The 144,179-nt window shown below is 47.6% G+C and overlaps 1 protein-coding gene across 2 annotated transcripts; it reads right to left on the minus strand.

Annotated features, from left to right (window-relative positions):
- Positions 1 to 36,570: 36,570 nt before the first annotated feature.
- Positions 36,571 to 99,871, minus strand: LOC141273611 (beta-microseminoprotein-like). Of its 2 annotated transcripts, XM_073685679.1 has the most exons (5): positions 99,725 to 99,871; positions 64,097 to 64,199; positions 52,694 to 52,799; positions 47,870 to 48,024; positions 36,571 to 37,812 (listed from the first exon to the last, which is right to left on the minus strand). In XM_073685679.1, the coding sequence occupies exons 1-4, from the start codon at positions 99,725 to 99,727 to the stop codon at positions 47,913 to 47,915; spliced, it is 324 nt and encodes a 107-aa protein (XP_073541780.1). In that variant the 5' UTR covers positions 99,728 to 99,871; the 3' UTR covers positions 36,571 to 37,812; positions 47,870 to 47,912. The 2 variants fall into 2 exon arrangements, with proteins under 2 accessions (XP_073541780.1, XP_073541779.1); XM_073685678.1 differs by lacking the exon at positions 36,571 to 37,812 and having other exon boundaries at positions 47,775 to 48,024.
- Between the last annotated feature and the right edge of the window lie 44,308 nt (positions 99,872 to 144,179).

Below are 144,179 nucleotides of genomic sequence, written 5' to 3' on the forward strand. Positions count from 1 at the left end.
AATCACTTCATTCTTATCCATGTACTTACATACATGTTGTTTAATAATTTGTTCAAAAATCTTTCCTGGTATAGAAGTCAGACTCACCGGCCTATAGTTCCCTGGGTCCACCTTCTTCCCCTTTTTGAAGATAGGAACAACATTTGCTCTTCTCCAGTCTTCTGGGACTTCTCCTGTTCTCCAAGAATTTTCAAAGATTATGGAGAGTGGTTCTAAAATTTCTTCTACGATCTCCTTCAGTACTCTGGGGTGTAATTCATCTGGACCTGGAGACTTTAACTCATTTATGTTAGCTAAATATTCCCTCACAATCTTTCTGTTTACAGATAACTTGGATTCTTCTATTCCTTTAAAAGGACAGTGAAGATCAGTTGATGTTACATTTTCTTTCTGAGAGAAAACAGATGCAAAATAGTAATTAAAAAGTCCGGCCTTCTCAACATCCTCTCTTACCATTTCTCCATTTTCATCCTGTAAAAATCCTATAGCATCTTTGACTTTTCTTTTACTTTTGACATACCCCCAAAATCCTTTTTTATTGCTTTTGCCATCTCTTGCAAGCCTTAATTCATTGTCAGTTTTAGCTAACCTGATACATGCCCTGCAGGATCTGCAGACAGCATTATAATCTTCTTTAGATATGCCTCCCTCTTTCCATTTAATAAACATTTCTTTCTTTCTTTTTAGCATGTGTTTAAGCTCTGTGTTCATCCATCCTGGTTTCCTTAAATGCTTCCCATTCTTCCTACTTTTCGGGATTGTTAACGATTGTGCTTTAAGAATCTCATTTTTAAAAATTTCCCATCCTTCCTGGACATTTTTGTCCTTAAGGACATCCAGCCATTGGATCCCTCCTATTCTCTTTCTGAGTCTCTTAAAATCTGCATTTCTAAAATCTAACCTTGAAGTTTGAGTCTTCACATGTCTTCCTCCTCTAGTTATCCAAAATTCTATAATAGCATGATCGCTGCCTCCTAGGGTCCCAGCCACCTTTACCTCCTCAACCATTTCCTCCCTGTTTATAAGGATTAGATCCAAAGTAGCAGATCCCCTTGTTTTCTCCCCTACCTTTTGGAAGATAAAGTTGTCAGCAAGAGAGGATAAGAATTTGCTTGACCTGTTAGTTTTACTTGAGAGAGATTCCCAACAAATGTCTGGATAGTTGAAATCTCCCATGACCACTACATCATATTTTTTGGAGAACTTGGTCATTTGATACATAAAGAGTTCATCCATATCTTCAGCTTGCCCAGGTGGCCTGTAGTAAATGCCTACAATGGTGTCCTTTCCGTTGTTCTCTCCTTGTATTCTTACCCAAACAGTTTCCACAGAACTCCCAGTCTCTGAAGCTTCAATCCCTGTGCAGATATACGCTTTTCTAACATACAATGCGACACCTCCTCCTCGTTTATCAAGTCTGTTTCTTGCAAATAAGTTGTATCCTTTTAGCCTTTTATTCCAATCATGTGTATCGTCCCACCAAGTTTCAGTGATTCCAATGACATCATATTTCTTTTCCTGCATTAGTAGTTCCAATTCTCCTTGTTTGTTGCCCATGCTTTGTGCATTTGTATAAAAACATTTTAGTTTGTGATTGGTTTCTCTTCCTCCCATATTTTTATTTAGATTTTTTTGTCTTTGTTCTTTCTTTCCACTTCCAGTAGCAGAGATCTCAATAGTATTTGTCAGCTGTATGGCTTTTTTCTGGCCTTTTGCTTCCCTTCCCACATTGTTCTAGTTTAAAGCTCTCCTGATGAGCTGGTGTGCACCACAGAAGTCTAAGATGACGGCAACCCCAGCAAAACGGCGAAGGAAGGATTCACACCTAATCCACAGTCAGATGTTGGAGATGGTACGCTGATGCAGCTGAAGGAGGTACTGTGTACAAGGATGTCACCCCATGTTCTGGACTGCTTTGGGGCTGGAAAGATATGAAGCCTGTGGCCTGGTGGAGAAGGTCACTGAGTCCCATGGAGAAGAGACAGACAGAGGTTGAACATCCACATAAGGTACATGAAGTTCTGAGTACTCCTGACAAGACAGCCCAAGAGGGGCCTCGAAGAACTCAGCATGTCTATGCTGGCTTCCCACCTATGAGATATGCACAAGTTGATTTCCTCTGGCAATGTGTAATGCGAGAGAAATATGGAAATCTTGCCTGTCTCCGAGAATATTGAGGGGCACAAAGACTCTTTTCGCCCAAGGATTGGCAAGTTTAAAGAAGAGAGGAATGTAAGGAAGTGGACAAGAGAGAAAAATACAATTGAAGTTGATGCCTAGCTGACTAATTGCAAGAGCAGTTATATGCTGGAGAAGGCCTGAGCTGTGTGGAAGTTTGTAAGAAGCGCCAGTAGAAGTCCGTAAACAGCGCAAGTAGAAGTCCGTAAGCAGCGCGAGTAGAAGCCCATGACCAGATTCAAACCAAGCTTGGGAGACGATCTAGCTATGGCAGAGGACTGTTCCTGTGGACCATTACTTCCAGTGAAGAGGTATGGTACAGGGTGTGGGGTGGGGCAGTGCTTCAGGGAACAGAGAAGGCCAGCGCAACAAACCCATTGTATACCCAGTGACTTGCATATCTAGGACTTGCAGCATAGCGGGAAATACCGGTGACCCTCGCTAGGGGCAGTGTAAAGATCAGAGGTGTTTATGGAGACATCGATGGGTACGGGCTTAGTACTGAGAGTGACACCCGTGAAGTTGAGACATAAAAGCATTAACAGTAATTTAACTGCTAGATAACAAGAACGGTGTATGTAATAGAACGTTACATAGTGTGACACAGTCACTGGTATTATACGCGAATTTCTGCCAGCATATTATATGCTGGGGGTTACCTCTTTTAAAGGGTGTGGTTTTATGGGAATGATGTAGAGACGGGATGGAAGCCATTCCCCATACCTCTACCTCAGGGTGTGGCTGAGCAAGCTTTAAATGTTTAGTCCTGTTTTTTTTCTCTGTGTTTGTGTTGTGTTTGGAGAGGTAAGGTCTCCAGACTGGACAGCCATAGCTCAGGAAGGAGCTGAAGGCTGTACATAACCTGCGTGGGCGAACTGCACACACACATATGGACTGTGCTGTCGTTTATCTTTTGTTTTGTTGTTTTGCCAGTAAGGCCGTGTTTATTTTGCTGTAGTGCAGAGCTTTTTGCTCTTTAATAAAGCCTGCAGAGAAAACCTGGGTCACTGAGTCTACTTCTGGAAGTGGCTGAGCGAGTCATCTTGCCACAGTTGGTGTGAGAGTGCGTGCAAGATCTCAGGAACACGTGTACCTGCCACAGAGACCGGTGGATGTCCTGGGTGAAGGCCGCCAGCCAGCCAGAGAAGTCCGGCAGCATGGAGGAGCTCATTAAGCACTTGGTGCAGAGCCAACAACAGATGCACCAGCAGCACTTGCAAAGCCAGCAGCAGCATCAGGAGACAACCAAACTGTTGCTTCAACAGATCCAGTTGCAGCAAAAGGCGCAGCAGCAGCACCAGCAGGAGCAAGCAACAGCAAATACAGCTTCTGGTTGACGCCATCCAGGGCAGGGTTACCGCCCCACCCCCAGGGTCGACTCCCATGTCAGGAAGGCGGTAAGACGGGCCATGCAGAAGATGACCCCCGGGGATGATGTAGAAGCATTTCTGACTGTCTTTGAGTGGGTGGCTGATTGAGAGAGACTTCCACCAGAGTAGTGGGCAGAGGTTCCGATACCATAGGTTCTGATACCATATTTGTTGCGTGAACCCCAAAAGGCATATTACGACTTGTCACTGCAGTATGCCAAGGAATACGTCAAGCTAAAGATAGAGACCTTAGCACGCCTGGGAGTGAATATGGCCGTGAGAGCGACAAATCCCCTCGCTCGCAGATGTTTGACCTACTTCATCTCGTTCAGAAGTGGTTTCAGCCAGAGTCCCGCACTCCGGCCCAGATGGTCAAGCGGAGCGGATGGTCATGGATAGATTCGTCCACTCCCTTCCAAGTCGGTACAGACCTTGGTTGCCCATGGCAATCCACAGAATGCAGATGACTTCATTGGCCTGATAGAGAGGTAACAGGTGGCTGAGAAATCCCTTGGGAAACAGCATATAGTCTCTTCTCCGTACTGGGATACCCAAAAGGGGGTGGGTCACCACGGATGGGGTCTAGAGCCACCAATGGGGGGAGTCCCACTGACACTAAAGGTGCCATCGTGCCTGTCATTGAAGATATAGTTTGTTGGCGGTGTCACAACCCTGGACACGTGGCCGCCAGGTGTCATATGTCCCCTGAGCACATGGACTGCAGCCTAGACAGACAAGTCTCCTATTATGCTTATCCAGCCTGCAGTGTGGACTTTCGACCCGGCGAGGGGCCACAGGCATGTGCCGTATCCGTTAATGGAGTAAAAGTGCTTGGATTGTTGGACTCTGAGAGACTGGTGACCTTAATCAGAGCTACCATTCCCCACCAGTTGATCCCTTCCAAAACTGTGAGCGTTCAGTGCATCCATGGTAATGCCAAGGACTATGCCATGGCCATAGTGACAGTGGGAACAGACTGTGGTGCCCAGTCCCAAGAGGTCGAGGTGGTTATGGACCTGATACATCCTGTCATACTGGGCCATGATTTTTCTTTACTTTGGGACTTGTCGGGGAAAGGGAACTGGACTAAGTTGTGTGGGCAAGAGCCAAGTCAGGCCCTGAAGAAATACCCCCGACGAAGCCTCAAGTGGATGAGTTCCCACTGTGTGTCCTTGCCGGTGATGGGGGCGAGACAGTGACAAAGGAGGCCGACTTCCCTGAGTTCGATGTTTCCGGGGAGAACTTTGGGACTGCTCAAGTTCGGAACCTGACCTTAAAAGGGGCTTTTGACCAGGTTACTGTATGTAATGGGGTTGCCCAAATCCGGGGGCCGATACCAGGTTTCCCCACTTTGCAGTTCAGGGGGAGTTGCTATATTCGGTGGCTAAGCTAAGGGGTGGTGAAACAGTGAACAGCTGTTAGTGCCGGGCCCATACAGGAGGAGGGTACTGGATATGGCCCATTCACATGTTCTGGGGGGACACCTAGGGGTCGAGAAAACCCAGGAGAGGATTTTAAGAAGATTTTATTGGCCTGAGTGTTACCAAGAAATTCTCTACTATTGTAGGTCCTGTCCCACCAGCCAAATAACCGTCCCCTCTCTCCACTTCCGTAGTCCATTAGTGCCACTGCCGGCTTCCGCGACCAATCAGCGAATCGTATTAGTGAGGAATGGGGAGCGGCGCTGCCTGTGCGGGTACTTCCGCTGCGAGCAGCCGGGAGATGACCGGCTGCTCGCAGCAGAAGAATCCCGACCGGCGGCGCCGCTCCCTGGTCCTCCCTTAACACTTGCCGTCGGGAGATCAGCGGCCCTAGCCGGCGGCCGCGACCAATCAGCGAATCGTATTAGTGAGGACTGGGGAGCGGCGCTGCGTGTGCGGGTACTTCTGCTGCGAGCAGCCGGGTGATGAGCGGCTGCTCGCAGCAGAAGTATCCCGACCAGCGGCGCTGCTCCCCGGTCCTCCCTTCACACTTGCCGTCGGGAGATCAGCGGCCCTAGCCGCTGATCTTCTGACGGTAGCCGCATGGACGTCCGCGGCGCCACCGGTCGGGGTATTTCTGCTGCGAGCAGCTGGGAGATGATCGGCTAGCACCGATCATCTCCCGGCTGCATCCCCGCTGACCTCCGTGCGGCAGATGAGCCGCTAATGGCCGCCATCTTTTTCTGAAATCCTGCGTCGCTGATTCGCCGCGGCCGGACCAATCAGCGACGCGGGATTTCCTGGACAGACATACAGACGGACAGATGGGATAAGACGATTATATATATTAGATATTGCATCAACTACTATTTACTAGAGATGAGCGAATGTGCTACTACGTCCTCCCAACGCCAAGGATTGCGGGCCCTGGGTCAATCAAGGTTGCCCCACATTCTACAGCTATTGCACCTCCTTCCCTTCAGCCTCCATATCCGGAATGACCACATCAGTCACAAGCTGGAAGCACTGCAGTACTGCCTCAACCAAGCAGCAACAGGCTGTGCTGAAGCTAATATACTTAGATGACAAACCGCACAACGCTGAAGAGTTGTGGACAGCTCTGAAAGAGCAGGCAGATATGTGTCTGATACCGCTGACTCTACAGCCAGGCATGGTCGTGTGTGACAATGGCCGGAACCTGGTGGTGGCTATGAGGCAAGGCGAGCTCACACACGTACCATGCCTGGCCCATGTGCTTAAACTCGTGGTTCAACGGTTTCTCAAAACCTACCCGGATCTGCCGGATCTACTTGTCAAAGTATGCTGCTTGTATGCCTATTTTAGAAGGTCAGCTGCTGCTAAATGAGACATTTGTAGTGTGGTAGTAGATTTATTCCATTGTGTGTACTGAGTTAGGGGATATAATGCATTGCATTGTAAATTGTACTTCCTTGCATTGTAAATTGTACTTTCCTGCCATCTGCTGGCCAATGTGAGTATATGAACTAATGATTATTCTCCTCACAACAGGTGGCCATAGCAACGGCTGGGAGGAGCCTCCCAGCTCAGGGCTCTCTGACTAAGGCACTGGTACAAACCAGTTCTGGGCGGTTCCTGCTGCCTAAGGAAGAGTTTTCAATGCCAGTCTATGCTGAGGGGACATTTTTCCTCACATAATCTCCTTCACAAAAAGAGTGAAGTGTCTTCTAGTCAGGAGAGAGAAGCTGTACATGGACTCTCTTGCTCTCTGGTTATCACGATCACTTCTAGCCAGGACCAGATCCACGTGACTTCCCCCGACCGACATTACTTAAACCTACCCCCTGTGAGAGGGAACGGTGAGCTAAAAATTGTGAGTACATCCACACTTTAGGGATATTTCCACAGAGAGACAATCTGTGGAGGTCCCTCTATCAGTGCAACATTTCGTGGACTGCGCATAGCATTTCCTGTACTAGCAAGTGAAGAGAACTTTTCTCCAGCCGCCCTGAGAGGCCATAACAATGCTTGTCTCATGAGGAGAAAACATTACTTTCATATGCACAATATACTGTGAACTTTGCTTGTAAGAGAGACTGTACCCCGTTACGTCATTCAGTAAAATTGTTATGTTTACAAGTTCACCTGCGTGTCTGGCTGCTTGAGATTGCACACATATCACGGGCACTCCAAAGCCTGCACCCAGACACCACCACTACCGGAGTGCCCCTGGGGGGTCCTATACCATCTACAAGTGCCACTGTAATAGTGAGGAAGGATGTAACCTTCCTTTGGCACTGAAGTAGTTAAAGAAAGTGTTCCTGTAGCTAGACCCCTCTAAATTGTTGGTGGCCCAAGCTAAGGGGTTAGCTCTAGTGGTCCAGTCAGTAGAGTAGAGGGGGGGAACATAGTGCCCTAATCAAGCCTTGAGTGTTATAGAGCTTGTTCCTAGCATAATTCCTTGTGGGCTGCAGTACCTGTAACCAGCCACAAGATGCCACTGTCCTGGGTGCAGATGTTAGGTTGAGTCTGCTAGCAGTGTTACAGACAGTGATGGGGTTAATGCTGTGTGATGGCAGCCCACAGAGGGTGGGCACATTAGGGAAATCCCTGCTTAGTTTCCAGGAGCAGGAAGTGATGAGCAGTAAGAGATAGGACAGTGAACTGTACGGGCAGCCTGACTATATGGTGGCTGCTAGGGTAGACGGGAGCTCCATACCCTCAGACAGTGGGATCACCAGTGTAAAAGTCTCCCTACGCAAGAGTCCTGTTAGCCGGCCGGAGAAACTCAACAGAGGTATTGAGGACCCGGGGCACTTCTAGTCTGCAGGAAGCAGAGGAAGATAAATAGGACTTCAGGCTAAGACGTGGGGGAGATATCGGATCCGGAACACTGTTGGTATTGCAGAAGAGTCTCTTGGGCTAGAGATTAGAGTCACAGAGATGCTTCACTTAAAGAGGGAACCAGGGCTGAAGATTAGAGATGAGCGGTGTTCGACTAGAACTGTTCGCCAATCTCAAATTCGAGCTGTTTTGGGCGGTGTTCGAGTTGTTCGACGAACCCGAACGATTTGCAAAAAATTCGGCTGTTCGAGGTTATGTTCGATAACTGTTCGTGCACCAAAAGCTTGTCCTGCATGTCTGGCGCTATTTAGAGCACCAATCATGCAGGGATTGTCTGTCACTCACTGTAATGCCACAGCCATGGTGGTTGTGGCATTACAGTGATTGCCCAAATCGATGGGAACAGTGTCAACAGTGAAACATGAAAAGCCGGCAATTCAGCAGCGGCATACACCGGTACCCGACAATTTAGAACCGAAAGAATAGAGCTTCACACATAGATTAGATAGATATAAACATGTCAGCCACATATATACGAAGTACAGTGAAAGTGCTGCTTACTATACTTGTCATTTAGTGTAAAGGATTTATCAAAAAAAATAATAGTGTTTTCGTGCACTGTCTCTTTAAAAAAGCCGGCCGGCAATTCAGCAGCGGTACCCGACAATTTATAACAGACAGAATAGAGCTTCACACATAGATTAGATAGATAGAAACATGTCAGTCACATATATATGAAGTACAGTGATAGTGTTGGTTACTGTACTTGTCATTTAGTATTAAAATAAAGGATTTATTATTAAAAAAAATGGCGTGGGGTTTCCCTTAATTTTAGGCTCTAGCGGAGGTTAAGCAGACGGCTGGGGCAGATGTTTGAAGCCTGGGAAGGGGGTAATACCCACGGAGCTTCCCAGGCTACTAATATCAGCCCCCAGCTGAATACATAGCCTTTACTAGCTATTAAAATGGGGGACCCCCCAAAAAAAATGACGTGGGGTCCCCCCTAATTTAATAGCTAGCAAAGGCTAGGCAGACAGCTGGGGGCTGATATTAATAGCCCAGGAAGGGAGCCATGAATATTGGCCCCCTCCCAGGCTAGAAACACCAGCCGTCAGCCGCCCCAGAAATGGCGCATTCATAGGATGCGCCAATTCTGGCACTTAGCCTCGCTCTTCCACGCTGCCCTGGTGCGGTGGCAGGGGGTAATAGGGTTGGGGTTGATGTCAGCTTATAATGCCAGCTGACATCAAGCCCAGGTTAGTAATGGAGAGGCGTCTATAAGACACCCCCATTACTAACCCCATAGTCAAAGTTAAAAAAAACACAAACACCCAGAATAAAGTCCTTTAATTGAAATAAAGACACAATCCTTTATTGTTCTAAATTAAACCATACTTACCGTCACGCCCATTCCAGCTGAAGCCAACGATCTCCTGCAATAAAAGAAAAATAATAAAGCAACCTCATCCTTACCTTTCCATGGTTCCCACGACAGCTTCAGCTCTGCTACATCGAGATGACAGGCTGGACCGCAGCAGAACGCTGCCATCCAGCCTCTCATCCCGCAGACACTGAGAAGCGCAGGCTTACTTGCGCTGCTCAGCGTCTCTCTGTGACGACATCCAGATGAGCCGAGTTCATGTCCAATGAACTCAGCTCACCTCCTGCACGTCACTGACAGCGTGGGAGAATTCTCCTGCACTCAGTGCTTCAGCGTGAGAATTCTCCCGCTGAAGCGCTGAGTGCAGGAGAATTTTCCCACGCTGTCAGTGACGTGCATAAGGTGAGCTCATGTCCAATGAACTCAGCTCACCTCCTGCACGTCACTGACAGCGTGGGAGAATTCTCCTGCACTCAGCGCTTCAGTGTGAGAATTCTCCCACGCTGAAGCGGTGAGTGCAGGAGAATTTTCCCACGCTGTCAGTGACGTGCATGAGGTGAGCCGAGTTCATTGGACATTAACTCGGCTCATCTGGATGCCCTCACAGAGAGACACTGTGGAGCGCAAGCAAGCCTGCGCTTCTCAGTGTCTGCGGGATGACAGGCAGGATGGCAGCGTTCTGCTGCGGTCCAGCCTGTCATCTCGATGTAGCAGAGCTGAAGCTGTCATGGGAACCATGGAAAGGTAAGGATGATGTTGCTTTATTATTTTTCTTTTATTTCAGGAGATCGTTGGCTTCAGCTGGAATGGGCGTGATGGTAAGTATGGTTTAATTTAGAACAATAAAGAATTGTGTGTTTATTTCAATTAAAGGACTTTTTTCTGGGTGTTGTGTTTTTTTTAAATACTTTACTAGAAATTCATGGTGGTCATGTCTAATATTGGCGTGACCCCATGAATTTCGGGCTTAGGGCCAGCTGATAATGCCAAGCTGGCCCTAACCCCTTTATTACCCAGTGAGCCACCGCATCAGGGCCCTGGATGAGTTGGGTACAGCGCCAGAAGATGGCGCTTCTATGAACGCGCCATTTTCCGGGGTGGCTGCGGACTGCAATTTGCAGCGGGGGTGACCCAGAAAGCTTGGGCCTCCCTGCGCTGCGAATTCCAGCCCCCAGCTGCCTAGTTGTACCTGGCTGGACACAAAAACAGGGCGAAGCCCCACGTCAATTTTCTTTAAATTATTTCATGAAATAATTAAGAAAAAAAGGGCTTCCCTATATTGTTGTGTCCGGCCAGGTACAAATAGGCAGCTGGTGGTTGGGGGCAGCCCGTTCCTGCCTGCTGTACCTGGCTGGACACAAATATAGTGCGAAGCCCCACGTCAATTTTTTTTAAATTATTTCATGAAATAATTAAGAAAAAAGGGCTTCCCTATATTGTTGTGTCCGGCCAGGTACAAATAGGCAGCTGGTGGATGGGGGCAGCCCGTTCCTGCCTGCTGTACCTGGCTGGACACAAATATAGTGCGAAGCCCCACGTCAATTTTTTTTAAATTATTTCATGAATTTCCTGAAATAATTTAAAAAAATTGAAGTGGGGCTTCGCACTATATTTGTGTCCAGCCAGGTACAGCAGGCAGGAACGGGCTGCCCCCAACCACCAGCTGCCTATTTGTACCTGGCCGGACACAGCAATATAGGGAAGGCCTTTTTTTCTTAATTATTTCATGAATTTCATGAAATAATTAAAAAAAATTGAAGTGGGGCTTCGCACTATATTTGTGTCCAGCCAGGTACAGCAGGCAGGAACGGGCTGCCCCCATCCACCAGCTGCCTATTTGCACCTGGCCGGACACAACAATATAGGGAAGCCCTTTTTTTCTTAATTATTTCATGAATTTCATGAAATAATTAAAAAAAATTGAAGTGGGGCTTCGCACTATATTTGTGTCCAGCCAGGTACAGCAGGCAGGAACGGGCTGCCCCCAACCACCAGCTGCCTATTTGTACCTGGCCGGACACAACAATATAGGGAAGGCCTTTTTTTCTTAATTATTTCATGAATTTCATGAAATAATTTAAAAAAAAGTACGTGGGGCTTCGCCCTATTTTTGTGTCCAGCCAGGTACAACTAGGCAGCTGGGGGCTGGAATCTGCAGCGCAGGGAGGCCCAAGCTTTCTGGGCCCCCCCCCGCTACAAATTGCAGTCCGCAGCCACCCCGGAAAATGGCGCGTTCATAGAAGCGCCATCTTCTGGCGCTGTACCCAACTCATCCAGGGCCCTGGTGCGGTGGCTCACTGGGTAATAAAGGGGTTAGGGCCAGCTTGGTATTATCAGCTGGCCCCAAGCCCAAAATTCATGGGGTCACGCCAGTATTAGACATGACCGCCATGAATTTCTAGTAAAGTATTTAAAAAAAACACAACACCCAGAATAAAGTCCTTTAATTGAAATAAAGACACAATTCTTTATTGTTCTAAATTAAACCATACTTACCATCACACCCATTCCAGCTGAAGCCAACGATCTCCTGCAATAAAAGAAAAATAATAAACCAACCTCATCCTTACCTTTCCATGGTTCCCACGACAGCTTCAGCTCTGCTACATCGAGATGACTGGCTGGACCGCAGCAGAACGCTGCCATCCAGTCTGTCATCCCGCAGACACTGAGAAGCGCAGGCATGCTTGCGCTCCTCACTGTCTCGCTGTGACGGCATCCAGATGAGCCGAGGTCATGTCCAATGAACTCGGCTCACCTCATGCACGTCACTGACAGCGTGGGAAAATTCTCACGCTGAAGTGCTGAGTGCAGGAGAATACTCCCACGCTGTCAGTGATGTGCATGAGGTGAGCTCATGTCCAATGAACTCAGCTCACCTCCTGCACGTCACTGACAGCGTGGGAAAATTCTCCTGCAATCAGCGCTTCAGCGTGAGAATTTTCCCACGCTGTCAGTGACGTGCATGAGGTGAGCCGAGTTCATTGGACATGAACTCGGCTCATCTGGATGTCGTCACAGAGAGACGCTGAGCAGCGCAAGCAAGCCTGCGCTTCTCAGTGTCTGCGGGATGACAGGCTGGATGGCAGCGTTCTGCTGCGGTCCAGCCTGTCATCTCGATGTAGCAGAGCTGAAGCTGTCGTGGGAACCATGGAAAGGTAAGGATGAGGTTGCTTTATTATTTTTCTTTTATTGCAGGAGATCGTTGGCTTCAGCTGGAATGGGCGTGATGGTAAGTATGGTTTAATTTAGAACAATAAAGGATTGTGTCTTTATTTCAATTAAAGGACTTTATTCTGGGTGTTTGTGTTTTTTTTAACTTTGACTATGGGGTTAGTAATGGGGGTGTCTTATAGACGCCTCTCCATTACTAACCTGGGCTTGATGTCAGCTGGCATTATAAGCTGACATCAACCCCAACCCTATTACCCCCTGCCACCGCACCAGGGCAGCGTGGAAGAGCGAGGCTAAGTGCCAGAATTGGCGCATCCTATGAATGCGCCATTTCTGGGGCGGCTGACGGCTGGTGTTTCTAGCCTGGGAGGGGGCCAATATTCATGGCTCCCTTCCTGGGCTATTAATATCAGCCCCCAGCTGTCTGCCTAGCCTTTGCTAGCTATTAAATTAGGGGGGACCCCACGTCATTTTTTTTGGGGGGTCCCCCATTTTAATAGCTAGTAAAGGCTATGTATTCAGCTGGAGGCTGATATTAGTAGCCTGGGAAGCTCCGTGGGTATTACCCCCTTCCCAGGCTTCAAACATCTGCCCCAGCCGTCTGCTTAACCTCCGCTAGAGCCTAAAATTAAGGGGAACCCCACGCCAATTTTTTTAATAATAAATCCTTTATTTTAATACTAAATGACAAGTACAGTAACCAACACTATCACTGTACTTCATATATATGTGACTGACATGTTTCTATCTATCTAATCTATGTGTGATGCTCTATCTTTCTGTTCTAAATTGTCGGGTACCGCTGCTGAATTGCCGGCCGGCTTTTTTAAAGAGACAGTGCATGAAAACACTATTATTTTTTTAAATAAATCCTTTACACTAAATGACAAGTACAGTAAGCAACACTATCACTGTACTTATTATATATGTGACTGACATGTTTCTATCTATCTAATCTATGTGTGAAGCTCTATTCTTTCTGTTCTAAATTGTCGGGTACAGATGCTGAATTGCCGGCCGGCTTTTTTAAAGAGACGGTGCATGAAAACACTAATATTTTTTTTAATAAATCCTTTACACTAAATGACAAGTGCAGTAACCAACACTGTCACTGTGCTTCTTATATGTGTGACTGACATGTTTCTATCTATCTAATCTATGTGTGATGCTCTATTCCTTCTTGTCTAAATTGTCGGGTACCGGTGTATGCCGCTGCTGAATTTGCCGGCCGGCTTTTTTAAAGAGAGTGTCTTCTGAGCAGTTTGTCAGCTTTTGGACACCTTTGCAGGTGTTTTCTATGTGTTTCTATGTGTTTTTGTTTGCCTGCCATTGGTTTTAACGGTGTTCGACGGTGTTCTAAGGTGTTCGACGAACAGTTCGACGAACAGTTCCTCGAACATCCCGGTGTTCGACGAACCGAACCGAACCCGAACACTACGGGGGTGGCTCAACACTACTGAAGATGTTGCCAGTGCCTGTGAGCGAGTTAATAACCTGTCGGGCCTTATCCATTATATCTGCCTGTAAATATTGTACATATTCCTCTTCCCCAAGTAAAGTTCAAGTTCTGGTTAAGAACCTCGTGTCCTCTGAATTTATTGCTGCCCTGGTCCCAGAAGAGAAATGCCTGGAGACAGCCGCGATCGGATGGTTGGAAGTAAGTGGAGAGCACCACATACACAGCCACACATCAGAGGGAGGACACGTATTGTCTGTAGGGTGCCAGAGCGAGCAGGGGCTACAGCCCGCCCACGACTACCTCGCTGAGGCACCTTACACCACCTCCCGCTTTTGAAATTGTTGTGGACATGAGGGAAGTTTTGAGGGGTCCAGCAACCCACTTAAGCTACTGTGACATTATCTGCTGCCAGTGAGACTGCACATTCCAGCTGGCCCTTCTGCAACATCTGGTGCCTCCCCAGTGGCCGACCACAATTCCACTCAGCCCAGCCTCATCTCATCCCAATGAGAGTTGAGTGACAGGAGGAGGAGGAAGAAGAACAGGAGCTAGTTTCCTGTGCTATAGATTGTACTACCTGCTCAACTGTCATACCGTCTGTTAAGCGTGGATGGCCTGAGGATGGGAAGGAGTAGGAGGATGAGGAGGAAAGCATGGTCAGTCGTCCTCTTGGTGAGGACACGGAAGTCTTACCTGTTAGCAGTCTGGCACGCATGGCTGAGATTATGTTATGCTGCCATTCCTGTGACCCTCGCATTGTCCAAATTTTGGGTGACAGTCATTTCTGGTTGGTGACACTTCTAAACCCACGCTACAAGGAGAACTTTCTGTATCTTATACCCACGCCAGACAGGCCTAATAAAATGGGGCAGTACCAGAAGGCCCTTTTTGAGGACTTATTAAAAATATTCCCATGTGAAAACTCTGGCAGCAGAGGTCACAGTTCGCTGGACAACCAAGGAGTACAGACGAGAGAGACACAAATCCAATCCAGCAGAGGCAGGGGAACACTGTCAAAGTTCTGGGACAGTTTCTCAGACCCTCCCATCGCACAGGCCCTGAGGCATGGGGTACTCCCACAAGGAAGGAAACATTTGGAAAGATGCTGAGGGAGTACCTTGCCGACCGTACCAACGTCCTCGTGATTGCTCTGTGCCTTACAATTATTGGGTATCCAAGCTGGACACGTGGTATGAACTGGCTCTCTATGCCTTGGAGGTCCTGGCCTGCCCTGCCGCTAGCGTTTTGTCAGAGCTGGATTTTAGTGACGCTGGTGGAATTATAACCGATAGGCGCATCCGCCTGTCAACTGAAAATGCTGACAGGCTGACTCTTATAAAAATGAACAAGGGCTAGATTGGGCCAGACTTCATAATAACATAAATTAAAATACAGTGTCTTTTTTGGGAGGTCTAACTCTTTTCCCATGCACCTCTGTCTTCACACCCAGACATGGGTGTACACTTACTGATTTTGTCTATTTGCTCTAGTCCTCCTCCTTCTCCTCATCTTCCATCATCATATCACCACCATATCTACCATATCACCATACCTACATCTCTTGCAAGGGGCATTGGAGTTCCTCTAAATTTTTGGCAGCCGTTGCATTCACTGCATAGGCAAACAGTATGGGAGACCCACTTCCTAATAATGGCAGCATTTTTTTAGCAGGCCCTCGTCTACATTTCTTGCAAGGGGCATTGGAGTGCCTCCAAATTTTTGGAAGCCGTTGCATTCACTGCATACGCAAGAACAGTATAGGAGACCCAATCCTTTCTAATGGGAACATGTCGTTACTGTGGCCCACCTCTATGTCTTTAAATTGTTATTGGGATTTTTCCTAAATTTTGGCAGCCGTTGAGCTGTAGTTTAGGTAGATGATTAGCCCAGTCTGGGCTAAAGACTACAATGTCATCAAGGTAGGCTGAGGCTTGGGGAAGAGTGGCACTGATCAAGGTCACCAGACTCCCAGAGTCCAAAAGCCCCAGGACCATCACTTCATGATGCGGCCCCTCGCCGGGTTGACAGTCCGCACTGCAGGCTTGGTAAGCATAGTATGAACATCATTTGCCTAGGCTGCAGTCCATTGGCTCAGCAGACGTATGACACTGGGCAGCTACGTGTCCCAGATTGCGACATCGCCAACAGATCACATCCTTCACAACAGTCCTTGCAGCCCCTTCAGTGGAAGTGGAACACCCCCCCAGTTGTGGCTCTGAACCCCATCCGTGGTGAACCCAACCCCTTTTGGGCACTCAAATAAGGGGAGGTGGCTATGTCAGGTTTTCCCAGGGATTTTTCGACCACTTGGTAACTCTCTACAGACCTACGAGGTCGTCTGCGTTCAGAGGGTCGCCCTGGGCAACTCAGATCTGCACCGCCCTGGGTAGGGAATGGATAAATCTGTCCATCACCACACGCTCAACCATCTGGGCAGGAGAGAAAGACTCTGGCTGCAGCTATTTCTGTACAAGATGTAACAAGTCAAACATCTGTGAGCGTGGAGGTCTGTTGCCAGCATACGCCCGTGGTGGACCCTTTGTGCTCTGACAAACATAGTCACTCCTGAGTTTGCCAATATTTCGGTTTCTAATTTGGCGTATTCCTTTACGTCCTGTAAAGTCAGATCGCAATAAGACATCTGGGGCTCCCCAGTCAAACATGGCGCCAGAACCTCTGCCCACTGCTCAGAGGAAATTTCTCCTGTTCCGCCACCCTCTCAAAAGCAGTCAGGAACGTCTCAACATCATCCCCTGGGGTCATCTTCTGTAATGCTCTCCTTACCGTCTTTCTGACGTATGCGTCATCACCTGGACTTGTCAGAGCCGTTGCCTTGCCACTGATCGCCTCTGCAAGTAACTCGATCTGCTGTTGCTGTTGGCGATGCTGATCCTGTTGCTGCTGTTTCTGGAGCTGAACCTGTTGTATCAGCAGGTTAGTGGTCTCTTGTTGCTGCTGTAGCTGCTCACTGTGCTGCTGCTGCATGCTCTGCTGGCTCTACTGCATGCTCTGTGTAGCATCGGCGTCTCGGCCCTCTGCCAGGCAGAGTCGCCATCCCCTTTACCGCCGCGGTTCTGCTCCGGCGTCTTCCGGCCTCCCTGCAGTTGCTGCTGCTGCACACAGCTTCCCTGGCTCTGTGCTTAGGGCACGCTCCCTCCCTCTTAAAGGGGCCATGCGCGCCGTCCTAAAAAGTCCTCGGCCAATGGCCAGAGGACTTTCCCTATGAAAGGCACCTTCTCCAATATGGAGGTGCCCGTGCAAGGTTGTTGCTTTGTGTTACTTACTTTGCTTCAGCCCTCAGGTCCTCTGTAAGTCAGTCCTTTCCGCCAGCCTGTTCTACAGTCCAGTCCGCCAGTCTGACTACTATCCAGCCAGACAGTCTGTCTACAGTCCAGTCCACCAGTCTGTCTATGGACTCTGCCCACTCGCTTACTTGGAAGCACCTGCCTGTTACCTGCCATGCTGGCCAGCCTGCTTTACCTGGAAGCACCTGCCTGTTACCTGCCGTGCCCGCCAGCCTGCTTTACCTGGAAGCACCTGCCTGTTACCTGCCGTGCCCGCCAGCCTGCTTAACTGGAAGCACCTGCCTGTTACCTGCTGTGCCCGCCTGCCTACTTACCTGTAAGCACCTGCCAGCTATCTGTTGTGCCCGCCTGCCCGCTTACCTGGAAGCACCTGCCAGCTACCTGTTTTGCCCGCCAGCTTGCCTACCCGGAACATTCGCCTTACTATCAGCCTAATCAGCCTGCTCTTGTCTATCCGGACCACCTGTCAGCCTGCCTGCCAAGCTCATCCGCTGTACCGGTAAGTTCCTGCCTTCTGACCCATGGGAGTCACCTGCTCTCATACAAGGTCGGTCCAAAAGTGGCACCTGGTCCCTCTGCTCGGTTCCTCCCTGGTTCACGGAGTTGACTGAGCCGCCGTGCGACCTTGGTCGGGCCGAGTAGATACTTAGTCACGCCCCTCTGGTCCCTCCTTGCACCGCAGCACAGAGGTTCCACCACACGGATCCGTAATAGTTTGCATGGACCATGGAACCCGGTGGCCCGCAGGCCCCTTCGCTTGCTGACCTGTACCAGGAGGTTTCTCGTTAGAGATCCCAACAGGAAACTATCCTGACCTACCTGCGGTCTGTCAAATCCTGCCTGGACACGCTGTCCATTCCACCTGCGTCCGCCTCGAGCCAAGCGGCACCCGCTCCGGCGGCGCCTCAGCCTATTAGTGCCATGGCATCCAGCTCTGGACCCCGGCTCTCTGCGCCTCACGTTTTGGTGGTGACCCCGTCTAATGTCGGGGTTTTCTGAAACAGTGCACGCTGCACTTTGAACTCCTGGCACATCAGTTTCCCTCCGACCGGGCCAAGGTGGCGTTCATAATGTCTCACCTCACCGGGGAAACATTGGCATGGCTAAACCCTCTATGTGAGAGAGGGGATCCCCTGGTGTCCGATCTTCCGGCTTTCCTCTCTGCCTTCCGGAAGGTCTTCGATGAGCCCGGACGAAGGACTTCTACTGCCTCCTCACTGCTCCGTCTCCGCCAAGGGAGTCTCACCGTGGACCAGTATGCTATACAGTTCCGTACCCTCGCATCTGAGCTTGCCTGGAACAACGAGGCCCTGGTGTCCACCTTATGGGAGGGTCTTTCCGGATGGATCAAGGACGAGCTAGCCGGCCGGGACATTTCTTCCAACCTGGACGACCTGGTGTCACTAGCTACCCGGATTGACATCCGTTTCTTGGAATGAGTTAAGGAGACTACCCGGAAGAGAAGATTTCCTCGTCTCGCTCCTGTTTTCCAGAAACCTGCCTCCCAACCAGCAATTCCGCGGGCACGCTCGCCCGAACCCATGCAGATTGACCAGACCAAGATGGTCAAGTCTCTACAAGAGACACGCCGAGCCGAGGGGAGCTGTTTCTACTGTGGTAGTAAGGAGCATTTGATCCGTTCCTGTCCGGTGAAGTCGGGAAACTCCAGTGTCGCCCTAGGCAAGAGTAAATCCTCTCCGTCCTTGACTTTATCCATTTCTATCTCCAGTGGTGTGACCCGCTTCTTTGAGACCGCCCACCTGGATTCCGGAGCCGCTGGGAATCTCATTTCTCAGTCCCTTGTGGAGCAGTATCAGATTCCCACCAAACGTCTGGCCGAACCATTGGCATTCGCTTCCGTGGATGGAAGACTCCTTCCGGTGACCATCTTGCTCGTCACAGAGCCTGTAACCCTTCAGGTGGGAATGCTGCACTCGGAGAGGATCTCCTTCCATGTGCTATCCGGTCTCTCTCACTCCCTTTTACTAAGTCTACCCTGGCTACAGAAACATGAACCTGTCCTGAATTGGCAGTCTGGTGAAGTGCTCCATTGGGGGCAGGATTCCCATGAGACCTGCCTGGTTCCGGTCCACCCGGCTCGACCTCCGTCTACTCCGGATAATCTACCTGGTCTGCCAGCACCCTACTGGTCCCATGCGGACGTCTTCGACAAAAAGGAGGCTGAGACACTACCACCCCATAGGCCGTATGATTGCCCCATCGACCTGGTACCTGGTGCTTCTCCTCCCCGCGGGCGTATCTACCCCTTGTCGCTGGCTGAGACCCGGGACATGTCTGAGTACATAGAGGAGAATCTTGTTAGGGGATTCATTCAGAAATCTACTTCCCTGGCTGGAGCAGGATTCTTCTTCGTTAAAAAAAAAGATGGCTCGCTACGGCCGTGTATCGATTACATGGGGCTTAATCAAATTACCATCAAAAAATAAGTACCCCCTACCTCTCATCTCGGAGCTGTTTGATCAACTTAAAGGCGCGAGGGTCTTCACCAAGCTCGATCTACGTGGGGCGTACAATTTGGTCTGGATCTGCCAGGGAGACGAGTGGAAGACGGCATTCAACACCCGGGACGGTCACTATGAATACCGCGTCATACCCTTTGGTCTCTGTAATGCCCCAGCCATCTTTCAGGAGCTAGTTAACATCATTTTCCGTGACCTCTTGTATTCTTACGTAGTGGTATACCTGGACGATATATTGCACTTCTCTCCCGATCTGCCCCCACACGGGAGAAATGTTCGTCAGGTTCTGCTAAGGCTCCGGCAGCATCGTCTCTACGCAAAATTTGAAAAATGTCTCTTTGAGCAGATTTCCCTTCCGTTCCTGGGATATATTATCTCCGAGACTGATCTTCGGATGGATCCTGAGAAGGTTTCTGCCGTCTTAAAATGGCCCCGACCGGAGGGGTTGAAGGCGATTCAGCGATTCCTGGGCTTCGCTAATTATTACCGCCTCTTCATTCCTCATTTTTCCTCCCGGACTGCTCCCATCCGAGCTCACCCTTAAGGGAGCAAATCCCAAGGAATGGACGTCCGAAGCGGAGGAGGCCTTCGTCTCCCTAAAACAAGCTTTTTCTTCCGCCCCTGTGCTGTACCTTCCGGATTGCAACAAACAGTTCTTCCTGGAGGTTGATGCTTCCTCCTCCGGAGCCGGAGCGGTGTTCACCCAGAAATCCCCGTCCGGGAGAATGGTAACCTGCGGCTTCTTCTCCAAGCTCTTCTCCTCGTCCGAGCGCAACTACTCCATAGGAGATCATGAGCTTCTTGCCATCAAATTGGCACTGGAGGAGTGGCGCTACCTGCTGGAAGGGGCTCTGCACCCGGTAATCATCTACACAGATTACAAAAACCTGACCTATCTACAAAACGCCCAGAGACTCAATCTGCGTCAGGCCCCGTGGTCTCTGTTCTTTGCCTGATTCTGCTTTTCTCTATATTACCGCCCTGCGGACAAGAACGTTGAAGCCGACGCTCTATCCCGCTCTTTCCTGTCCTCCGACCAAGAGAAGGAGCATCTGCATATCATTGACCCCTCCAGAGTAATGACTGTGGCCCCGTTTGACCTTTCTCGCCTCCCACCCGGTAAGACTTTTGTAGCTGTTCCGGATCGTAAGAAGGTTCTTCTCTGGGGTCATTCGTCCAAACTAGCCGGCCATGCTGGCCAGAGGAAGACCTTCCTGCTCATCACCCGGCATTACTGGTGGCCTTCTCTATGCAAGGATGTTGCGGATTTCGTCTCGGCTTGTTCCTCCTGTGCCCGTAACAAAGTTCACAGGCATCTTCCTGCTAGCCGTCTCCTGCCTCTACCCGTACCTTCCGCTCCGTGGCAACACATTGCTATGGACTTTATTACGGATCTCCCTGTTTCTGCCGGTTGTACGGTCATTTGGATGGTCGCTGACCGCTTTTCTAAAATGGCCCACTTCATCCCTCTGCCTGGTCTCCCGTCCGCATCTATGCTGGGTAAGGACTTAATCTTTCACATCTTTCGTCTTCACGGACTACCCCTCCACATTGTGTCTGATCGCGGGGTCCAGTTCACTTCGCACTTCTGGAGAGTTACGTGTAAGCTGCTGGATGTCACCCTGGATTTCTTCTCTGCTTATCATCCTCAGTCCAATGGTCAAGTGGAACGTATCAACCAGGTCCTTACCAGCTTTCTCCGGCATTTCATCAATGCTCACTGTAATGCACACGCCCGGGCTGAGCGGCGTGTGCGTGTGATTGTAGTGATTCCACTGGACCGTGCCGGAGAGTGAATGCCTGGAGGGGCGTAACTAGGTATTCACCCGATCCGACCAGGGTCGCACGACGGCATACGACGCCAGTGCACCAAGGAGGAACCGAGCAGAGGGACCAGGTGCTACTCCAGGACAGACCCCGGACACGGCTGTTGACCCACACAGGGGAATACAGGAACAGACTGGTAGGCTGGCACACAGACTGGTGGGTATAGGCAGGCACGACTGGTATGCAGGCAGGCGGGTATGCAGGCAGGGGGGTACAGGCAAGCACAGTTAGAGTGCAGACAGGGAGGCACTAGCAGGTAGGAACACAGGCGGGATAGGACCCAGTACACACTGGGACTCAGGAACAATACAGGCAGAGGGGTACAGGCAAGCACAGCTAGAGTGCAGACAGGGAGGCACTAGCAGGTAGGGACACTGGCGGGATAGGACCCAGTACACACTGGGACTCAGGAACAGAACCACAGATGTGGCGGACAAACACAGCAGAGTGAGGCCGCCCAGAGAGGTGAGCGAGAACAGGGCAGGACAAGGCCGCCTGGAGCGGTGAGCAAGAGTAGAGCAGGACAAGGCCGCCAGGAGCGGTGAACAAAGGGTCAGAGCTGAGCGAGACTGCCGGAGCAGTGAGCAAGAGTAAAGCAGGACGAGGCCGCCTGGAGCGGTGAGCAAGCGTGGAGCAAGACTGCCGGAGCAGTGAGCAAAAGGATAAGAGCGGAGCGAGACTGCTGGAGCAGCGAGCAAAAGGGTCCGAGCGGAGCAAGGCTGCCAGAGCAGCGAGCAAAGGAGTCAGAGCAGGCTAGAACCGCCGGAGCGGTGAGCAAAGGAGTCAGAGCAGGCTAGAACCGCCGGAGCGGTGAGCAAAGGAGTCAGAGCAGGCTAGAACCGCCGGAGCGGTGAACAAAGGAGTAGGAGCAGGCTAGAACCACCGGAGCGGTAAGCAAGGCAGAGCAGGGGGGACAGGGCTCTGTTCACACGGAACAGACTGGAAGAGAAAGGCAGAGCCAGATACCCACAGGATACTTGAGTGGACCACAAACTCACAAACGGGAGTACAGAGACAACAAGCAGGAGTTAGGTACGAGTTCAGACTCTGCAGAAAAAGGAAGGGAATGGACATAGAGGCAAAACAGGTAAAGGATAGGAAAGAGTTCAGACTGGAACTGAGTGTACGGAGGAGACCGACACTGCAGCGGGATACAGGAGCGGGTCTGGGAATACGACCCCCAGAGAGGCGGGACGAACAGGCAAGGAGCGTGTTCAGACAGGACAGACAAGATACAGGAACAGGTCTAGGTAATCGGCCCCTAGAAGGCAGGAGGAACAGGCTAGGAGCAAGTTCAGACAGGCCTGGAAATACAGCCTCCAGGATAGGCAGACAAGAGAACACAGAAAGGACTCAGTTCAGACACGGGAACTGATACCGCAAGGCAGGAGACATAGACAGGACTCAGTTCAGACACGGGAACTGATACCGCAAGGCAGGAGACATAGACAGGACTAAGTTCAGACACGGGAACTGATACCGCAAGGCAGGAGACATAGACAGGACTCAGTTCAGACACGGGAACTGATACCGCAAAGCAGGAGACATAGACAGGACTAAGTTCAGACACGGGAACTGATACCGCAAAGCAGGAGACAAAGAACGGGACCTGGCACCTTCAGAGTGCAAGCACACACTGAATGAAACACTATGCTCAGGCAGGGATAGATGGGAGCAGCTGAGCTATATACCAGGTGACAGACAGCAATAGGCTGAGGACGCACAAGGGGTGTGACCCACAGCAGGTACAAAAAGCAGGAAGTGATCGGGCGCCGCCCTTAAGCAGCAGAAACAGACACAAACAGACAGCATGGAGGGAAGCCAGAGAGACATTCTGGACTGGAGATCAAGTGCGCGCTCTTGCACAGTGGGAGATGGACCACCATGCAAGGACGCCGCCAGGTATGTTACAGTACCCCCCCCTTACGCCCCCTCTTCTTCAGGCCTGCCAGAATCTTCCGCAGGGAATTTGAGGACCAGTCGTTCACTTCAAGGAGATCACTTCCACTGTCCACAGGAAAAACTGATCTCATCTGGTTAGCTAGGATGCTACCTCCTATCCAGCCATTCTCAGCAACAGACGAAACGGGTGGAGTACCAGGAACAGCACACAAGGAAGTCTCTCTCCACATATTTTCAGGTGGCACCCCAGAGGGTACAGGAGACAACTGGAAGTCCTTCACCGGGTTGGAGGGGGACAGAGACTTGAGGGTAATCTCTGCTTCGAGGTACATCTTGTCAAGCTCACAGGAAGAAATAGACGGGTTATCAGGTACATAATGAGGAAAAGTCACTGTCTCTTTGTTATCTGGTGGTACCCCGGAGGATTCAGGAAACAACTGGAGGTCCTCCGCCGGGTCAGAAGAGTGCAGAGGCTCAGAGAAAACATCTGCTTCAGAGTACACTAGGTCGGACTCACTGGACGAAGCAGGCGAGGTATCGGGTACCGAGTATAGGAAAGTCTCTGTCCATTCACCACCAGGTGGCACCCCGAAGGGTTCTGGAGACAACTGGCGGTCCTCCGCCTGGTCAGAGGGGTGTAGAGACTCACGAGTAACCTCTGCTTCAGAGTACACTAGGTCGGACTCTCTGGACGAAGCAAGCGAGGTATCAGATCCAGGATATAGGAAAGTCTCTGTCCATTCACCACCAGGTGGCACCCAGAAGGGTTCTGGACACAACTGGTGGTCCTCCGCCTGGTCGGAGGGGTGTAGAGACTCGGGAGTAACCACTGCTTCGGAATACACTAGGTTGGACTCAGTGGACGAAGCGAGCGAGGTATCAGGTACAGAGTATAGGAGAGTCTCTGTCCTTTTGCTACCAGGTAGCACCCCGAAGGGTTCTGGAGACAACTGGAGGTCCTCCGCCTGGTCGGAGGGGTGTAGAGACTCGGGAGTAACCTCTGCTTCGGAGTACACTAGGTTGGACTCACTGGACGAAGCGAGCGAGGTATCAGGTACAGAGTATAGGAGAGTCTCTGTCCTTTCGCTACCAGGTAGCACCCCGAAGGGTTCAGGAGACAACTGGAGGTCCTCCGCCTGGTCGGAGGGGTGTAGAGACTCGGGGGTAACTACCACTTTGGGGTACCCATTGTCAGGCTCACAGGACGAAGCGGACAAAGTATGGAGTACCGGGTGTAGAGAAGTCTCTCTCCATTTGTCATCGAGTGGTATCCCGGAGGATTCAGGAGGCAACAGGGGGTCCTCCACCAGGTAGTAGAGGTGCACAGACTCTGAGGTAACCACAGCTTTGGAGCATCCTTGGACATGCACACCGGTAAAAGTGGGTGAAGCATCTGATGCCGGGTGCAGGAAGTTCTCCTGTGTGGAGTCTGGATGGGCAGAAGTCTCTTCGGGCAGGAGAACTGGTGCACTACCCACGCACATTACCCGTTGGGGCTTCTCCAGGATACAGGGAGATGAAGCTTCAGTAGGGACTTCAAGGTTGGGGTCAGGAGGTCTCAGGGAGGACAGACCCTGGCGTGACGGCTTGCCTCTACGTCTAGCACGTCTGGACTGCCTCTTGAGGTTGGGAGAAGTATTCCGGAAAGCGTAGTCACCCTGTGAGGATTCTGGGTGGGCAGTAGTCTCATTGGGCTGGAGGACTATTGCGCTACCCACACACATTACCCGTTGGGGCTGCTCCAGGATATTGGGAAGTGAAGCTTCAGCAGGGGCTTCAGGGTTAGGGTCCTCGAAGACCATACGAAAGGCCACCAGGAAGGCCTGCAGGTCAAGGACGACAGGATCCCATGCTTCCCATAGGGGGGTGACCCATTTCAAGGCATCACCCGCTAGGTAGTCAATCATAAAGGCCACTTTAGCCCAATCAGAAGGAAAATAGAGAGGGTAGGCCTTAAAGTGTAGCATGCATTGCTCCACAAATGCACGACACTGTCTTGGATCCCCATAGTAACGTGGCGGATCCGCAGGAACGAGAGCTGATAGATCCATCTGGACGGTGCGTAATTCGCCTGGAACTCAGCTAAGAAAAAAAAAGAAATTATTTATTTATTTTAATGCATGTATTCGCTGGAAAACTTCTCAGAGAGCGAAGGCCGTGGGGCTCAACGGGAACCATGGCCTGAGCATGCTGTAATGCACACGCCCGGGCTGAGCGGCGTGTGCGTGTGATTGTAGTGATTCCACTGGACCGTGCCGGAGAGTGAATGCCTGGAGGGGCGTAACTAGGTATTCACCCGATCCGACCAGGGTCGCACGACGGCATACGACGCCAGTGCACCAAGGAGGAACCGAGCAGAGGGACCAGGTGCTACTCCAGGACAGACCCCGGACACGGCTGTTGACCCACACAGGGGAATACAGGAACAGACTGGTAGGCTGGCACACAGACTGGTGGGTATAGGCAGGCACGACTGGTATGCAGGCAGGCGGGTATGCAGGCAGGGGGGTACAGGCAAGCACAGTTAGAGTGCAGACAGGGAGGCACTAGCAGGTAGGAACACAGGCGGGATAGGACCCAGTACACACTGGGACTCAGGAACAATACAGGCAGAGGGGTACAGGCAAGCACAGCTAGAGTGCAGACAGGGAGGCACTAGCAGGTAGGGACACTGGCGGGATAGGACCCAGTACACACTGGGACTCAGGAACAGAACCACAGATGTGGCGGACAAACACAGCAGAGTGAGGCCGCCCAGAGAGGTGAGCGAGAACAGGGCAGGACAAGGCCGCCTGGAGCGGTGAGCAAGAGTAGAGCAGGACAAGGCCGCCAGGAGCGGTGAACAAAGGGTCAGAGCTGAGCGAGACTGCCGGAGCAGTGAGCAAGAGTAAAGCAGGACGAGGCCGCCTGGAGCGGTGAGCAAGCGTGGAGCAAGACTGCCGGAGCAGTGAGCAAAAGGATAAGAGCGGAGCGAGACTGCCGGAGCAGCGAGCAAAAGGGTCCGAGCGGAGCAAGGCTGCCAGAGCAGCGAGCAAAGGAGTCAGAGCAGGCTAGAACCGCCGGAGCGGTGAGCAAAGGAGTCAGAGCAGGCTAGAACCGCCGGAGCGGTGAGCAAAGGAGTCAGAGCAGGCTAGAACCGCCGGAGCGGTGAACAAAGGAGTAGGAGCAGGCTAGAACCGCCGGAGCGGTAAGCAAGGCAGAGCAGGGGGGACAGGGCTCTGTTCACACGGAACAGACTGGAAGAGAAAGGCAGAGCCAGATACCCACAGGATACTTGAGTGGACCACAAACTCACAAACGGGAGTACAGAGACAACAAGCAGGAGTTAGGTACGAGTTCAGACTCTGCAGAAAAAGGAAGGGAACGGACATAGAGGCAAAACAGGTAAAGGATAGAAAAGAGTTCAGACTGGAACTGAGTGTACGGAGGAGACCGACACTGCAGCGGGATACAGGAGCGGGTCTGGGAATACGACCCCCAGAGAGGCGGGACGAACAGGCAAGGAGCGTGTTCAGACAGGACAGACAAGATACAGGAACAGGTCTAGGTAATCGGCCCCTAGAAGGCAGGAGGAACAGGCTAGGAGCGAGTTCAGACAGGCCTGGAAATACAGCCTCCAGGATAGGCAGACAAGAGAACACAGAAAGGACTCAGTTCAGACACGGGAACTGATACCGCAAGGCAGGAGACATAGACAGGACTCAGTTCAGACACGGGAACTGATACCGCAAGGCAGGAGACATAGACAGGACTAAGTTCAGACACGGGAACTGATACCGCAAGGCAGGAGACATAGACAGGACTCAGTTCAGACACGGGAACTGATACCGCAAAGCAGGAGACATAGACAGGACTAAGTTCAGACACGGGAACTGATACCGCAAAGCAGGAGACAAAGAACGGGACCTGGCACCTTCAGAGTGCAAGCACACACTGAATGAAACACTATGCTCAGGCAGGGATAGATGGGAGCAGCTGAGCTATATACCAGGTGACAGACAGCAATAGGCTGAGGACGCACAAGGGGTGTGACCCACAGCAGGTACAAAAAGCAGGAAGTGATCGGGCGCCGCCCTTAAGCAGTAGAAACAGACACAAACAGACAGCATGGAGGGAAGCCAGAGAGACATTCTGGACTGGAGATCAAGTGCGCGCTCTTGCACAGTGGGAGATGGACCACCATGCAAGGACGCCGCCAGGTATGTTACACTCACCATACCGATTGGGTTGAGCTCCTACCATGGGCCGAGTTCTCCTATAACAACCATGAGAGTGAGTCTTCTTCCAAATCCCCATTCTTTGTGGTCTACGGTCAACACCCCCGGATCCCGTTTCCCATCTCCGCTTCTGTGGACAATCCTGCCGCGGAGTCTCTGGTCAGCGAATTTTCTACTATTTGGGAAGACACTAGATCTGCACTTCTTCAGTCTTCTGAAGAAACATGCCGATAAGAGACGTCTGGATCCGCCTCTATTCCGTCCGGGAGACAGGGTCTGGCTCTATTCCAAACATGTTCGGCTCAAAATACCATCGTATAAGTTGGGTCCGCAGTTCATCGGCCCGTTTGAGGTTCTCAAGCAAATCAATCCCGTGGCTTACAAGCTAAAACTCCCGGCCACCTTACGGATTCCCAACTACTTCCACGTATCTCTCCTCAAACCAGTTGTTCTTAATTCTTTTTCTGATGATCCAGGTACCACTCCAGCTCCAGTCTCCGCTGAGGATGTCTATGAGGTAGAGAACATTTTGGGCACCAAAAGGGTAAGAGGAAAAACCTTTTGTCGGGTGGATTGGAAGGGGTTTGGCCCGGAGGAGAGGTCTTGGGAACCCAGGGAGAACATCCATGCCCCTCTTCTTCTTAAAGAATTTCTTGCTGGCCTGAAAAAGAGGGGGCGTAAAGGGGGGAGAACTGCAGCATCAGCATCTCTGCCCTCTGCCAGGCAGAGACGTCGTCCCCTGTACTGCCGCGTTTCTGCTCGGCGTCTTCCGGCCTCCCTGAAGCTGCTGCTGGTGCACGTAGCTTCCCTGGCTCTGTGCTTAGGGCGCACGCGCGCTCCCTCCCTCTTAAAGGGGCCGTGCGAGCCGTCCTAAAAAGTCCCCGGCCAATGGCCAGAGGACTTTCCCTATAAAAGGCACCTCCTCCAATATGGAGGTAGCCGTGCAAGGTTGTTGCTTTGTGTTACTTACTTTGCTTCAGCCCTCAGGTCCTCTGCAAGTCAATCCTGTCAGCCAGCATGGTCTACAGTCCAGTCCACCAGTCTGACTACTATCCAGCCCGACAGTCTGTCTACAGTCCAGTCCGCCAGTCTGTCTATGGGCTCTGCCCACTCGCTTACCTGGAAGCACCTGCCTGTTACCTGCCGCGTCTGCCAGTCTGCTTTACCTGGAAGCACCTGCCTGTTACCTGCCATGCCCGCCAGCCTGCTTTACCTGGAAGCACCTGCCTGTTACCTGCCGTGCCCGCCAGCCTGCTTACCTGGAAGCACCTGCCTGTTACCTGACGTGCCCGCCTGCCTGCTTACCTGGAAGTTGTTGGCATATGCAACAGATTAGGACTTATTATAAGTGAAGGGAGGCCTTTATACTAACCAGACAGCAGATGGCGATAGTGTGTAAAGTTATATGCTTGCTGTAATGTGGGGGAGGAAAGCTCTCAATTGTTGGTTGTTTTTACTTCCTGTGTGTTTTTTCTTTCCTGAATGTGTTATGTCAGCAGCACACGGACTGTGTGACACTGAATTGTATCTCATGTTTAACCAGTGTGAAGTAAATACTGTTTACTCAAGATATCTTGCTGATTGAAGCTCTCGTAAGTACAGTGGTGACTGTAAGAAGATGCACTCTGCGACAGATTATGGGCCCAGACACTAAAGCCCAGACAGTACAGGCCCGCACTACAAGAGGATCCTGGTTTATAACCCCAGATAACGGAGCACACAGATAAGCTCTGTAAACAGAAGGAAATAAATCCAGATACAGAGTGACAGAGGAATTCATGATCCCAGGAACTGGATATAATTACAGAGAATTCAACACAGGCAGGACATACAGGAACTATCAGCAAGTAGAAAAAACAGGAGAGTATCTTCAGTACAACTCTCTAAACAAGTAAGACTATATAAAGATGATGAGTAACACAGAACTGAAATTCACAGTAGCTAAACTGAATAGTGAAAATTATCAGTTATGGAAATTCAAAGTAGAAATGTTGTTATCTAAGGATGATTTATGGGAAGTAATTGTTACAGAGGGACCAGATCAAGATAATCAGACATGGAATAAGAAGAATAGACAAGCGAGAGCCACCATTAGCTTATTAGTGGATGATGCTCAATTAATACATACAGTACAGACCAAAAGTTTGGACACACTTTCTCATTTAAAGATTTTTCTGTATTTTCATGGCTATGAAAATTGTACATTCACACTGAAGGCATCAAAGCTATGAATTAACAGATGTGGAATTATATACTTAACAAAAAGTGTGAAACAACTGAAAATATGTCTTATATTCTAAGTTCTTCAAAGTAGCCACCTTTTGCTTTTGATGACTGCTTTGCACACTCTTGGCATTCTCTTGATGAGCTTCAAGAGGTAGTCACCGGAAATGGTTTTCACTTCACAGGTGTGCCCTGTCAGGTTTAATAAGTGGGATTTCTTGCCTTATAAATGGGGTTGGGACCATCAGTTGTGTTGTGCAGAAGTCAGGTGGATACACAGCTGATAGTCCTACTGAATAGACTGTTAGAATTTGTATTATGGCAAGAAAAAAGCAGCTAAGTAAAGAAAAACGAGTGGCCATCATTACTTTAAGAAATGAAGGTCAGTCAGTCCAAAAAAATTGGAAAAACTTTGAAAGTGTCCCCACGTGCAGTTGCAAAAACCATCAAGCGCTACTAAGAAACTGGCTCACATGAGGACCGCCCCAGGAAAGGAAGACCAAGAGTCACCTCTGCTTCTGAGGATAAGTTTATCCGAGTCATCAGCCTCAGAAATCGTAGGTTAACAGCAGCTCAGATTAGAGACCAGGTCAATGCCACACAGAGTTCTAGCAGCAGACACATCTCTTCAACAACTGTTAAGAGGAGACTTTGTGTAGCAGGCCTTCATGGTAAAATAGCTGGTAGGAAACCTCTGCTAAGGACAGGCTACAAGCAGAAGAGACTTGTTTGGGCTAAAGAACACAAGGAATGGACATTAGACCAGTGGAAATCTGTGCTTTGGTCTGATGAGTCCAAATTTGAGATCTTTGGTTTCAACCACCGTGTCTTTGTGCGATGCAGAAAAGGTGAACGGATGGACTCTACATGCCTGGTTCTCACCGTGAAGCATGGAGGAGGAGGTGTGATGGTGTGGGGGTGCTTTTCTGGTGACACTGTTGGGGATTTATTCAAAATTGAAGGCATACTGAACCAGCATGGCTACCACAGCATCTTGTAGCAGCATGCTATTCCATCTGGTTTGCGTTTAGTTGGACCATCATTTAATTTTCAACAGGACAATGACCCCAAACACACCTCCAGGCTGTGTAAGGGCTATTTGACCAAGAAGGAGAGTGATGGGATGCTACGCCAGATGACCTGGGCTCCACAGTCACCAGACCTGAACCCAATCGAGATGGTTTGGGGTGAGCTGGACCGCAGAGTGAAGGCAAAAGGGCCAACAAGTGCTAAGCATCTCTGGGAACTCCTTCTAGATTGTTGGAAGACCATTTCCGGTGACTACCTCTTGAAGCTCATCAAGAGAATGTCAAGAGTGTGCAAAGCAGTCATCAAAGCAAAAGATGGCTACTTTGAAGAACCTAGAATATAAGACATATTTTCAGTTGTTTCACACTTTTTTGTTAAATATATAATTCCACATCTGTTAATTCATAGTTTTGATGCCTTCGGTGTGAATGTACAATTTTCATAGTCATGAAAATACAGAAAAATCTTTAAATGAGAAGGTGTGTCCAAACTTTTGGTCTGTACTGTATAAGAAATGAATAAACAGCTAAAGGAATGTGGGAAGAATTAAGAAAACTGTATGAAAGACCTAGCTTGAATCACAAGTTATTTTTATTAAGAAAGCTTTACAGTATGAGATTGAGTGCAAATGATGACATGCAGAAGCACATATTCTCAATGATGGAAGTGATATCACAGCTAAGATCTATTGGTGAAGACATTAAAGAAAGTCATGTAGCAGCTATATTATTGTGCAGTTTACCTGATTCGTATACAGCCTTGATAAATGCCCTTGAGATGAGATCAGAAACTGACATTACATTAGATTTTGTGAAAACAAGACTAATAGATGAATATCAGAGAAGAAAAGAACAAAGAAATGATTCTTCTACTGAAAAGGACAGTGAAAACGCTCTTAAAGCTACAGAATTTAAAAACGCCTATAATAAAGAGATAAGAGAATGCTTCAGATGTAAGAAAAAAGGTCATTTAAAGAAAGACTGTACCATATGGAAATCAGAACAACAAAAATTACAACATAAAAAGCATACACAGAAAGTAAAAAACACAATTTCCGATTCATGTGAGAATAATTTGAATGGCACATTTAAAGTAACAGACAAGAAATCATCACTTGGTTGGTTTATTGATTCAGGAGCAATGAGTCATATGACAAGTGACAAGAATTTCTTTACTGATCTTGATTTAGATAAGAAAGAAGCCATTTATCTTGCAGATGGAAGCAAAATAACCGCAGAAGGTATCGGACAAGGTATGCTAAATTGTTCAAACAAGTTCGGACAAGATTCAAAGATACTTGTACAGGATGTGTTGTATGTTCCAAAATTGGAAGGTGGATTACTATCTGTGAATTGTTTAACAGCAAAAGGACTTACAGTAAAATTCAAAGACAATGAGTGTGCAATTATTGCAGGAAGCAAGGTGATAACCAAAGTCAAGGCAGATGAACAATTATATCATTTTGACACACCAAAGGAACAGATGAAGGTATGTACACATGATCATAAAAACTGTATTCACATGTGGAATAGACGTCTAGGACATAGACACCCTGACAGTATAAGGGAACTACAGAGAAAAGAATTGACAAAAGATTTAAAGATATCAGATTGCTCAATTATCGTAAGATGTGAATGCTGTATAAAATCCAAAGCCACAAGGATATCTATTCCAAAAGAAAGTGAGATGAAAAGCGAAAGACCACTTGATTTGGTGCATACTGACGTATGTGGACCCATGAAAGTGACTACATCAGGAGGCAATAGATACATGTTGACTTTTATAGACGACTACTCAAGATACACAGTCACATACTTAATTAAGAACAAAAGTGAAGTTTTTGATAAACTTGTAGACTATGTAACAAGATCAAGTAATAAATTCAAAGGAAGCCAATTGCCATCAGAAGTGATAATGGAGGTGAATTTACAGGTCACAGAATAGAAGAATACTTAAGACAAAATGGAACAGAACACCAGAAAACTGTTCCATACACACCTGAACAAAATGGAGTAGCAGAAAGGAAAAACAGAACTCTAACAGAAATGATAAGATGTATGCTGACGGATTCCAAACTACCAGAGAAATATTGGGGTGAGGCTGCAATGACAGCTACATATCTACAGAACCGACTTTTTTCCAGAAAACTGACGAAAACTCTATATGAACTGTGGCAAGGTATGAAACCAAGTGTCAATCATTTAAAAGTTTTTGGATGTAAAGTTTTTATATTCATTCCAACAGAAAAACGTTCCAAACTTCAAAACAGGTCCATGGAAGGAATATTTGTTGGATATAGTGAAAACTGCAAAGGATATAGAATCCTAGATCCAAAAACAGACAGAGTTACAGTGAGTAACAGTGTGACATTCATTGAAGATTTAAATGAAGACATTATGATTTCAGTTGAAACAAAAAATGAGAAAAACAATAGTGACATAACTGAAGAAATATCTGATGAGAAAGAAGTAGAAATCAATGAAGAACAAAATACTGAAAGTGAAGAATCACAACTACAAACAGACACAGAACCAAGACGTTCAATGAGAGAGAACAAAGGAAAACCACCAAAACGTCTCTCATACAAGACAAACATAATAAAAATCTATGAGCCTACCTCTTGGGAAGACATATCTAAACTTCCTGAAGAAGAAGCTAATAAATGGATAGAAGCAACAGAAACAGAAATTAAATCCATGCATGATTCAAATACATGGACACTAACAGATTTGCCAGAAGGAAGAAAAGCCATAGGATGTAAATGGATTTTTAAAGTAAAATACCAAACAGATGGCACAGCTGAAAGATACCGAGCAAGACTCGTAGCTAAAGGGTATTCTCAAAAATATGGAGAAGACTATGATGAGACATTTGCTCCAGTTGTCAAGCACACTACAATAAGAACTTTACTTACAGTTGCAGCTATGAAACAGATGGAACTGAGACATCTGGATGTAAAGTCAGCTTTTCTGAATGGAGATTTAACAGAAGACATTTACATGGATTCCAGGATTCAAAGATGAATTTATGGTTAAGCTCATCAAGAGAATGCCAAGAGTGTACAAAGCAGTCATCAAAGCAAAAGGTGGCTACTTTGAAGAACCTAGAATATAAGACATATTTTCAGTTGTTTCACACTTTTTTGTTAAGTATATAATTCCACATGTGTTAATTCATAGTTTTGATGCCTTCAGTGTGAATGTACAATTATCAAAGTCATGAAAATACAGAAAAATCTTTAAATGAGAAGGTGTGTCCAAATTTTTGGTCTGTACTGTGTATATATATATATATATATATATATATATATATATATATGAACTATCAGTCCTTCTGAGGACTAATACAGCTGCATATAATCAGTGCTAGGCAGGCAGGCAGTGTATGTGGCAGACTGCAGTGTATGATACAGCACAAGAGGGTCCATTGAACGTCTTGTCTACTGCTGCTATAATAATTACAGGTATTTGTAGACATAGCCCCAGATATCAGGGGCCAGGGCAATTTTTTTTTATCTTAATCCTGGTTATTTGCTTAAAAAGCAATCCAGAGTACACCATTTTTGTGCTCCATTTGCTTGTTAGCACTGCAGAATAAAGCTAGATCTGTTCCATATTTCAGTGATAAAAATCCAGAAATTTGAACTGAATGTGGAAAATATTGGCCTCCTTTTCCATTCTGTTGCAGTGTGTCGATCAAGCTATTCACACTAGGTCTCTGTGTAGAATAATATTAGTAAATTACAGGCCTGCTATTTAAAACTGTGGTTCTCTGTCAGACATATCACCTATAAGACTGTTCCAAAATCAGCCATTTCTTCCATTTCCATTCAGTTGTAGTGTGTCGGTCAAGCTAGTCACACTAGGTCTCTGTGTAGAATAATATTAGTAAATTACAGGCCTGTTATTTAAAACTGTGGTTCTCTGTCAGACATATCACCTATAAGACTGTTCCAAAATCAGCCATTTCTTCCATTTCCATTCTGTTGCAGTGTGTCGGTCAAGCTAGTCGCACTAGGTGTCTGTGAAGAATAGTATTAGTAAATTACAGGCCTGATATGTAAAACCGTGGTTCTCTGTCAGACATATCACCTATAAGACTGTTCATAAATCAGCCATTTCTTCCATTTCCATTCTGTTGCAGTGTGTCGGTCAAGCTATTCACACTAGGTGTCTGTGAAGAATAATATTAGTGATGAGCGAGCAAGCTCGCTACTGCTCAGTGCTCGCCCGAGCATCTCACTGCTCGAGATGCTCGGCGTTCACCGAGTATTTCCGGGGTTTGCTCGGGTTTAGAGCTTTAGAGCGGAAATCATCATGCAGGGATTGTCTGCAACACACTGTAATGCCGCAGCCATGTTGGTTGTGGCATTACAGTGATTGGCTGGCCGCACAGCGTCAACAGGTCAACATAAGACTTGGCGCCGCCACGCTCGTCACAGTCACTCCAGAATCAGACAGCTGCTGCTGAGCTAGGGAGAGATTTGCTTGTTTCTAGTTAGTGTAGGTATACCAGACTACATTAGAGACACATATCCATCTCAACTAACAGTCCTTCTGAGGACTAATCCAGCTGCAGAGATATCAGTGCTAGGCAGGCAGGCAGGTTATATAGCAGACTGCAGTGCACATAACAAGAGGGTCAATTCCAGTTCTGTCTGCTGGTGCTTTTACAGATATTTGTAGAAATAGCCCCAGGTATCAGGGGCCAGGAATATTTTTTTTTATCTTAATCCTGATTATTTGCTTAAAAAGCAATCCAGAGAACACCGTTTTTCTGTGCCATTTGCTTGTTGGCACTGAAGAATACAGCCAGGCCCTTTCCATATTACAGCGCTAAAAATCCAGCTTTTTAAAACTGTGGTTCGTCCGTCATACGGATCACATATAATTGCGCTGAAAATATTGCCATTTCTGGCCTCCATTGAAATTTTGTTGCAGTGTGTCAGTGAACTTATTGACACGAGGTCGGCGCTGTTAAAAATAGTTACCTACAGGCCAGCTACTTAAAACTGTGGTTTGTCGGTCACACGGATCACATATAATTGCACTGAAAATATTGCCATTTCTGGCCTCCATTGAAATTTTGTTGCAGTGTGTCAGTGAACTTATTGACACTAGGTCGGCGCTGTTAAAAATAGTTAACTAAAGGCCAGCTATTTAAAACTTTGATTTGTCCGTCACACGAATCACATATAATTGCTCTGAAAATATTGCCATTTCTGGCCTCCATTGAAATTTTGTTGCAGTGTGTCAGTGATCTTATTGACACGAGGTCGGCTCTGTTAAAAATAGTTACCTACAGGCCAGCTATTTAAAACTGTGGTTTGTCCGTCACACAGATCACATATAATTGCGCTGAAAATATTGCCATTTCTGGCCTCCATTGAAATGTTGTTGCAGTGTGTCAGTGAACTTATTGACAGGAGGTCAGATCTGTTAAAAATAGTTACTTACAGGCCAGCTATTTAAAACTGTGGTTTGTCCATCACAAGGATCACATATAATTGCACTGAAAACATTGCCATTTCTGGCCTCCATTGAAATTTTGTTGCAGTGTGTCAGTGAACTTATTGACACGAGGTCGGCGCTGTTAAAAATATTTACCTACAGGCCAGCTATTTAATTACAAAACACTACTCCAAAAGCATAAATAATGTATGCTAGCTAGAGAAAGAGTATATCATATCTCCCCATCTGATCAAAATGGACAAGAATATGCAGTGGGTCCCCAATCATAATACCTAAGCTTGGAAAAAATTCCAAATACCACTTGCAAATATAAAATACCAATTCTTTATTAACAAATAACAAATAGTGATTAAAAAGTCATAGCAAATAATCACAAAAAAAAATAAAAAAAATATTTTCAAGAGGAAAAAGGATGAAACAAAGAATCAGGCACACAGGGACAGAGTTAATGTCAATTTTCTAGTTGTAGTAGGTGGTGACAATGAAATCTCCCATACTAACTAATGGAGCTAGCCATATAGAAAAGTTCATGACTTAAATAATAGCCACAAATGTCCACAAATCAACTCAAATATAGCTCACAAAAGATTTTTAGCTGGTATGGAGAGAGTGACAAAAAAGTACTAGCATTGTTAAGGGCACCAACCTAAGTCATTAAGCTTACCCATCAGGAGTGTAGCTGAGTTCTGTCTCGTGCCACCAGTGACGCCCCGACGCACGTTTCGCACACCTAGTGCTTTCTCAAGGGAAGTGTGTGATATAAGAATGTGTGCCTCACCATATTTATATGCGGCCCCGGTACACGCCAAGAAATGCGCCGCATGTCAGCGCTGCACAGAAAATCCGGAAGTGCGGGGTCCGGCTCTCCTTTCCGGCACGCACTAGTGAAATCCCAGTTTGACGTCATATGTGCGTGCCGGAAATGATGGAGGCCTTAACCCGACACTGGACAGACTGTCACAGTGCGCATGCATCTGCCGACGCCATTTTTTAGGAGCCTCATATATATCCACAAACGCGGACAACGAGGAATGAAGTGCCTATCCACCCCTGGAACCACAAACATACAATCAAAGGTATAGCCCCTATACATATAAATATGAAGGGGAGGATATACAAAGCCCCAAATAATAAATCATAAATGAGTATTCCACGGAGGAGTTATCTCCTCACAAAGATTCCCCAATGTATAAAATCATTAATCACTGCAATACACATGACACACTGAGGGAAAAAGAAGGGAAAAGAACAGAGAATAAGGAAGCATGATCATTAAAGTGTATTACACAGCGCCAGTAATGGGTGGACATACATAAGTGGGTTTACAATAACACATAATAAAGCAATGTAACATCCATCATTCATATGAATAGATACATCTCCAAAAAAGGTATCCATTGATGTAAAAGCAACGCTTCCATTCTCTGCTGTTCCTTGTTGGGGCTTAAATGCATGGGGGTCCCAAGTGGTGGTAAGTCCAGCGCTAGTTGGATTTATATATACTTCCAATGTGTCAATAAATTCAAATAATGGTTATGACAGTTCATTCTCACTAGAATGCAGAGGCATGAGAGGAAAAAGATTAAAACCACACCAAACCAAACAAATACAATCAAAATAGAATTAAAAACCGTAGAGATTACAGGAAAGGTGAGTAACTAAGTTTCTCATTTAGACCAAATGGTGACATAGTTCCCAAATTAACAATCCACTTAAGTTCAAGTTGGGCTAGTGCTTTTTTAATGTCACCACCCCTGATTCCGCAGTGGATTCGATCAATCCCCCTTATTTTAAAACTGCAAGTGTCAGAATTATGGTGAATTTTAAAATGTTTGGGAATAGTCTTCATAGTCATTAGGTCATCCACCTCCCTTGCCGCAACAATATCTCTGACGTGCTCACGAGTACGGATACGTAGCTCCCTGGATGTAAGTCCGACATAAATTTTCTCACATGGGCACATCCCATAGTAAATCACATAGGATGTGCTACAGGATATGTAGCTGGTGACCGCGAAGGTCCGAGTCCCATCTGTATCAAAAGAAGTAGCTCTGATTATTATTACCCTTTGTACAGGCAAGGCAGTCGCCACAGGGAAAACATACCCATCTCTGTTTATTGGTCCCAAAATAATTTTTTACTTTTGCCACATAGTGGCTTTTAACTAGATGATCCCGGAGGTTCTTACTGCGTCTCGCCGTCATCAGTGGAACCTCAGGGATCTCCTTCCTCAGGACCGGATCAGTGAGTAAAATAGGCCAATGCTTAACCGGAATATTTTTCATCAAGTTCCATTGACAGTTAAAGGTGGAAATGAATCGCACCCTTGGATTGTCTGTTGATTTCTTTTTGGTAGTCCTGAGGAGTTTCTCCCGTGGCACTATCCTTGCCCTGTTGAATCCCTTCTTAATCATTCTATGGCTATAGCCCCTATCCAGGAAGCGATCCCGCAGATCACGGGCCTGCTGTTCAAAGGTGGTAATTGTGGAGCATGTTCTCTTAGCTCTTAAAAATTGTCCAATAGGAATAGCCCTGATGGTTGAGGGTAAATGAGCAGATGAGGCATGTAATACAGAGTTTACAAACTGTGGTTTGTCTGTCACACGGATCACATACAAGTTTGCTTCAAATTCATCCATTTGTAGTGAGCGTGGAATGTCCTCCATTTAAAATGGGCAAAGCATGTGGCAAGGGACGGGGAACTGGATGTGATGGTGATGGTTATGGTGCATGCAGAGGCCGAGGCCGTGGGCAAGCTGAAATTGTGCCACAACAAACACCCACATCTACTCACTCGACCTTCCTGTCCAAATTAATAGGGCACCGCAGAGCACCACTATTGAACACAGGGCAGTGTGAAAATTTATTGGTTGGATAGCAGATAATGCTTCCAGTCAATTAGCCACCACCACCACCCTGTCTTCCACACAGTCAAGTCTCAGTAGCCGTTTGTCTGGACCCCATATTCCTCACCCTGATCCTCCTTCCTCCCACCATGCCGAGTGCCCGGAGATAACTGATCCCACACTTGGACACTCCGAAGAGCTGTTCACTTTTCCATTTATAGATTCGGGCCTCTTGCCTGGTCCACTTGAAGTGGGGCAAGAGGAGATCGCATGTAGTGGTGCTCAAATATTTGAGCAACCGCGGTCATACGAAGATGACGGTGGAAAAGTGTCACAAGAGGTGGACGATGCTGAGACACAATTGCCAGAAAGTCAGGAGGAGGACCAGGGTGCGGAAGTGGAAGACTAGGTGATGGATGATATAGTAACTGACCCAACCTGGCAGGAGTACATGCAGAGTGAGGACAGCAGCACAAAGGGGGAAGGAGGCAGAGCACTCCAACAAGCAGGAAGAAGCAGTGTGCTGGCCGCAGACAGAAGGCGGACAACCCTTCCTCGTAACACCAACACGTCATAAGTTGCAAGTACAACTGTTAGGTCATCCCGAGTCTGGTTGTTTTTTAAAGACTCTGCCAACAACCCCAAAAGACCATTTGCATCACCTGCCAGGCCAGCATCAGCAGGGGTAGCAAAACTACCAGCCTCACCATCACCAGCATGATCAGGCACGTGGCAGCAAAGCACCCGACTTTGTGGGCCGAACCCCAGGGTCCAGGAACAGTGTCTGCGGGTGACACCAATTCTTCTTCGGCTGTTGTGCGTGCAAGCCAATCCCCTGTCCATAGTGCATGCGATGATGCCTCCTGCCCTGCACCTATCGTTGCACACTCTCAACTAGCACCATCAGCAAGCACATCCTTGTCCCAGCGCAGCATTCAGTTGTCCATACCCCAGTCTTTGGAACGCAAATGCAAATATGCAGGCCACACTACTAAATTCACACATTTCACGACTGCTTGCGCTCAAAATGTTGCCTTTTAGGCTCGTGCAGATGGAAACTTTCCACAATCTAATGGTGGCGGCCATCCCTCAGTACTCAGTCCCCAGCCGCCACTATTTCTCCCAGTGTGCCGTCTCCGCATTACACAAGCACGTGTCCCACAACATTAGCCATGCCCTCAACAATGCAGTTACAGGGAAAGTGCACCTATCCACGGACACGTGGACAAGTGCTTGTGGGCAGGGACAGTACATCTTGCTGACAGCACACTGGGTTAACATAGTGGAAGCGGGGACCCAGTCGGACTTTGGGATGGAACACATCCTCCCAACGCCGAGGATTGCGGGTCCTTGGTCAATCAGGGTTGCCCCTACAGTCTACAGCTCCTGCACCTCATCCTCCTCAGCCTCCATCTCCAAAATGACCACATCAGTCACAAGCTGGAAGCACCGCAGCACTGCCTCAGCCAAGCAGCAACAGGCTGTGCTGAAGCTAATATGCTTAGGTGACAAACCGCACAATGCTGGAGAGTTGTGGACAGCTCTGAAAGAGCAGGCAGATCTGTGGCTGACACCGCTGAACCTACAGTCAGGCATGTTCGTGTGTGAAAATGGCTGGAACCTGGTGGCGGCTCAGAGGCGAGGTGAGCTCACACATGTACCATGCCTGGCACATGTGCTTAACCTTGTGGTTCAGTGGTTTCTCAAAACCTACCCAGAGCTGCCGGATATGCTCTTCAAAGTACGCTGCCTGCGTGCCCATTTTAGAAAGTCAACTACAACTTCCATTGCCCTTGCCGTGCTTCAGCGGCGTTTGCAGCTCCGGCTCACCGACTGGTGTGTGATGTCCCCATGCATTGGAACTCTACACTTCAGATGTTGGGAATGATTTGTGAGTAGAAGAGGGCAGCATCAACAAGGCCATCAATATTCAGCTCAGACACCACACATAAGACCTCAGGAGCGGACATGGATGTCAGACATCTGTACCATCCTACAAAACTTTGAGGACTCCACCAAGATGGTGAGTGGCGATGACGCCATAATTAGCTTCACCATCCCACTTCTCTGTCTTCTGAAATGCTCTCTGCTCATCATCAAAGAGGATGCATTGTAGGCAGAGTACGATGAGATGGAGCAAGGAACCATACAGGGTGATTACACGCAGCCCAAACTCATCTCATCCCAACGTGGATTGAGTGACAATGAGGAAGAGGAGGAGGAGGAGAAGGAACAGGAGCTAGTTTCATGCGCTATAGACAGTACTACCTGCATAGCTGTCATACCGTCTGTTCAGTGTGGATGGCCTGAGAATAGGGAGGAGGAGGAACGCATGGTCAGTCGTCCTCTTGGTGAGGACACGGAAGTCTTGCCTGTTAGCAGTCTGGCACACATGGCTGAGTTTATGTTACGCTGCCTTTCCCTTGACCCTCGCGTTATCAAAATTTTGGGTGACAGTCATTACTGGTTGGTGACACTTCTAGACCCATGCTACAAGGAGAACTTTATATCTCTTATTCCTGAGGTGGACCGGTCTACATAAATGGGGCAGTGCCAGAAGGCCCTTGTTGCGGAACTATTAAAAAAATTCTCATCTGAAAACGCTGGCGACAGAGGGCACACTTCGTTGGACAACCAAGGAGTACAGCCGAGAGAGACACAACTCCAATCCAGCAGAGGCACGGGAACACTGTCAAAGTTCTGGGAGAGTTTTGTCAGCCCCTCCAATCACACAGGCTCTGAGGCGCGGGGTACTCTCACAAGGAGTGCAAAGTTTGGGAAGATGCTGAGGGAGTACCTTGCCGACCGTACCAACGTCCTCCGTGATTCCTCTGTGCCTTACAATTATTGGGTATCCAAGCTGGACACTTGGAATGAACTGGCTCTCTACGCCTTGGAGGTCCTGGCCTACCCTGCCGCTAGCGTTTTATCAGAGCGGGTTTTTAGTGCCGCTGGTGTAATTATAATTGATAAGCGCATCCGCCTGTCAACTGAAAATGCTGACAGACTGGCTCTTATAAAAATGAACAAGGGCTGGATTGGGCCAGACTTCTCAACACCACCGAATGATAGCAGCGTAACATAAACTCAAATTCAGTGTCTTTTTTTGGGAGATGTATTCCCATGCACCTTTTCACACACATACATGGGTATATGCTTTCTGATTTTGGCTATTTGCTCTTGTCCTCCTCCTTCTCCTCATCCTCATCCTCCACCACCATATCACCAGGGTGACCGTGGTCCGTGATCACCCACAAAATTTTTTTAAAGGGTGTTTATGATGCCCGTAAAAAAAAAATTTTATACAGTATGCTGATGTATACCCCCTAGGGGTAAATGTTTGTCAGCCCATACGCTTAGTGCATGGGCATAACAAGCATAGGGGACCCGCTCCTTTCTAATGGGAACATTTTTTATGAGGCCCTCCTCCACGTCTTTTCCAAGGTGCATTGGAGTGCCTCCTATTTTTTGAAGCCATTGCATTCACTGCATAGGCCAACACTATGGGAGACCCACTTTCTAATAATGGGAACATTTTTTCATTAGGCCCTCTACATCTCTTCCAAGGGGCATTGGAGTGCCTCCCAATTTTTTTTTCAGCCCTTGCATTCACTGTATAGGGAATACACTTTGGGAGACCCACTTCCTAATAATGGGAATATTGTTTTCAGGAGGCCCTCTGACCTCCACATCTCTTCCAAGGTGCATTGGAGTGCCTCCAAATTTTTGGCAACCCTTGCATTCACTGCATAGGCAAACACAATGAGAGACCCACTTCCTAATAATGGGAACATTGTTTTCAGGAGGCCCTCTGACCTCCACATCTCTTCCAAGGGGCATTGTAGTGCCTCCAAATTTTTGGCAACGCTTGCATTCAGTGCATAGGCAAACACAATGGGAGACCCACTTCCTAATAATGAGAACATTTTTTTTCAAGAGGCCCTCCTCTACGTCTCTTCCAAGGGGCATTGGAGTAGGTCCAAATTTTTGGCAGGCCTTGCATTCACTGCATAGGCAAACAGTATGGAAGACCCACTTCCTAATAATGGGAACATTGTTTTCAGGAGGCCCTCCTCTACGTCTCTTCAATGGGGTATTGGGGTGCATCCAAATTTTCAAAGGGGTATTGGGGTGCGTCCAAATTTTGGGCAGTCCTGCCGCTCACTGCATACGCAATAAAAGTATAGGAGACTCACTCTTTAGTAATGGGAACAGCAAAGCATAGCCGGCTGTGGCTCTCTAACAATAGTGAGGTCCGACTGTTGGCCCTTTAAGAATAGTAAAGGCCGACTGATGGCCCTATAAAAATAGGCTTTGTGACTTTCAGAGTCCCTCCTACATAAATGAAACAGGATGTGTCTGATCATGTCTCACACACCACATGGCCGGATAAGGTTGTAAAGTGTTAAAATGACATCTCCCGGTGAATATATTTGTCACAGTTGAAAGCAATGCAAAAGTGCAAAAATGCAACAAAAACGCTACGTGTGAACATAGCCCAAGGTGCGGAGGAGTATTTTTGGTTTTGGTTATTTATTTTGCCTTATATACAAGTCATTACCCTGGAAAGGATGTCCCTTAACATATTTCCTAGAAAAATCCATTTTGGTTTTGTTTTTGTATGTTTTATTGTGAGTCAACATTGTTCACAGCAGTGACCGGGGAGTCAAAAATGCTTCCAGGGGTCTTCCCCATGCTGTTCCCATGTCATTTTAGCACTATTTCAATCGATTTGGGCAATTTTTAGGCTCTCTGCAGACCGCCAGAGGGAGCTGCCGGAAAAATGCTTGAGTTTCCCATAGACTTACATTGGGCTCGTTACTCTGACCGAGCACTCAAGCATTCCAATTTGCCTGACTCTAACGAGTATCTGAGCATTTTAGTGCTCACTCATCATTAATAGTGAAAAGCAAAATTTTCCAAATTTATTTGCAATATCTTGGGGAAGTGATGAAGAAGAGTCTTCTGTGGTAATGGTTTTAACTCTCGTTTCGGCACACTGTTCTTTTATTCTATTTACCATCAATTTTAACATTTTATTAAAAGAGTTCCTTAATAATGGGAACAACAAAGTATAGCTGGCTAATGGCCCTCTAACAATAGTGAGGGGTGCCTGATGACCTTGTAAAAATAGGCATTGTGACTTTCACAGTCCCACCTTCATAAATGAAACTTGTCTCACACACCATATGTCCAAATAGGGTAGTAAAATGTTAAAATTACATTTACTGGTGAATGTATTTTTCACTGTTGATGAAAGCAAAAGTGCAAAAGCGCATCAAAAATGCTACGTGTGAACATAGCCTGAGGTGTGGAGGAGAATTTTTATTTTTGGTTATTTATTTTTTTTATATACAAGTCATTACCCTAGAAAGAATGTTCCTTAACATTTTTTCCAGGAAAATCCATTTTTACTTCATTTTTGTATGTTTTATTGTCAGTCTGTGGCATAATACTCTGACAACATTGTTGACAGCAGTGACCTGAAAGTCAGAGATGCTTCCAGGGGTCTTCCCCATGCTGTTCCCATATCATTTGAGCACTGTTCCCATTGATTTGGCCAATATGTAGGCACTCTCCAGACCTCCGGGGGAGGAGGGACGCCGGAAAAATGCTTACATTGACGTATATTGGGCTCATTGCTCGGGTCGAGCACCCGAGCATTACGATTTGCTCGACCCGAGCATTTTAGTGCTCGCTCATCATTACCAATTATTACCCTTTGCACAAAAAGGGTTGACCAAAAATTGCTAGGTAAGTAAAAGACAAACATCCTAATGACCTAATGAAACAAGAGACCGTTATATTGGTTGTTGTGTTTGGGTGTCAAATTTGAATAGTAAAACAGGTGTGCAAACATGCACACATGCACAGTTAAATGTCTAGATTTTATCATAGGGAAACTATATATTCTTGTACCGTGTTGGCCAGTAGATAGAAAAATATTTAGATTTGAGAGTCCTCAGTGGTTGATACATTTTAATGGCTAACTGAAAAGATGGTAACAAATTGCAAGCTTTCGAGACTACGCAGGTCTCTTCATCAGGCTAGTATAACACAAAATCTGAAGAGTCACATATTTATACACAATAAGACACAAAAATAATGCAGTAGATAAGACCGGTGATGAAAAGTAGAGTTATTATGGAAGAGATAAACAGTTCTGGCTATAAATATTTTAGCAGTTAATAGATAAGGAGTGTGAAGGTTTTATTGTCCTGTGATTAGGTCCAGTGTTATGATGGCCTCACAAGTCTGAGGGGCACATTCCTTGGTTGATGTAAAATGACAATTTGTTACCATCTTTTCAGTTAGCCATTAAAAGGTATCAACCACTGACGACTCTCAAATCTAAATATTTTTATACTTTATCAGATTTATTATAAAAAAAATTTTTATCAACATTTTTTCCCTTTCTGAAAAAAGGACCAAACAAGAAATTCTACAGATCCACAGAGCCTAATGCAAAAACAGACCACAGTGTTGGTGTGTATATGTGTCAAAATAGACTAGTAAAACAGGTTTTCAAAAACAGACATGCGCAGTTAAATTTTTTTTTTTTAATTGTTCTATTTCTTTTAACAAAATTCAACCTCTCCTTTCCAAAGAGGATGTATAAATTTCTAGTTAAATACAAAAAGTAGGTAGAAAGGTACAAGTTTGAAAGTCAGCCCCTGAAACATGCTGTTATATTGGGTATGGGTGTAAAAAATGACTTGTAAAACAGGTGTACAAAAGAAAAAAAGAGTCTGTGAAACAAGCCACACTGTGAGGCAGTCAGTTTCAGTTAAATGTATGGATTTGGGGGAATTTCTTATGTGTTTTTAAAAAAACAATGAATCCTCCTCCAGAAAAAAGACAGGTGATGAAAAGTAGAGTTATTATGGAAGAGATAAACAGTTCTGGCTATAAATATTTTAGCAGTTAATAGATAAGGAGTGTGAAGGTTTTATTGTCCTGCGATTAGGTCCAGTGTTATGATGGCCTCACAAGTCTGAGGGGCACATTCCTTGGTTGATGTAAAATGACAATTTGTTACCATCTTTTCAGTTAGTCATTAAAAGGTATCAACCACTGACGACTCTCAAATCTAAATATTTTTAGATTTTATCAGATTTTTTATAAAAAAAATGTTATCAACATTTTTTCCCTTTCTGAAAAAAGGACCAAACAAGAAATTCTACAGATCCACAGAGCCTAATGCAAAAACAGACCACAGTGTTGGTGTGTATATGTGTCAAAATAGACTAGTAAAACAGGTTTTCAAAAACAGACATGCGCAGTTCCATTTTTTTTTTTTTCTTTTTCTATTTCTTTTAACAAAATTCAACCTCTCCTTTCCAAAAAGGATGTATACATTTCTAGTTAAATACAAAAAGTAGGTAGAAAGGTACAAGTTTGAAAGTCAGCCCCTGAAACATGCTGTTATATTGGGTATGGGTGTAAAAAATGACTTGTAAAACAGGTGTACAAAAGAAAAAAAGAGTCTGTGAAACAAGCCACACTGTGAGGCAGTCAGTTTCAGTTAAATGTATGGATTTGGGGGAATTTCTTATGTGTTTTTAAAAAAACAATGAATCCTCCTCCAGAAAAAAGATTGCACAAGAAATTGAAAAACGCTGTACAGTCTCTAGTGGCAAGCTAGCATACCGTCTAACACTGACACTTATTTCAGAATATTTTTTTGTAAAATATATTGTGTTGGCTTGCAGATTTCTAGTGCATGAAGACTGAAGAGAAAAATGTGTAATTCAAATGCAGCTGGATAGTCAGCTATACAATATCACTGATCCATCACACTGAGTCTACTGCTGCTGACACCTCTACTATCTCTCTCCTACTATCAATTTAATCTCTCTTTTATGCGCAAACTACTACAATCATCTTCTAATAGTGCTGCAGTTTCACAACACACAGTGTCTGGAGTAGTTTTCCAATGTTTTTGAGGTTTCTATCTCTATCTATATTGCTGAGCTGTGAGTTCTGACATCCTCTCCCTATCTAGTATCATCCTAAAATAGCTTCAGGAGCCGAGAAAAGTCCATTTACATTGACCAACCGGAAGCTCGATACAACCACAGATCGGTAAGCCTTTACTGATAGGCGGTCGTTTTAATGCCTGTGTACACAGGCAGACTAAAGTAAATGATCTGTAAAGGATCGCTCACTATTCATAGGACACCATATTTCTCAGCAGCGGGAATCCTGTTCACATAGGATGATGCACCCTTAAAAATTATGATCTTTTACACTCTGCAAATCATCATTTCATAAGATTACCTAGTGTTTTGCTCGTTCATCAGGTGATCATCAGCTTGTTTACACTGTAAGATTATTGTGAAACAAGCTATTTTAATAATGCTTGTTAATGATTATCTTTCAGTGTGAATACAACTTAAAGCCAGGTTCATGATTTTGGTTAGTGTGCTGTATGTTGGCACAACTAACAACATACAGACAGCACGCAAACCAACTTTAATGTACTATCGTATATGAATAATACTATTTCAGTTCAGAAATCTTGCCACCATTTCAGTTTTGCCCAGAAGTACACTTTAATATGCAATCCATATTCTGTGAAGTGCATTTTCTGTGGTGGGCCACTTCTGTCTTTCGACATAAAATTAAAAACATTTCAAGATATAGAAATAAGACCAAAACCAATGCCTAAAACTATGAATTTTTTTTATTTCTTATTTAAAGATAAAGTTTGCTGCAGATGTTTCTATAGCTTTCTCTGCATTTTTTTAAGGATTTTTTTACCTGAACTTTCAAAAAAGGTAATGATTTTGAAATGGTTCAGGTTTTAGTAGCATTCCTTTGAATGATCATTCTTGTACACGATTTTCATAGTGCAGGTCTCCATGTCATCCAAGACTTCACATTCGTCTCCTTCAATGAAAATTGGTAAACCAATCCTGTGTACAAAAAGTATAAATGCCGTGTGTTAGAACAGATTGTATAAACAGTTAGTTGATGCCTTACTGGTAAAAGACATGGGTAATAAAGCTTGGTATGAAACATTATGCGTCTTAGATAGCCTTATTAACCAGTTAAGCACTCGGCTATTTACCCCCATTCCTAACGAGGCACATTTTGGAGATTTTAGTACATGTGGTAGAAAGAACTGTAAAAAATTCTTATTCAGATAGTCAAATAATTTTAGAATAATATTTTCATGTTACATGGGACTTAATTTAGATTTTACCTACTATTTCTATTTTTTTTGCCAAAATCAGTGGGAAAACAAAGTACATACGTTTCTGTTTTTCACATTTTTTATATATTTTTTTTAAAACCACAAAGGAACACTGAGATACATTTTAAAATGTGTTACCCTTTCTGTAACAATGCCATTTATATATCAGACAGGTTTTTTTCTGATGGGGGTGGGGCTAGTAAAAGGTATTTGCATTGACAGTGGCTTTCTTTTAATTTACTATTTACATGCTTTTTATTGGTTTATTTATTTATATTTATTTATTTATTTATTTATTTAAAAGATGGTGCTCCCCAAATAGTCATAAAAGATCTTTAAGGGGCATTTCAACATTGAAATATATATATATATTTTTTACCTGATCTCACTTGTAGCTAGGACTTATATAGTCCCAGTTACAGGAGAAATGCAGCTTTATAACCGCACAGTAGATTTGACTGGTTCACCTAAGACCCAGCAGTTCCTGTTGCCCCCCCTAGACCCAGCAATAAAATGATATTAGTGCTTCATATTACTGTGCCGTCTAAATTTACAGCACTTAGACAGCAGCGACAGTAATAAACTGTTCCTGCCCTCTCTATGGGAGCTCAGTTGTGTTCCCTGCTCCAGCAGTTGCAGAATAATGTGCAGCTGCTCTACAAAATTTTAAAACGTCACTGCAGAGTAGAACGGGATTGTCCGCTGTCCAGAAATGGTTAATTAGATTAGATTTTCTACAAATGCACAACTTTTTCAAGTGCTCTCCTCTCACTTAGTCCAAGTGTATTATAGAAACAATTCACTGAAAATATGAATGCAAATTGTCAGATCACAGGCTACATAATGTTAAGTGGTAGCATGTTGGCTCAGTCCTTAGTGCTATTATCTTGAATTGCTGGGGCACAAAGTTTGAAGATAATCAAGGACAATATCTACAAGTAGTTTTATGTTCTCCACAAAGGTTTCCTCTTCTTCCCCATACTCCAAAAAAAATTACAGAGTTTGGAAAATTTGATTTTGAGCTCTATCGGGGACACAGACTGATGTATGTCATAACAATCTGTGTACTACTCTGCAAAATATTTAACGCAATGCAAGCAACATGAAAAAGTACATGAAATAATCAACTAGTTGAATCCAGTAGACTGTATTTGTGGATTTTTTAAAAATATGTCTGTCACACACGTGGCTCAGAGACCCACTGTACCACACCCCAGGCTTATTGTACCTAGGAGGTAAGTGGCTAATTGGCTACCTGGTTTTCGGTAGAGCTCCTGATGGTGGAGTTAGGCTTGAGCTGCAGGTACCACTCCTAGGCAGTCCCCTGTACTGCAGATGCTAACCCCAGGCATCAGAATCGCAGACACTGACACGGGCTCAGAGTCACTGGCAGTACAGGATTCGGACACTGTTCAGACAACACGGGTTCTTGGTCATCGGGCAGAATAGACACAGACTTGGAGTCACAGGCAGAACAGGATTCAGATACTGGAACAAACTCAGTACAGACTCTGGAAAGTTAACCTGGACAGACACTGGTGCTGGTTCAAGTACCACCAGAACTGTTTCAGGTTCAGCTACTGTGGGAGCGGCTTCAGGTTCAGATACCGCCGATGCAGCTTCACGCTGAGGTTCAGGTACTGCCAGTGTGGCTTTAGGTTCAGGTACCACCAGAGCGGGGTCAGGCTCAAGTACCATGGGTGCAGCTTCAGGGTTCAGGTACTACAGGTGCGGCTTCAGGGTTCAGATATGGCATCAAGGTTCAGGTACCGCGGGTGCGGCTTCAGTGCTCAGGTTCCGCGGGTGTGGCTTCAGAGTTCTGGTACAGCTTCAAAGTTCAGGTACCACAGGTGCGACTTTAGGGTTCAGGTACCGCCAGAGCAGTGTCAGGCCCAGGTACTGCCTGAGCAGCTTCAGGATTCAGGTACCGCAGGTGCAGCTTCAGGGTTCAGGTACTGCCAGAGCGGTGTCAGAATTCAGGTACTGCAGGTGCAGCTACAGGTTCAGGGACCATCAACGTAATTTTAGGCTCAGGGGCCGAAGACGCGATTTCAGGTTCAGGGACCGCAGATGCAGTTTCAGGTTCAGGGACCACCAATGCAGTTTCAGGTTCAAGTACAATTCTAACCAACTTAAGGACAGGGACCTGGCAACACACTAGTTGCACACACACAGTAGGGAAACTACACGGGTTGCTTAGGCACTTCCCTACTGTGAATGCGCCTTCTACACTTGATGGAGTCACTTTGTCAAGATTGGTCAGGGATTCACGAGCAAACGATCCCGATTATTCACTACGTAGCTATCGGCAAGAGAGCAGAAAGCATATGGCGCACACACCTCCGGGTTCCAATGCATGGAATATGTGTATACATCCCTGTACGGTTACTGCCAGCTTCACAATAGCCCAATTATTATTATTTGCTGCCACCACCGATCGAGTTTGAAATATAATACAGGCCTGGTTGGACGCCTGCGTTCTGGTAGAGTATATGGCTTCGGGAGAGGGAACGATTACAGAACAAAAGAAAAATATTACATTTTATATTTAATCCAAAAGGGAGGCAGTGTTTAGGAAAAATATACAAAGATTTTAGAAAAGGAGACAATACAATACATATGCAGTTTCACAAAATGATAAGGGTTAAAGAAGACTTAATATAAGATCGCAGAGACGATTCAGTATAGCTTTGAGGGGGGGGTCCCCACTTTGATTTGAATGTTATCGAACGTGATCCTTTGCTTATAATCTCTATATTCCCCGGCAATGAATGCTGACCCCCCCGTTCCACTGTGTCTTTTATGCTAAAAGAAGAGACCTGCCCACACACCCCCTGGGATGACATCACATGGGCTGAGTACCAGCCTTCATATTTTTATTAGAATCTCTACTTCTAGGATTACTTATCGCAGGTTGATTGTAGGAGCCCATAAGTGATACCATCTTTTCTATTATGAATTTACCTTTCTTTAGAGACCACACATGGCCTAGCTGCATTCCATTATTCTGGTACTTTTGCACCACAGCTCCTCGGAGGGGCTTACAACTACAGGAAGATAAGCATATTGTTCTTTAGCTGACCCTGCTACTAAAAATACGGGCCCATTATTATTGGTAGTATAGAATTCCAGATATTCCATATTTCGTGTCGTTGCTGGCCCGGCTGTAGACTTCTGTTGAATTCCTTTTGAAGTCCTGGGAATACAACCTTCTCACCTAGATGTAGATTTATCGCAAGCCTGTGTTAATTGGTTTTGGTAGTACCCTTTGTGCTAGCATTTGTCTACAGCTACTTCTGCTGTGTGTGTTAATTTGCATAGACGCCACTGGCCAAAGTGTCAGCTCTTCTCTTTTGACAAATACTATAGGGAATGGGGGGATGAACAGGGGTCTGGGAGTGTGAAATTCTTAATATTTCCCTAATATTTTTATGACAGTTACCTAGAAATTTCTTCATGTCTTCTTTAAAAGAATCCTAAGCCCTATCCTCAACAGCTTTCATTTTTGATTCGAACATGTTGTTCTTCATGAGTTTCCGAATATCCAGACCCACAAAAATGCCTTCCTTCAGTTTTTCTTCGGACAGTCCCTAAAACTTTTTACACAAGTACTTAAAAGTCTCTCCTTTTGGAAGAGCTTTCACAAACTGTTTCATCAGTCAAATCATAATTTGGAGTGGTGGCAGGAGAACTTCAGTGAGTCGACTAAACTTTCCGCAACTATGTTCTTGAGTCCAGGTTGCAAAGATGTTCTCGTTGGCCAACTTTTTGGCTCCAGTGATGAGTCCCAGTCACACAAAAAGCATGGCTACTCTGTGTATCCTCCCAAGGAGCAAAGAGAACTTTCAGATCACCACATACTGACCATCCCTGATCCTCGTACTTATGTTTCTTGAGAATGAAGTCTAATTTTTCATAGATTTCCTTTAAGTGCTCAGAGTGCCCTACAGGCACTGAAGCATACTTGCTGACATTGTGTGGTAGCACAGCTTTCAGACTTTTTTTAGATGAATCAATAAAGAGTCTCCACTCGCTTATATTGTACTCAATGTTAATTTTTTCCTTCAATTCAGGAACATCACTGCAATACACTATAGCACCATCTTGAGATACGTATGGAAGCAATTCCTTTTCTCTGTCCTCCATACCATGAAAAACCATTTCTAACCAGTCTAATGACACCAAAAACATCCACCAAAGATCACGCTAAGGGATCAAAGTATGGTGCAAGAAAAAGCCTATGAAGTGAAAAAAAAAAGTTTGTGAAAACTGTACGTGATGGAATTTTTTTGATTTTTTTTTACTGAGCTCAGCATTCAAAGGTATATAAAAATCAGTTCTTACTTTTCAAACTATTTTACCCTTGCAGACCTGTGTAATTAACTTACTTAGAACAACAGCTCAGCATCCCATCAGAAAGACATTGGCATTGCAGACAATCCTTAGTTACCCAGTCACTGGAAAAGGCATGGACTTCACCTTGGAAAAAACAACCTGCAAGTAATTGAAAGACATTCAATTTAAGAAAGCATGTCGTTAACTTTTCTTATAAAGAGGGTCAAAAAATATAAATTGTGTGGTCTTAAGTCAAATCATTTGAGGTTAGGTAGTAGTGTGGCTTTACCTAACATAATCTATAAGAGTATTCAAAATGATAGATGACATCTTATGTGGGTGTATAGTGTTAACACCTTCCTTACCTATTTTAAACTACTACACTACATTTATATTATATTAAACTACTTTGAACTGTTTCCACTGCCCATGTAACAGCACAGATCAGTTCACTATTTAGTGGCCACTGCAGGATGCTGCAGATCAGCTCCTATTACAGAGTACAGGAGCTGATTTGGACAAAGCCATCGGCTAAACTCGTGTCATGTCCTGCATGAGGGGTCTGTATTCAACATGCTCTGTTAATTTTTACTGCAATCTTATACTAGGATTTCCTGATGTTTTATTGATCTAATGTGACTGTTATTTTGAACATTTCATTGGGGGTTAAATATACAATATATCCCTCAGACTTTTTTAACATTATATACCTCCATTATTTATTCATTTATTATTTATTGATGAGCAAGTCATTTTAGCCAATACGACCTTATTGTTTATATACTTACTTACATATCAAGTTGATCACCTTACTGAACTATCATTCAGTTTGTATACTCTTTGGTACTAGTCACTTTTGACCTGAACACTTTTCAGTTGTGCGATATATTAGAGTATTTAGTTTACATCACTATATGATATTTTGCAGTTTATGATTTGCTTTACTCTAACCCCACATCATTTGTTTTTATGCATAATTCTTTTGTGCAGTGTTTATCCTTGAACGTTTTATTGTGTTAAGTCTTGATTTTATGTATTAATACATTTAGGAAATTGTTTTCGTTACTTATGGGTTGCATGTCATTTCTATAGGTTTCATTATCCCCTCTAGGAATAAAACTGTGTTATTATATACAACTGTATCTACTGTTGAGTGTCTGTGTGGAGCTTGTATTTACTAGTAATCAGTGAACGCAGTCACCTATGCTCGGTACTCGCCCGAGCATCACTGTGCTCTGCGCTCGACGAGTATTTCTTGGTTGCTCAGGTGGGAACTCGGGTCCCCTCCCTGCATGTTTGGCACTCTTTAGAGAGCCAATGAACAGACAGGGATTGCCTGCCACGCACTGTAATCAGAGGATTTGATTCTGAGGGCTCACCTTTCTCCCCCGCTCAAGAGCCCCATAGCTCCTGCAAAGTTTGCGCTATCATGAACTCTCCTGATGAAGAAGCCAGGGCCCACCGGAGGATTCTCTGGTGGGACCGTCCATCCCTGCCGAGAAGCAGTCCTGGCTAAGAAAAGTGTGTGGGAAGGTTCCCGGACACTCTGTCTCCTTTTTTACCTAGGTGAAATCCCACGCCAACACGGGGAGAACATATAAAATCCTTGCAGATGTTGTCCTTGCTGGGATTTGAACCCAGTATCCCAGCGCTGCAAGGCTTCAGTGCTAACCACTGAGCCAATGTGCTGCCGTTCACCCTCTGAAATCTAACAGGCTGGAGAAACTTGCACCTACTGCCCCTCTATCTTCAGCTCCTTTGTGAGAAACTAATGTATTTTGGGCAGCCACTCAGTCTACCAAATAGAATTCCCGAGAACGAAATTGGGGATGGCTTCTCTACTGGCACTGGGGGCATTGCTAATACCATGACGTCATACCATATCTCACTGGAAATATTACAGGCTGGCAAGCAGATTCCCACAGAAAAATGTGGCACCCCAGGTCTGGTCGCCACAGTGGCAGCAATGTCATGTCTGAGAGCAGGTGGGAGGTTCAATGGTTGGGGACAATTAGAATGCGGCACTTCCTGCCTCAGTCCAGGGAGGGGAGAATTTTGCCCTTTATAATCTGGATCTGGGGCGCGGTTAGACAGTGAAGCCAGAGAGAGGGACAGGTCAGCAGCAGGCTGAGGAGTCCCTGTAGGCAGAGGAGGAACACGAAGCCAGGAGGGGAACTAGCAGAGACTTGAAAAGCCGGACACTGGAGTCCGAGGCCGTGAGGGTTCTAAGCCCAGCAGCAGAAAACCACCACGCAGGGGACTTCAAGTCCTCTGGCCCAAGGAAGCCCGGAGGCTCAGCCACACGAGAGGGACCACTACTGCCCCGGAGGGGTGAGAAGTACGGAAGGCCCGAGTCGCCATTTCCGAGGGACAGCTCAACAGTACTCCCATTAGACAGAAATGCAGGTACGACAGACCATGTCCCTGCCTGGAGTGGGGAGGGGGGAGGAACACCCAGTGATGTAGGAGCAGATAGGGGTTGGTTCCTGAGCGTAGGTAGGAGCCCATTGGTTGCTGGTCACCTGGGCTCATGTTCTAAGGGAAGGTATAAAAGGTGGGCACCATTTTAATTCTGGGTTAGTTAGTTCAGTTCAGTCAGAGAAGAAGCAGAGTGGAGATGTGACAGGGAGCTGTGGCTTCCTCTCGGCCCAGCTCCATGAGGCAGGCCTAGAGAAAAGGCCAGGAACAGAAAGTAACAGGAACAGAAAGGAACAAGAACAGAAAGGAACAGAAACAGCAAGGAACAGCAGGGAAAGAGAGAGAGAAGAACAGAAGGGCTCAGGAACAAGAAGGCAGAAGGGACCGTAAGAACCCACGAGAATACAGGGTGAAGGGTCAGGCAGATTAAGGGTACCGGATCCCAAGTTGGTGGAGGAGAAACAACCCTCAGCCAAAGACCGGAGGTCGTGATCATTTATTGGTGCGACACCTCATCAAACCTGCTAGGAAGGCACCATATAGAACAGCGGGGAACGGGATCCACGTTTACCCACAAAAGTTCGCAGCAGCTGGACAAAAGTGGGTCGCTGGTGAGGCAGGCCAGAGAAAGGATAAAAGGGGGTCCTGTGCCATGCTCCTGAATCGCCTGGGAGTTGACCGAGCCCCTCACCTGGTGGACACAGCACGGCTTGGGTGGTCACTACCTGTACAGAAGTGACCCAGAGAATCTGAACTGAGTAAAAGACATTGGACTGTAGTACGTTGTCTGTGTACTCTTTCGCTCCTCCAGCACTAACGGCACTGGGACTCTCTGCACCATCACCCCCACCATCCACCGCACTGCCCTGGGGTTACACTCTTCCCGTGGGGAGTTATATAATCTCTGCTGCACACACCATCAACCTCAGGGGACTGCCTTGCAGCGGCGGTTCCTAATAACCGCAATCCACGGGTGGCGTAGTCGGACATTATCAACAGCACATAGCAGACTACCATTGGTCTGACCACCCTGAGCCACGGAACCGGGTTGCCACTACTACCCCCAACGTCTCCCTATTGCCCGGCTCCGAGTGCCCCACGGCCCAGGGGGCGAGTCATCAGCACGGTAGGCCTACAAACTCCCCCTGACCAGTGGGATATCCCGGTGGCTCTCAGACTGACCAGGCCTCCATTGTTAACCTATATTCCGGACGGGTCCCTTAATACCACCAACAGTAAAGACCCTGACTTGCATGACAGACTCCGTGTGGTTACTGCTGCTCCCGCGCACCATCACCCCCAACATCCGCACCTGCTGCCCTGAGGCTATACTCCTCCCGTGGGGAGTTATACTATCCTCCGCTGCACTCCCAAAACCAGCCTCAGCGGTCTGCCCTGCAGCGGCGGTTCATTCTGACGGGTGGCATAGTCGGACATTCGGTATATAGACCGCCATTTGAGTTGAACACCCTGAGCCACGGGGCCGGGTCCCCGCCACGCAAGGACTACACCACCCAGCATCCACAACGGGTCCGGATTTTGGGTATCCCCACACACACACGGCCCAGGGGGCGTGTCAAAAGTATCAGCAGTAATGTTCAGGGACCCTTGCTTGTGGAAGGCAGAGATGATACCGGAAGAAATAGTGGCGGCTGGGGAACGAGTATGGACACCCGGCCGCCGCAGCCATGAGGTTGTGAAAAGCTTCCGCCTCCACGAGCCTAAAAGGCCACATTTCAAGTGCAAGCAGTTGTCAAAAAATTGTCAGTATAGTATGGCAGCCTGCATTGGCTGCATACTTGTGCTTGCATTCCAAGTAGCAGAAAGCTAAGCAGATGGTGGCCTCTATCATCATCATGGCCTCACCTTGGCACTATAAACTCTCCCGATGGAGAAGCCAGGGCCCACCGGAGGAGTCTCCGGTTCTCTGGTGGGCCCGTCCAACCCTGTTGAGAAGCAGCCCTGGCTAAGAAAAGTGTGCGGGAAGGTTCCCGGACACTCTATGGCTGCTATTTTTAATGTGGATTGGACGTGCTTGATTGCATGTTATTTCTGAAACCGCATTGCAGATCAGGCCATTGCCCAACTCTGTAGTCATGAAATTAAAGTACAAAGAAAGATGTTTGTGTGTCGAAGCACCACCGACAAGTACAAGCTAATGTTGGATGGGATGCCATTGCTTATGCGACAAGCTGCATTAGAGGACTTCCTGGGAGAAATGACAGCTGGAGTAGATACGGTTTCCCAAGTGAGTCCTTTCACCGAGCTAAAAAATATGGCTGTGGTGAAATACAACTCAATGACAAGCTGTGGACTGGCTCCGTACCATCCTTGGCCACATTCACTTGTCCATGTGTTTGTGGTTAGGTAGTCCTTCCCAGTAAATGCAGTGGGGAGGGCACGGGTAATGTTGTAGGTCCAATGCTTGTGAAAGGCAGAGACGACATCGGGACAAATAATGGCGGCTGGGGGCCGAGTATGGACACCCGGCCGCCACCATGAGGTTGTGAAAAGCATCCGCCTCCACGAGCCTAAAAGGCCACATTTCAAGTGCAAGCAGCAGCCCAGAAATCTGGCAGTTTACTTTTTTGGCCTGTGGGTAGGTGGCTGGCTGCATACTTGCGCTTGCATTCCAAGTAACAGAAAACTAAGCAAATGGTGGCCTCTATCATCATCATGGCCTCACCTTGGCACTATGAACTCTCCTGAAGGAGAAACCAGGGCCAACCGGAGGAGTCTCCGGTTTTCTGGTGAGCCCATCCAACTCTGCTGAGAAGCAGCCCTGGCTAAGAAAAGTGTGTGGGAAGGTTCCCGGACACTCTATGGCTGCATTTTTAATGTGGACTGGCTCTGTACCATCCTTGACCACATTCACCTGTCCACGTGTTTATGGTTAGGCGTTCCTTCCCAGTAAGTGCACTGGGGAGGGCACGGGTAATGCTCTGGGACCCGTGCTTGTGGAAGGCAGAGACGACACAGGGAGAAATAGTGGCGTCTGGGGACCGAGTATGGACACCTGGCTGCCGCCATGAGGTTGTGGACAGCTTCCGCCTCCACGAGCCTAAAAGGCCACATTTCAAGTGCAAGCAGATGTCACAAATTTGTCAGTATAGTATTGCAGCCTGTATGTGGGTGTGGCTGTCTGCATACTTGTGCTTGTGACGCGCCCCCTGGGCCAGTGTTGTTGGGGATACCCGGAGCCGGATCAGATGGGGGTTGTAGTCTCCGAGTGGCTGTGACCCGGTCCGTGCCCAGGGTGTCAAGCTCAGTGTGTGGCAGTCCTTACTGATGTTACTAAAGTTCTTTATGTCGACTACGCCACCCGTTGAATTGCGGTCACTACGGCCGCCGCTGCAGCAGGGTCCGCTGAGGCTGATGGTGTTTGTGCAGCCCAGGTAGTATAACCCCCAACGGGAGGGGTATAGCCTCAGGGGGTCAGGTGCAGAGGATGGTGGTTGTGGAGGTGCAGTGAGGATGGTAATGAGAGTCAGAGTCGGGCTGTGCAGTTCAGGGTTTGTTTACTTACTGCTGTTCTTGTACCGGTCACTCCGGCCTTAAGTGACCACCCGAGCCGTGCTGCGTCCACCAGGTCCTGGACTCGGCCAACCCCCAAGTAGTTCTGGAGCGTGGTTCTGAGCTCCCTTTCTGTCCTGTCCTCGTCTCTGGCCTTCCCCACCAGGGATCCACCTATGTCCGGCTCCCTCGGGCCTCTTGTTGGTGAACCCTTGTCTCTGGGTTCCCTGACCCTATGCGTGGTCTGCCTTCCGGGTGGATATAGTGGGTGGCCGTGGCAGATTCTGCCCACGGCCTCTGGTTCCTGGCTAAGGTGTGCTGTAGCCTCTGCCAGCTTGGGATCCGGTACCCTGTTGCCAACTCTTCACCCTCTGGTCTAATTTGGGCTCTTGGAGTTCCTTCTTTCTCCCCCTCTGGGTCTTTCTTTCTCCTCTCTCACTCTTGGCCTTGGGGCTGCTCTGCTCCTCTGCTTTCCTCCACTGCTCTGCAAAAGACTGACAGACTGACCAGCCTTCTGCAAAATACTCCTCTGCAAAGACCCTGATCTAAGATGGTGCCCACCTTATATACTCCCTCTATGTGTGAGCTCAGGTGACCAGCACCCAATGAGCTCCTAGCACTACCCAGACTGCTCCCCCTATCTGCCCCTCCACTACTGGGATGTTCCACCCCCCCTCCCACTCCAGCCAGGAACAGACACTGTTGTACCTGCACATTTCTCTAGTGGGAATACCATCGGTCTGTTCCTCGGAAATGGGATGTGTGTAGTGCATGCAGCTTACTGAGCTCAGTTCCACACTCCATCCTTACCCGGGAGTGGAATATCACACCTCTGGCTTGAGGTGCAATACCCCTGTAGCAGCCGAATCCTCAGGGTGCTACATTCCCCCCTGGTAAATCACAGCACGTCCTCGGGCTGTAAGATATAAACATCCAAAAACATACATTTTTTTTTATAAAACATAAACATATAAAACATATAAAACATCATATATATATATCAGCAATAAACTTTTCATATAAATAACATTCTCGTAGACTTTTCTTGCTTCTGGCTCCTCCGGTCACGGTGCAACTTGTGACCGGGTAAAGTGCGACAGTCTCTTTTGGAATAAAACAGTTTCCTATAAAACCGGTAGGGGGCGCTTTAGGAAGCGCAACTATATACAAGGGGATATGGCCGCTCTCAGTCCTCGGCCAGGTATTAGGAAAGGAATGACCGCTCTCAGTCCTCGGTCAGTGGGAATAGGGACACACGGGGTTAACAGTTCACTTTTGGCTGGTCCCAACGGGGACTATATTTTAACTAGAACAGTTCTTATACCCTGACGGGTAACTTTATACAGTCTCTCTCTACCGTACTCAACGACGGCGTCCTCCTGCTCTTTCTTTGTGGACAGTTTCAGTTTCAGACCCGTCCGGGTCCTCTTGCTCCTCCTCACACCGCAGCTCCTCCTCCGTCAGGCGATGCACATGGAGGGCGTAGGGTCCTTTGGCACACTTGTGCCGGGTGAAGGTGACCTCGTCCCCTAAATACAGGTCACGACCTCTGTGTCCCTCCGGTAGGTGGGACTCAACGTCTCTCCTGGTCACGAAGACGTCGCCTGGGGTGCGGTGATCCCTGATGAAACCCCACCCATGCTGCAGATTGAACTTTATCACAGTCCCGATGGTACGGGGACCATGCGCTGCACGGGGGTTTCTCCTGGTCCGGCTCTTCTGCTCCGTGCTCCTTATTTGGGCTTGTTGTTCCCGGACCCGCCTCTCTCTCCGCTCCCTCTCAAAGACCTCGAGCTGCTGGCGGCAGCACTCTGCACGCTCCGCTGCGGCTGCCCGAGTCTCCTGAGTGAACCCCATGAGGTCTTCTCCGGTGTGATCCCACTCAAACTGGGTCTCTTCTAGCGGGGGCGAGATCCTCTTTATGGGCTTTGGAGCTGGGATCAGGGGTTCGCACATGGCCCTTGCTTTTTGCAGCTCCAGCTGGATGTATTCCTGGGGCCATACGAAGGGCTGCCCATCCGGGCACGTATGCTGGGCGAACAGGTCCTCACCCAGGTGCGGTACTTTAGGTGTTATGGGCGCCGTGGTGGTAGCGGCGCCCGGGTTGACCAGGCCTTGCGACCAGGCTTGGGGCACCTTGAAAGTAAAGGGCACCGTAAGAACGGCGGCGCCCTGTGTTACTTGGCCCTGCGACCAGGCCGGGGGCTCCGCGGAGGTAGGGGGCGCTGTTGGTATTGCGGCGCCCGGGGGTACTAGGCCTTGCGACCAGGCCGATGGTACTTCCTGCTTGGCCACGCTCGGGGTCGAGGCGTGTGACGTCACAGGGGTCGCGGCTTCCGTTTCAGACCTAGTCTGCGGCGGTGACGTTGCAGCGACGGGCACGGCAGGGGGTACTTCGGGCTCTGCGACGGGGAGCTGGGGCAGGCACGCGGTTTCCCGGCTCGGGGTAGTGACGTCCCCTTTACCTGCCTCCATTCGTTCGGCTCCCTTCTCGGCGCCGTCTCCGGCCTTGAGTCCTCCTGCGCCATCCTCAGAGGCGGTCTGTCTCCTTGTCTCGGGTGGCGTGCTCCGCTGACGAGTTTCGGTCTGCTGGGCCATCTCTCGGCTCCACTCCGCCAACGTCTCCCGTTGCACCCGGGCCATCCTCCGTGCGAGGCCCTCCAGCGCGGTCTGTGCACACTCCCGGTCTCGGGGGAGCTGTGCTAGGATCTCCAGCAGGCCTTCTGGAGTGGCGACCTGCAACAGGCTCCTGACCACTGGGTCGGTGCTGCCTGGAGTGGCGGCCCGCATCAGGCTCCTGACCGCTGGGTCGGTGCTGCCTGGCTCTCCCTCCATCTCCGGGTAGGCTCTCTCTGGACTCTCTTCCAGACGTCTTGTCTCCGGGTGCGCTCTCTCCAGACTCCTCCAGGCGACACCCATCTTTGTTCTCTTCTTCTGTCTCCGCCCACATCGAGGGTGGTCCCGGGGCAACTTAGTGATTGTCAGTTCCAGGGGCAGTTCTCTTACGCTGATGGACACTTCCAGCATCACAGTCTCTGTTGGTGGGCGCGGTTTCCGCTTTTGGCGCCATTCTTCGACCTGGCCCACGATGGGAGGTGGCCTCTTGCCACCCTCTGGCACGCCCATAATGGCGTCCGCTCTTCCAAGGCGGGAAATCTTCGGAAATGGCGGGAATCGTCTCACAGTGGCGGGAAACTCCATGGATGGCGGGAAAAAGCTGCAAATGGCGGACAACCGGCGGGAAACGACCTGTGATGGGGCCCGATGGCGGGGACCCTCCGGAACCGGCAGGAGACTTCTTTTTAAGGTAACGATGAACTTTTTCTTCAGGCACGCAGTACCCGGTTGTTGCGGGCACGTAATCCTGCCGACTACACCAAAGTTGACGCGCCCCCTGGGCCAGTGTTGTTGGGGATACCCGGAGCCGGATCAGATGGGGGTTGTAGTCTCCGAGTGGCTGTGACCCGGTCCGTGCCCAGGGTGTCAAGCTCAGTGTGTGGCAGTCCTTACTGATGTTACTAAAGTTCTTTATGTCGACTACGCCACCCGTTGAATTGCGGTCACTACGGCCGCCGCTGCAGCAGGGTCCGCTGAGGCTGATGGTGTTTGTGCAGCCCAGGTAGTATAACCCCCAACGGGAGGGGTATAGCCTCAGGGGGTCAGGTGCAGAGGATGGTGGTTGTGGAGGTGCAGTGAGGATGGTAATGAGAGTCAGAGTCGGGCTGTGCAGTTCAGGGTTTGTTTACTTACTGCTGTTCTTGTACCGGTCACTCCGGCCTTAAGTGACCACCCGAGCCGTGCTGCGTCCACCAGGTCCTGGACTCGGCCAACCCCCAAGTAGTTCTGGAGCGTGGTTCTGAGCTCCCTTTCTGTCCTGTCCTCGTCTCTGGCCTTCCCCACCAGGGATCCACCTATGTCCGGCTCCCTCGGGCCTCTTGTTGGTGAACCCTTGTCTCTGGGTTCCCTGACCCTATGCGTGGTCTGCCTTCCGGGTGGATATAGTGGGTGGCCGTGGCAGATTCTGCCCACGGCCTCCGGTTCCTGGCTAAGGTGTGCTGTAGCCTCTGCCAGCTTGGGATCCGGTACCCTGTTGCCAACTCTTCACCCTCTGGTCTAATTTGGGCTCTTGGAGTTCCTTCTTTCTCCCCCTCTGGGTCTTTCTTTCTCCTCTCTCACTCTTGGCCTTGGGGCTGCTCTGCTCCTCTGCTTTCCTCCACTGCTCTGCAAAAGACTGACAGACTGACCAGCCTTCTGCAAAAGACTCCTCTGCAAAGACCCTGATCTAAGATGGTGCCCACCTTATATACTCCCTCTATGTGTGAGCTCAGGTGACCAGCACCCAATGAGCTCCTAGCACTACCCAGACTGCTCCCCCTATCTGCCCCTACACTACTGGGATGTTCCACCCCCCCTCCCACTCCAGCCAGGAACAGACACTGTTGTACCTGCACATTTCTCTAGTGGGAGTACCATCGGTCTGTTCCTCAGAAATGGGATGTGTGTAGTGCATGCAGCTTACTGAGCTCAGTTCCACACTCCATCCTTACCCGGGAGTTGAATATCACACCTCTGGCTTGAGGTGCAATACCCCTGTAGCAGCCGAATCCTCAGGGTGCTACACTTGCATTCCAAGGAATGGGGTAGGGACAACTGAACGCTGCACTGGGATAAGGATGTGAACGGTGATTGTGCTTGCATCTTCGCATGCGCCAAGGATCACTTGTGATGGGTACACTTTTAGGCAGTGACCTGGGAGTCAGAGATGCTTCCAGGGGTCTTCCCCTTGCTGTTCCCATGTCTTTTCAGCACTGTATGCATGTGTCTGATGATGTGTCACACACCATATTGCCAGATAAGGTTGTAAAATTTTAAAATTACATTTCCAATTTCCCAGTGAATGCATTTGTCTTGGTTGAAAGCAATGTAAAAGTGCAAAAACGCATCAAAAACGCTACGTGTGCACATAGCTCAAGGTGTGGAGGAGAATTTTTGTTTTTTATATATATATTGCCTTATATACAAGATATGACCCTGGAAAGTTAGTTCCTTAACATTTTTACCAGGAAAATCCATTTTGGTTTCGTTTTTGCATGTTTAATTGTGAGTCTGTAAAAATGGCATAATACCTCTGACAATATTGTTGACAGCAGTGACCTGGGCGTCCGAAATGCTTCCAGGGGTCTTGCCATGCTGATCCCATGTCATTTGAGCACTGTTCTCATCGATTTGGGAAATTTTTAGGCTCTCTGCAGACCGCTGGAGGGAGCCGCCAGATAAATGCTTGGGTTTCCCATAGACTTACGTTGGGCTCGTTATTCGGTCCGAGCACTCGAGTAATCCAATTTGCTCAACCCGAACAACGAGTACCCGAGCATTTTAGTGCTCGCTCATCACTAGTATTTACCTTTGAGATATGTTATGTGTGTATTGGTATTTTGTGGTAGCTGTTTGACTATTATTCAGCATTCTGATATCAATCTATTGTTGATCAGATATGCTGTAGCTAAGCTCATACTGTTACTTACCATTTACAGGTTTTCCTTGAAATTCGGACTCTGCCATAAAACAAGCCGCATTGCAAACAGTCAGGCAAATCGCAGCACCAAACACAATCACAAAAAGGTGTTTCTGAAAGGTACAAAAATAAATTTACTGAAAACTGTTCAATTCCTACTATACTGTTATTAGGTATATATGGTTAATTCAGTAGTAATACAATATTATAAAATCAACATTCTCCATACCTGTGATCTTGGTCTATTCCTAATGCTCCTTAGAGTTCATCTCTATTAAGTGCACATTAGAGATATAAAAGAAATGTAAACCTCTGCTATAATAATAATAATAATAATAATAATAGTTTTTATTTATATAGCACCAACATATTCAGCAGCACTTTACAATTAAGAGGGGACATATAAAGACAATAAATTCAACACAAAGTAAGACATTATCTGACATGAAATCAGAATAAACCTTTCTCGTTTTAGGTCATTTAGGATTACCATAATTTTTAATATTTGACTAATGCCAGAATAATGAGAGAGAGAGAATGTTTTAAGGAATTGTATTACCTACTGCAAAGTTAATAGTTTACACACAATAAGATTACTATGTCTTTATTCTGGACTGCCCATATAATGATTTCATGTGTTTGGAAGCTTCTGATAGGTTTTTTGGCAACATATGAGTTAATTAGAGACACAACTGTGGATGTATGTTAATGCTAACTGAAACACACTGCTTCTTTGTGTAGCATCATGGGAAAGTCAAAAGAAATCAGCCAAGATATCAGGAAGAGAATTGTGGACTTGCATAAGTCTGGCTCATCCTTGGGTACAATTTCAAGATACCTGAAGGTGCCTCTTTCATCTGTTCAAACAATTATATGCAAGTACAAACAAGATGGGAATGTCCAGCCTTCATACCACTCAGGAAGGAGACGGGTTCTGTGTCCTTGAGATGAACGTGCTTTGGTCCAACATGTGCATATCAACCCAAGAACAAAAGCAAAAGGCCTTGTGAAGATGAGGGCGGAAGCTGGTAAGATTGTGTCAATATCCACAGTGAAACGAGTACTGTATCAACGTGGGCTGAAATGCCACTCTATCAGGAAGAAGCCATTACTCCAAAAGAAACATAAAAAAGCCAGATTAATGTTTGCAAATGCACACAGGAACAAATGCCTTAATTTTTGGAGACATGTCCTGTGGTCTGATAAAACTAAAATTTAATTTATTTAGGCATAATGACCATTGTTACATTTGGAGGAAAAGGGGAGACGCTTGGAAGCCTAAGAACACCATCCCAACTGTGAAACACGGGGGTGGCAGCATCATGTTGTGGCGTTGTTTTGCTGCAGTCGGGACTGGTGCTCTTCACAAAATAGAGAATCTTGAGAAAAGTATATTATGTGGGAATACTGAAGCTGCATCTCAAGACATCAGCTAAAGAAGATAAAGCTTGGGCGAAAATGGGTCTTCCAAATGAACAATGACCCAAAGCATACTGCCAAAATTTTAACAAAGTGGCTCAAGGAAAACAAAGTCAATGTTTTGGAGTGGCCATCACAAAGCCCTGATCTCAATCCTATTGAAAATTTATGGGCAAAGCTGAAAAGGCAGGTACAAGCAAGGCGATCTACAAACTGAATCAGTTACACCAGTTTTGTCAGGAGGAATGGGCCCAATTCTGACCAACTGTTGTGAGAAGCTTGTGGAAGGATATCCCAAATGTTTGACGCAAGTCATTCAGTTGAAGGGCAATGGTGCCAAATAGTAATGAAATGTATGTAAACTTTTGACTTTGCAGTAAGTAATAAAAATGTCTTAAAACATTCTCTCTCTCTCATTATTCTGGCATTTGGTTAATATTAAACATTATGGTAATCCTAATTGACCTAAAACGGGAAAGGTTTATTCTGATTTCATGTCAGATATTGAGAAAAACATGCATATGTGTCTTTTTATATAGTGTATGTAAACTTCTGATTTCAACTGTACATAGTACCCATAAATATTTTTATGCAAAGAAAAAATAAACAAAAAAGTACACATATTTGGTATCGCCGCGTCCGGAACGGCATCACCTATAAAACAGTCACACTAGTTAACTCCTTCAGTGAACACTGTAAAAAAAAAAAAAAAAAAAAAAAAAAACGAGGCAAAAAACTATGCTTCTCCATTATACTGCCAAACATAAAGTGGAATCAAATGCGATTAAAAAGACAAATGTAAATAAAAGTGGTATCGCTGAAAATATCATCTTGTCCTGCAAAAAACAAGCTGCCATAAAGCTCCATCAGCAGAAAAATAAAAAAGTTATAGCTCTCAGAATACAGTGATGCAAAAATAATTCTTTTTTTCTGTAAAATAGTTTTTGTTGTGTAAAAGCAGTAAAACAAAAAAAATACATAAATGTGGTATCGCTGTAGTCGTACTTACCTGAAGAATAAAGCTGCCTTTTCAATTTTACCACATGCAGAATGGCATAAAAACTAATTCCTGAATTGATGGTTTTTGTTCATTCTGCCTCCCAAAAATCGGAATAGAAAGCAATCAAAAATTGTTATATGCCCGAAATTGGTATCAATAAAAACGCCAACTCATCCAGCAAAAAACAAGCCCTCACATGACTGTCGGCAGAAATATGGAAAAATTATAGCTCTCAAAAAATGGTGATGTAAAAAATTAATTTTTGCAAAAAAAAGTGTCTTTTAGCATGTGAAGGGATAGCTAAACCTTAAAAAAAAATTATATGAATCTGGTATCACTGTAGTTGCACTGAGAATAAAATCGTCTAATCATTTATACCGCACGAGGAACAGCATAAAAAATAAAATCAATTCTACTATTGATTTGTTTATTCTCGCTCCAAAAGATCTCAGTAAGACTCGGCTCACATTTATCCTGCACTTCACGCTGAGCGCTTGCACTGGGGTTTCCGTTTAAATCTCTGAAATACGTGATTCAGACGGAAGATTCCCTATAATGAAGCAGATGGAGGCACTATGGACGCCGTCTGCCCTGTGACCCAGTGCTGTCCATCTTTTCAGGTGGACTTTGTGCACTTCTGAAGAAAGAGACACCACTGAACCGAGGCCAGACAGAGTCCAGAGTAACTCTGCTGACTCATTATAGTGAATGGTTCCTCAGGGGTTTCATCTGAATCTCGTCACTCAGAGATTTAGATGGAAACCCTGATGTAAGTGCTCAGCGTAGCGCACAGGATAAACTTGATCCAAAATGTTATTTAAAATATTCCAAATAAAAACTTCAACTTGATCCACAAAAAAGGCAAGTCCCCACACAGGTTTGTCATCTGTCAACTGAAATATAGGGGGCATCCACGTTATTGGTAACACAAAGGCTCTGGAAAAGCGCTATGGCTCCTCACCTCCCAAAACAAATCCAGCAAATTCTGTGCTGCCAAATCCAAATGCCCCTCTCCCTTCTGAGCCCACGGTGTGCTTCAACTGCATTTAGCATCCAACATGTTTGGCATTTTTGTAGACATGAGAGTCGGCCTAATTTATGGGTGCATGTCTCCAAAAGCATGAGCTAGGCATAATGTACTGAGCACTACAACGTAGTGGGCACTACAGTAACAGATTTGCAATTTTCACTCAGCAACATCGACTGCTGCTTGTTTCTGGAAAAAACCCATGGAGTCAAATCATCACTACACCTGTAGAAAAATTCCCAAAGGGGTATAATTTCAAAAATGGGGTCACTTGAGAGGGGGGGGGGGTATTCTGTTCTTCTACCACTTAGGGCTCTGTATATGGAGTCTGTAAACTATGCTAGGAAATTCTGCACTCAAGGAGGCAAATAGCGCTCCATCCCTCCCGAGTCATGCCGTGGGGTTAAGCAGTACTGTACAGCTAAATATGCGGTATTTCCACGTTCAGCAGAAATTGTGTGACAAATTTTGGTGACATTTATACCCATTTCCCAGTGTGAAAATGTAAAATCTGGGGCTAAAAGAATTTTTTGGTGGTAAAAATGTAATTATTATTTCTTCATTGCCCAACAGTATAAAATTCTGGGACACACCAGTGGTATTAAAATGACCACTGCTCCCTTAGATGAATTCACTAAGAGGTGTAGTTTGCAAAATGGGCTTATTTATGGGGGAAAGGGGTTCTGCTGTTCTGGCACCTCAGGAGCATTTCCAATGGGTCATGACACTTGCAAACCATAACAGTAAAATCTGCATTATAGTATAGCGCTCCTTCCCTTCTGAGCTTTGTACTGTGCCTCAAAAAAAGTTGTTCCCGATTACATGTAGGGTATTGGTGCAATCAGGAGAAATTGCACAAAAAAATTGAGAGGTACATGTTTCCTATTAGCCCTTAGGAAATTTGGAGCTAAAACAACATTTGAGCTATAAAAGGTAATTATTTTTTCTTCACCGCCCATTTTCTGTGAGGCACATGTAGTGTTAATGTAGCGCCCCGAGGGTTCGGCCACTACAGGGTTATTGCACCTCTGCCAGAGGTGTGGTATTCCACTCCCGGGTAAGGATGGAGTATGGACCAGGGCTCAGTTAGCTGCATACAGCACACACACCCCATTTCCGAGGGACAGCTCAACGGTGCTCCCACTAGACAGAAGTGCAGGCACGACCGACTATGTCCCTGTCTGGAGTGGGGAGGGGGGGTGGTTCCTGAGCGTAGGTAGGAGCCCATTGGTTGCTGGTCACCTGGGGTCATGGCTAGAGGGAAGTATAAAAAGGAGGAGCCATCTTAGATCTGGGTTTAGTCTGTGAGGAGAAGTTGAGAGGAGAGCTGATAGGGAGCAGCAGCTCAGGCTGAGTGCTGCTCCAGAGGCAGGCCTAGAGAAGAGGCCGGAGCCTGAGAGGAGAAGGAGAAGTGGGCCTAGAGAAGAGGCCGAGGAAGGAGGAGAAGTGGGAACATGAGGAGAAGGAACAAGAAAGGAAGAGAGAGAGGAACAGAGGGGCTCAGGAACAAGAAGGTGGAAGGGACCCTAAGAACCCACGAGAATACAGGGTGAAGGGTCAGGCAGATTAAGGGTACCGGATCCCAAGTTGGTGGAGGAGAAACAACCCTCAGCCAAAGACCGGAGGTCGTGATTAGAGATGAGCGTTGTTCTACTCGAACTGTTCGCCAATCTCAAATTCGAGCTGTTTTGGGCGGTGTTCGAGCCGTTCGGCGAACACGAACAATTTGAGAAAAATTCGGCTGTTCGAGGTTATGTTCGATAACTGTTCGTGCACCAAAATCATAACTGGATTTTTTCTCAGTAATGCTGAAAATTAATGTTAATACGCAGTTTGAGTGTACAGCGGGGTGGGGGGAGGGGCAGGGGATGGATCTCTGCAGGAACAATGAAGATCTCCATTTTTTTTTCTCTTTCCCGCATTTACAGTGGGGAGGTGCAATCTGTCAGCCTATCAGCAGCGCACACACGGAGCGAAGTGCTTTTTTTCACACAAGCAAGGGCATGTGTCATTGGCAGTGTATGTCACATGTCCTTGCCCTATAAGACCAAGCCATTTTCCCCGTCGCCACCATTTTCTCACTGCTGCAGCTGCGTGTTAGACGGCACCGCTGTTGCTGTGTGCGCTATACCTTGTTAATTTCAAGCCAATTTTCGCAAAAATATACAGATAGCTTGGGAGTAGGGAATAGTTGTGATTGCAGTCCTTTTAAGGACTAGGTTACAGCATTTCCTACGACTTTTATCAGGGAGGTCTGTGCTCTTAAATAGATCGGTTGTGGGAGTAAAGACTAATTGTAATTGCAGTCCTTTTCAGGACTAGGTTACATGAGTTCCTATCAGTTTTTGCCAGGCAGGTCTGTGCCAGTGCTGTGCAAGTTTTTTTCACAGCATTTGGTTGAATCTAGCAAAGCTAATCCTTTTTGGCCTATTGCAGAGTGTGTTAGTCAGTGGAGTAGCCTATCTGTGTTGCAAGATATACCACCTGTGTATAGAATACCAATTTTTTTACTGCACCTAGTGAAGTAAAATCTTTTGGGCATAGCATCATTCTATTAGTCCATCTATACTGACCTCCATCAGGTTGCAAATTAAAACTAATTTTTAACTGCATCTACAGTACCTCTGAAAAAATATTTGGGCTTCTAGCAGTGTGTGGGACTTGTTCTATTAGTCCATCTATACTGACCTCCATCAGGTTGCAAACTGAATATATTTTTTTCTGCATCTACCTCTGAAAAAAATATTGGGCTTCTAGCTGTGTGTGGGTCTTGTTCTATTAATCCATCTATACTGACCTCCATCAGGTTGCAAACTGAATATATTTTTTTCTGCATCTACCTCTGAAAAAATATTTGGCCTTCTAGTAGTGTGTCGGACTTTCTCTATTAGTCCATCTATACTGACCTCCATCAGGTTGCAAATTAAAACTAATTTTTATCTGCATCTACAGTACCTCTGAAAAAATATTTGGGCTTCTAGCAGTGTGTGGGACTTGTTCTATTAGTCCATCTATACTGACCTCCATCAGGTTGCAAACTGAATATATTTTTTTCTGCATCTACCTCTGAAAAAATATTGGGCTTCTAGCTGTGTGTGGGTCTTGTTCTATTAATCCATCTATACTGACCTCCATCAGGTTGCAAACTGAATATATTTTTTTCTGCATCTACCTCTGAAAAAATATTTGGCCTTCTAGTAGTGTGTCGGACTTTCTCTATTAGTCCATCTATACTGACCTCCATCAGGTTGCAAATTAAAACTAATTTTTATCTGCATCTACAGTACCTCTGAAAAAATATTTGGGCTTCTAGCAGTGTGTGGGACTTGTTCTATTAGTCCATCTATACTGACCTCCATCAGGTTGCAAACTGAATATATTTTTTTCTGCATCTACCTCTGAAAAAATATTGGGCTTCTAGCTGTGTGTGGGTCTTGTTCTATTAATCCATCTATACTGACCTCCATCAGGTTGCAAATTCAAAATAATTTTTTTCTGCATCTAACCCAGCCAATAGTTTTGGCCTAATACCACAGTTTGGCCACTCAGCTCTGCTCGGTTACCATCCATTGTTTTTTTGTGCAAACAACTCCAGAGTTGTGAATTAGTTAACCACCAAAATGAGTGGAAAAAGGCCTGCTGCTGGTGGAAAGGGGAATAGGCGTGTTGGGAAGGGGAAAAAAGGTTGTGTCCGTGCGGTAGGTGTTAAAGCAACAGTAACATCTGCAGAAGAAAGACCATCTTCCAGCCAAACTAAAATGTCTACTTCTTTTAGCGGACAATGTGATAAGATCCATTTCTTACGGCCACGCCAATCGCTACAAATTCCAGATGAGGCACAAAAACAGCAGGTGCTTCAACGGATATCAAGTGCTCCTTTAAGTGGGCTCTCCTCCACATCAACTTCAACATCACAAATACTCCAGTCCTCAAAGGTGTCACCCAAATCGCACTTGCTTCCTCACAGCTCCCAAATCTCCAGCTGCCCGTCTGAGTATGAGGTAGAACAGATGGTTGAGTCTGCAGAGCTGTTTACTCATACTATAGCCTGGGAATCAGAGGTCGACTCCAGCGCTTCTGTGAATCCAGACGAGGAAATGATCTGCACTGATGCCCAGAATCTTTATGAGTCGGATCCAGGACCAGACGCAGAAGGTTCTGACCATAATGTAGACCCTCATTCCCAAACTGTAACTCCTGTTGGTGGAGACAATGAGGAAGACGATGATAAGACTCAAATACCTGATTGGAGCGACAACTTTAGTTTTTTGTCAGGGCAGGAACAGGTTGGCTCTGAGGACGACGGGTGTGATAACGCACAGGGTGATGATGATGAGGTCGGAGATCCCACTTACTGTCAACCCACAGTCAGCCAAGAGATGAGGTCAGCAGAGGAGGTGGAGGAAGATGCTAGTGACGACGAGGTCAGGTTGCGCCTTCCTGGACAGAGACGTAGTACTGGAAGCACGTCAACAACTGCATCCTCAAACACAACTCTGCCTCTCACCACAAGTCGTGGTGGCTCTTCAGGTCGCATGGGTGCTAAGCCTTGCATAGCCTGGGCATTTTTTCAGATCGATAAAGATGACCCAACTCGTGTTATCTGTAACATTTGTCAGCAAAAGCTAAGTAGAGGCCAAAAAATACATAGTTTGAGTACTTCATGCATGAACCGGCACATGGACATGAAGCATAAGTTGCAGTGGGAAGCTCAGTGTGCTACAATGCGGCCTAGCCGGCCGGGCCAACCACCGTCTGCCATATCTTGTGCATCCGCGGCCTCTTCATCCTCTGTGACTGGGGGGACAGCAGTCACACCTGTTTTGGGGCACAGACCTGCCACCTCTTTACCCGCAACAGCCAGCGTGATTGGCAGGTCATCATTTTCTTTGGAGGTGGTAACACCAGCTGGTGTTGAGCGCTGTCCGACATCGATAGCACCACCTTTGGATGAAGGCAACCTAACATGTCCACCTGCATCTTCCTCACAGACCGGCAGTTTGCCGGGGACACCCTTATCAACCCCGTCTAAGCACAATAGCCAGCCCTCGGTCCCTCAGATGTGGACAAGTAAAAGACCATTTCCTCCTAGCCATGAGAAAGCTAAGAGGTTGAATTTCACCATCTGCAAGCTCTTGGCTACAGAAATGCTGCCTTTCCGCCTGGTGGACACAGAGGATTTTCGAGACCTTATGTCCGTCGCAGTGCCCCAGTACCAGATGCCCAGTCGGCACTACTTCTCAAAGAAAGGTGTGCCTGCGCTCCACCAGCATGTCGCACACAACATCACCGCTTCTTTGAGAAACTCTGTGTGTGACAGGGTGCATTTCACCACAGACACTTGGACGAGTAGGCATGGACAGGGGCGTTACATGTAGCTGACTGGGCACTGGGTAACTATGGTGACAGCAGGACAAGGGGCTGCTGTCCAAGTCTTGCCGTCCCCACGAGTTGTGCGTCAATCCTCTTTATGTCAAAGTTCCTCCACTGCTTCTGCCTCCTCAACCTCCTCTCGGTCTTCCACCTGCACCCAAAGCCTGTCTGGTCATGCCACAAGCTTTCTAACTGCGCAGAAGGGATCCTGCACACCTCCTTACTATGCTGGCAGTAGGGCTCAACGTCATCAGGCGGTTTTTACATTGAAATGTCTGGGAAATGTGAGTCACACAGCTGAGGAGTTGTGGTCAGCTCTGGAGAACCAATTTCATGAATGGTTGTCTCCACTGGACCTGAAACCAGGGAAGGCCGTGTGCGACAATGCTGCAAACCTGGGTGCGGCCCTTCGCCGGGGCAATGTCACACACGTGCCTTGTATGGCTCACGTGTTGAACCTGGTTGTCCAGCAATTTTTAGCCCACTATCCCAGACTAGATGGCCTTCTGCAGAGGGCACGGTCGCTGTGTGCTCACTTCCGCCGTTCGCATCCCGCAGCTCAGCGACTTACATCTCTACAGAAGTCGTTGGGCCTGCCACTTCACCGGCTAAAATGCGATGTGCCTACCCGGTGGAATTCAACTCTGCACATGTTGCAGCGACTGTGGCAGCACCGACAAGCCCTGGTGCAATACGTTCTGACGTATAGCCTGGGCCAACGAGATTCAGAGGTGGGGCAAATCACGCTGGAGGAGTGGTCTCAGATCAGGGACCTATGCACCCTTCTGCACAGTTTTGAAATGGCGACGAAGATGTTTAGTGCTGACGATGCCATTATCAGCATGACTATTCCGGTGATTTACATGCTGGAGCACATGTTAAACAGAATTCGGAGTCAGGTGGTGGCACAAGAGGAGGTGGAGGAAGTAGAGGAGGAGGAGTTGTATGCGGAAGGGCTAACATCTGCAAGGTCCAGAAGGTTGGCAGCACCAAGGCGGCAGGCATGTGAGGGTGGGGGAGATGGTTTTACCAGGGCGCATGGTAGCAGCCAAACTAGTGAGGAAGGTGCAGGAGCCCAGGAAGAAGTGGAAGACGAACTGATGGAAGACTCATCAGATGAGGGAGACCTTGATCACATTTCTGTTGTGCGAGGTTGGGGGGAGAGGACAGAGGAAGGAAGCATGATTGTTACCTCGCCACCAACACAACAGGGACTTGGTGCTCCTGGATGCGCAACACACATGAGTGCCTTCTTGCTGCACTACCTGCAACATGACCCTCGAATTGTGAGAATTAGAAATAATCCTGACTACTGGGTTGCCACACTGTTAGATCCCCGGTACAAAAGTAAATTTGCAGAAATTATTCCTGCCATAGAAAGGGATGCACGCATGCAGGAGTATCAGCAGAGACTGTTGCAGAATCTTACATGTGCTTTTCCACAAAATACCAGTGGTGCACGTAGTGAATCTCACAGTTCCAACTTGCCAACCGTGGGACCGTCAAGTGTTCAGCACTCAAACCGTAACAGAACCACAGTATCTGCTGGTAACATCAATTTTGCGGAATCATTTCACCACTTTTTTAGCCCATCCTTTGCAAGGCCACAGGAGACAAGAAGTCTGACACATAGTCAACGCCTAGAGACGATGGTACAGGAGTATCTCCAAGTAAACATTGAAGGAACGACTGTGTCACTGGACCCTTGCTCTTTTTGGGCTTCCAATCTGGATAAATGGCCGGAGCTAGCCACTTACGCCTTGGAGATCTTCGTCATGCCCCGCAGCCAGCGTTTTGTCTGAACGTGTGTTCAGCGCTGCTGGTGGTGTGCTGACAGATAAGCGCACGCGGCTCTCCACTGATAATGTAGACAGACTCACGTTCATAAAGATGAACAAATCATGGATCCGAAACGACTTTTCTACCCCTGTGTCATCCTGGGGAGAGTAAAAGCTTGATGATTGGTTAAAATCACCCTACCAAACGTTTTAAGCTTTCAAATTACTAATCATGTTTATCTGTATCTTGACTGGAAAATAATTTGGGCTTTGTAGCAGTGTGCAGCACTGATCCTATTAGGCCATCTATAATAAGCTTCACCAGATTTAAAATTAAAAATAATTTTTAGCTGCATCTAGCCCGGAAAATAATTTTGGGGCTCCGAGATGCGCAAGACACATAAGTGCCTTCTTGCTGCACTACCTGCAGCATGACCCTCATATTGTCAGAATTCGAAGTAATCATGACTACTGGGTTGCCACACTCTTAGATCCCCCAAACTTTTCGATCAACCTTTTCATTTTAATAAAGACCAAAAAAATGGTCATTTTTGAAATTATAAGCATTAGCAGGTTGTTAGAAACTGAAATCAAACAGTTTTCAACTCAAAACTTTATTCTAGGTGATGTTACATTTTCACATAGGACCCCTTGTTCGAAAGGAGCTTCTGAACTCTCTCGTCCATTGAATTTGTCAGGTTTTGGATGGTTTCTGCTTCAATTGTTTTGCATGAGGACAGAATACCCTCCCAGAGCTGTTGCTTAGATGTGAACTGCCTCCCGCCATCATAGACACTCCTTTTAATGATGCTCCAAAGGTTCTGAATGGGGTAGAGGTCAGGGGAGCATGGGGGTCACACCATAAGTTTGTCCCCTTTTATGCCCATATCAGCCAGAGATGCAGATGTTTTATGTGCAGCATGAGATGGTGTATTATCATGCAGAAAAATGATCTTGCTGTGAAATACACGGTTCTTCTTCTTGAACCATGGCAGGAAGTGCTGTTTGAGAAAATCCACATACATTATGGAGTTCATCTTTAGCGCCTTCAGGGATCCTAAAGGGGCCGACAATCTCTCTCCCCATGATTCCAGCCCAAAACATTACTCCACCTCCTCCTTGTTGGCGCTGTAGCCGTGTTTGCGTGGGGTGTCCATCAACCAGCCATCCTCCACTCCATCCATCTGGACCATCGAGCGCTGCACGGCACTCATCCGTGAACAAAACAGTTTTGAAATCAGTCTTCATGTAATGTTTGGCCCACTGGAGCCGTTTCTGCTTGTGTGAAGTGGATAGAGGAGGTCGACAGGATGGCGTATGCACAGCTGCAAACCTCTGAAGGACCCTGCATCTTGTTGTTCGGGGGACGTTGGAGGCACAAGCAGCTTCAAAAACTTGTCTGCTGCTATGACAAGGCTTTTTTGCCGCTGCTCTTTCAACGTGACGTAATTGCCTGTAGGAAAGAGTCCTCAATTTGCCCTTATCAGCACGCACACGTGTGTACTGTGAATCAGCTACATACTTCTTGATTGCCAAGACACTTCATCCTGATCATCGCACAATGTTGATTGTAGTCATGCCTTGACCTAAACACTCCACAATTTGTTGCTTCTCAGCAGCCGACACATCCTTTTTCTTTCCCATTTTGGCAGAAAATGTAGGCTGCTTAATAATGTGAGAGAGCCTTCTTAAGTAGTCTTGCCTTTCATTGGACACACCTGCCAAACTAATTAGCACAGGTGTCTGCAATTGCTTATAGTGATATAAAGAGCCCTGACACACATCACCATCAATGAGTTTAACTGACAAACAAACAAATTCTTCCCTTATCACTCCTAAACACTTTTTGCATAATAATTTGGAACGCGGTGTACATGTGCTTTTCCACAAAACACCAGCGGTTCACGTAGTGAATCTTACAGTTCTAACTTGCCAACCGTGGTCTGTATGGAATTGTTCAATAAAGGGCCCAAAATTAAGATAACATAGATGGGAGAGGTCTCTATGAATAGGAATTCCTAAGTATTTGATACCCTGTGAGGGCCAGGCAAAGGGAAAGTTGGACTGGATGAAATCCTATATGGATTTGGGGAGGGAGACATCGAGGGCCTCAGACTTCGCTGCATTGATTTTAAAATTTTACCATGTAACAAAGTGATCTATTTCAGCCATAACAGCATGGATGGATATATGTGATTGAGTGATATATACTAGGACATCATCAGCAAATAGAGAGCACTTGTACTCGGTGCCTCCCACCTCAATCCACCTAATATTGGGGTTATGGCGAATTGATGAGAGCAGGTGCTCCGTCACTAGGATGTATAAGAGAGGGGACAGAGGACATCCCTGCCTTGTCCCATTGGTGATTGTGAAAGGTGATGAAAATGTTCTGACGCACCCCCTGGGCCTTGGGACACCCGGAGCCGGACCCTTTTTGGTGGATGCTGGTGGTTGTAGTCTTTGTGGCGGCGACCCGGTTCCGTGGCTCAGGGCGGTCAAACCAGTGGCGGAACTATTTATGTGGTTTTGATGTTTAAATGTCCGACTACGCCACCCGTGGATTGCGGTCAGAGTGAACCGCCGCTACAGGGCAGACCGCTGAGGCTGGTGTTGTGGGTGCAGCAGAGCGTAGCATAACTCCCCACGGGAGGAGTATAGCCTCAGGGCAGTGTATGCGGAGGATGGGGGTGATGGTGCAGGGCAGCAGCAGTAACGACACGGAGTCAGTGATGCAGTCCAGGGCCTTTACTCACAGTTCTTATTATCCAGACCACGTCTGCAGGTAACGGCTGCCCACGTCGTACTGTGCTCACCAGGTGAGGGGCTCAGACAACTCCCAGATAACTTTGGAGCACTTCACAGGACCCCTTTTGTGTGTCCTTTGTCTGGCCTTTCTTACCAACACTTCTGTCCGGCTGCATCGGGCCTCCTCTTGGTAAACTTGGCGCCAGTTTCCCTGACCCTATGTGGTGCCTTCCTAGGGGGTGTAGCGAGGAGCTGCGCCACATAAAATGTCAGAGCCTCCGGTTTCTAGCTGAGGGTCGTTTCCTGCCTCCACTAGTTCGGGGACCGGTCTCCCCCTTTGGCCTGACCCCTCCACGCAGGTGGATTCGGGCATGCGGTGGCGACTCGCCCGTCCGCACCCCTGGGATCCCTTCATTCCTCGTTCCTGGAGCCTTCTCCGCTCCTCTTCCTTCCTTCTCCCTCTTCCAGGCCTGGGCCTCTGTTACTAGGCCCGCCTCCGGAGCATAGCTCATGCAGAGCCCCTGCTCCCTGCCACTTCTGCTCAGACTTCTCTGCACTGAACTAAGATGGTGCCCACCTTTTATACTCCCTTCTCAATGCACCCAGGCACTGCTTCCTCCCTGCTCCTGCACTACAGGGTTCCCCTTCCTCAGTGTTCCCTCCCCCCACTCCAGCCAGGGACAGGGACTGTCGTGCCCATCTCAGGGGCATATTGGTCGCCCTGCCCCTCGGCAATGTGGTGTAATGCATGCAGGTGTCGGGTCCTGATCCACACTCCATCCTTACCTGAGAGTGAGATATCACACCTCTGGGTGAGGTGCAATACGTCTGTAGCAACCGAGCCCTCAGGGTGCTACAGTTCCATTTATCTTCAGCCTAGGTGACGTATTGCGATACAGGGCCGTGATTTTGGCTATAAAAGGGTCCCCTAGACCCCTACCCCAAGCTTTTTAAGAGAATAATATATGGCGTGCCAGGAGACTCTATGGAATGCTTTCTCAGCATCCAACGAGAGTATCTAATTACAAATTTTTAACTGCATCTAGCCCAGGAAATACTTTGTGCCTAGTAGCAGTGTCTGCTAGTCAGCGGATTATCCCGGCTGTTAAGCAAGCTACACCACCTGTAGTTTAGACACTTAATTTTTTCAAAGGAAATGCTTCGGGACCATGGGATACTCAGTGAAGAGCATCAGGAGGCACCCCAAGGCATAGGGGCTGGGACTGGCAGTAGGATGCCTTGCGGTGGACAGCCGAGCTCGATCCTTATAAAAGCTTTTTAACTGCAGCAGCTTTAGTGGACGCTACTGGAGCTGGAATTACGCGGCTGCTGGCATGAGACTTGCCCTCCAATAGATCCTTGTAAATGGATTTAAAGTGTATTCATTCAAATTAGAGAGACAATTTAAATTAAAAAGCTTAGAGCTGCCTCCACCACAGGGGGGCTCTCTCGACCCACCAGCGGACAGGCACCAGTATTGGGAGAGGGGGGCTGGCCATCAGGGTTCACCGCGGCTCTGGCACAAACCCGGCGACACGGAGGTGGCACGGGCAGGAGCGGACTGGCCGTGTCGGCTTCTCACTTTTTGGATTTTAGAAGGGCATGACATGCCTATATCTGTGTCTCCCCCTCCTTTTACTCCTCCACCTCTTTTATTTTCGCATGACTATATGTACTTGTCACTTTTCCATGTGTTAGTTGTGTCTTCTGAGCAGTTTGTCAGCTTTTGGACACCTTTGAAGGTGTTTTCTATGTGTTTCTATGTGTTTTTGTTTGCCTGCCATTGGTTTTAACGGTGTTCGAAGGTGTTCGACGAACAGTTCGACGAACAGTTCGGCGAACACACGGGTGTTCGACGAACCGAACCGAACTCGAACACTACGGGGGTGGCTCAACACTAGTCGTGATCATTTATTTGTGCGACACCTCATCAAACCTGCTAGGAAGGCAACATAAAGGACAGCGGGGAACGGGGCCCACGTATACCTGCGCAGGTTCGCGGCAGCTGGACAAAGTGGGTCACTGGTGAGGCAGGCCAGAGAAAGGAAAGAAGGGGGTCCTGTGCCATATTCCTGAACTGCCTGGGAGTTGACCGAGCCCCACACCTGGTGGACGCAGCACGGCTCGGGCAGTCATCGCCAGCTGAAGTGACTTGGATATTAACCGTGAGTAAAGACCCTGGAGTGCAGTACGTTGTCTGTGTGCTTTTTCGCTCCTCCGGCACTACCGGTACTGGGACTCTCACCACCATCACTCCCACCATCCACTACACTGCCCTGGGGCCGCACTCTTCCCGTGGGGAGTCACACTACCCCAGCTGCACACCTCATCAGCCCCAGCGGTCTGCATGCAGCGGCGGTTCCTAATAACCGCAATCCACTGGTGGCGTAGTCGGACATTATCTAAAGTACAGTAGCAGACTACCATTGGTCTGACCACCCTGAGCCGCGGGACCGGGCCGCCACTACTACTCCCAGCGTCTCCCTATTGCCCGGTTCCGCGTGCCCCACGGCCCAGGGGGCGAGTCAGCTTTGGCGTAGTCGGCAGGATCGTTACCCACCCGCCACAAGCGGGTATTGCGCGCCTGAAAAGAGACGTTTATTGTACCAAAGATGGCGCCCACCCCATAAGAACGAGCACCATAATGTGCGCGCCAAAAGACAACAGGAAGCCACCTCCCATCCTGGGCCAGGTACCAGAATGGCGCCAAAGAAGGAGCCCTCCCTCAACAGCCATGAGAGCGGCTGTGGAGATGTCCGTCAACGTGGGGGGGCTGCCCCTGAGAGTGATTGTCAGCAGAATGCCCCAGGACCACCCCCTCTGGGGGCGGAAAGAGAAGAAAACTGTGGGGCAGGACGCGGTCTGGATCTGTCTGGCCAGGCCGCACCCGAAGATAGAGACAGGAACCAGCTCCAGCGCCCTGGCGCGTGGCCTGCTGCAGGCCGAATCCCCATGCAGCTTCACGGAGCTGCTAGCACACCTCCCCAAGGAAGACCCCGAGTATGTGCGGGCTGCGCTGGAGGAGCTGGACCGGAGGATGGTCCGGGCGCAGCGGGACGTGATTGCCGGGTGGAAAGAAGAAATGGCCTGGCGGGTCATGATCCTGCAGCAGGAGGCGCCGTCGACATCCAGCGGCACACCAGCCACCGAGGGCAGTGAAAGCAGAGCGGAGGCCGAGGACGACGCCGCGGAGCAGGCCGCGACAGCAGAGGCAGGTAACGGAGACGCACCTACCCCGAACCCTGGGGCCGCCGACCTGCCCCTGCACCCTGTTGCGGAGCCCAACGTACCTGAACCTGCCATCGACACCGTGCCTCCACCGCTACCAACCGGTTCCCAGGCCATCGACACCGCCAGCGAGCCCCGCCCCACGCCGTGCCCTCTGACCCCGGGCGTGATCAGCAGACCACAATCGCAGGCCCGGTCGCAAGGCCTAGCGCCCCCGGACGCCGCCCGTCGACGGGAGTACTGCCGCCAACAGCTGGAGGTGTTCGAGAGGGAGCAGCGGGAGCGGTGCATGAAACAGGAGAAGCTGCAGGCCCAAAGTGCGGAGCAGAAGATGAAGGCCCGACGAGATCCCCGAGCTGCCCGCGGTCCCCGAGTCACCGGGACTGTCGTAAAATTTCACATGGAACATGGCTTGGGTTTCATTAAAGATCCTGAGACCATCAACAACGTGTTCGTGACTAGGAGGGATGTAGAGAGCCAGCTGCCAGAAGGTCATCGAGGGCGGGATCTATATCCAGGAGACGTGGTGTCCTACACCCGACACCAAGGCGTGAAGGGATGGTACGCCCTCCACGTCCACAGAGTAGTAGAGGAGGAGGAACAGCACTACTCGGACTCTGAGTACCAAGAGGGCCCGGACGGGCCTGAAGACTATGAGGAGCAAGGAGCGGCTGGAGGGTATCGCTACCAGTAAACAGTAGCATACCAGTGTAAATAGTTACCCGTCAGGGTACAAAGGAACTGTTTAGGACTGTTTCAAATTGAGTGTGGTCCCCGTTGGGACTGATATAGGACTGTTTGACTGTTGCCCTATCCCCTAGGTAACCTGGCTGAGGACTGAGAGCAGCCATCCCTCTTCCCTCCCTTTAACAGGCTGAGGACTGTGAGCAGCCATTCCCCCTTTTCAACCGGCCGAGGACTGGGAATGGCCAATCCCTTGTATATAGTTGCGCTTCCTAAAGCGCCCCCTACTGGTTTTATACAAAAAATGTAACGTCTACCTCAAGATTAACTGGACTGTTGCACCTTTACCTGGTCGCAAGTTGCACCGCGGCCATGATCAAAGAATCCAAGAATGTGCTTTACTTAAAAATGTTTGGCATGAGAAAGTTTTATATGCTGCTGGGTGATAATGCAAGAGTTTTATAGGATGTTTTATACAAAAGAGTTCCGGAAGTATTGAAAATGTTTTTTATAATGCCTAGTGAAAAGAAAAGTGTGTCCCATAAAGGGAATTGAACAATGTCGTCCGTTTCTGATGTAAAAGGTTATTGAAAAAAAAAAGTTTGCATGTCCTGTAATTAATTGTTTTTGCTCTTTTCCAGCCCGAGGACGTGCTGTGCTTTACCAGGGGGGAATGTAGCGCCCCGAGGGTTCGGCCGCTACAGGGGTATTGCACCTCTGCCAGAGGTGTGGTATTCCACTCCCGAGTAAGGATGGAGTATGGACCAGGGCTCAGTTAGCTGCATACAGCACACACACCCCATTTCCGAGGGACAGCTCAACGGTGCTCCCACTAGACAGAAGTGCAGGCACGACCGACTATGTCCCTGTCTGGAGTGGGGAGGGGGGGTGGAACACCCAGTGCTATAGGGGCAGATAGGGGTTGGTTCCTGAGCGCAGGTACGAGCCCATTGGTTGCTGGTCACCTGGGCTCATGGCTAGAGGGAAGTATAAAAGGGAGGAGCCATCTTAGATCTGGGTTCAGTCTGTGAGGAGAAGTTGAGAGGAGAGCTGACAGGGAGCAGCAGCTCAGGCTGAGTGCTGCTCCAGAGGCAGGCCTAGAGAAGAGGCCGGAGCCTGAGAGGAGGAGAAGTGGGCCTAGAGAAGAGGCCGAGGAAGGAGGAGAAGTGGGAACAGGAGGAGAAGGAACAAGAAAGGAAGAGAGAGAGGAACAGAGGGGCTCAGGAACAAGAAGGTGGAAGGGACCCTAAGAACCCACGAGAATACAGGGTGAAGGGTCAGGCAGATTAAGGGTACCGGATCCCAAGTTGGTGGAGGAGAAACAACCCTCAGCCAAAGACCGGAGGTCGTGATCATTTACTGGTGCGACACCTCATCAAACCTGCTAGGAAGGCACCATAAAGGACAGCGGGGAACGGGGCCCTTGTTTACCTGCGCAGGTCCGTGGCAGCTGGACAAAAGTGGGTCACTGGTGAGGCAGGCCAGAGAAAGGAAAGAAGGGGGTCCTGTGCCATATTCCTGAACTGCCTGGGAGTTGACCGAGCCCCACACCTGGTGGACGTAGCACGGCTCGGGCAGTCATCGCCAGCTGAAGTGACTTGGATATTAACCGTGAGTAAAGACCCTGGACTGCAGTACGCTGTCTGTGTGCTTTTTCGCTCCTCCGGCACTACCGGTACAGGGACTCTCACCACCATCACTCCCACCATCCACTACACTGCCCTGGGGCCGCACTCTTCCCGTGGGGAGTCACACTACCCCAGCTGCACACCTCATCAGCCCCAGCGGTCTGCATGCAGCGGCGGTTCCTAATAACCGCAATCCACTGGTGGCGTAGTCGGACATTATCTAAAGTACAGTAGCAGACTACCATTGGTCTGACCACCCTGAGCCGCGGGACTACTACTCCCAGCGTCTCCCTATTGCCCGGTTCCGCGTGCCCCATGGCCCAGGGGGCGAGTCATTAACATGCTCAGTGCACCTCAGTGCACCTCTAGATGAGTGCAATTTGTAAAATAACGCCACTTATGGTGTAGCCTTGTGAAGACTTCACTTATGGTGTAGCCTCGAGGAGCAGGAAACTTGTGCGCAGGCGCCGGGAAGGCAGAGTGACTCACCTGCGCACCAGTTTCCTGCTCCATCGGGTTACACAGACGGCAGGAAGAAGATCACCGTCCGTATAGGGTAAATTGTGCAGGCGCGGGATCTGCACTCGGCGTCCCCCGGACGGGAAGCTTAACAAAACTAATTTATTAAAACGCTATTACAAAACAAGTAGACCTCTAATATGGGACATACAGATAAGTATAGATTCACATTACTATCACCTGTATGCCCTTATTAGAGGTCTGATAGGCCCCAGGGGGGTGACAGATTCCCTTTAACCATATATGGGGTATCTGTGTACTCAGGAGAAATTTCACAACAAATTGTATGGTCAATTTTGCTCCTATTACCCATAATAAAATTAAAAATGTAGGGCAAAACCAACATTTGTGCAGGAAAAATGTAATTTTTTATTTTTTTTTATTTTTACAGCTTAACATTATAAAATTCTGTGAGGCACCTGGGGTTTCAAAGTGTTCACTAAACATCTGAAAAAGTTCCCTGAGGGGTATAGTTTCCAAAATGGGGTCACATGTGGGGAGTTTCCACTGGTAAGACACATCAGAGACTCTCCAAACGCAACATGGAGTCCACTAATGATTCCAGCCAATTTTGTGTTCAAAAAGGTCAACTGGCACTCCTTCCCTTCCAAGCCCTTCTTTGCGCCCAAACAGTACTCAGTATTGGCGCACTCAGTAAAAATTGCACAGCAAATTGTATGGTTCATTTTCTCCTGTTACCTCATAGAATCATAGAATCATAGAATGGTAGAGTTGGAAGGGACCTCCTGGGTCATCTGGTCCAACCCCCTGCTCAAAGCAGGATTCACTAAATCATCTCAGACAGATGTCTGTCCAGCCTCTGTTTGAAGACGTCCATTGAAGGGGAACTCACCACCTCTCGTGGCAGCCTGTTCCACTCATTAATCACCCTAACTGTCAAAAAGTTTTTTCTAATATCTAATCTGTGTCTCCTCCCATTTAGTTTCATCCCATTGCTTCTAGTCTTTCCTTGTGCAAATGAGAATAAAGATGATCCTTCTACAATGTGACAGCCCTTGACATATTTGTAGACAGCTATTAAGTCTCCTCTCAGTCTTCTTTTTTGCAAGCTAAACATTCCCAAATCCTGCAACCGTTCCTCATAGGACATGGTTTGCAGACCAGTCACCATTCTGGTCGCTCTTCTCTGAACTTGCTCCAGTTTGTCTATGTCTTTTTTAAAATGTGGTGCCCAAAACTGTACACAGTATTCCAGATGAGGTCTGACCAAAGAGGAGTAAAGACCGATAATGACTTCACGTGATCTAGACTGTATGCTTCTGTTAATACATCCCAGAATTGTATTTGCCTTTTTGCTGCTGCATCACACTGTTGACTCATGTTCAGTCTATGATCTATTAGTATTAGTGTTGAGCCACCCCCGTAGTGTTCGAGTTCGGTTCGGTTCGTCGAACACCCGTGTGTTCGCCGAACTGTTCGTCGAACTGTTCGTCGAACACCTTCGAACACCGTTAAAACCAATGGCAGGCAAACAAAAACACATAGAAACACATAGAAAACACCTTCAAAGGTGTCCAAAAGCTGACAAACTGCTCAGAAGACACAACTAACACATGGAAAAGTGACAAGTACATATAGTCATGCGAAAAGAAAAGAGGTGGAGGAGTAAAAGGAGGGGGAGACACAGATATAGGCATGTCATGCCCTTCTAAAATCCAAAAAGTGAGAAGCCGAGACGGCCAGTCCGCTCCTGCCCGTGCCACCTCCGTGTCGCCGGGTTTGTGCCAGAGCCGCGGTGAACCCTGACGGCCAGCCCCCCTCTCCCAATACTGGTGCCTGTCCGCTGGTGGGTCGAGAGAGCCCCCCTGTGGTGGAGGCAGCTCTAAGCTTTTTAATTTAAATTGTCCCTCTAATTTGAATGAATACACTTTAAATCCATTTACAAGGATCTATTGGAGGGCAAGTCTCATGCCAGCAGCCGCGTAATTCCAGCTCCAGTAGCGTCCACTAAAGCTGCTGCAGTTAAAAAGCTTTTATAAGGATCGAGCTCGGCTGTCCACCGCAAGGCATCCTAGTGCCAGTCCCAGCCCCTATGCCTTGGGGTGCCTCCTGATGCTCTTCACTAAGTATCCCGTGGTCCCGAAGCATTTCCTTTGAAAAAATTAAGTGTCCAAACTACAGGTGGTGTAGCTTGCTTAACAGCCGGGATAATCCGCTGACTAGCAGACACTGCTACTAGGCACAAAGTATTTCCTGGGCTAGATGCAGTTAAAAATTTGTAAGTAGATACTCTCGTTGGATGCTGAGAAAGCATTCCATAGAGTCTCCTGGCACGCCATATATGATTCTCTTAAAAAGCTTGGGGTAGGGGTCTAGGGGACCCTTTTATAGCCAAAATCACGGCCCTGTATCACAATACGTCACCTAGGCTGAAGATAAATGGAACTGTAGCACCGAGGGCTCGGTTGCTACAGACGTATTGCACCTCACCCAGAGGTGTGATATCTCACTCTCAGATAAGGATGGAGTGTGGATCAGGACCCGACACCTGCATGCATTACACCACATTGCTGTGGGGCAGGGCGACCAATATGCCCCTGAGATGGGCACGACAGTCCCTGTCCCTGGCTGGAGTGGGGGGAGGGAACACTGAGGAAGGGGAACCCTGCAGTGCAGGAGCAGGGAGGAAGCAGTTCCTGGGTGCATTGAGAAGGGAGTATAAAAGGTGGGCACCATCTTAGTTCAGTGCAGAGAAGTCTGAGCAGAAGTGGCAGGGAGCAGGGGCTCTGCATGAGCTCTGCTCCGGAGGCGGGCCTAGTAACAGAGGCCCAGGCCTGCAAGAGGGAGAAGGAAGGAAGAGGAGCGGAGAAGGCTCCAGGAACGAGGAATGAAGGGATCCCAGGGGTGCGGACGGGCGAGTCGCCACCGCACGCCCGAATCCACCTGCGTGGAGGGGTCAGGCCAAAGGGGGAGACCGGTCCCCGAACTAGTGGAGGCAGGAAACGACCCTCAGATAGAAACCGGAGGCTCTGACATTTTATGTGGCGCAGCCCCTTGCTCCACCCGCTAGGAAGGCACCACATAGGGTCAGGGAAACTGGCGCCAAGTTTACCAAGAGGAGGCCCGAGGCAGCCGGACAGAAGTGTTGGTAAGAAAGGCCAGACAAAGGACACACAAAGGGGGTCCTGTGAAGCGCTCCAAAGTTATCTGGGAGTTGTCTGAGCCCCTCACCTGGTGAGCACAGTACGACGTGGGCAGCCGTTACCTGCAGACGTGGTCTGGATAATAAGAACTGTGAGTAAAGGCCCTGAACTGCATCACTGACTCCGTGTCGTTACTGCTGCTGCCCTGCACCATCACCCCCATCCTCCACATACACTGCCCTGAGGCTATACTCCTCCCGTGGGGAGTTATGCTACGCTCTGCTGCACCCACAACACCAGCCTTAGCGGTCTGCCCTGTAGCGGCGGTTCACTCTGACCGCAATCCACGGGTGGCGTAGTCGGACATTTAAACATCAAAACCACATAAATAGTTCCGCCACTGGTTTGACCGCCCTGAGCCACGGAACCGGATCGCCGCCACGAAGACTACAACCACCAGCATCCACCAAAAAGGGTCCGGCTCCGGGTGTCCCAAGGCCCAGGGGGTGCGTCAGAACATTTTCATCACCTTTCACAATCACCAATGGGACAAGGCAGGGATGTCCTCTGTCCCCTCTCTTATACATCCTAGTGACGGAGCACCTGCTCTCATCAATTCGCCATAACCCCAATATTAGGTGGATTGAGGTGGGAGGCACCGAGTACAAGTGCTCTCTATGTGCTGATGATGTCCTAGTATATATCACTCAATCACATATATCCATCCCTGCTGTTATGGCTGAAATAGATCACTTTGTTACATGGTAAAATTTTAAAATCAATGCAGCGAAGTCTGAGGCCCTCGATGTCTCCCTCCCTAAATCCATATAGGATTCCATCCAGTCCAACTTTCCCTTTGCCTGGCCCTCACAGGGTATCAAATACTTAGGAATTCCTATTCATAGAGACCTCTCCCATCTATGTTATCTTAATTTTGGGCCCTTTATTGAACAATTCCATACTGACCACGGTTGGCAAGTTAGAACTGTAAGATTCACTACGTGAACCACTGGTGTTTTGTGGAAAAGCACATGTACACCGCGTTCCAAATTATTATGCAAAAAGTGTTTAGGAGTGATAAGGGAAGAATTTGTTTGTTTGTCAGTTAAACTCATTGATGGTGATGTGTGTCAGGGCTCTTTATATCACTGTAAGCAATTGCAGACACCTGTGCTAATTAGTTTGGCAGGTGTGTCCAATGAAAGGCAAGACTACTTAAGAAGGCTCTCTCACGTTATTAAGCAGCCTACATTTTCTGCCAAAATGGGAAAGAAAAAGGATGTGTCGGCTGCTGAGAAGCAACAAATTGTGGAGTGTTTAGGTCAAGGCATGACTACAATCAATATTGTGCGATGATCAGGATGAAGTGTCTTGGCAATCAAGAAGTATGTAGCTGATTCACAGTACACACGTGTGCGTGCTGATAAGGGCAAATTGAGGACTCTTTCCTACAGGCAATTACGTCAGGTTGAAACAGCAGCGGCAAAAAAGCCTTGTCATAGCAGCAGACAAGTTTTTGAAGCTGCTTGTGCCTCCAACGTCCCCCGAACAACAAGATGCAGGGTCCTTCAGAGGTTTGCAGCTGTGCATACGCCATCCTGTCGACCTCCTCTATCCACTTCACACAAGCAGAAACGTCTCCAGTGGGCCAAACATTACATGAAGACTGATTTCAAAACTGTTTTGTTCACGGATGAGTGCCGTGCAGCGCTCGATGGTCCAGATGAATGGAGTGGAGGATGGCTGGTTGATGGACACCCCACGCAAACACGGCTACAGCGCCAACAAGGAGGAGGTGGAGTAATGTTTTGGGCTGGAATCATGGGGAGAGAGATTGTCGACCCCTTTAGGATCCCTGAAGGCGCTAAAGATGAACTCCATAATGTATGTGGATTTTCTCAAACAGCACTTCCTGCCATGGTTCAAGAAGAAGAACCGTGTATTTCACAGCAAGATCATTTTTCTGCATGATAATGCACCATCTCATGCTGCACATAAAACATCTGCATCTCTGGCTGATATGGGCATAAAAGGGGACAAACTTATGGTGTGACCCCCATGCTCCCCTGACCTCTACCCCATTCAGAACCTTTGGAGCATCATTAAAAGGAGTGTCTATGATGGCGGGAGGCAGTTCACATCTAAGCAACAGCTCTGGGAGGGTATTCTGTCCTCATGCAAAACAATTGAAGCAGAAACCATCCAAAACCTGACAAATTCAATGGACGAGAGAGTTCAGAAGCTCCTTTCGAACAAGGGGTCCTATGTGAAAATGTAACATCACCTAGAATAAAGTTTTGAGTTGAAAACTGTTTGATTTCAGTTTCTAACAACCTGCTAATGCTTATAATTTCAAAAATGACCATTTTTTTGGTCTTTATTAAAATGAAAAGGTTGATCGAAAAGTTTGGGGGATCTAAGAGTGTGGCAACCCAGTAGTCATGATTACTTCGAATTCTGACAATATAAGGGTCATGCTGCAGGTAGTGCAGCAAGAAGGCACTTATGTGTCTTGCGCATCTCGGAGCCCCAAAATTATTTTCCGGGCTAGATGCAGCTAAAAATTATTTTTAATTTTAAATCTGGTGAAGCTTATTATAGATGGCCTAATAGGATCAGTGCTGCACACTGCTACAAAGCCCAAATTATTTTCCAGTCAAGATACAGATAAACATGATTAGTAATTTGAAAGCTTAAAACGGTTGGTAGGGTGATTTTAACCAATCATCAAGCTTTTACTCTCCCCAGGATGACACAGGGGTAGAAAAGTCGTTTCGGATCCATGATTTGTTCATCTTTATGAACGTGAGTCTGTCTACATTATCAGTGGAGAGCCGCGTGCGCTTATCTGTCAGCACACCACCAGCAGCGCTGAAGACACGTTCAGACAGAACGCTGGCTGCGGGGCATGACAAGATCTCCAAGGCGTAAGTGGCTAGCTCCGGCCATTTATCCAGATTGGAAGCCCAAAAATAGCAAGGGTCCAGTGACACAGTCGTGGCTTCAATGTTTACTTGGAGATACTCCTGTACCATCGTCTCTAGGCGTTGACTATGTGTCAGACTTCTTGTCTCCTGTGGCCTTGCAAAGGATGGGCTAAAAAAGTGGTGAAATGATTCCACAAAATTGATGTTACCAGCAGATACTGTGGTTCTGTTACGGTTTGAGTGCTGAACACTTGACGGTCCCACGGTTGGCAAGTTGGAACTGTGAGATTCACTACGTGCACCACTGGTATTTTGTGGAAAAGCACATGTAAGATTCTGCAACAGTCTCTGCTGATACTCCTGCATGCGTGCATCCCTTTCTATGGCAGGAATAATTTCTGCAAATTTACTTTTGTACCGGGGATCTAACAGTGTGGCAACCCAGTAGTCAGGATTATTTCTAATTCTCACAATTCGAGGGTCATGTTGCAGGTAGTGCAGCAAGAAGGCACTCATGTGTGTTGCGCATCCAGGAGCACCAAGTCCCTGTTGTGTTGGTGGCGAGGTAGCAATCATGCTTCCTTCCTCTGTCCTCTCCCCCCAACCTCGCACAACAGAAATGTGATCAAGGTCTCCCTCATCTGATGAGTCTTCCATCAGTTCGTCCTCCACTTCTTCCTGGGCTCCTGCACCTTCCTCACTAGTTTGGCTGCTACCATGCGCCCTGGTAATATCATCTCCCCCACGCTCACATGCCTGCCGCCTTGGTGCTGCCGACCGTCTGGACCTTGCAGATGTTAGCCCTTCCGCATACAACTCCTCCTCCTCTACTTCCTCCACCTCCTCTTGTGCCACCACCTGACTCCGAATTCTGTTTAACATGTGCTCCAGCATGTAAATCACCGGAATAGTCATGCTGATAATGGCATCGTCAGCACTAAACATCTTCGTCGCCATTTCAAAACTGTGCAGAAGGGTGCATAGGTCCCTGATCTGAGACCACTCCTCCAGCGTGATTTGCCCCACCTCTGAATCTCGTTGGCCCAGGCTATACGTCAGAACGTATTGCACCAGGGCTTGTCGGTGCTGCCACAGTCGCTGCAACATGTGCAGAGTTGAATTCCACCGGGTAGGCACATCGCATTTTAGCCGGTGAAGTGGCAGGCCCAACGACTTCTGTAGAGATGTAAGTCGCTGAGCTGCGGGATGCGAACGGCGGAAGTGAGCACACAGCGACCGTGCCCTCTGCAGAAGGCCATCTAGTCTGGGATAGTGGGCTAAAAATTGCTGGACAACCAGGTTCAACACGTGAGCCATACAAGGCACGTGTGTGACATTGCCCCGGCGAAGGGCCGCACCCAGGTTTGCAGCATTGTCGCACACGGCCTTCCCTGGTTTCAGGTCCAGTGGAGACAACCATTCATGAAATTGGTTCTCCAGAGCTGACCACAACTCCTCAGCTGTGTGACTCACATTTCCCAGACATTTCAATGTAAAAACCGCCTGATGACGTTGAGCCCTACTGCCAGCATAGTAAGGAGGTGTGCAGGATCCCTTTTGCGCAGTTAGAAAGCTTGTGGCATGACCAGACAGCCTTTGGGTGCAGGTGGAAGACCGAGAGGAGGTTGAGGAGGCAGAAGCAGTGGAGGAAAAATGACATAAAGAGGATTGACGCACAACTCGTGGGGACGGCAAGACTTGGACAGCAGCCCCTTGTCCTGCTGTCACCATAGTTACCCAGTGCCCAGTCAGCGACATGTAACGCCCCTGTCCATGCCTACTCGTCCAAGTGTCTGTGGTGAAATGCACCCTGTCACACACAGAGTTTCTCAAAGAAGCGGTGATGTTGTGTGCGACATGCTGGTGGAGCGCAGGCACACCTTTCTTTGAGAAGTAGTGCCGACTGGGCATCTGGTACTGGGGCACTGCGACGGACATAAGGTCTCGAAAATCCTCTGTGTCCACCAGGCGGAAAGGCAGCATTTCTGTAGCCAAGAGCTTGCAGATGGTGAAATTCAACCTCTTAGCTTTCTCATGGCTAGGAGGAAATGGTCTTTTACTTGTCCACATCTGAGGGACCGAGGGCTGGCTATTGTGCTTAGACGGGGTTGATAAGGGTGTCCCCGGCAAACTGCCGGTCTGTGAGGAAGATGCAGGCGGACATGTTAGGTTGCCTTGATCCAAAGGTGGTGCTATCGATGTCGGACAGCGCTCAAGACCAGCTGGTGTTACCACCTCCAAAGAAAATGATGACCTGCCAATCACGCTGGCTGTTGCGGGTAAAGAGGTGGCAGGTCTGCGCCCCAAAACAGGTGTGACTGCTGTCCCCCCAGTCACAGAGGATGAAGAGGCCGCGGATGCACAAGATATGGCAGACGGTGGTTGGCCCGGCCGGCTAGACCGCATTGTAGCACACTGAGCTTCCCACTGCAACTTATGCTTCATGTCCATGTGCCGGTTCATGCATGAAGTACTCAAACTATGTATTTTTTGGCCTCTACTTAGCTTTTGCTGACAAATGTTACAGATAACACGAGTTGGGTCATCTTTATCGATCTGAAAAAATGCCCAGGCTATGCAAGGCTTAGCACCCATGCGACCTGAAGAGCCACCACGACTTGTGGTGAGAGGCAGAGTTGTGTTTGAGGATGCAGTTGTTGACGTGCTTCCAGTACTACGTCTCTGTCCAGGAAGGCGCAACCTGACCTCGTCGTCACTAGCATCTTCCTCCACCTCCTCTGCTGACCTCATCTCTTGGCTGACTGTGGGTTGACAGTAAGTGGGATCTCCGACCTCATCATCATCACCCTGTGCGTTATCACACCCGTCGTCCTCAGAGCCAACCTGTTCCTGCCCTGACAAAAAACTAAAGTTGTCGCTCCAATCAGGTATTTGAGTCTTATCATCGTCTTCCTCATTGCCTCCACCAACAGGAGTTACAGTTTGGGAATGAGGGTCTACATTATGGTCAGAACCTTCTGCGTCTGGTCCTGGATCCGACTCATAAAGATTCTGGGCATCAGTGCAGATCATTTCCTCGTCTGGATTCACAGAAGCGCTGGAGTCGACCTCTGATTCCCAGGCTATAGTATGAGTAAACAGCTCTGCAGACTCAACCATCTGTTCTACCTCATACTCAGACGGGCAGCTGGAGATTTGGGAGCTGTGAGGAAGCAAGTGCGATTTGGGTGACACCTTTGAGGACTGGAGTATTTGTGATGTTGAAGTTGATGTGGAGGAGAGCCCACTTAAAGGAGCACTTGATATCCGTTGAAGCACCTGCTGTTTTTGTGCCTCATCTGGAATTTGTAGCGATTGGCGTGGCCGTAAGAAAGGGATCTTATCACATTGTCCGCTAAAAGAAGTAGACATTTTAGTTTGGCTGGAAGATGGTCTTTCTTCTGCACCTACCCCACGGACACAACCTTTTTTCCCCTTCCCAACACGCCTATTCCCCTTTCCACCAGCAGCAGGCCTTTTTCCACTCATTTTGGTGGTTAACTAATTCACAACTCTGGAGTTGTTTGCACAAAAAAACAATGGATGGTAACCGAGCAGAGCTGAGTGGCCAAACTGTGGTATTAGGCCAAAACTATTGGCTGGGTTAGATGCAGAAAACAATTATTTTTAATTTGCAACCTGATGGAGGTCAGTATAGATGGACTAATAGACCAAGTCCCACACACTGCTAGAAGCCCAAATATTTTTTCAGAGCTAGATGCAGAAAAAAAATATTTTTAATTTGCAACCTGATGGAGGTCAGTATAGATGGACTAATAGACCAAGTCCCACACACTGCTAGAAGCCCAAATATTTTTTCAGAGCTAGATGCAGAAAAAAATTATTTTTAATTTGCAACCTGATGGAGGTCAGTATAGATGGACTAATAGACCAAGTCCCACACACCGCTAGAAGCCCAAATATTTTTTCAGAGCTAGATGCAGAAAATTTTTTTATTCAATTTGCAACCTGATGGAGGTCAGTATAGATGGACTAATAGACCAAGTCCCACACACTGCTAGAAGCCCAAATATTTTTTCAGAGCTAGATGCAGAAAAAAATTATTTTTAATTTGCAACCTGATGGAGGTCAGTATAGATGGACTAATAGACCAAGTCCCACACACCGCTAGAAGCCCAAATATTTTTTCAGAGCTAGATGCAGAAAAAAATTATATTCAATTTGCAACCTGCTGGACGTCAGTATAGAAGGACTAATAGAACAAGTCCCACACACTGCTAGAAGCCCAAATATTTTTTCAGAGCTAAATGAAGAAAAAAATTATTTTTAATTTGCAACCTGATGGAGGTCAGTATAGATGGACTAATAGACCAAGTCCCACACACTGCTAGAAGCCCAAATATTTTTTCAGAGCTAGATGTAGAAAAAAATTATTTTTAATTTGCAACCTGATGGAGGTCAGTATAGATGGACTAATAGACCAAGTCCCACACACCGCTAGAAGCCCAAATATTTTTTCAGAGCTAGATGCAGAAAATTTTTTTATTCAATTTGCAACCTGATGGAGGTCAGTATAGATGGACTAATAGACCAAGTCCCACACACTGCTAGAAGCCCAAATATTTTTTCAGAGCTAGATGCAGAAAAAAATTATTTTTAATTTGCAACCTGATGGAGGTCAGTATAGATGGACTAATAGACCAAGTCCCACACACTGCTAGAAGCCCAAATATTTTTTCAGAGCTAGATGCAGAAAAAAATTATTTTTAATTTGCAACCTGATGGAGGTCAGTATAGATGGACTAATAGAACAAGTCCCACACGCTGCTAGAAGCCCAAATATTTTTTCAGAGATAAATGAAGAAAAAAACTATTTTTAATTTGCAACCTGATGGAGGTCAGTATAGATGGACTAATAGACCAAGTCCCACACACTGCTAGAAGCCCAAATATTTTTTCAGAGCTAGATGCAGAAAAAAATTATTTTTAATTTGCAACCTGATGGAGGTCAGTATAGATGGACTAATAGACCAAGTCCCACACACTGCTAGAAGCCCAAATATTTTTTCAGAGCTAGATGCAGAAAAAAATTATTTTTAATTTGCAACCTGATGGAGGTCAGTATAGATGGACTAATAGAACAAGTCCCACACGCTGCTAGAAGCCCAAATATTTTTTCAGAGATAAATGAAGAAAAAAATTATTTTTAATTTGCAACCTGATGGAGGTCAGTATAGATGGACTAATAGACCAAGTCCCACACACTGCTAGAAGCCCAAATATTTTTTCAGAGCTAGATGCAGAAAAAAATTATTTTTAATTTGCAACCTGATGGAGGTCAGTATAGATGGACTAATAGACCAAGTCCCACACACCGCTAGAAGCCCAAATATTTTTTCAGAGCTAGATGCAGAAAAAAATTATATTCAGTTTGCAACCTGATGGAGGTCAGTATAGATGGACTAATAGAATGATGCTATGCCCAAAAGATTTTACTTCACTAGGTGCAGTAAAAAAATTGGTATTCTATACACAGGTGGTATATCTTGCAACACAGATAGGCTACTCCACTGACTAACACACTCTGCAATAGGCCAAAAAGGATTAGCTTTGCTAGATTCAGCCAAATGCTGTGAAAAAAACTTGCACAGCACTGGCACAGACCTGCCTGGCAAAAACTGATAGGAACTGATGTAACCTAGTCCTGAAAAGGACTCCAATTACAATTAGTCTTTACTCCCACAATCTATCTATTTAAGAGCACAGACCTGCCTGATAAAAGTCGTAGGAAATGCTGTAACCTAGTCCTTAAAAGGACTGCAATCACAACTATTCCCTACTCCCAAGCTATCTGTATATTTGGGCGAAAATTGGCTTGAAATTAACCAGGTATAGCGCACACAGCAACAGCGGTGCCGTCTAACACGCAGCTGCAGCAGTGAGAAAATGGTGGCGACGGGGAAAATGGCTTGGTCTTATAGGGCAAGGACATGTGACATACACTGCCAATCACACATGCCCTTGCTTGTGTGAAAAAAAGCACTTCGCTCCGTGTGTGCGCTGCTGATAGGCTGACAGATTGCACCTCCCCACTGCAAATGCGGGAAAGAGAAAAAAAAATGGAGATCTTCATTGTTCCTGCAGAGATCCATCCCCTGCCCCTCCCCCCACCCCGCTGTACACTCAAACTGCGTATTAACATTAATTTTCATCATTACTGAGAAAAAATCCAGTTATGATTTTGGTGCACGAACAGTTATCGAACATAACCTCGAACAGCCGAATTTTTCTCAAATTGTTCGTGTTCGCCGACCGGCTCGAACACCGCCCAAAACAGCTCGAATTTGAGATTGGCGAACAGTTCGAGTAGAACAACGCTCATCTCTAATTAGTATACCTAAGTCTTTTTCACATGTACTGTTGCTTAGCTCTATTCCTCCCATTCTGTATATGCTTTTTTCATTTTTATTGCCCAGATGTAGTACTTTGCATTTTTCCCTGTTAAAAACCATTCTGTTGGTTGCTGCCCACTGCTCCAGTTTATTTAGGTCTTTTTGAATCCTCTCTCTCTCTTCTCTAGTATTAGCTATCCCTCCTAGCTTTGTGTCATCAGCAAATTTAATCAGTTTTACCTTTGTAAAAATGCTAAGTTTGGGGTTAAGTGAACATTTTTGTGGGAAAAATTAGATTTTTTTTACTTTCACGGCTCTACGTTATAACCTTCTGTGAAGCAACTGGGGGTTCAGGATGCTCACTAAACATGTAAATACATTACTTGGGGGTCTAGCTTCCAAAATGTTCACTTGTTGGGGGCTTCCACTGTTCAGGCACATCAGAGGCTCTCCAAACACAACATGGCATCTACTCTCGATTCCAGACATTTTTTATTTCAAAAAGTCAAACAGTGCTCTTTTCCTTCCCATCCCTGCCGTGTGCCCAATTAATATTTTTTTCTCACATATGGGGTATCGGCATACCAGGAGAAATTGCACAACAAATTTTGAAGTCCATTTTCTCTTGTTACCATTGTGAAAATAAAAATTTGGGTAACATTTTTCTGAAAAAAAAGTAAAATGGTACTTTTTCCTTCCACATTGCATTATTTCCTGTGAAGCACAGAAGGGTTAATAAACTTCTTGAATGTGGTTTTGATCACCTTGAGGGGTGTAGTTTTTAGAATGGTGTCACTTTTGGGTATTTTCTGTCATAAAGGCCCCTCAAAGTTATTTCAAATGTGATGTGGTCCCTAAAAAAATGGTTTTGTAAACTTTGTTGGAAAAATGGGAAATTTCTGGTCAATTTTTACCATTCTAACTTTCTAACAAAAAAAATTCTGTTTAAAAAATGATGCTGAGGTAAAGTAGATATGTTGTAAATGTTATTCATTAACTATTTTATGTGACATAGCTCTGGTTTAAAGACATAAGAAATAAAAGTTAAAAATTGCAAAATTGTCAAAATTTTTGCCAAATTTCCGATATTTTCACAAATAAACACCAGACATATCAAAAACATTTTAACACTATCATAAAGTACAATAAGTAACAGAAAACATTCTCAGAATCACTGGGATCCGTTGAAGAGTTCCAGCGTTACTACCACATAAAGTGATAAAGAAACTACGACCCACATCATATGAAAAAACGCAGGCTGGGAAACCGGTCATGCAATGCCAGAATGCGAAGGCCTGGCCAGAATATGCCTACTCAGAGAAAATTGCAAAACAGGAGAAGGACATGAGTATCATGGCATAAATATAATTTTATTAGAAAGTAGTAATGCTAAAATACATTATTAAATGATTCACAATATATACACTGTGTTCCAAATTATTATGCAATAATAATAATAATGTTACATTTGCACATAGGACCCCTTGTTCGAAAGGAGCTTCTGAACTCTCTCGTCCATTGAATTTGTCAGGTTTTGGATGGTTTCTACTTCAATTGTTTTGCATGAGGACAGAATACCCTCCCAGAGCTGTTGCTTAGATGTGAACTGCCTCCCGCCATCATAGACACTCCTTTTGATGATGCTCCAGAGGTTTTCAATGGGGTTGAGGTCAGGGGAGCATGGGTGCCACACCATAAGTTTGTCCCCTTTTATGTCCATAGCAGCCAGAGATGCAGATGTGTTATGTGCAGCATGAGACGGTGCATTATCATGCATGAAAATGATCTTGATGCGAAATGCACGGTTCTTCTTCTTGAGCCATGGAAGGAAGTGCTGTTTGAGAAACTCAACATACATTATTGAGTTCATCTTTACCCCTTCAGGGATCCTAAAAGGGCCGACAGTCTCTCTCCCCATGATTCCAGCCCAAAACATTACTCCACCTCCTCCTTGTTAGCGTCGTAGCCGTGTTTGCATGGGGTGTCCATCAACCAGCCATCCTCCACTCCATCCATCTGGACCATCGAGATCATTTCATGCATGATAATGCCCCGTCTCATGCTGCACATAACACATCTGCATCTCTGGCTGCTATGGGCATAAAAGGGGACAAACTTATGGTGTGGCACCCATGCTCCCCTGACCTCAACCCCATTGAGAACCTCTGGAGCATCATCAAAAGGAGTGTCTATGATGGCGGGAGGCAGTTCACATCTAAGCAACAGCTCTGGGAGGGTATTCTGTCCTCATGCAAAACAATTAAAGCAGAAACCATCCAAAACCTGACAAATTCAATGGACGAGAGAGTTCAGAAGCTCCTTTCGAACAAGGGGTCCTATGTGCAAATGTAACATCACCTAGAATAAAGTTTTGAGTTGAAAACTGTTTGATTTCAGTTTGTAATAACCTGCTAATGCTTATAATTTCAAAAATGACCATTTTTTTGTTCTTTATTAAAATGAAAAGGTCGAAAACTCTGCTGTGCATAATAATTTGGAACATGCATTTTGAGTGCAGTTTGAGTTTTTTATTTTTTTTTAAATATACTGTTATCATAGGCAGTTTGTACAAAAACCTTTCAATTGTACTCTAATAGTTATTTGACTGGAAAATTACAATGACTGCAATTCATATAGGTAATTTGGGAAAATCTGAGAAAATATTATTTGCATAATAATTTGGAACACAGTGTAAACAGGACATAGTGTGCAGTGGGTCGGACACTGTGACATCATACCCTGACAGAGGGGGCCCAAATGCATCCCAAGTGGGTGGTGAGAGATATTCCCATCACTTGATCAACATAAAAACATATCATAGCATGAATGTCCAGTAGATGAAGATATCCTGATGACTCCCCAAATAAGAGGAGACCCAAAAATAAGGTAGAGCGTCACAGAAGTATTGTAAGGGTCAGGAACGCACCTTGATGTGCTTTTCGCCCAAAAGGAGAGATGCTTTCTGAAGAGGCGCTATCAGAAACAGGAAAATGACCTTCCTAAATACGCCGCAGCTAATCACATGAGCAACCACATGACCGCATTTTAAGAAGCATTAATGTGACAAGACGCATTACGGCGCATGCACCAGGAGTCCCACCCCCCGCCACATGGACCCCAGCTGTCAGCGCGTGTCAGATAAAGTGACACTGGTCAGAATTGTAAAATTTGGCCTGCTCATGAAGGTGAAAACTGGCTTTGGGGGGTGGTGGTGAAGGGGTTAATATTCACATCTCTCAATCTATTTCCCTTCTTTCTTCTGAACCTCCCCATCCTATGAAACTTACTACCTCTGAATATCAGATTGTCTTCCGCAATTGAAATCTTCAGACAGAACCTGAAAACTCATCTCTTCAAGAAAGCCTGCAATAGCCCCGCTGCCACTTCACTACCGGAAATGCTCCAATCCCTTAACCTGTTTCCTCCACCAATACCCTGTAGATTGTAAGTTCAGTAAGACAAAATTCACTCTTCAGCATTTTGCAGCTTGTGTGGCATGTTTGCATTGATGCTTTTAATGACTTTTTTGCCCAAACACTGCAGCCAGATGTTACTCCAAAGTCTATAGCAAATAATTAATAATTCAAAACACATTTTTGTATTTTGCATTCTTGCGGTGATTTAGGGGCTTGTGGCAATTGTTTTTAAATTCAGTATTTTTTGCCATGGACTTCTCTGTGGGACTTGAGAGACACCAGAAAAATATATATATTAAATGCTACAGATTAAAAAAAAAGTCAAGAGAAGGAGGCTTAGTGTAAATTATCTAAGGACAAATCTTGTACAAAAAAAACAGTCAAAATATGTTTTACTCTTGCATATATAAATAGAGTATTATGTACAGACTTACCATCTTTTGTAGCTGTGAATAAGTTCCTTGTACTTTATTACCTGAGCTTTGTACTGGGGTATTTATACGTATTTTTTAAACTTCATTGGAATTCTGCAACGTCACATCCTTTAGTATGTGGTTGAAATCAAATATATACTTAAGCTGTTATATTTATTGTTCTGTTCTTTTCATATGATCACACCCAGTCTATGACTACGCTAACCGTCAATATTTCATTTGCAAACAGGTCCATAATACTGAGCAAACAGCATTTTAGGGTCCATAGTAGAACTGCAACATAAATCCTTCTTGATTCTCATAAACACAACATTCCCATTCAATATGTAAATACTAAAAAGAATTAATAACAATTATATTGTTATTATTATTATTATTATTATTATTATGTCATCCAAAAGCTTTTTTCTGACCATTTGAACAAAAATTTGGAAAAAATCATGGAGAAATTTTAAAAATAGCAAAAAAAGGTTTTACATTATAGAAACACAAAGAAATAGATCCCAAGCTAAACATATTAGGAACCCTGACACTGTGACTATAAGGCTATGTACACACGGTGCATATTTGAAGCAGAAATTTCCTGAGTGTTTCTGCATCTCCTTGGCAGGAAAAACGCATGCATTTTTGGTGCGCTTTCACCGCGTTTTTGATGCGTTTTTTAAAGCATGTTTGTAAATTGATGAATGCTTTTTGGAGCTAAATAAAGTTATTTGGTGGGATATTGCTTAAACCTTGGATTACAATCAGAACTGGGTAATATATTGAGTATATTGGTTAATTTGAATGATTAAAAATGTGTCTGTTGTAATTCAAATAAAGTATTTGCTCTTTGTGTGTTTATTTACCTCTTTACTTTACTTTAATTAGTTTTGATCATGAAAAGGTCTGATTGACACCTTGTCATCACCAAACAAAAGAACTGGGTGTCAGCTAGTCCCATTCACCCAATCTTCATTTACATTTCTATTCATGTAATTTATGCTGCTGCTGTGAGCTGCTATTTTTAGCCTGGGAAGGTGCCATTTGCAAACATTTTCCCTGGCCATAATTAACATCTCACAGCTGGTTTGTTAACCACTACATCCCCATGAACAGCAACAAGCAGCGCTTTTGAAGCAGAATATTTTTGTTGTGTCCAAAACGCTGTGTTCTAATACTGCACTTTTGTTGTCGGTACATGTGAATCCACTGCAGCAGAGACCAGTGTGTCCGCTACAGAAACTGACATGCAGTGGGTGAGTTTGGGTATGAGGCCACGATCAGGAGCCACTGCAGGTTTGACGCTGTGTGTTTATACAGCACCAAACCCACAGCGTCCAGATGTTACAGCATAGTGGATGGGATTTCTAGAAATCCCATGTCCACTATGTATGCATCAGAGGCTGCAAATCACCCGTGGACACTGACAAGCGGCGCGTCTTTCAGGACTGCAGCATGTCAAATTCTCTTGAAGAGTCGCTAGTCTCGAGACCACTTAGCTGATCTGTGACGTCAGCGCAGGTCCTGTAAGCACAGTATACTGCGGGGAGCGAGCCCACTCCCCATAGTCTAAGGCCAGCCACCGGGAGGAGAAGATCGTGGCCGGGGGTTTCCGGACAGGTGAGTATAGAGGTTTATTTTTTAATTTTTACTTTTCTTTTTTTTACAGCGTACGGCTTGGCTGGGAAGACTACTGCTCCTCCCATCCACGCCGCTCCCACTGTTATCAACGAAAGCGGCGGTCGGGATGAGAGGAGTTGCAGTCTTCCTCTCCAACCCGGGTACCACGCGCACCGCATTTCTGCCGCGAATCCATGGCCGTTGACTTTAATTGAAACACAGCAAATCCACATATACCTGCGGGTTTGCTGCATTTCAATGAACCTCAATGGGTGCAAATTTGCTGAGGGATCGCGCTAGAAATGGACCTGCCGCATTTTTTAATGCAATGTGAATCCGGAGCGGAAATTTCCGCATCATGTGCACAGCACATCCGGATTAGCATTGCTATGCATGGCAGACCAATTAACAAGCGTTTTCGCAGCATTTCCGTGGCAGGAAAACCGCCACGAAAACGCATCAAAAACACATCATGTGAACTTAACTTAAGGGCTTGTTCATGCATTGTATTTTCGACATGATTTTTCTGTGCATTTTTGCCATGAATAAAACTGCAGTTTTACAGTAATGTGAAAGTGAATCAGATTTTTGAAATCTCATGAACATGCTGCTCATTTTTACTTGCAGATTTGAACCAAAGTGTTTTTTTAAACAAGCATCACGTTAATTTTTTCAGCGTTAATCACCCATTTAAATAAATTGGATAAAAGTGCAAGTAAAAATGCATAACAAATGCAAGCAAAAACATGTAAAAAATCCAGAAAGAAACACTAATATTAACAATATTTACTATATTACACTGCATTTTTCCTGCCTACATTGTTTTTTACTGTAGAAAAATCTGTTGCAAATTCTTAACATGTACATATAGCCTAAATAGTAACTATATCACCTTCTTTTCAATACGTTTTATTGCAAAAATTACTACCTAACTTTAGAATAGTAGGCTATGTGGGGGCTCACACTGTATACAGGAGGCTATGTGAAGGCTCATAATGTATATAGGAGGGAATATAGGGGCTCATAATGTATATAGAGAGTTATGTGCAGGCTCATACTGTATATAGTAGGATATGTGGGGACTCACACTGTATACAGGAGGCTATGTGCAGGCTCATAATGTATATAGGAGGAAATATGGGGCTCATACTGTATAAAGTAGGCTATGTGGGGGCTCACACTGTATACAGGAGGCTATGTGGAGGCTCCCACGAAACAGGAGGCTATGTGCAGACTCATAATGTATATAGGAAGCTATATGAGGACTCATACTGTATACAAGAGGCTATGTAGCGGCTTATAATGTTAAAACTAAAAAAAAGAAAAACATCTCACGATAAGGACGCAGTCAGACATGCATATAAATCGGAGCGAGACCGAAAAGCAGTGCAAAGACTGGCCTGCGGCTCTTCCGAACCGAGCGTAACAGCTGCGGGTAAATGCACAAAGTTGTCATGCTTCGGTCTAGAGAACAGCTATTCAGTCTGTGCACTGCATTCCAATCTCACTTCAATTTATACGGCAGTCTGACTGCGCCTTTAATGTGAGACCATTACTTTTGACTAAATGAACATTAATTATTATTAAATCAACAGTTACCAATTGGCAACTGCGTTAATAATGTTACTGATTAGTAAGTGCACTTTTATTAATCCAGCAAATGCTCCTGTAGTCAAAAAGTATATGTCACGGTGATACCACGAAGATCAGGATGAGAAGATTGCGGAGTCTGGCTACACAAGTTACTGCACTTATTAGAACTGCTTCACCATCCTATTAAAGTTTTTCCTTGCTCTGTCATGGCAAGGGTTAATCAGTTCAGTTGTCCTCCTGGAGCGCTCCATCCTGAATTATCTCAGCTGTTCTGTGTTGGCCATTTTCCTCTGATATATATGCTCACCACTGGCACTTGGGAGGTGGCAGTGATAGTTCTACTTCCTTGTATGGTGGTGATGGAGAAAGTTCAGTATTTGGAGTTGGCAGTTGGAGACTTTCTCTGGAGATTGCTGCATGGAGTTGGTTTGCGTGTTTATCCTTATCCTCTTACATTTGGTTTCAACTTCCTATACCTCCTATATTTTACACTCTGTTGTTTTGTGAGGGTATTTGTATGATTGCAGTTTTCTTTTATCTCTGTCTGTTTACCCCTGTCTGGTTAGTGTTTTTGACTCGCCCCCTGGGCCGTGGGGCACTCGGAACCGGGCAATAGGGAAACGATGGGGGTAGCGGTGGCAACCCGGTTCCATGGCTCAGGGTGGTCAGAACAATGGTAGTCTGCTATGTACTGTTGATAATGTCCGACTACGCCACCCGTGGATTGCGGTTATTATGAACCGCCGCTGCAAGGTAATCCCCTGAGGCTGATGGTGTGCGCAGCTGAGGTTGTTTAACTCCCCACGGGAAGAGTGTAGCCCCAGGGTTGTGCAATGGATGATGGGGGTGATGGTGCAGGGAGTCCCAGTACCGGTAGTGCTGGAGGAGCGAGAAAGTACACAGACAACGTACTGCAATCCAATGTCTTTTACTCACAGTTCATGTGCTCCGGGTCACTTCTGTACAGGTAGTGACCGCCCGAGCCGTGCTGCGTCCACCAGGTGTGGGGCTCGGTCAACTCCCAGGCTGTTCAGAAGTATGGCTCAGGACCCCCTTTTGTCCTCTCTCTGGCCTGCCTCACCAGTGACCCACTTTTGTCCAGCTGCCGCGGATCTGCGCGGGTAAACGTGGGCCCCGTCTCCCGCTGTCCTATATGGTGCCTTCCTAGCAGGTTTGATGAGGTGTCGCACCAATAAATGATCACGACGTCCGGTCTTTGGCTGAGGGTAGTTTCTCCTCCACCAACTTGGGATCCGGTACCCTTAATCTGTCTGACCCTTCACCCGGTATTCTCGTGGGTTCTTAGGGTCCCTTCCACCTTCTTGTTCCTGAGCCCCTCTGTTTCTCTCTCTCTTCCCCTTCTTTCTTGTTCCTTCTTCTCCTCCTTCCTTTGGCCTCTTCTCCAGGCCCACTTCTCCTTCTCCTCTCAGGCTCCGGCCTTTTCTCTAGGCCTGCCTCTGAGCAGAGCTCCTACAGAGCCCCTGCTCCCTGTCTTCTCTGACTGAACAGACTCTGCTGACAAGACCCAGAACTAAGATGGTGCCCACCTTTTATACCTCCCTCTAGAACATGAGCCCAGGTGACCAGCAACCAATGGGCTCTTACCTACGCTCAGGAACCGTCCCCTCCTGCTCCTGCATCACTGGGTATTCCTCCCCCCTCCCCACTCCAGCCAGGGACATGGTCTGTCGTGCCTGCATTTCTGTCTAATGGGAGCACCGTTGAACTGTCCCTCGGAAATGGGGTGAGTGTGCTGTATGCAGCTAACTGAGCCCTGGTCCACACTCCATCCTTACCTGGGAGTGGAATATCACACCTCTGGCAGAGGTGCAATACCCCTGTAGCGGCCGAGCCCTCGGGGTGCTACATTTTCCTATACACTTTAGCTCCTCACCTCCCTGTGTGTGGGGGAGGGATCAGATGTGGGTTAAGTTAGGAGCATAGATAGGTACGAGACTCCTGCGTCTCCACCATTTGGGGGACAGGGATAGACTAGAGCGCCCCTGCTTTGAGGGATCAGGTAGGTGCCCACAGTCCCTTCTCACTATGTGACATTATCATTGGTCAAACCTTTTTGGATCCATTATGGATCCTGTGATTTCTCTGGCAGGGCAACTACAAAAACTCTGCCTGCAGCTGGCAGACTTGCGCTCCGTGGCTTTACAGTGCCCATCGACTCCATGCTTAAAACCCATGGTGCAAATTTTTATTAAAGAAATAGTCAAATTACATGGGATTCCATCTGATCTTGTTTCTGACCTGGGGGAAAGGGAGTTCAATTTATTTCCAAATTTTAGAGAGAATTTTGTCCTAGTTTAGGGATTTATCTTTCATTTTCATCTGCCTTTCATCCACAGTCTAATGGGCAAACTGAAAGAGTGAACCAGAATCTTGAAACATCTTTTAGATGCTTAGTGTCCGAGAATCAGGAAGATTGGGTTTCTTATTTACCTCCAGCTGAGTTTGCTGTGAATAATGGTTGTTATGAATCTATTGGCAAGTCCCTGTACTTTGGGGCATTCAGTTTTCACCCACAATTCTGCTCCTTCAATAGGAATCATTCTTCAGGAGCACTTGAGGAGCAACGGTTTCTTCATCCATTATATCAGTGTGGCAAAGTGTTCTTAATAATTTGGTGGGTCTGGACCTGTATGTTGGTGATTTGGTGTGGTTGCCCTCGAAGAACAGTAAGTTGAAGGTTCCTTCTTGGAAACTGGCACCCAGGTTTATCGGCCTCTATAAGAAAGTTGCCGTCGTTAATCCTGAAGCATTTTGCCTTGCTCTGCCATCCACTTTTAAGATTCATAATGTGTTTCACCGATCACTTCTCAAAAATTATATTGCTTCCTCTGAACCATCTCCACCACCACCTTCCTCAGTCACTGTTGATTGGAATCTGGAATCCAGATAGCGAAAATTATTGATTCTCTCTTGGTATGCCGGTCTCTTCAATATTTGTTTCATTGGAAGGGTTACGGTCCTGAGGAGAGAATGTGGATACCAGCATCTGACGTTCATTCGATTAGGTTGGTCCAGTTTTTTCACATTTCACGTCCAGATAAACCTGATTCTGAGGTTCCGTAGGTCCTTCTTAGGAGGGGGAAAACTGTCATGGGGATACCGTGACAGAGAGGGGCCATAAGATTGCGGCATCTGGTTACATGAGCTCCTGCACTTATTAGAACTACTTCACCATCCCTTGTCATGGCAAGGGTTAATCAATTCAGTTCATCTCCTGGAGCTCTCCATCCTGAATTGTCTTAGCTGTTCTGTGTCGGCAACTTCTCTCTGGTATATATGCTCGCCACTGGCTCTTGGGAGTTGCCAGTGATAGTTCTACTTCCTTGTTTGGTGGTAAAGGAGAAAGTTCAGTGTTTGGAGTTAGCAGCTAGAGAGTTTTTCTGAAGATTCCTCTGTCAAGTTGGTTTGTGTGTTTATCCTTATCCTCTCACATTTGGTTTCCCCTTCCTATACTTCCTCTGTTTCCCACTCTGTTGTTTTGAGAGTGTATTTGTATGATTGTAGTATACAAGCTGAGAACCACAACCCAGAAGTTGACACCTGCCCCCTGTAAGAAAGTCGGGTGCTTTATTGCTTGTTTTATTAGTTTATTTTGCAGTCACACACATTTAGAAAAACAGTCTAGAGCTAGGTATTGATTTTTGTAATAACGCTGGCAGTGATAGAATGGTAATTGTACTCTTTAACTAGAGCATGGAATACAGTGTTTACACCATGCTTACCCCCTTCCTGATTTCTTATTCTTTTGCATGTTTGTCACACTTAAAGTTAAATATTAGCCAGAGATAACACAAGTAAACACAAAATGCAGTTTTTAAATGAAGGTCTCTTTTATTAAGGGAAAAAGAAATCCATTTCTATCATATATATTGTGACAGGGTCACTGGCAAGGTATATGAGGAGAGATATGTGTCACAAAGGTTGCTATCTTCCGAGAGGGGTTAATCTACCATGACAGGGTTGGATTTTTTGTGAATAGTTGTAAGAGATGGGCGGGATGGCTACTCACTAGTGTTGAGCATTCCGATACTGTAATATCGGGTATCGGCCGATATTCGCGGTATCGGAATTCCGATACTTAATTCCGATACTTTTACAATATCGGATACCGGAATCGGAAGTTCCCATAATGCCTGCGCTCTGCAGTGTCTCTGAAGGATGACAAGCTGGGTGGCAGCGCTCAGGTGCGATCCAGCCTGTCATCAGAATGCCATCCCAGCGTGGGAGAATTCTCCTGATTGTTTAAAAGCCGGCGGGTGGTATAGAGCCGCCGGCTTTTAAACAATCACACAGCCCCATACTGCTTCCCCGCAGCCTCCCACCCCGATCCTCCGCTCCCCTCGCCACCTCCCATCCCAATCGTAAGTTAGGACCGGGCGGGGAGCACAGCACCAAGGAGCGGGGAGCGAAGGACCCGGGCGGGGAAGCCGGCAGTGAAAAGACTTCACCGCCGGCTTTCCCGTTCTGTGCTGCGCTTTCCCGCCGGTTATTTCAAATGAACAGCTGAGGTATCAGGTGATGCCGATCAGCTGTTCATTTGAAGTCGCCGCGTTGCCCTCAGAGGGTTCATGTGAGTTCATGCTTGACTGCATGAACTCACATGAACTTTCCCACGACCGCACAGGTCAGCCTCACCTCCCAGACGATCAGACCGTCATGATTAGTGTGTGTGCGGGGTGTGTGTGCGGGGTGTGTGCGCGATGTTTGTGCGGGTGTGCGCGGTGTCTGTGCGATGTGTGCGGGTGTGTGTGCGGGTGTGTGCGGTGTGTGTGCGGGTGTGTGCGGGTGTGTGCGTGCAGGCAGACATAGGCCGATGTGACACTACTACTCCCATCGGCCTATGTCTGTCCCCCGTCCACTCCTGCCAGCAGGATCAGCTCGATGGGAGCAGTAGTTCCCATCAGACTGATCCTGCTATTTAAATTGCCCTACTGTGTCCCCAATAAATTTTAAATACATGTCATTGGTGGCCAGTGGTTACCTACAATAAATTAGTTCATACATTACCTGTCCCCGCCGATCGCCACCTAAAATAAAGTAAAAAATAAAAAACTACACCTATACTCACCAAGACACCTAATTCCCCGAAGCCATCGATCTCCTGTAATAAAATATAAAATAATAAACCACAACCTTATCCTTACCCCTCCGTAGTAGTCCACGAGTGTCCCACGATGATCTCCAGTTCAGAGCAGCCACATAGAATGTGACCGCTCTGAACCGCTGCCGCCACTAGAATGACGGGGCCGTAAGGGTTCACCGGAGTTCAGGCAGCGCTGCTCCGGTTAGCTCCTTTACGGCCCTGCTGTATCGTGAGAAATTCCCACGGTACAGCAGTGCCGTAAAGGAGGTCTCCGGAGCTGCACTGACTGAATGCACTCCGGTGACCTCAGTCAGTGGCTCCCGCTGCCGGGAGCGGACGTGTTCCCGGCAGCGTGAGCTTACAGCAGCCATGCACAGCTGTCACCATCTCCAGATGTGACAGCTGTGCATGGGAGATCAGCGCAGGAACGTGGACAGGTAACTATTATTTTTAGTAAACTAAGAATTAAATAAAATTGTGTGTTTTATTTCAAATAAATTATTTTTTTCTGGGTGTAGTGTGTTTTTTCTTTTTAACACTTTGTAGGTTAGTAATGGGGGTGTCTTATAGACGCCCATCATTACTAACCTGGGCTTCATGGCAGCTGGCGCTGACATGAACCCCACCACTATTACCCCCTGCCACCGCACCAGGGCAGCGTGGAAGAGCGAGGCTAAGTGCCAGAGTTGGCGCATCCTATGGATGCGCCATTTCTGGGGCGGCTGACGACTGGTGTTTCTAGCCTGGGAGGGGGCCAATATTCATGGCACCCTTCCTGGGCTATTAATATCAACCCCCAGCTGTCTGCCTAGCCTTTGCTAGCTATTAAAATAGGGGGGACCCCACATCATTTTTTTGGGGGGGTCCCCCATTTTAATAGCTAGTAAAGGCTAGGTATTCAGCTGGGGGCTGATATTAGTAGCCTGGGAAGCTCCGTGGGTTTTACCCCCTTCCCAGGCTTCAAACATCTGCCCCAGCCGTCTGCTTAACCTCCGCTAGAGACTAAAATTATGGGGGATCCCACGCCATTTTTTTTTTAAATAAATCCATTATTTTAACACTAAATGACATTTGAGGAGTTAATAAAGATGCGGTCCCTAAATTATTATTTATTTTTTAATTAATTTTTCCCAAAACTTTTGACGTGGGCTTCGCCATATTTTTGTATGCCAGCCAGGTACAGCATCCAGCTTCTATGAACGCGCCATTTTCCGGGGCGGCTGCGGACTGCAATTTGCAGCGGGTGGGGCCCAGAAAGCTTGGGCCTCCCTGCGCTGCAGATTCCAGCCCCCAGCTGCCTAGTTGTACCTGGCTGGACACAAAAATAGGGCGAAGCTCCACGTTTTTTTTTTTTTAAATTCATGAAATTCATGGAATAATTAAGAAAAAAAGGGCTTCCCTATATTGTTGTGTCCGGCTAGGTACAAATAGGCAGCTGGTGGTTGGGGGCAGCCCGTTCCTGCCTGCTGTACCTGACTGGACACAAATATAGGGCGAAGCCCCACATCAATTTTTTTTAATTATTTCATGAATTTCCTGAAATGATTTAAAAAAAATTGACGTGGGGCTTCGCACTATATTTGTGTCCAGCCAGGTACAGCAGGCAGGAATGGGCTGCCCCCAACCACCAGCTGCCTATTTGTAACTGGTTGGACACAACAATATAGGGAAGCCCTTTTTTTCTTAATTATTCCATGAATTTCATGAAATAATTTAAAAAAAAAATGCGTGGGGCTTCGCCCTATTTTTGTGCCCAGCCAGATACAACTAGGCAGCTGGGGGCTGGAATCCGCAGCGCAGGGAGACCCAAGCTTTCTGGGCCCCACCCGCTGCAAATTGCAGTCCGCAGCCGCCCCAGAAAATGGCGCGTTCATAGAAGCGCCATCTTCTGGCGCTGTACCCAACTCATCCAGGGCCCTGGTGCGGTGGCTCACTGGGTAATAAAGGGGTTAAGGCCAGCTTGGCATTATCAGCTGGCCCTAAGCCCGAAATTCATGGGGTCACGCCAATACTAGACATGACCACCATGAATTTCTAGTAAAGTATTTAAAAAAACACAACACCCAGAAAAAAGTCCTTTAATTGAAATAAACACACAATTCTTTATTGTTCTAAATTAAACCATACTTACCATCACGCCCATTCCAGCTGAAGCCAACGATCTCCTGCAATAAAAGTAAAATAATAAAGCAACATCATCCTTACCTTTCCATGGCTCCCACGACAGCTTCAGCTCTGCTACATCGAGATGACAGGCTGGACCGCAGCAGAACGCTGCCATCCATCCTGTCATCCCGCAGACACTGAGAAGCGCAGGCATACTTCCACTCCTCAGTGTCTGGCTGTGACGGCATCCAGATGAGCCGAGGTCATGTCCAATGAACTCAGCTCACCTCATGTACGTCACTGACAGCGTGGGAAAATTCTCCTGCACTCAGCACTTCAGCGTGAGAATTTTCCCACGCTGTCAGTGACGTGCATGAGGTGAGCTGAGTTCATTGGACATGACCTCACCTCATGTATGTCACTGACAGCGTGGGAAAATTCTCACGCTGAAGTGCTGAGTGCAGGAGAATTTTCCCACGCTGTCAGTGACGTGCATGAGGTGAGCTGAGTTCATTGGACATGAACTCGGCTCATCTGGATGACGTCACAGAGAGACACTGAGGAGCGCAAGCATGCCTGCGCTTCTCAGTGTCTGCGGGATGACAGGCTGGATGGCAGCGTTCTGCTGCGGTCCAGCCTGTCATCTCGATGTAGCAGAGCTGAAGCTGTCGTGGGAACCATGGAAAGGTAAGGATGAGGTTGCTTTATTATTTTTCTTTTATTGCAGGAGATCGTTGGCTTCAGCTGGAATGGGCGTGATGGTAAGTATGGTTTAATTTAGAACAATAAAGAATTGTGTCTTTATTTCAATTAAAGGACTTTATTCTGGGTGTTTGTGTTTTCTTTTAACTTTGACTATGGGGTTAGTAATGGGGGTGTCTTATAGACGCCTCTCCATTACTAACCTGGGCTTGATGTCAGCTGGCATTATAAGCTGACATCAACCCCAACCCTATTACCCCCTGCCACCGCACCAGGGCAGCATGGAAGAGCGAGGCTAAGTGCCAGAATTGGCGCATCCTATGGATGCGCCATTTCTGGGGCGGCTGACGGCTGGTGTTTCTAGCCTGGGAGGGGGCCAATATTCATGGCACCCTTCCTGGGCTATTAATATCAGCCCCCAGCTGTCTGCCTAGCCTGTGCTAGCTATTAAATTAGGGGGGACCCCACGTTATTTTTTTTGGGGGGTTCCCCCATTTTAATAGCTAGTAAAGGCTAGGTATTCAGCTGGGGGCTGATATTAGTAGCCTGGGAAGCTCCGTGGGTATTACCCCCTTCCCAGGCTTCAAACATTTGCCCCAGCTGTCTGCTTAACCTCCGCTAGAGCCTAAAATTAAGGGGAACCCCACGCCAATTTTTTTTTAAATAAATCCTTTATTTTAACACTAAATGACAAGTACAGTAATCAACACTGTCACTGTACTTCATATATATGTGACTGACATGTTTCTATCTATCTAATCTATGTGTGATTCTCTATTCTTTCTATTCTAAATTGTCGGGTACAGATGCTGAATTGCCGGCCGGCTTTCTTAAAGAGACGGTGCATGAAAACACTATTATTTTTTTAAATAAATCCTTTACACTAAATGACAAGTACAGTAAGCAACACTGTCACTGTACTTCTTATATATGTGGCTGACATGTTTCTATCTATCTAATCTATGTGTGAAGCTCTATTCTGTCTGTTATAAATTGTCGGGTACCGCTGCTGAATTGCCGGCCGGCTTTTTTAAAGAGACGGTGCACGAAAACACTAATATTTTTTTTAATAAATCCTTTACACTAAATGACAAGTACAGTAAGCAACACTGTCACTGTACTTCATAGATATGTGACTGACATATTTCTATCTATCTAATCTATGTGTGATGCTCTATTCTTTCTGTTGTAAATTGTCGGGTACCGGTGTATGCCGCTGATGAATTGCCGGCTTTTCATGTCATTCTACATTATTCTTAGTTGTTTTACTTCATGTAGAATTAACCTACAAGGAAAGAAAGGGTTTATTTTCAATCCGATATTTGTGTCCCATTGACTTGCATTGGTTTCCGGTATCAGAATCGGCGATATCCGATACTTTTTGGGTATCGGCCCGATCCAATCCGATACGATATTTCCTGATATCGGAAGGTATCGCTCAACACTACTAGTCACCATATCTCCACCTCAATGGTGTGGTTCGGCAGGTTAATGGTGTGGTTCGGCTACATATGCAGCTTCTGTCAGTGACGTGCATGAGGTGAGCTGAGTTCATTGGACATGAACTCGGCTCATCTGGATGCCGTCACAGCCAGATACTTAGGAGCTTCACTGAGGAGCTTCTCAGTGTCTGCGGCATGGCAAGCTGGATGGCAGCGTTCTGCTGCGATCCAGCCTGTCATGTCAATGTAGCAGAGCTGAAGCCGTCCTGGGAACCATGGAAAGGTAAGGATGAGGTTGGTTAATTATTTTACTTTTATTGCAGGAGATCGTTGGCTTCAGCTGGAATGGGTGATACGGTAAGTAGAATTTAATTTAGAACATTAAAGTATTGTGTCTTTATTTCAATTAAAGGATTTTATTCTGGGTGTTGGTGTTTTTTTTAACTTTCAATATGGGGTTAGTAATGGGAGTGTCTTATAGACGCCTCTCCATTACTAACCTGGCCTTGATGTCAGCTGACATTATAAGCTGACATCAACCCCAGCCCTATTACCCCAATGCCACGCTACAGGGCAGTGGGAAGAGCGAGGCTAAGTGCCAGAATTGGCACATCCTATGGATGCGCCATTTCTGGGGCGGCTGACGGCTGGTGTTTCTAGCCTGGGAGGGGGCCAATATTCATGGCACCCTTCCTGGGCTATTAATATCAGCCTGCAGCTGTCTGCTTAGCCTTTGCTAGCTATTAAAACAGGAGGGACCCCACGTCATTTTTTTGGGTGGGTCCCCCATTTTAATATCTAGTAAAGGCTAGGTGTTCAGCTGAAGGCTTATTTTAGTAGCCTGGGAAGCTCCGTGGGTATTACCTCCTTCCCAGGCTTCAAACATCTGCCCCAGCCATCTGCTTAACCTCCGCTAGAGACTAAAATTATGGAGAACCCCACGCCAATTTTTTTTTCAATAAATCATTTATTTTAACACTAAATGACAAGTACAGTAACCAACACTGTCACTGTACTTATTAGATATGTGACTGACATGTTTCTATCTATCTAATCTATGTGTGATGCTCTATTCTCTCTGTTCTAAATTGTCGAGTACCAATGTATGCCGCTGATGAATTGCCGGCCGGCTTTTTAAAAAGACAGGTGCATGAAAACACTATTATTTTTTTTAAATAAATCCTTTATTTTAACACTAAATTACAAGTACAGTAACCAACACTGTCACTGTACTTATTATATATGTGACTGACATGTTTCTATTTATCTAATCTATGTGTGATGCTCTATTCTTTCTGTTCTAAATTGTCGGGTACCCGTGTATGCCACTGATGAATTGCTGGCTTTTCATGTTTCACTGAGAGCACTGTTCCCATCGATTTGAGCAATCTCTGTAATGCCACAATCACCATGGTTGTGGCATTACAGTGAGTGGCAAACAATACCTGCATGATTGGTGCTCTAAATAGTGCCAAACATGCAGGAGGAGGACCCGTCCAAGCATCGCGCAAGTACTCGGCGAGCTCCGAGCATCTCGAGTACTGAGATGCTCAGGCGAGTACCGAGCGGTGGCGAGCATGCTCGCTCATCACTAGTAATGATGTATTTTACTACGTGGTGTTTGCTTTGCTGTATATGATTGTAATACTTTTTATATTATTCTGTAAGAATTGTAATAATGTATATTTTTATATGCATTTTGCTGTATATGATTGTAATACTTTTTATATTATTTTGTAATGTCTTGTTTGTTCAAATTCTTGTTCTGTGACTGAATTATTCTGAGATGTAATTATATAAATTGATGTGTGTGTTGGCATTATTTGTATTTGTTTTGCATCATTTAGCATGAATGTTGCCTTTCATTAAGGTGTTACAATGCTTTAGTACTGATTTACAAAGAAATGATAATATCATTTCTGAATTTGTAATCTCTATTTTATCTGAACATTCAATCTACAGCAAATGCTGTTTTTAAAAACAGTGATAATGATTTACAAATTTTCTAGTTGTTTATTAGTAATTGACAAAACGTGTGCTATATCATCTGAATTTATAACCTCTATTTTAATCTGAACATTCAATGTTGCTAGTGAATTGTGCATGAAGGTAAAACATGAGCGCTTGTATTTGTTTTGTATGCCCCTTTGTGGTTAGTGCTGTCTAGCATTAATGGATAAAATGTGTGTTATAGTAGTCTAGTTTAACTGATTTGCAAAAACTGATCTGTTTACTAATTCTAGTGTCTTGATACAGTTTGCTGTATAGTTGTAATACTTTTTATTTATTCTGTAAGAAGATTGTCAGAAAAATATTAAGGAAAATATTAAGAATTTCTCCCTCCCAGACCCCTGGGAGGAGGAGAAGAGCTGACACTTTGGCTAGTGGCTCCTATGCAAATTAGCCCACAGAGCAGAAGTAGCTTGTAGACAATTGCAGCACAAAAGGTGTGTCAGAAGTGACAGTCGCCCTGCAGTTGGTTGCAGGAGATCTCTACATTTGGCATTACAGACATCTTCTTAAAGGCTGTCTCTAGGACCCAGTGGCTACCTTCCTCTGGCTAATTAACACCCTGCCTGGGTGTATAAATACCTGCTGTGTTTCAGAGGAAGGTGCTGACGATATTCATTAATACTTGTGAAGGCTTTAGGAAGAGCAGTACTTTGTCCTCTCTGGAGTTTAAGGACGTGTGCGCATTTGTCTGGAGTCATCTAAACCTAAGCAATTTCCACCTGTTTGTGTACCCTTGTTGTCTATAGTGTTTAATGAAAATCGACGAGTGCTCATCTCCTCCCTTCCCTAGCCATAGCCATACGCCAGGGAAAGACAGGGAAAGGCACGCGTGCGGCGATTGGTGAAGAGCCAATACAGGGACGTTAGGGGAGACAGAGTGACACTAGATCAACCTAGGAGGTCTCCACTTCCCCCTTTCCCTAGAGTCTGGGCTCCCTTTCTCTTTTCCCTTTGTGTTGCACTAAGTCGTTCCCACACCTTGCATGACAGCTACTGACCCAATTAACATATGAATGAAGTCCCTCATAGCTCAGACCTGCAAGAAATAGACACCTCAGCATATAGGCAGAGATTGAAGGAAAGGGGAAATGGCTCTTTTAGGCTTCAAGAAAATTCTGTCTCACTACTCACCATAGCCAGCTGCAAACTACAGACATTTAGGCACCGACATGAAATATTGAATATTGGAAGTTCCATACTTCCAATAATAATGGGGCCCATATTTTTAGTGGCAGGGTCAACAATATGCTTATTTTCCCGTAGCTTTAAGACTAGGAGCTGTGGCACAAAAGTACCAGAATAATAGATCGCATCTATGCCATGTGTGGTCTCTAAAGAAAGGTAAATTCATAACGGAAAATATGGCGTCGCTTGCAAGCTTCTGCGATCAACCAGTAAGTTATCCCAGAAGTTAGAGATTCTAATAAAATTATGAAGGCTGGAGCCCAGCCCACATGATGTCATCACAGGGGAGTGTGTAGGCAGGCTCCCTTTGTCATAAAAGATCTGACCGAAGATGGGTCAGGATTCATTGCCGGGGGGTATAGAGACTATAAGCACTGTCACTGAAAACTTGCACGGTTCTTGCGAGAATTCTGTGCAGCGTTTTAAGAAATCAGACTCAGTGTTTTAATATTTTTTATCTGGGACATTACTGTATGTGTAGCAGTTGCACCACCCATTCTCTTGTTTTTCTGTCCTATCTTTTATTGGGCAATGATGGCTATGCGTGAAGAGCCCTGGTATACACAGCAGTCAATGGCCACTCTCACTGCCCTTTGTGAGCTGAGACAGATTGACCCCATGGGCAAAAACAAGGGCCATATGATTGCTGAACTGCTGCAAGGGACTGCAGAGCTTGTCCGACAGCATAGCCCTGATGATGGGGCGGCCAGCCAAAGCCCGGATGGTGGTGCAGCAGGGGTCACACCTGTGATTGCCAGCCAGACCCACAGCCAGGGTAGTGTGGACCCCCATCTGCAGATGGCCTTGGAGCTGCTCGCCGCAGACGATCGTGATGGACGACTGCAGCTGATCCTGAAATTTCAGGAGTGAGCAGAGCAACAGGCCCAGGCTGAGAGAGCTGAGCGAAAGGCCCAGGCTGAGGGAGCTGAGCAACAGGCCCGAGCAGACCGACAGTACCAGCTGGAGCTAGCCAGGATTCAGAAGCAGCCATCTTCTAGACCCATAAGTCCAACAGTGCCAACTGTTTTAAAACCCGTCCTGAGCATTTCCCTGTGATGGAAAAGGATGGAGACTTGGACATATTTCTGCAAGGGTTTGGAAAAGCCTGCAGACATTATCAGCTGACTGAAGTCCCGTGGGCCAGGTATTTGACTCCAGGGCTCAGAGGAAAAGCTCTGGAGTTGTTTGTTTCTCTCCCTTGAGACCAAGATGGAGACTATGAGGATGTCAAGTATGAATGCAGTCCCTTTAAGCACAGATCTGCAAGAAATAGATGTGGCACCCTGCTGCGCACAGGTAACCAGGGTGCATGGACGGACTTCTCCACAAGAGGCCCTCATTACATACAAACACCTCCACCCTTCCACCTCATACCTCCAGAGGGAGCCCTGATAGGGATATATATAAATGGAGGGTGGAGCCAGGCAGTCAGTCAGTTTTAGAGTTTAGTCAGATTGAGAGAGAGTCTGAGAGTGGTTGTCAGCAGAAGGTCCTACTACCGAGCGACAGGTGAAGGAACAGCACGACACATAAGCTAGGCCCAGTTGCAGGCTGGTCATGAGCATACAGAGAGGTAGACATGGACCAGGAGGCCTTACACCCACTCACTGGGGAGAAGTCCTGAAGTGCACCCACCCTACTGAGTACCCTGGACCGTACCTGACATCCGCACCAGTAAAGGTATTGAAGCGAATCCCCTGTCTTTGTCAGTTACTCCTGCTGCACCATCCCGCCTGCACTACAAGCCCCAGCATCACCACCCACCAAACTCCACACTGCCCCGGAGGCCTGCTCCACCTGTGGGGAGCAGAAACATCTCAGCTGCCATCCCATCACCCCCCGGAGGTCTGCAGCAGCGCTGGTAAACCTTACCAGGTACCACAGGTGGCATCACAAACTATTTATTTTATTTTTACTATCCAAGTTACAATTCCCCTTTTTGGTTGACCGCCCTGGGCCACGGACCGGGCCAGCCACTGTGACATATCCCCCACCAGCATCCATAGGCCCGGCTGTCGAGTACCCCATTGCCCTGGGGGCGCGTCAACTTCTGGCATCACGAACAGGATTGCGTGCCCGTTGCAACGAACAGGATTAAATGCCCATTGCCACCGGGTACTGTGTGCCTTAAAAGACTGTAACACTTACGGTGGTGAAGATTTCCCGCCATTCCCGAGGTTTCCTGCCATTATCCGCCTTCTTCCTATTGCCGCGCGGGAAGAAGAGGGGCGTAACCGCGGGAATCGGAGAGGCGTAACCGCTGGAAGCGCACGAAACCCAGGCCTCGCCTCGCGCATTGACGCTGAACCAGGAAGCGTCAGGTCCTAGAAGGAGACCGTTGTCCAGCGCACGCTCTGACGTCAGCCGCGAGGGAGACGCAAGGTCCTGGAAGGAGACCGTCGCCTGCGGAGCTGCGGCCTACCCGATCCAAGTAAAGAAGGTAGGCTACAGTTTACTAGGGGGGCGCAACCATGGCCGACGACCAGCAAGCTGCCAGAGCACCGGTTAACGCTCCTGATGCCCAACTTGCGCCCGGCGCTGCCCAGGTCGGACCGGCCGCCCCATCAGCAGGGGTCGTGACTCCGTTGATACCCATGGCCCTGCCGTATATCCCTGGAGCAAAATGGCTTCCCCAGTATGATGGCAAACCAGACACCCTGTCTGGGTTCAAGAGAAAAATATGCGGTGTACTGGACATGTATTCTATGACTGGTAAGCAGAGAGCCGCTGTTGTGCTGGGACAATTGACTGGTGCCGCAGAGCGGGAAGTTGAAACCTGGCCAGCCGCAGACCAGGAATCAGTATCCATTATCTTTAAGAGACTGCAAACTGTCTTTGAAAACCGCACTAAGACAGATCTTCGGATGAGGTTCTACCACTGTACCCAGAAACCTGAGGACAGTATCCGGGACTACGCCTGGCGCCCTGCGGGCCCTGAAATAGGTTAGTCCAGCCAGCATACAAGATGAGAATAAAATGCTGACGGAACAGTTCATCCGGGGCTTGAGGTCCCAGGAGGAGAGCAGAACTGTACAGTGGTGGGCTTTAGATCATCCAGACGCCACCTTTGACACCCTGAAGGACACAGCTATTAAGGGTCTACAGCCCCTGGAAACATCAGGGACTGCTATCCAGCGTTACCAGGGTGGGGCCACCACAGTGCCTGCAGCACCCACTGCTCCTTCATTAACGGCTGAAACAAAAATGCAAACAGTGCCCCCTAGCGAGCTGGACAACCCGCGCTCTGAAGTGCGTCAGCTAAGTAAAACCCTGGCCCCTGTCCTGAGCACCCTGCAGCTACAGACGGAACCCGAGCTGGAAGGAAGGATCCTACTTGCCGACAGCTGTGAGGATGTCCCCTGGATGAGGAGAAGAAGGAGGGCAACGCCACCCCGTAGGAGGACAACGCCACCCCGGAGGAGGACAATGCCACCCTGTGGGAGGACCAACGACCAACGTCGCCCTCCAGGAGACTTCATCTGCTACCGTTGCCAAAAGGCAGGCCACACAGCGCGGAACTGTCCTTTAAACGGGCAAACCCTGGGGCCGAGGGCTGACACCCAGAAGTAATTCAACCAGGCCCATCAAGCTGGTACCATCGGTTTGTAGGAGGAAGGCCTTTCCTGTCCATCGTGCTGGACGGTATAGCAACACCTGCATTACTGGATACCGGCTCACAGGTAACCATCATACCTGATGTCCTCTACAAAAGGTACTGGTCCGTAGATGAACTCCAGCCGCCAGCCCCGAACCTCTCTGTGTATGCCTCTAACGGCCTTCTTCTTAACCTAGTAGAGGTTAGGAACGTGACAGTGAAGGTGGGGAGAGAGGAACTAAAGGACCAAGGACTGATTGTAGTGGAATCTAACCCTGGTGATACAGACTTGTATATGATACTTGGTACAAATATTGTTGGTAACTGTTTGGGAGAAGTGTTGTTTTTACTCCAACAGATTGCTGACACTGCCAAACCAGGGCAGAGAAAGGTGCTCCAGAGAGAGATTCGAGCCCTCCTGTACCAGCAACATGTAAAGCTAACAGGTGGTGAGATTGGTAATGTACGGGTGACAGACCCGATACCCATTGTGATTCCCCCAATGAGTGAGATGCTAATTTGGTGTAGGGCAGCAATAGGTCTCAAGGGACAGAACTACCAGGCGGTAGTGGAGCCCATTAGCTCGGAGCACAGACCTACACTCTTTACTGCTAGAAGGGTAGTTGACGTACGCAATGGGAGGGTGCCCGTACAACTCCTAAATTGTGGGGAGGAGGGAGTCAAATTACCAAGGTATGTCACTGTTGCTAGATTGTATACTGTGAATAATGATGCCATACACACAGTGGAATCCTTGACCCCACCAGATGCAGTGGAGGACAACGACTCCAAAGCTCAGCTGGAGGATTGGTGTCAACAGCTCCATGTTGGGACTGACGCCACTCCTGTCCATCAGAAACACGGTGTTTACAGAGTGGTTCAGGAATATGAACAACTGTTTAGTAAACACCCACTATACTTTGGAAGGGTTAAAGGGTTACAACACCACAAACCCACTGGTAACCATCCACCCATCAAGGAGCGTTACCGACCCGTACCACCAGCAGACTATCAGAAAGCCAAGGAAATGTAACACGACATGAAAAAGGTAGGGGTAGTAAGGGATAGCTATAGCCCTTGGGCAGCTCCACTGGTCCTGGTCAGGAAAAAGGACAATAGCATGAGGATGTGTGTAGATTATAGACAGATTAATCTCATAACACATAAAGATGCATACCCTTTGCCCCGTATAGAGGAATCCCTGGCTGCACTAAAATCTGCCAATTACTTCTCTACACTGGATCTCACTAGCAGGTACTGGCAAGTCTCTGTTGCTGAGGAAGACCGGGAGAAGACAGCCTTCACCACCCCGATGGGACTGTGCGAGTTCAGCAGTATGCCGTTTGAACTCTGCAATGCACCCGGAACGTTCCAGAGGCTGATGGAGTGTTGCTTGGGACACCGGAACTTCGAGACAGTGCTGCTGTACCTGGATGACGTTATTGTGTATTCGAGGACATATGAGGACCATCTGAAGCACCTGGCGGAGGTATTTGAAGCATTGTCCTGGTATGGGATGAAACTAAAGCCTTCTAAATGCCACTTGCTCTAGCAGAAGGTTCAGTACCTGGGGCACGTAGTCAGCTCGGAGGGAGTAGCACCAGACCCGGAGAAGGTCACTGCCATCCAGAAGTGGCCTGAACCGAAAAGCATCAAGGAAGTACAGCAATTCCTGGGACTGGTCGGGTACTACAGGAGGTTCATAAAGGACTATGCCAAAAAGGTAGCACCTCTACAAGACCTCCTGGTAGGACAGTCCAAAAGAGGAAAGAGCCCCCCATTCCAGTGGGACAAAGAACGGTCGAATCCTTTGCAGTAATGAAGGAAATCCTGACTGGTGAAGAAATCCTGGCTTACCCTGACTACAGCCAGCCTTTCCTGTTGTACACCGACGCCAGCAATGAGGGACTGGGAGCTGTGTTTTCCCAAAAGCAGAATGGAAGAAAGAAGGTAATTGCATATGCCAGCAGGAAGCTACGCCCTACTGAGAGGAATAGAAAACACTTGGGCCAACATATTAGAAGACTCACAGGTCGGTGGTGACAACATGGACCGGTTCACCACTCATGACCGTGAGTAAAGAATTGCCTACTCAGGGAGCAATGAAAAACCGCGACAATGAGTAATAATGGCATAAAACAACAAAGTTTATTGGTTAATTTAAAAAGTATGCAATAGTGGTACAAAAATTTTTTTAAATACATATTAATATTAAGACAGTGGGTAACTGTTGGATCAAAGAGAGAGAAACTCCCATGACTTCTTCAAAACCTCTTAGGTATGTATGTGTCAGGGTTCAATATATCCCAACGGGATCCACAAGGGGAAGAGTAAAGGGAGAGAGCAGGGAGAGGAGAAAAAGGTAAATAAAGATAAGTAATGAAGGTGGAACCAAAGGGAGAGGATCAAATCACAACCAAAGAGGCAAGATAATATCACCCTTACATGTAATTCCCAAATGGGAAGCCATAATAATAAATAAGTCAGGGCACTCACCAAGTTGGTTACTAACCCTCCCAAATAGATAGGGCAGAAGGAGGCAAGTAGAGGACATCCACCAGGGGCCTCGACGCGTGTTTCGCGTATAGCTTTGTCAAGAGGCATATAATGTATGGTACGTAAGAGCCCATCTTTATAGGACCTTAAGTGATCACATGAGAAATCATGTGATCACTATCACATGGCTGCCACGAGGGTCGGATGTGAGGGCGCATGCGCCGGGGTCACAGCGGAAGCGGCAATCGCGCGCCGCCCGTCATGGCACGCGCACAGACCGGAAGTGTCAGCTGACAACATCCGGGGGTGCGTCGTTGCCATAGAGAAGGACGCGCGCGAGTGTCGGCCGCGGCTCGCCCAGCGCATGCGCACCGCCGGCCACCGTGGCAGCACAACTGTGTGTCCCATAGAAGGTCGTGGAATGTAAATATCACGACCAATGACAGTGAAAGGTAGGAGAATGTATAAGGAGAGGAAAAAGGGAGTAAAAGGACAAGAATATATAATAAGGAGTGTAATTACTTTAAGTATAAAGGAAGCAAACATGAATAGAAATTAGAAATAAATAAAAAATAATAAGTACAAAAAAGAGTAATAAATAAAGAAAAAAATAACATAAATACAAAAAAGGAGAAAAAGTACAAAACAGTCTTCTAAATGAAAATTCCCAGTTCCAACTCCGTCATCTTGTGGATATAATGTACCGAGTAATCGATCCAATCACAGGCATATATAGTATTATGAAGACAATAATCAGGAGATTCTAAGAATAGAAAAAGGATAAAATAAGTATCAGAACACACAACAAGTAAGGAAATCTATAAAAACAAAAAGGAGGATGTGTTCCCCCCAGGGAAAAACCCCTAGAGGGAAAAAAAGAGAAAACCCCGGGGCACCGGGAGTGAAGCATGACAAAAAAAAAGGGTCAAGTCAGGCGCAAAAAATGCACATGTGGAAGCCAGAATATACAAATAGCAACTAGCCAAATCGATCTCAGCATGAAAATTTCTAGAGGTAAATTAAAAAATAAAAAAAATATTTTTATAACAAATGAAAATAAGGAAAAAATCATAAAAATGAAGAGAAGCCAAGATGTTCGTTAAGCCCCCGCGGTGAAAGAGGGTCGAGAGTAGTGATCCACCTGGCTTCCTTTTGTGCTAAAAGGCGTTTGGCATCACCTCCCCGGGAGCCCAGATGTACCACGTCGATGCCACAAACCCTCAAGGATTGAGGGTCACAGATTTAAAGTGGCGCGGTAGAGTTTTGAGCTCCCGAGGATCAGAGATGGCCCTAGCCGCAATAATGTCCCTCACATGCTCACGAACTCTGACTCTCAGCTCCCTAGATGTGAGACCTACATAGATAAGTCCACAGCCACATGTAGCATGATAAATCACATTTGTGGTGCTACAGGAAATACGGTGGCGGATGTCAAAATTACGGGAGCCATCAGAGTTCGTGAACATGGTAACGCGTGGGACATTAGTGCAAGCGGCACAATGGCTGCAAGGAAAGGTCCCCAAGGTGGGACCACGGGAGCCAAACGGGCTTATCGCAGGTGGGAGGTAATGACTGGAAACCAGGAGATCTGCTAGGGTGTTAGATCGTCGGGGTGTCATGCACGGAGATTCCACAATGTATTCCCTCAGGGAGGGCTCCGTACCCAATATATCCCAATGCCGGGAGAGGACACGCCGCACCCCACACCACTCAGAGTTGTATGTGGAGATGAAGCGAATCCTCTCCGGACATTTCGATCTCCAAAAGGGAGGGGGATGGATGAGGTGATCACGAGGAGTGTTCCGAGCCCTTCTATAGCCACGGCCGATACATCGATTGCTGTACCCCCTGCATTTGAAACGCTCAGCCAAATCAGAGGCGCGTTCCTCAAACTTGGAATTGGTCGAGCAGATCTGACGCGCCCCCTGGGCCAGTGTTGTTTGGGGGATACCCGGAGCCGGATCAGATGGGGGTTGTAGTCTCCGAGTGGCGGTGACCCGGTCCGTGCCCAGGGTGTCAAGCTCAGTGTGTGGCAGTCCTACAGATGTTGCTGGATGTTCTTTAGTGTCGACTACGCCACCCGTTGATTTGCGGTCAATACGGCCGCCGCTGCAGCAGGGTCCGCTGAGACTGGTGGTGTGTGTGCAGCTTCTGGTAGTATAACCCCCAACGGGAGGGGTATAGACTCAGGGGGTCAGTTGTAGAGGGTGGTGGTTGTGGTGGTGCAGTGAGGGTGGTAATAAGACTCAGAGTCGGGCTGTGCAGTTCAGGGTTTTTACTTACTGCTTTTGTGTTGGTCACTCCGTCCTTGAGTGACCACCCGAGCCGTGCTGCGTCCACCAGGTCCTGGACTCGGCCAACCCCCAGGTAATTCTGGAGCGTGATCCTGACCTCCCTTTCTGACGTTCCTTTTCTCTGGCCTTCCCCACCAGGGATCCACCTATGTCCGGCTCCCTCGGGTCTCTTGGTGGGTACACCTCTTCTAGGTTCCCTGACCCTATACTTTGTCTGCCTTTCGGGTGGATTTAGTGGGGGGTCGTGGCAGATCCTGCCCACAACCTCCGGTCTCTGGCTAAGGATTAGTGCCCTCCACCAGCTTGGGATCCGGTACCCTTGTGCCAACTCTTCACCCTCTGGTCTAATTTTGGGTTCTTGGAGTTCCCTCTTCTTCCCCTCTCTGGGTCCTTCTGACTCCTCTCTCTCTTCTTTCAGGACTGCTTGACCCTGTTCTAAGATGGTGCCCACCTTATATACTCCCTCTATGTGTGAGCTCAGGTGACCAGCACCCAATGAGCTCCTAGCATTACCCAGACTGCTCCCCCTATCTGCCCCTACACTACTGGGATGTTCCACCCCCCTCCCACTCCAGCCAGGGACAGACACTGTCGTACCTGCACATTTCTCTAGTGGGAGTACCATCGGTCTGTCCCCCGGAAATGGGATGTATGTAGTGCATGCAGCCTACTGAGCTCAGTTCCACACTCCATCCTTACCCGGGAGTGGAATACCACACCTCTGGCTTGAGGTGTAATACCCCTGTAGCAGCCGAATCCTCAGGGTGCTACATTCCCCCCTGGTAAATCACAGCACGTCCTCGGGCTGTAAGATATAAAAAACATCCAAAACACACAATTTTTTTTTCATAAACATAAACATATAAAACATCACATATATTATCAGCAATAAAACTATTCATATAAAACTTTTCATAAATAACACTCTTGTAAGCACTCTTGCTCCTCCGGCCACGGTGCAACTTGTGACCGGGAAAAGTACGACAGTCTCCTTTAGAAACACGGTTTTCCTATAAAACCAATAGAGGGCGCCTTAGAAAGCGCAACTATATACAGGGGGAATATGGCCGCTCTCAGTCCTCGGCCAGGTAATGGGAATAGGGACACACGGGTTAACAGTTCACTCTTGTCCCAACGGGGACATATTTAAAGCAGCAACAGTTCACTGTACCCCGATGGGTAACTATTTACAGTCTCTTTACCGTACTTTAACGACGGCGTCCTCCTGCTCCTTCTTTGGATTCAGACCCGTCCGGGTCCTCCTGCTCCTCCTCACACCGCAGCTCCTCCTCCGTCAGGCGATGTACATGGAGGGCGTAGGGTCCTTTGGCACACTTGTGCCGGGTGAAGGTGACCTCGTCCCCTACATACAGGTCACGACCTCTGTGTCCCTCCGGCAGATGGCTTTCTACGTCTCTGCGGGTGACAAAGACGTCGCCGGGGGTATGAGGGTCTCTTATGAAGCCCCACCCATGCTGCAGGTTGAATTTAATCACAGTCCCGGTGGTACGGGGACCATGAGCTGCACGGGGGTTCCTCCTGGTCCGGCTCTTCTGCTCCGCGCTCCTTATCTGTGCTTGCTGTTCCCGGACCCGCCTCTCTCTCCGCTCCCTCTCGAAGACCTCGAGCTGCTGGCGGCAGCACTCTGCACGCTCCGCTGCGGCCGCCCGAGTCTCCTGAGTGAACCCCATGAGGTCTCCTCCGGTGGGGTCCCACTCAAACTGTGCCTCCTCTAGCGGGGGCTGGGTCCTCCTGACGGGCTTCGGAGCCGGAATCAGGGGCTCACACAGGGGCCTCGCCCTTTGGAGTTCCAGTTGGTAGTACTCCTGGGGCCATATGAAGGGCTGCCCATCCGGGCACGTATGCTGGGCGAACAGGTCCTCACCCAGGTGCGGTACTTTAGGTGTTATGGGCGCTGTGGTGGTAGCGGCACCCGGGTTGACCAGGCCTTGCGACCAGGCTTGGGGCACGCTAAAGGAAAAGGGCACCGTAAGAACGGCGGCGCCCGTGGTTACTCGGCCCTGCGACCAGGCTGGTGGCTCCGCGGAGGTAGGGGGCGCTGTTGGAATGGCGGCGCCCGGGTGTACTAGGCCTTGCGACCAGGCCGATGGTATTTCCTGCTTTGCCGCGCTCAGGGTCGAAGCGCGTGACGTCACAGGGGTCGCGGCCGCGGTTTCCGGTTGAGGCCTAGTCTGCGGCGGTGACGATGCAGCGACGGGCACGGCAGGGGGAATTTCGGGCTCTGCGACGGGGAGCTGGGGCAGGCACGCGGTTTCCCGGCTCGGGGTAGAGACGTCCCCTTTACCTGCCTCCATTCGTTCAGCTCCCTTCTCGGCGCCGTCTCCGGCCTTCACTCCTCCTGCACCATCCTCAGAGGCGGTCTGTCTCCTCGTCTCGGGTGGCGTGCTTCGCTGGCGGGTTCTTGCCTGCAGGGCCATCTCTCGGCTCCACTCCGTCAGCGTCTCTCGCTGCACCTGGGCCATCCTCCATGCGAGGCGCTCCAGCGCGGTCTGCGCACACTCCCGGTCTCGGGAGAGCTGTGCCAGGATCTCCACTAAGCCTAGTGGGGTTGTTGCTTGCAGCAGGTTCCTGACCACTGGGTCGGTGCTGCCTGACTCTCCTTCCATCTCCGGGTACGACTTCTCCGGAGTCCTCTCTAGACTTCTTGTCTCCGGGTGTGCTCTCTCCAGACTGCTCCAGGCGGCACCCATCTTTGCTCTTTTGTTCTGTCTCCGCCCGCATTGAAGGTGGTCCCGGGGCAACTTTGTGATTGTCAGTTCCAGGGGCAGTTCTCTCACGCTGATGGACACTTCCAGCATCACAGTCTCTGTTGGTGGGCGCGGTTTCCGCTTTTGGCGCCATTCTTCGACCTGGCCCACGATGGGAGGTGACCTCTTGCCACCCTCTGGCACGCCCATAATGGCGTCCGCTCTTCCAAGGCGGGAAATCTTCGGAAATGGCGGGAATCGTCTCCCAGTGGCGGGAAACTCCATGGATGGCGGGAAAAAGCTGCAAATGGCGGACAACCGGCGGGAAACGACCTGTGATGGGGCCCGATGGCGGGGACCCTCCGGAACTGGCGGGAGACTTCTTTTTGAGGTAACGGTGTACTTTTCTTCAGGCACGCAGTACCCGGTTGTTGCGGGCACGTTATCCTGCCGACTACGCCAAAGTTGACGCGCCCCCTGGGCCAGTGTTGTTTGGGGGATACCCGGAGCCGGATCAGATGGGGGTTGTAGTCTCCGAGTGGCGGTGACCCGGTCCGTGCCCAGGGTGTAAAGCTCAGTGTGTGGCAGTCCTACAGATGTTGCTGGATGTTCTTTAGTGTCGACTACGCCACCCGTTGATTTGCGGTCAATACGGCCGCCGCTGCAGCAGGGTCCGCTGAGACTGGTGGTGTGTGTGCAGCTTCTGGTAGTATAACCCCCAACGGGAGGGGTATAGCCTCAGGGGGTCAGTTGTAGAGGGTGGTGGTTGTGGTGGTGCAGTGAGGGTGGTAATAAGACTCAGAGTCGGGCTGTGCAGTTCAGGGTTTTTACTTACTGCTTTTGTGTTGGTCACTCCGGCCTTGAGTGACCACCCGAGCCGTGCTGCGTCCACCAGGTCCTGGACTCGGCCAACCCCCAGGTAATTCTGGAGCGTGATCCTGACCTCCCTTTCTGACGTTCCTTTTCTCTGGCCTTCCCCACCAGGGATCCACCTATGTCCGGCTCCCTCGGGTCTCTTGGTGGGTACACCTCTTCTAGGTTCCCTGACCCTATACTTGGTCTGCCTTTCGGGTGGATTTAGTGGGGGGTTGTGGCAGATCCTGCCCACAACCTCCGGTCTCTGGCTAAGGATTAGTGCCCTCCACCAGCTTGGGATCCGGTACCCTTGTGCCAACTCTTCACCCTCTGGTCTAATTTTGGGTTCTTGGAGTTCCCTCTTCTTCCCCTCTCTGGGTCCTTCTGACTCCTCTCTCTCTTCTTTCAGGACTGCTTGACCCTGTTCTAAGATGGTGCCCACCTTATATACTCCCTCTATGTGTGAGCTCAGGTGACCAGCACCCAATGAGCTCCTAGCATTACCCAGACTGCTCCCCCTATCTGCCCCTACACTACTGGGATGTTCCACCCCCCTCCCACTCCAGCCAGGGACAGACACTGTCGTACCTGCACATTTCTCTAGTGGGAGTACCATCGGTCTGTCCCCCGGAAATGGGATGTATGTAGTGCATGCAGCCTACTGAGCTCAGTTCCACACTCCATCCTTACCCGGGAGTGGAATACCACACCTCTGGCTTGAGGTGTAATACCCCTGTAGCAGCCGAATCCTCAGGGTGCTACAGATCCGCCTCACCCTGAGAAACTGTCCGATCGGGACGGCTTTGATAGTAGAGGAATCATGTGCAGATGCAGCATGAATGAGAGATTTGACAGCAGTGGGCTTCCTGAAAAGATCAGTTTGGATCCGACAATCAGTATCCACTTCTAAGGTGATGTCCAAAAAATCGATCTGTCTAGAGCTGTATTTAAAGGAGAGCCTCACTGCACGATTGTTGGAATTCAGTTGGGCCATAAAGTCCTCGAGCTCCCCGATAGTCCCCCGCCAAAAGAATAGGATGTCATCTATATATCTCATCCACGACACGACATGGTCTGCTCCCTGCGCCCCCTCATCGCCAAAAATCTCCCTCTCCCATGCGCCCAGGAAGAGGTTGGCGTACGAGGGGGCACAGGCTGCCCCCATTGCCGTGCCGCGGGTCTGAAGATACACCCTATCCTTGAAGAGAAAATAGTTGTGGCAGAGGACAAATTCAAGGAGCTTGAGGATAAACTCTCTCGAGGGGCCGTCCAGATCGGAGCCGCTCAGGAAAAGGTGGGCTGCCTCCAGACCCAAATTGTGGTCAATGCATGTGTACAAGCTCTCGACGTCGGCCGTGACAAGGAGGGTATCCTGAGTCAGAAGGACGCCATCAACCCGAGTCAGGACGTCCGTCGTGTCTTTAATATAGGACGGGAGGTTCTCAACTAGCGGTCGAAGATGGTTATCAATATATTTACATATAGGTCCGCATAAACCATCCAGCCCTGACATGATCGGACGTCCCGGAGGGTTGACGGCGTCCTTATGAATTTTCGGAAGGAGATAGAAGGTAGCCGTTTTGGGGAAGCGAATGGTGAGTGCTTCAACGGTCCTTCTATCAATCAAACCCCGATCACAGGCTCGACCCAAAATACCATGGAGTGCGTCGGAGAAGGAGGCCGTGGGATTATATGACAACCTAGTGTATGTATGAGTGTCTCTAAGTTGGCGTAGGGCCTCCCTCTCGTATAGGGAGCAGGGCCATAAGACAACATTTCCTCCCTTGTCCGCCGGTTTGATGACAATATCGGGTAGTGATTGTAATTCCCGAAGTGCTGTGCGCTGTGAGTAAGAAAGGTTGTCATAGCGTCTTCGTGTAGGCAGGCGTCTCAGATCATCCGACACCAGACGCACAAACAGTTCTATTGCTGGACTCAGGGACAAGGGAAGGAAATCTTGTAGACCTGGGGCGTCTAGTTTGTAATGACCCACCTGTCGATGACTGCTCCTGCTCCTGGAGGAGGTCCTCTAGGTTAGCCAGGGCCTCCCTCTCCGCCGCAGTCACAGAGGTCCCCTCACCAGATACTCTGAAATGTAATTTTTTTAATATGAGTTTACGGGCAAACAGATGGAGGTCCTTCAGGGCTGTAAAGTAATCAAACCCATTAGTTGGGGGAAAGGAAAGCCCAAAACTGAGGACCTCCATCTGTGCCCGAGAAAGAGTATAAGGAGATAGATTGATAATACGGAGCCCCCCCGGAGGGTCACCCACCTGGAAAGGGATGGTACGTTTTTTCTTGTGAGTGGGTCTAGTCTGAATCTGCGACGTAGGAGGGACCTCCAAAGCACGACCCACGTCCAAACTCCCCGCAGAAGCTTGCTCATCAGTGGATAGAGATGAGGCAAACGAGGTGGACCTGGAGCGCGAGAGATGGTTCTTACGGAATCTAGGCCGAGATCTGGTATTCGTATTACGCCACCTATACATCGATCCGGTCTGCTTGTCATTGATATCCCGACGTAATTTCTGTAATTTATTAGCATGAATTGCCCTACTGAGAGGAACCCGAAGAATTACAGTTCCTTCAAGCTGGAGTTCCTGGCCTTGGTCTGGGCTATCACTGAAAGGTTCAAGCATTACCTAGCCTCAACTAAGTTTACAGCTTTTACTGACAACAATCCCTTGATATACCTGGAGACAGCCAGGTTGGGAGCCATGGAACAACGTTGGGTGGCCAGACTGTCAAATTATCAGTTCACCATCAAGTACCGGGCAGGTCACAAGACCGCCAATGCTGATGCCCTGTCAAGCATGCCCCACCAGTCAGACACCGAGGATGAAGTGGATGATTTAGGGGAAGTTGAATTACCTGCTTTCCACCGAAGCGGAGTGGTCCATGAGCAACACATCACCAGAAGACGTCAGGGAAGGACGCTGAATCCTCTACCCCATCACAGATGGAAGGAGACTCAAGACAGTGACCCGGTTGTCAGCCTCATCAAAAGACTGATCACCCAGGAAGGTTCTCACCTGGAGAAGGATGCTCCTCCACAAGCCAAGCAACTGTGGAATAAAAGAAGCCGGCTGTTCATCTATAGAGAGAAGCTGTGCAGAAGATATGTCAACCCCAAGACCCATGAAATGGTGTGGCAGATTGTTGTACCTAGAACGAATATCTAGATGGTGTTGGAGGCCTACCACGATCAAGCAGGTCACTTTGGCTTTAAGAAGGTGGAAACCCTGCTGAAGGACCGGTTCTATTGGGTTGGAATGCGGAGCTCCATAGAGAGGTGGTGCTGGAATTGTGGACCCTGTAGCCTCAGAAGGAAAGACTATGGCAGCCAGAAAGCACCCTTGCAGTCCATCAAGACAACCCAGCCCCTGGAGATCGTCGCTCTGGATCACTTCAAGCTGTCACCCAGCAGGTCAGGCTTTTCCTATGCCCTGACCATGGTGGATCATTATTCCCAGTTCCTGGTGGTAGCCCCTGTCAAGTACCTGACAGCATAGACTGCAGCAAGAACGTTCCAAGCATACTTCTGCAGGCCCCATGGATACTCGGACAAAGTGCTGACGGATCAAGGCCCTGCCTTTGAAGCCGAGCTGTTTAAAGAATTCTGTCATCTGTATGGGTGCAAAAAGATCCGGACTACACCGTATCACCCTCAGACCAATGGTTTGTGTGAGAAAATGAACAACATCGTCATATACCTGCTGAAAACCTTACCCTTGGAAGAAAGAAATCAGTGGCCAGACAAACTACCTGACCTGGTAGATCTGTACAATCACATACCTGGGAGTTCTACAAATTGTACCCCAGAGTACCTCATGAGAGCAAGACCCGGAAAGTTGCCCATGGACCTGGAACTCGGAGTGGTAGAACCGGAAGTAGATATGTCCACTGAAGACTGGGATACAAATCGGCAAGAGCAGTACAGGCTTTCCTGTACTGCTCTTGCCGATTGGTATCCCAGTCTTTTACAGGCCTGTGTCGAAGACAGTCTGAACACAGTAAGGGAGAGACAGGAAGAACAGTACAATAAACATGCACCAGCATAACCCTTGGCACCTGGAGAGATAGTGCTAAAGCGGAAGAGAAGAAGTCACAAGCTCGATGACCAGTGGGAAAGAGAGCCCTACACAGTGTTGAACTACAGATTTGACAACAGTAAAACCTGCCTGATTAGCAAAGATGGAGGAAAAACAACTGCAACAGTCTCAAGAGACCATCTGAAAGTGTGCCCAAGTCTACTGAAGACAACAGAAGAAGTACCTACTATAGCACTGGAAGAACCCAAGGAAGAAATGCTTCACACAGTTCTAGGAGATTTCCCTGCGGACTGGCCTCAACTTGATGGAGCAGTTATAGTGCTGGTGATACACTTCTATCAACAACCAGAAGAACCTGTAAGCACCCTGGAAGAGCCTGCTCAGGAACAGGAAAAGTCCCCAGTAAGAGGAGAATCACCCGTTGAAGCAGAGCCTGAAGGCCCAGTGAACAGTGCACTTGCCAGTCCCATAGAGAGATTAAGGCAGTTCTACAATCTACCAGCACATAGACCTGCTAGATTAACAGAAAGGGTACGCACAGACACTAGTAACACCCCAGTGCTACGAAGATCCACACGCAGCACACAAGGACAAATCCCTGCCAGGTTTAGGGAATAAGAATGAAGTGCCTATCATTGTAAATAGTTACCCAGTGGGTATTGCATATTGTTTATGTAAACTGAAATTAATATGTGCCTTTAGTTACCCGTTAGGGTACAGAGACTTGTAGGCTGAGGACTGTAAGCAGCCAAAAACTTTATTTGTAAATAGTTGCACTTATCAAAGTGCCCCCTTATTTGACCACTGAACAAAAAACTCGTTTGGCGTGGCCGAATACGTGGTCCAGCACCTGGATCACTTATGCCCTGTAGCCACGCCCAGAGCCTACGTTGAGGGTTTTCAGGCGGGTCCCTCATGTTCTTTCATCGGTGAAATGGACACCAGGTTACGGGACTTACTGTAACTTAATTAATGTTATTATACTTGTTGTTATTATTATAATTATTGTTTTTAACCTGTTACAAAAATGCTTCAGTCCAGGAGTACTGAATTGTACTAGGGGGGAATGTGGCACCCTGCTGCGCACAGGTACCACAGGACCCAGGGTGCATGGACAGACTTCTCCACAAGAGGCCCACATTACATACAAACACCTCCATCCTTCCACCTCATACCACCAGAGGGAGCTCTGATAGGGATATATATATATATATGGAGGGTGGAGCCAGGCAGTCAGTCAGTTTTAGAGTTTAGTCAGACTGAGAGAGAGTCTGAGAGCATGCTGACGCTGAGAGCAGCGAAGACACAGTGCGTCTGCTGCTGAGTTCTGAGGGCCCTGAGTGTGGCCGACGGCAAGAGGAGAGAGGAGTTAAGGGGGCAGAGGAGCATCATAGGCTCACCCCGATATACAAACCGGACACCGGGTCCGCGCCTACCGGGTCCCTTTATACCCAGTAGCGATCACCGGCATTCCAAGAGGACTACAAGTCCTTGGCAGACCTGAAGCTAGACCCATTACCGGACCAGGAACCACGAAGGCCCCAGCGTTACCAGGGATAGTGGTTGCCAGCAGAAGGTCCTACTACTGAGCGACAGGTGAAGGAACAGCACGACACATAAGCTAGGCCCAGTTGCAGGCAGGCCAGGAGCATACAGAGAGGCAGAAACGGACCAGGAGGCCTTACACCCACTCACTGGGGAGAAGTCCTGAAGTGCACCCACCCTACTGAGTACCCTGGACCGTACCTGACATCCGCAACAGTAAAGATATTGAAGCGAATCCCCTGTCTCTGTCAGTTACTCCTGCTGCGCCATCCCGCCTGCACTACAAGCCCCAGCATCACCACCAAACTCCACACTGCCCCGGGGGGCCGCTCCACCTGTGGGGAGCAGAAACATCTCAGCTGCCATCCCATCACCCCCGGAGGTCTGCAGCAGCGCTAGTAAACCTTACCAGGTACCACAGGTGGCGTCACAAACTATTTATTTTATTTTTACTATCCAAGTTACAATTCCCCTTTTTGGTTGACCGTCCTGGGCCACGGACCGGGCCAGCCACTGTGACATATCCCTCACCAGCATCCATAGGCCTGGATGCCGAGTACCCCATTGCCCTGGTGGCGCGTCATAGACACCTCAGCATATGGGCAGAGATTGATCGAAAGAGGAAATGGCTGTTTTAAGCTTCAAGGAAATTCTGTCACACTACTCACAATAGCCAGCTGCAAACTACAGATGTTTAGGTACCCCCGCTTCCCCGACTCCATGCTTTAAAATTATGTGTAAACAATAAAGGATCTTCATATTTAATCGCTTGCTAGAGTGCCGCCTTCTATCTACTAACAGGATATCAAAGGAAAAATCTTTCTTCTGGCTATTTGTGACTGACGCTCATTGTACTGCAAAAAGGTATGCGATTGGAATAAGTGCCGGTTTTTTATTTTCTATTTATTTGCATTAAAAATAGAAAACTCCTCCCACCACGCCATGTATAATATTGCAAGCGAGGGTGAGAATTTAGAGCCCATAGGGGCTCCTTCAACTTGCAAATAAAAATTAGAATTGAACATAAAATAATTATATCATAGTAGATATTTTAATGCAATGAAAATAAATTGCTTAAGTTCTGGACTGTATTAACTGTATTTTTTAATGTGGTATCTGATTGCCTGCATTGCTAGATCATGGGGAATAACTGAATATAAATTCACCACATCACAAGAGATAAAACTGAAATTGGAACTCCATTTAAATTTGTCAAAAATTTGCAGTACATTTGTGGCACCCCAGGGGTCTGGTTTCCACAGTAACAGCAATGTTATGTCTGAGAGCAGGTGGGAGGTCTCTTGGTCAGGAATCCTATGCATGCCACACCTCCTGCCCAGTCCTGGGAGGGGAAGAACTTCCCCTATATAAACCTGGGGCTGAGGCAGGGTTAGTGAGTAGAGAAGAAGTAGAGACAGAGAAGAGAAGCAGATATAGGAAAAGAACATCAGGAGCTCTGTGGGAGCAGTGCTACAAGGAGTCAGGGGCTGGCAGCTGCAGAGCTCGCCCTGACTGAGAAGTTATCACCGGACCCGGAGTCCGAGGCTGTGGGGACTAACTCCTATCCAGCAGCAGAAACCGACCGGCAGGGGATTGCAGGTCCTCTGGCCCAGAAACCCGAAGGCACGGTCACACGCGTGGGACCAGCACCGCCGTCGTGGAGCGGAAGCTACTAGAAGGCCCCGAGTCACCGGCCATACGGGTGAGCACCACACGGTACACTCAGGGACGTGGGCTACTTATACCCGCTCCTAGCAAGGTAGCCAGAAGAGTATCGTTGGTTTGGGAGGCCTACAACTCCGCCTGGCCAGGGGAGATCCCATCTGCTCAAGGACTGACCAGGCCCCAATCGCTAGCCAGTACTCCGGGAGGGTCTATCGTTGTCACCAGTAAAGACCCTGAACTACACCGTACCATCTCCGAGTGGTTCCTGCTACCCCCATCATCCACGTCGGCTGCCCTGAGGCCATACCCCTCCCGTTGGGGGTTATACTATCACGCTGCACAATCCTACCACCGGCCTCAGCGGTCTGCCCTGCAGCAGCAGCTCCTTAGCTGTACTCAACGGGTGGCGTAGTCGTCCAACATCTACCGCTAATACAGCGCCACTTAGTCTGACTCCCTGGGCACGGACCGGATCACCGCCACGAGACTACAACCCTCAAGAGATCCGGCTCCGGGTAAGCTCCCGCGTGCGCAACGCAGCGCGACACAGGCCCAGGGGCGCGTCACATTGATAACCAGGAATTCTGAAAATTAGAGGTGTAAGGTATTCGTCCAGCCACTCACTGATCTTCTCATTAAGAGAACCAATACCTGCAATAATTGGATGTAATGGCGGGGGAAAACCACATATATGGACTGACAAATTTTGTACATGTTGAAATATACTGTTTTAAACAAATAAATGCAGCATTATTTCTCTGTGCATTGCTGGATTATGATAGTTCGCCAATCAAACTTTTTCTGTTTTTAAACAGCACATTTTTGTTTTTTTGAGGTGTTGCGGTATGTTTTCTTAAAAATTGTGTCTGCATTTGCACTTAAACATGGAACACGACTAGCCAAATCGGCACCGGTGTTTGATGACCCCTGCCATACTACACCTGCTTCCTCAGATCTCAAGGATCTCATGCATCACTATGAGAAACTATCAAACCAGAAGATCCGTATGTGATGGGACCACAAGATGCTTACTAACTACCTAGACAGGAAGATGATCCCTCGGAGTCTGCGTTTGAAAAAGGTACCCACCACTATTTTTTTTTTGAAGATTTTCGGAAATGTTGGAATGACATTTTGACTAAATGTTCATTAGAATTAATAGATCTGATTATCAAATGAGGAACTTAAGCTAGATGAATTCAAAATACAAATTGATGAAGTTCGTTCCAATGTCAATAAATATGCATCTAAGGGGTAGTGTTGAGCCACCCCCGTAGTGTTCGAGTTCAGTTCGGTTCGTCGAACACCCATGTGTTCGCCAAACTGTTCGTCGAACACCTTCGAACACCGTTAAAACCAATGGCAGGCAAACAAAAACACATAGAAACACATAGAAAACACCTTCAAAGGTGTCCAAAAGCTGACAAACTGCTCAGAAGACATAACTAACACATGGAAAAGTGACAAGTACATATAGTCATGCGAAAAGAAAAGAGGTGGAGGAGTAAAAGGAGGGGGAGACACAGATATAGGCATGTCATGCCCTTCTAAAATCCAAAAAGTGAGAAGCCGACGCGGCCAGTCCGTTCCTGCCCGTGCCACCTCCGTGTCGCCGGGTTTGTGCCAGAGCCGCGGTGGACCCTGACGGCCAGCCCCCACCAATACTGGTGCCTGTCCGCTGGTGGGTCGAGCGAGCCCCCCTGTGGTGGAGGCAGCTCTAAGCTTTTTAATTTAAATTGTCTCTCTAATTTGAATGAATACACTTTAAATCCTTTTACAAGGATCTATTGGAGGGCAAGTCTCATGCCAGCAGCCGCGTAATTCCAGCTTCAGTAGCGTCCACTAAAGCTGCTGCAGTAAAAAAGCCTTTATAAGGATCGAGCTCGGCTGTCCACCGCAAGGCGTCCTACCGCCAGTCCAAGCCCCTATGCCTTGGGGTGCCTCCTGATGCTCTTCACTGAGTATCCCGTGGTCCCGAAGCATTTCCTTTGAAAAAATTAAGTGTCCAAACTAGAAGTGGTGTAACTTGCTTAACAGCCGGGATAATCCGCTGACTAGCAGACACTGCTACTAGGCACAAAGTATTTCCTGGGCTAGATGCAGTTAAAAATTTGTAATTAGATACTCTCATTGGATGCTGAGAAAGCATTCCATAGAGTCTCCTGGCACGCCATATATTATTCTCTTAAAAAGCTTGGGGTAGGGGTCTAGGGGACCCTTTTATAGTCAAAATCACGGGCCTGTATCGCAATACGTCACCTAGGCTGAAGATAAATGGAACTGTAGCACCCTGAGGGCTCGGTTGCTACAGAGGTATTGCACCTCACCCAGAGGTGTGATATCTCACTCTCAGGTAAGGATGGAGTGTGGATCAGGACCCGACACCTGCATGCATTACACCACATTGCCGTGGGGCAGGGCGACCAATATGCCCCTGAGATGGGCACGACAGTCCCTGTCCCTGGCTGGAGTGGGGGGAGGGAACACTGAGGAAGGGGAACCTTGTAGTGCAGGAGCAGGGAGGAAGCAGTTCCTGGGTGCATTGAGAAGGGAGTATAAAAGGTGGGCACCATCTTAGTTCAGTGCAGAGAAGTCTGAGCAGAAGTGACAGGGAGCAGGGGCTCTGCATGAGCTCTGCTCCGGAGGCGGGCCTAGTAACAGAGGCCCAGGCCTGGAAGAGGGAGAAGGAAGGAAGAGGAATGGAGATGGCTCCAGGAACGAGAAACAAAGGGATCCCAGGGGTGCGGACGGGCGAGTCGCCACCGCACGCCCGAATCCACCTGCGTGGAGGGGTCAGGCCAAAGGGGGAGACCGGTCCCCGAAACTAGTGGAGGCGGGAAACGACCCTCAGCTAGAAACCGGAGGCTGTGACATTTTATGTGGCGCAGCCCCTCGCTGCACCCGCTAGGAATGCACCACATAGGGTCAGGGAAACTGGCGCCAAGTTTACCAAGAGGAGGCCCGAGGCAGCCGGATAGAAGGGTTGGTAAGAAAGGCCAGACAAAGGACACACAAAGGGGGTCCTGTGAAGTGCTCCAAAGTTATCTGGGAGTTGTCTGAGCCCCTCACCTGGTGAGCACAGTACGACGTGGGCAGCCGTTACCTGCAGAAGTGGTCTGGATAATAAGAACTGTGAGTAAAGGCCCTGGACTGCATCACTGACTCCGTGTCATTACTGCTGCTGCCCTGCACCATCACCCCCATCCTCCGCATACACTGCCCTGAGGCTATACTCCTCCCGTGGGGAGTTATGCTACGCTCTGCTGCACCCACAACACCAGCCTCAGCGGTCTGCCCTGCAGCGGCGGGTCACTCTGACCGCAATCCACGGGTGGCGTAGTTGGACATTTAAACATCAAAACCACATAAATAGTTCCGCCACTGGTTTGACCGCCCTGAGCCACGGAACCGGGTCGCCGCCACGGAGACTACAACCACCAGCATCCACCAAAAAGGGTGCGGCTCCGGGTGTCCCAAGGCCCAGGGGGCGCGTCAGAACATTTTCATCACCTTTCATAATCACCAATGGGACAAGGCAGGGATGTCCTCTGTCCCCTCTCTTATACATCCTAGTGACGGAGCACCTGCTCTCATCAATTCGCCATAACCCCAATATTAGGTGGATTGAGGTGGGAGGCACCGAGTACAAGTGCTCTCTATTTGCTGATGATGTCCTAGTATATATCACTCAATCACATATATCCATCCCTGCTGTTATGGCTGAAATAGATCACTTTGTTACATGGTCAAATTTTAAAATCAATGCAGCGAAGTCTGAGGCCCTTGATGTCCCCCTCCCCAAATCCATACAGGATTCCATCCAGTCCAACTTTCCCTTTGCCTGGCCCTCACAGGGTATCAAATACTTAGGAATTCGTATTCATAGAGACCTCTCCCGTCTATGTTATCTTAATTTTGGGCCCTTTATTGAACAACTCCATACAGACCACGGTTGGCAAGTTAGAACTGTAAGATTCACTACGTGAACCACTGGTGTTTTGTGGAAAAGCACATGTACACTGTGTTCCAAATTATTATGCAAAAAGTGTTTAGGAGTGATAAGGGAAGAATTTGTTTGTTTGTCAGTTAAACTCATTGATGGTGATGTGTGTTAGGGCTCTTTATATCAGTGTAAGCAATTGCAGACACCTGTGCTAATTAGTTTGGCAGGTGTGTCCAATGAAAGGCAAGACTACTTAAGAAGGCTGTCCCACATTATTAAGCAGCCTACATTTTCTGCCAAAATGGGAAAGAAAAAGGATGTGTCGGCTGCTGAGAAGCAACAAATTGTGGAGTATTTAGGTCAAGGCATGACTACAATCAACATTGTGCGATGATCAGGATGAAGTGTCTTGGCAATCAAGAAGTATGTAGCTGATTCACAGTACACACGTGTGCGTGCTGATAAAGGAAAATTGAGGACTCTTTCCTACAGGCAATTACGTCAGGTTAAAAGAGCAGCGGCAAAAACGCCTTGTCATAGCAGCAGACAAGTTTTTGAAGCTGCTGGTGCCTCCAACGTCCCCCGAATAACAAGATGCAGAGTCCTTCAGAGGTTTGCAGCTGTGCGTACGCCATCCCGTCGACCCCCTCTATCCACTGCACACAAGCAGAAATGGCTCCAGTGGGCCAAACAATACATGAAGACTGACTTCAAAACTGTTTTGTTCACGGATAAGTGCCAACAAGGAGGAGGTGGAGTAATGTTTTGGGCTGGAATCATGGGGAGAGAGATCCCTTTAGGATCCCTGAAGGGGTAAAGATAAACTCCATAATGTATGTGGAGTTTCTAAAACAGCACTTCCTGCCATGGTTCAAGAAGAAGAACTGTGTATTCCACAGCAAGATCATTTTCATGCATGATAATGCACCGTCTCATGCTGCACATAACACATCTGCATCTCTGGCTGATATGGGCATAAAAGGGGACAAACTTATGGTGTGACCCCCATGCTACCCTGACCTCTACCCCATTCAGAACCTCTGGAGCATCATCAAAAGGAGTGTCTATGATGGCGGGAGGCAGTTCACATCTAAGCAACAGCTCTGGGAGGGTATTCTGTCCTCATGCAAAACAATTGAAGCAGAAACGATCCAAAACCTGACAAATTCAATGGACGAGAGAGTTCAGAAGCTCCTTTCGAACAAGGGGTCCTATGTGCAAATGTAACATCACCTAGAATAAAGTTTTGAGTTGAAAACTGTTTGATTTCAGTTTCTAATAACCTGCTAATGCTTATAATTTCAAATATGACCATTTTTTTGGTCTTTATTAAAATGAAAAGGTTGATCGAAGAGTGTGGGGGATCTAAGAGTGTACCCAGTAGTCAGGATTACTTCGAATTCTGACAATCTGAGGGTCATGTTGCAGGCAGTGCAGCAAGAAGGCACTTATGTGTCTTGCGCATCTCGGAGCCCCAAAATTATTTTCCGGGCTAGATGCAGCTAAAAATTATTATTAATTTTAAATCTGGTGGAGCTTAGTATAGATGGCCTAATAGAATCAGTACTGCACACTGCTATAAAGCCCAAATTATTTTCCAGCCAAGATACAGATAAACATGATTAGTAATTTTAAATCTGGTGGAGCTTAGTATAGATGGCCTAATAGAATCAGTACTGCACACTGCTACAAAGCCCAAATTATTTTCCAGCCAAGATACAGATAAACATGATTAGTAATTTGAAAGCTTAAAACGGTTGGTGAGGTGATTTTAACCAATCATCAAGCTTTTACTCTCCCCAGGATGACACAGGGGTAGAAAAGTCATTTCGGATCCATGATTTGTTCATCTTTTTGAACGTGAGTCTGTCTACATTATCAGTGGAGAGCTGCGTGCGCTTATCTGTCAGCACACCACCAGCAGCGCTGAACACACGTTCTGACAGAACGCTGGCTGCGGGGCATGACAAGATCTCCAAGGCGTAAGTGGCAAGCTCCGGCCATTTATCCAGATTGGAAGCCCAAAAAGAGCAAGGGTCCAGTGACACAATCATGGCTTCAATGCTTACTTGGAGATACTCCTGTACCATCGTCTCTAGGCGTTGACTATGTGTCAGACTTCTTGTCTCCTGTGGCCTTGAAAAGGATGGGCTAAAAAAGTGGTGAAATGATTCCGCAAAATTGATGTTACCAGCAGATACTGTGTTTCTGTTACGGTTTGAGTGCTGAACACTCGACGGTCCCACGGTTGGCAAGTTGGAACTGTGAGATTCACTACGTGCACCACTGGTGTTTTGTGGAAAAGCACATGTAAGATTCTGCAACAGTCTCTGCTGATACTCCTGCATGCGTGCATCCCTTTCTATGGCAGGAATAATTTCTGCAAATTTACTTTTGTACCGGGGATCTAACAGTGTGGCAACCCAGTAGTCAGGATTATTTCTAATTCTCACAATTCGAGGGTCATGTTGCAGGTAGTGCAGCAAGAAGGCACTCATGTGTCTTGCGCATCCAGGAGCACCAAGTCCCTGTTGTGTTGGTGGCGAGGTAACAATCATGCTTCCTTCCTCTGCCCTCTCCCCCCAACCTCGCACAACAGAAATGTGATCAAGGTCTCCCTCATCTGATGAGTCTTACATCAGTTCAACCTCCACTTCTTCCTGGGCTCCTGCACCTTCCTCACTAGTTTGGCTGCTACCATGCGCCCTGGTAAAACCATCTCCCCCACCCTCACATGCCTGCCGCCTTGGTGCTGCCGACCGTCTGGACCTTGCAGATGTTAGCCTTTCCGCATACAACTCCTCCTCCTCTACTTCCTCCACCTCCTCTTGTGCCACCACCTGACTCCGAATTCTGTTTAACATGTGCTCCAGCATTTAAATCACCGGAATAGTCATGCTAATAATGGCATCGTCAGCACTAAACATCTTCGTCGCCATTTCAAAACTGTGCAGAAGGGTGCATAGGTCCCTGATCTGAGACCACTCCTCCAGCGTGATTTGCCCCACCTCTGGATCTCGTTGGCCAAGGCTATACGTCAGAACGTATTGCACCAGGGCTTGTTGGTGCTGCCACAGTCGCTGCAACATGTGCAGAGTTGAATTCCACCGGGTAGGCACATCGCATTTTAGCCGGTGAAGTGGCAGGCCCAACGACTTCTGTAGAGATGTAAGTCGCTGAGCTGCTGGATGCGAACGGCGGAAGTGAGCACACAGTGACCGTGCCCTCTGTAGAAGGCCATCTAGTCCGGGATTGTGGGCTAAAAATTGCTGGACAACCAAGTTCAACACGTGAGCCATACAAGGCACGTGTGTGACATTGCCCTGGCGAAGGGCCGCACCCAGGTTTGCAGCATTGTCGCACACGGCCTTCCCTGGTTTCAGGTCCAGTGGAGACAACCATTCATGAAATTGGTTCTCCAGAGCTGACCACAACTCCTCAGCTGTGTGACTCACATTTCCCAGACATTTCAAAGTAAAAACCGAATGATGACGTTGAGCCCTACTGCCAGCATAGTAAGGAGGTGTGCAGGATCCCTTCTGCGCAGTTTGAAAGCTTGTGGCATGACCAGACAGGCTTTGGGTGCAGGTGGAGGACCGAGAGGAGGTTGAGGAGGCAGAAGCAGTGGAGGAACTTTGAGATAAAGAGGATTGACGCACAACTCGTGGGGACGGCAAGACTTGGACAGCAGCCCCTTGTCCTGCTGTCACCATAGTTACCCAGTGCCCAGTCAGCGACATGTAACGCCCCTGTCCATGCCTACTCGTCCAAGTGTCTGTGGTGAAATGCAGTCTGTCACACACAGAGTTTCTCAAAGAAGCGGTGATGTTCTGTGCGACATGCTGGTGGAGCGCAGGCACACCTTTCTTTGAGAAGTAGTGCCGACTGGGCATCTGGTACTGGGGCACTGCGACGGACATAAGGTCTCGAAAATCCTCTGTGTCCACCAGGCGGAAAGGCAGCATTTCTGTAGCCAAGAGCTTGCAGATGGTGAAATTCAACCTCTTAGCTTTCTCATGGCTAGGAGGAAATGGTCTTTTACTTGTCCACATCTGAGGGACCGAGGGCTGGCTGTTGTGCTTAGACGGGGTTGATAAGGGTGTCCCCGGCAAACTGCCGGTCTGTGAGGAAGATGCAGGTGGACATGTTAGGTTGCCTTGATCCAAAGGTGGTGCTATCGATGTCGGACAGCGCTCAACACCAGCTGGTGTTACCACCTCCAAAGAAAATGATGACCTGCCAATCACGCTGGCTGTTGCGGGTAAAGAGGTGGCAGGTCTGCGTCCCAAAACAGGTGTGACTGCTGTCCCCCCAGTCACAGAGGATGAAGAGGCCACAGATGCACAAGATGGGGCAGACGGTGGTTGGCCCGGCCGGCTAGGCCTCATTGTAGCACAGTGAGCTTCCCACTGCAACTTATGCTTCATGTCCATGTGCCGGTTCATGCATGAAGTACTCAAACTATGTATTTTTTGGCCTCTACTTAGCTTTTGCTGACAAATGTTACAGATAACACGAGTTGGGTCATCTTTATCGATCTGAAAAAATGCCCAGGCTATGCAAGGCTTAGCACCCATGCGACCTGAAGAGCCACCACGACTTGTGGTCAGAGGCAGAGTTGTGTTTGAGGATGCAGTGTTGACGTGCTTCCAGTACTCTGTCCAGGAAGGCGCAACCTGACCTCGTCATCACTAGCATCCTCCTCCACCTCCTCTGCTGACCTCATCTCTTGGCTGACTGTGGGTTGACAGTAAGTGGGATCTCCAACCTCATCATCATCACCCTGTGTTTTATCACACCCGTCGTCCTCAGAGCCAACCTGTTCCTGCCCTGACAAAAAACTAAAGTTGTCGCTCCAATCAGGTATTTGAGTCTCATCATCGTCTTCCTCATTGTCTCCACCAACAGGAGTTACAGTTTGGGAATGAGGGTCTACATTATGGTCAGAACCTTCTGCGTCTGGTCCTGGATCCGACTCATAAAGATTCTGGGCATCAGTGCAGATTATTTCCTCGTCTGGATTCACAGAAGCGCTGGAGCCGACCTCTGATTCCCAGGCTATAGTATGAGTAAACAGCTCTGCAGACTCAACCATCTGTTCTACCTCATACTCAGACGGGCAGCTGGAGATTTGGGAGCTGTGAGGAAGCAAGTGCGATTGGGGTGACACCTCTGAGGGCTGGAGTATTTGTGATGTTGAAGTTGATGTGGAGGAGAGCCCACTTAAAGGAGCACTTGATATCCGTTGAAGCACCTGCTGTTTTTGTGCCTCATCTGGAATTTGTAGCGATTGGCGTGGCCGTAAGAAAGGGATCTTATCACATTGTCCACTAAAAGAAGTAGACATTTTAGTTTGGCTGGAAGATGGTCTTTCTTCTGCAGATGTTACTGTTGCTTTAACACCTACCCCACAGACACAACCTTTTTTCCCCTTCCCAACACGCCTATTCCCCTTTCCACCAGCAGCAGGCCTTTTTCCACTCATTTTGGTGGTTAACTAATTCACAACTCTGGAGTTGTTTGCACAAAAAAACAATGGATGGGAACCGAGCAGA

This window comes from Phyllobates terribilis, unplaced genomic scaffold (assembly GCF_046119375.1).
Source record: "Phyllobates terribilis strain yellow unplaced genomic scaffold, ASM4611937v1 Scaffold_5__5_contigs__length_657084704, whole genome shotgun sequence".
In the NCBI taxonomy this organism is placed as follows: Eukaryota; Metazoa; Chordata; class Amphibia; order Anura; family Dendrobatidae; genus Phyllobates; species Phyllobates terribilis.

Coding starts and splice junctions, on each gene's coding strand:
- LOC141273611 (XM_073685679.1), bottom strand. Junction 52,800..64,096: donor TCAAGGAAAACCTGTAAATG/GTAAGTAACAGT, acceptor AATTACTTGCAG/GTTGTTTTTTCCAAGGTGAA. Junction 48,025..52,693: donor ATGCTGAGCTGTTGTTCTAA/GTAAGTTAATTA, acceptor TTTTGTACACAG/GATTGGTTTACCAATTTTCA.